At 42.7% G+C, this 120,508-nt stretch overlaps 5 protein-coding genes and 1 long non-coding RNA gene across 11 annotated transcripts; 4 read left to right on the top strand and 2 right to left on the bottom strand.

Annotated features, from left to right (window-relative positions):
- Positions 1 to 8,320: 8,320 nt before the first annotated feature.
- Positions 8,321 to 27,106, top strand: vmp1 (vacuole membrane protein 1). Of its 2 annotated transcripts, none has more exons than XM_035792265.2 (12): positions 8,321 to 8,463; positions 9,082 to 9,186; positions 10,089 to 10,221; positions 10,347 to 10,437; positions 10,806 to 10,916; positions 18,512 to 18,676; positions 19,057 to 19,188; positions 21,349 to 21,429; positions 21,625 to 21,741; positions 22,305 to 22,366; positions 26,069 to 26,171; positions 26,312 to 27,106. In XM_035792265.2, the coding sequence occupies exons 2-12, from the start codon at positions 9,111 to 9,113 to the stop codon at positions 26,462 to 26,464; spliced, it is 1,224 nt and encodes a 407-aa protein (XP_035648158.1). In that variant the 5' UTR covers positions 8,321 to 8,463; positions 9,082 to 9,110; the 3' UTR covers positions 26,465 to 27,106. The 2 variants fall into 2 exon arrangements, with proteins under 2 accessions (XP_035648158.1, XP_035648159.1); XM_035792266.2 differs by having other exon boundaries at positions 8,342 to 8,463; positions 9,037 to 9,186.
- tubd1 (tubulin, delta 1) lies at positions 26,212 to 32,720 on the bottom strand. 2 transcript variants are annotated; one of them, XM_035792263.2, is made up of 9 exons: positions 32,333 to 32,720; positions 32,089 to 32,236; positions 30,384 to 30,600; positions 29,372 to 29,603; positions 29,073 to 29,237; positions 28,663 to 28,803; positions 28,385 to 28,568; positions 28,065 to 28,243; positions 26,212 to 26,444 (listed from the first exon to the last, which is right to left on the bottom strand). In XM_035792263.2, exons 1-8 carry the CDS (start codon positions 32,481 to 32,483, stop codon positions 28,141 to 28,143), a joined length of 1,341 nt encoding a protein of 446 aa, XP_035648156.1. In that variant the 5' UTR covers positions 32,484 to 32,720; the 3' UTR covers positions 26,212 to 26,444; positions 28,065 to 28,140. The 2 variants fall into 2 exon arrangements, with proteins under 2 accessions (XP_035648156.1, XP_035648157.1); XM_035792264.2 differs by having other exon boundaries at positions 29,372 to 29,552.
- Positions 31,545 to 43,025, top strand: LOC118397484 (ribosomal protein S6 kinase beta-1-like). 3 transcript variants are annotated; one of them, XM_052467685.1, is made up of 15 exons: positions 31,545 to 31,799; positions 33,902 to 33,945; positions 34,075 to 34,195; positions 34,326 to 34,394; positions 34,943 to 35,090; positions 37,257 to 37,314; positions 37,538 to 37,638; positions 38,788 to 38,878; positions 39,018 to 39,108; positions 39,228 to 39,335; positions 39,412 to 39,474; positions 39,727 to 39,804; positions 39,901 to 40,008; positions 41,922 to 42,034; positions 42,140 to 43,025. In XM_052467685.1, the coding sequence occupies exons 1-15, from the start codon at positions 31,560 to 31,562 to the stop codon at positions 42,393 to 42,395; spliced, it is 1,689 nt and encodes a 562-aa protein (XP_052323645.1). In that variant the 5' UTR covers positions 31,545 to 31,559; the 3' UTR covers positions 42,396 to 43,025. The 3 variants fall into 3 exon arrangements, with proteins under 3 accessions (XP_052323645.1, XP_035648154.1, XP_035648155.1); XM_035792261.2 differs by lacking the exon at positions 31,545 to 31,799 and adding an exon at positions 32,708 to 32,857; XM_035792262.2 differs by lacking the exons at positions 31,545 to 31,799; positions 33,902 to 33,945 and adding an exon at positions 32,708 to 32,857.
- Positions 43,026 to 47,894: 4,869 nt separating this feature from the next.
- On the top strand, positions 47,895 to 78,389 carry LOC118397483 (mediator of RNA polymerase II transcription subunit 13-like). The gene is made up of 30 exons (XM_035792259.2): positions 47,895 to 48,584; positions 49,868 to 50,102; positions 50,956 to 51,124; positions 55,776 to 55,921; positions 56,156 to 56,353; positions 56,497 to 56,682; positions 59,115 to 59,274; positions 59,379 to 59,489; positions 60,562 to 61,242; positions 61,429 to 61,645; positions 61,995 to 62,025; positions 62,149 to 62,270; positions 63,952 to 64,039; positions 64,153 to 64,361; positions 65,155 to 65,354; positions 65,451 to 66,343; positions 66,503 to 66,670; positions 67,168 to 67,391; positions 67,479 to 67,674; positions 67,848 to 68,226; positions 68,467 to 68,683; positions 68,831 to 69,022; positions 69,290 to 69,513; positions 69,598 to 69,740; positions 74,495 to 74,653; positions 74,780 to 74,965; positions 75,167 to 75,312; positions 75,423 to 75,587; positions 77,171 to 77,271; positions 77,406 to 78,389. The coding sequence occupies exons 1-30, from the start codon at positions 48,519 to 48,521 to the stop codon at positions 77,536 to 77,538; spliced, it is 6,345 nt and encodes a 2,114-aa protein (XP_035648152.1). The 5' UTR covers positions 47,895 to 48,518; the 3' UTR covers positions 77,539 to 78,389.
- A 10,712-nt stretch (positions 78,390 to 89,101) lies between these two features.
- On the top strand, positions 89,102 to 90,079 carry LOC118396977 (uncharacterized). The gene is made up of 3 exons (XR_004828307.1): positions 89,102 to 89,313; positions 89,600 to 89,644; positions 89,881 to 90,079. It is a non-coding gene; the product is annotated as an uncharacterized LOC118396977 (long non-coding RNA).
- A 6,199-nt stretch (positions 90,080 to 96,278) lies between these two features.
- On the bottom strand, positions 96,279 to 103,969 carry zgc:112083 (uncharacterized protein LOC550461 homolog). 2 transcript variants are annotated; one of them, XM_035792257.2, is made up of 10 exons: positions 103,810 to 103,969; positions 103,137 to 103,322; positions 101,545 to 101,771; positions 101,305 to 101,416; positions 101,020 to 101,172; positions 100,828 to 100,902; positions 100,490 to 100,610; positions 100,244 to 100,382; positions 99,955 to 100,079; positions 96,279 to 99,855 (listed from the first exon to the last, which is right to left on the bottom strand). In XM_035792257.2, exons 2-10 carry the CDS (start codon positions 103,285 to 103,287, stop codon positions 99,438 to 99,440), a joined length of 1,521 nt encoding a protein of 506 aa, XP_035648150.1. In that variant the 5' UTR covers positions 103,288 to 103,322; positions 103,810 to 103,969; the 3' UTR covers positions 96,279 to 99,437. The 2 variants fall into 2 exon arrangements, with proteins under 2 accessions (XP_035648150.1, XP_035648151.1); XM_035792258.2 differs by having other exon boundaries at positions 103,806 to 103,931.
- Positions 103,970 to 120,508: the final 16,539 nt, after the last annotated feature.

Here is a 120,508-nt window from a genome sequence, read left to right as displayed (position 1 = left end):
AGAGTGTTCAGAGTCACCGCCTGGATAAAAACATTCATAGCCAATGCTCGCACAACCATAAAGATGCAAGGTGAACTGACTGCTGACAAACTGTTCGATGCAGAAAAGTACTGGATGTAGGTAACACAACAACAGAGTTTCGGACAGGAGATCAAACTACTGAAGGCAGGAAAAAGCCTAAACAATGACTGTAAAATCAGAAAACTGAAATCTTTCCTGGACGAACACGAACTACTCAGTGTAGGAGGAAGACTGCAGCAGTCCAACTTCACATTCAGAGAGCAGCACCCATGGGTTCTGCCCAATAAGTCCAGATACTCAGAAATGCTGATACAGTACCACCATGAGAAGGTGATGCATTCTGGAGCAAGTGACACTCAGCACCCAACGTTACACAAGCGGGAAATGACACTCAGATGGAAGTACAGGCAGAGACTTGTGACCAGTTTCTGGAACAGTTGCGGACAAGGTGGTAGGCATTCCGGAGGTCAAGTTGTAGCGCCATGAAGGGGGGGAAAAGCAGCACTGATGAGTGGCTAGGGATACTTGTTCCTGATAGTGATAATATTCAACCCATGGAAGTCTATGCATGGCCTCAGTGACCCATCCTTCTTCTTGACAAAGAAAAACCCAGCTCCCACCGGAGAGGAAGGCCTAATATGTCCGACAGCCAGGGAGTCCTGGATGTATTCTTCCATGGCCTCTTGCTCAGGCGAGAGGTTATACAACCTGCTACTAGGGAGAGGAGCTCCAGGATTAAACTCAATAGCACAGTCGAATGGCCGATGAGGCGGCAGAGATGGGGTGTGGTGCTTACTGAATACATCAGCTAGACCGTGATATTCTGGAGGAACAGAAGACTAGTCTGGGGGTTCTGGAATGGACTGGGGTGCAGACAGGGCAGGAGGAAGGGCAGAATGTAAACAATTGGAATGACAAAATGTACTCCAAGTAGTTACCCTTCCGGTGGACCAGTCAATCTGTGGATTGTGTAGCTTTAACCATGGATGATCCAGAAGTGAGTGAGAACATTCGATTATGTGGAAACTGATCTTTTCCTGGGGATTTCCAGAGAGACAGTCAGTAAGAGGAACAGTTCTCTCCAAAACACAGAAGAGTAGCTTTCCATTGAGAGTGTTGGCATCCAGAGGTGACGCGAGTGAAACAGTGTCCAGACCCAACTGATTAACGACCCCTCGGTCCAGAAAGCGCTCGCTGGCGCCTGAATTGATGAGCAGGCAGAGGAAAAGCCTGGCTCTGCCAAACAAGGTTGGCCTCAAGCAGGGGTCTGGGAGATGATGGGCAGATGATTTGGCTCAGTATATCCCCACTACTGCTGAGCCCCCTCTTTTGCTGGACACAGGGGACAAGTGGAGACCAGGTGACCAACCTGGCCACAATATAGACTGCTCCTATTACTGATACACCGGTGTCTCTCCTCTGGAGATAGATGGGTATGGCCGAGCTGCATGGGTTCAGGATTAGAGCATGCCTGGAAATGTGATGCAGTCGGAGAAGGAGAGCAATCACGGAAACGGTTGTCAATGCGGATAGTGAGATACGATACGATCACAGAAACGGTTGTCAATGCGGATAGTGAGAGAAATTAGTTACCGTAATTAGTTGCCGTAGGAGAAGCAAATAGCTGACTGTCTCTCCCAATACCACAGTGGCCCAGGAAAGTGCTACTCCACGAAGGCAGCCAATCAAAAATAAATCTTGGCTCGTTCACTAGCATAGGAGTAGTGCTGTTGCTCAAATACTAGTGAACATTGCACAAGAAAGGCTCTGCAAGTGCCAAGATTACCATCATAGCGCTCAGGAGTCAGAACAAAAGGCTCCCGGGGAGGAGAAGAAGGACTCGAGACTGGTTGTGAACTCCGGGCGGAGGTTCGGTCCTGCAGGTCAGACTCCTTGAAAACTCCTTCATGTTTTCTTGCAGGGCTTTCAGGGCTTTGTCATGTTGCTCAAGAAGGGTGCCTTGACCAACAAGAGTTTGGTGAAGAGTAGTGGAGTCTGCTGGGTTAATCTCTTGGCCAGATCGTACTGTTAGGCAGAGTGACACAGGGGAACCCAAGAGCAGACTCAGATGAGGAAACAGGGATGAATTAACCAAAATATTTAGTGTTACACAGGGAGATATGGAGTGCAGATCCGTGGAAGCTTGTATGTGTTGCAGAAAAAACAGATGTGTCAGGCAGGGAAACAGGCACAGCTGAGTAACACAAACTTGAATAATCATAAATGGCTAGAATCATGAACTGACTGAGCAGAGATTACAATCTGGCAGAGTGGAAGTGGCAGGACTGAGTTTTTGTAGAGGTCTTGATTACGGGACGAGTTGCAGCTGGTAAGGATCTGCTCTGACTCCAGCAAACCTGTCTCCAACCACACAATCACACAGAGAGGGAGAGAGTGTACAGGGGGGACTAAGTGCAGGTCAAGAAGACACCGGATGAACACCAGAGGGCGTAGCAGGAGCAGATGTGACAGTTCATTCTAAATGTTCCATTGCCATATTGGCTGGAAACGTTCTTGGAAAGACAGTACTGTGCAGTATCAAAGAGCCCTCGCCGTTGCTCGATCATCCTATTTTTCCAACTTAATTGAGGAGAATAAGAACAATCCTACACTTATTTTTGATACTGTTGCAAAGCTAACTAAAAAGCAGCATTCCCCAAGAGAGGATGGCTTTCACTTCAGCAGTGATAAATTCATGAACCTCTTTGACAAGAAGATCATGATCATTAGAAAGGAAATTACGGACTCCTCTTTAAATCTGTGTATTTCTCCAAAGCTTAGTTGTCCTGAGTCTGCACAACCCTGCCAGGATCAAGGGATCAAGGGAGACAAGTTTTTTAATACTATATCTCTTGACACATTGATGAAAATAATCATGGCTTCTAAAGCTTCAAGCTTCATACTGGACCCTATTCCAACTAACCTACTGAAAGAGCTGCTTCCTGTGCTTGGCCCTCCTATGTTCAACATAATAAATGCTCTCTATCCACCGGATGTGTACCAAACTCACTAAAAGTGGCAGTAATAAAGCCTCTCTTGAAAAAGTCAAACCTTGACCCAGAAAATATAAAACACTATTGGCCTATGTCGAATCTCCCATTCCTCACAAACATTTTTGAAAAAGCTGTGCAGCAACTCACTGCCTTCATGAAGACAAACAATGTATACGAAATGCTTCAGTCTGGTTTTAGACCCCATCATTGCACTGAGACTGCACTCGTGGACGTGGTAAATTACCTTTTAATGGCGTCAGACCAAGGCTCTGCATCTGTCCTCGTGCTCCTCGACCTTAGTGCTGCTTTTGATACCGTCAGACCAAGGCTCTGCATCTGTCCTCGTGCTCCTCGACCTTAGTGCTGCTTTTGATACCGTCAGACCAAGGCTCTGCATCTGTCCTCGTGCTCCTCGACCTTAGTGCTGCTTTTGATACCGTCAGACCAAGGCTCTGCATCTGTCCTCGTGCTCCTCGACCTTAGTGCTGCTTTTGATACCGTCAGACCAAGGCTCTGCATCTGTCCTCGTGCTCCTCGACCTTAGTGCTGCTTTTGATACCATCGATCACCACATTCTTTTGGAGAGATTGGAAACTCAAATTGTTCAACACGGACAAGTTCTGGCCTGGTTTAGATCTTATCTGACTGAAAGACATCAGTTTGTCTCTGTCCATGGCCTCCCACCCCTCTTTCTATTCTGGTTAGTGCCAGTTTGCACTGTTCTGTGAAGGGAGTAGTACACAGCGTTGTATGAGATCTTCAGTTTCTTGGCAATTTCTCACATGGAATAGTCTTCATTTCTCAGAACAAGAAAAGACTGACGAGTTTCAGAAGAAAGGTCTTTGTTTCTGGCCATTTTGAGCCTGTAATCGAACCCACAAATGCTGATGCTCCAGATACTCAACTAGTCTAAAGAAGGCCAACTGTATTGCTTCTTTATTTAGCACAACAGTTTTCAGCTGTGATAACATAATTGCAAAAGGGTTTTCTAATGATCAATTCGCCTTTTAAAATGATAAACTTGGATTAGCTAACACGACGTGCCATTGGAACACAGGAGTGATGATTGCTGATAATGGGCCTCTGTACACCCATGTAGATGTTTCCTAAAAATTCTGCCATTTCCAGCTACAATAGTCATTTACAACATTAACAATGTCTACACTGTATTTCTGATCAATTTGATGTTATTTTAATTTTGAACAAACTTTTTAATGGTAGTGTAAATTTTAATTAAAGCTTCTAAAATGGTCATTAATCTCGTTGTTTCTAATTACAGTGTTTGTGTCTTTACCTTTGAAAATTATAACTGGTTTATCGTGCATTCGTTTTGTAAGAGCTGCGAGATACTGTAATTACCAGGTTTATTTGTCATTAAGTAGTATGCTTTATTTGAGATTAACTTGTAGTTGTTGGCTTTCTTCAAAAGTAAAAGATCATATTCCTGCTTACGTTCTGAAATTGTATTTTCTTCTTTACCCCGTAAAGATTTTTTATGGTCTTTTTCTGAGATAGTGATTCCTTATTCTTTCGTTTTAATTTCTAAATCAGATTTAACTTTAGCAGAGTATAACAATTAGTAAATGAAGAGTAAATTATCATCTCCTAATGTTTGCCTTATAGGCATCCCAAATTATATTGGGGGTCGGCTTTTCTCTGTCCTCTGTGTCTACATTTGTAATTGTAAAGGTTTAAAACATTTTTTAAAAGTATTTAATGCATTTAGGGCCCAGAAGATGCACCCTGTTCATTCTCCAAATTCTGTCGCCAATTGTATTTTCTATTGGTGTAGAAAACATGATACCGGAGAATGATCCGATATCACTATATCATGAATGTTTTTATCCACTAAATTGTTGAGTGCATTTTTAAAAATAAAAATGAATAGTATTTTGTAGTTAATACTCATCTCTAGGTGTCCTGTAAATCATCTGTAGAGATGAAAATGTTCAGCCTCTTTGGAAGCTCCCTAAATTAGCCCTTTTTATTATTACGTTTATCAGTCTTATCGAATGTATAATTTATGTCACCTGCTAAAATAATACTTCCTATCTGTATTTGATCTAATATAGCTTGAATTCTATCTAAAAACATCACATTTGCCTCTGGTGGGGTATACATTAAAATCAATATATATTTTCTTACCATGTAAGGCACAATTCAACATTAGAAAACGGCCTTCTTTGTTCATGTGCTGGGATAGAAGATAAAATGTTGTATTCTTATTTATCTCCAACCCAGCTCCTCTTTAAATGTTACATTTCTCTTTTTTTAATGTAACTCCTGCAAGATAATCACATCAACTGACAATTCCTTAAAGTGTTCAAACCATATGCTTATTTTTTCAATCATGGAGCCCATGCACATTCCATGTGTGTCACGTTCTGACCTTTATTTCCTTTGTTTTGTATTCAGTATTTAGTATGGTCAGGGCGTGAGTTGGGGTGGGCAGTCTATGTTTGATTTTCTATGATTTGGGGATTTCTATGTTTCGGCCTAGTATGGTTCTCAATCAGAGGCAGGTGTCATTAGTTGTCTCTGATTGAGAATCATACTTAGGTAGCCTGGGTTGCACTGTTTGTTTGTGGGTGATTGTCTATGTTGATTGCTTGTTTCAGCGCAGTTAGCGTCACGGTTGTTATTTCGTTTATTGTTTTTGTATAGGGTTTCAGTGTTTTCTTTATTAAAATTAATTATGAACACATGCCGCATTTTGGTCCTCCGATCCATCTCGCCTCTCCTCTTCAGATAAAGAGGACGACAGTGACAATGTGATAAGTTGGATTTTGTTGGTCTTTACTTGTATAGAATCAAAGTTAATCTTACTTGTTCTATTTATCATTGAAGAACCAGGTAAAACATTTTAGCAGACAGAACATATGAAGGAGATGGGCATTCCATTAAATGGGAGGATCATAGTATAAATACAGAGTTATTGTATACATTACATATATAGAGCTTGTCGGCATGTTGTACACAAGTTGAAAACGCAAATTCAACAATGAGTGGTTTGGAAGGAATCAGTGGCTAACTGCAAGCATTGCAATGCAATTACTAGCCTGCTTTTCAGTGGAGTGGGTGTGTGGTCCAAGTCTGGGTTTTAGGGTATCTTTTTGCTGATAGCCAGGTATTGCATTGGGACTGCTGTTGGGACTCTGCTGTTGGGACAGCTTTATGTAGGCCCTAACAGTTTGTGGTCACAGTTTGTCACCGTCATAGTGCAATTAATGTATTGTTTAGTGTTGTGTTGATTTCTGGCATGCATAAGGTTATGCATGCCAGAAAGATTTACATGCTAAAATCGTCACTGGGATACTTGTATGAATGATAATGAATCGCTACTTGTTGGGATGTGTTTAAAAATATATATATTGTTTTAAATCTTTTACCCCCCCCCCCAAATTGGTAGTTAGTCTTGTCCCATCGCTGCAACTCCCATACAAACTCGGGAGAGGCAAAGGTTGAGAGCCAGACATCTGCCAAGCCGCACTGCTTCTTGACACACTGCTCGATTAACTGCTTGATTAACCCGGAAGCCAGCCGTACCAATGTGTAGGCGGGAACATCATACAACTGGTGACCGAAGTCAGGGTGCATGCTCCTGGCCACCACAAGGCGTCAATAGTGCGATGGGACAAGGACATCCCGGCCGGCCAGACCCTCCCTAACCCGGACAACGCTGGACCAATTGTGCTCCGCCTCATGGGTCTCCTGGTCACGGCTGGCTGCAACACAGCCCGGGATCGAACCCGGGTCTGTAGTGACGCCTCTAGCACTGCCTTAGACCACTGTGCCACTCGGGAGGGCCCGGGATGCATTTGTTGAGTAAGGATGCATATGTGGGAAACCTGTTTTGAGGTGTCAGAAATGGTGATGTACGCACTGGGAAAAGTGGAGTCTGTCAGAGTGACCACGAATGGTCTTATTTTGCTCAATTGTATTTCTGAAGAACAGAGGAAGATTGCAGTGAGCCTCAAAAGAATCTGAACAACAGAAGTTTTGTGTTTTGAACTTCGGAGTAGAGCACCCGTCAAAGGAGTCATCTCGGGGTTGACGATGGATGTTCAGGTTGAATACCTGGAGAAAAGTCCTGGTTCGGTTGGGTAGGTTACTTTCTAAATGTAATCCGCCACAATTACTAGTTACCTGTCTAAAATTGTAATCGGTAACTAAACTTTTGGATTACCCAAACTCAGTAATGTAATCGGATTACATTCAGTTACTTTTAGATTACTTTTCACTTAAGAGGCATTCGAAGATGACAATGTATGTTACCAACTGAATGATATCTATTGCAGGATAAATCAATGTTAAAGTTTACATAGCTGGCCATACTGTATATGGATGTTACATTTTAATTTATGGATTGGTTATGTAGGTTTTTTTCTAACCCATCACTTTCTACAACATAATTATACAATTAAATAATATCTTTACATTACACAAGTCTATCAGAATTCCAGTCATTCCAATACATATTATACCCCTTGATCTTCAAGAATAGGACTTGGAAATATGGAAGTATAGATTAGCCAAATTGTTTTACCTGAGCATAAACCCAAAACAAAGGACTTATTAGCCAGCCCTACTGTGTTGTTTATGATGTTGTTGTCATGGAGGACTGATTGGGCTCATTGATTCGAGTTGAAAAATAAATGCTGCGCCATGGAATGGCATGCTTTCAGCCCTAATGAAAAGTGCTATGTACATGTGAAAATTGAATGCCATTTGCTATAGACCTATAGTATTTGTAATCTGATTACAATATTTTTGCTGGTAACTGATTACAATTACAGTTTTTGTCTCGATTTTTTTGTAGTCCCCAACACTGGTGGTTGGTGCTGAGCATCTGACCCACTCGATGAATGGAGAAAAAGAAGAAAGTCTGGTCTTGTTGTTTTAGGAGTTCCTGGAGTGCCCTGTAAGGGTGAAGGAGACAGGTGGCAAAAGTTTGAGCGGTCAATCTAATGCCTTATGTGGATGCGATTTAAAATAATTGAAAAAACAAGTGAAGATACTGTATGGTAGTGAATGCACCACAGCCTGCAGTAAATGTTTGCTGCCAGTCAAAAGATGTATTTTGTGGCGTTCATTGCCACGTCTATAAACTACAGCACAAGTCTAAAAAAACTGGACATTATTATTATGGCTGCGGCAGAAAAGGTTTTGCGACTTAAGAATTTTACATCTGAAGACTTGCAAGGAGCACTGGCGCCGGAAGACCCACCCTTCCAGGTTCCCCTAGGAATAAGATCTGTTATTTTTTTAATGAAAAGTTGTTTGAATTGGTTTAGTTTATTTTTTTGGTAGTTCGGTAGTTTTTGGGGGGTTTTGTTACATTTTTGGGAATCCTGTTTCCACCCCGCACAGTAGGTGGCGGGATGCACATGAAGTGCGATCGCCAATATACCATAGAAGAAGAACATTCCTCCAGGAAGAAGACTCGGAGGTATGACAGCTCATTTAATTCAATTTATGTGACTAACACATTTATATTTGTCTAGAATATGTATCATTTTCGAATGTGAACAGAGTTGTGGCATTAGTCAACACAACTGAAGTAACTAGATCCTAACATGTTTCCATGGTTGTTGTAGCCTATACTACTTCCATAGTGTCGTTAGCTAGCCACTTAGCTAGACAGGGCTATCTGGCCAACTAGCGACGTCAATATGCAATGGGTTACTGGAGTTAATAATCCGTTATTCATAGTTATAAACATTGAACAATTAATTGTAGCTAACTATGTTTTTATTAACTCACTCTAGCCAGCTTGCTAAGGGAGTGATATTACACACTTTAACGTTACTTGCTAGCTAGTTCTTGAAAACCCATGGTGGTTTATACAGCCGGTCAATGTATTCCAATGGAGTTTGAGTCGTGAATAAGGGTTACTTGTTATCAGCTGTTTGTTAGCTTGCCAACCGGCATACAAGTTAACTTTAGCGTGTGGCAACATCTTCCACTAGCTGTCATTTAGTGACACGCAATAACTAGCTAATGTGCTTCCTACCGTTGACAGAGGCCAAAACCCCCCAAAAAACATATTTGGTGGTCTTGTCTTCAGGTTGTCTGGTCGATTCAACAGTGAATGAGATGGCAAAGAATGGGGCAAGCTGTGAACAACTACAGAAGCGAGGAACCAATGACAAACAGAATGGACATTTTGCAGGTTGGTTTTGAAACTTCTCCAAGTGAACCAGCATTAGGCAGTATGTTTATGGAGAAAACGAGAAACAGTGTTACCTAGGAGGGAGAATGGTGTGTGTTGCTATTGGTAAGCAGCAACTGCAAAAAAATATTATCTTGGCAGTTCTTCTTGCAACATTCCAGTATTGCCAGAATGGTCCCAAGCTGTTGGATACTAACTTATTCCATAGTTAATTAACTACTAAATGATTAAAAGGTCTAGACTATAGAACACCACCAATTGCTAGTTTTATGTTCCTACTTAGGCCTAGACACTCACATGACTTTGTCAGTCACTATAGTCTTATGCCAAATTTAATTGTATTTGTCACATTCGCCGAATACCATAGGTGTAGACCTTACAGTGAAATGATTACTTACAAGCCCTTAACCAACAACGCAGTTAAGAAAATACAACAAAAAAGTAACAAATAAAAGTAACAAATAATTAAAGAGCAGCAGTAAATAACAATAGCGATGCTATATACAGGGGGTACGGGTACCCCCTGTACATACTACAAATGAGGTAGTATGTACATGTAGGTAATTTAAAGTGACTATGCATAGATAATAACAGAGTAGCAGCAGTGTAAAGGGGGGCAATGCAAATAGTCTGGGTAGCCATTTGATTAGATTTTAAGGAGTATTATGGCTTGGGTGTAAAAGCTGTTTTAGAAGCGTCTTAGACTTGGCACTCCGGTACTGCTTGCCATGCGGTAGCAGAGAGAACAGTCTTTGACTAAGGTGACTGGATTCTTTGACAATTTTTAGGGCTTTCCTGTCACTGCCTGGTGTCCAGCAAAATAATTGGATATTGCAGTAGCTTTTTTTTAAACTATCCCACTTTATGTTAGTCTGACCTCGAGTGTGCTCCGGTATCTACAGACTCTGCGGTGAGTGAGAGGAGGCAGAAAGATCGGGAGGAGCGTCTCGCTCTGGTGCTGTGGAGGAGGCCTATCGTCACACTAAACTACTTCCTCTTGGAAACCTTCATCACACTAAAGGAATGGACATTAAAGTAAACCACCACTACTTAACAGTAAAACTAGAAATCAACTGTTCAATTGAAAGCTTTTTTTCAGTTTGCCAGTCTAGTCATTAAATAGTTGTACCTAATAAACTGTTTACTTCTCCCCTCTATAGGTTATGGCAAAGAAGGGGTACAGTGTTCTTGATCCTGGTATTGTGTTCACTCTTCTCCCTTGCCTACTCCACTGAGGGAGCACACCAGAAGGTAAGGAAGGAGAGAAACAGAAACCTCTATCACCTCTGTAATTGATTTATTTGAGATGTTTAATGGTTAAAGATAAGTAACTGTTCATTCAGATACACAGCATTTCTAGAGGAAAGGTCATCTGAGGAGACTCTTTTTTTTGGCTTGAGGCTCAGGCCAATACATTGGATGTAACGTAGTTTATATGTTATTATGGTGTACAATTTTCACAATTCCTCTTTTTCCACCACTATCCTTAGCATAACATAGGTCACCAATGTTCTATCCAAAGGATAAATGTATTTTGCAGTATGTTATGGCTATCTATGTCCATGCAAAAGCATAACTCTCTACTTCTCTTTCCCCCTCCTGTCTGTTCTCCTTTGCAGTATGTGCAGTACCTGGAGAAGAGGTTCCTGTGGTGTGCCTACTGGGTAGGTTTGGGCATCCTGTCCTCAGTAGGCCTTGGGACTGGCCTACATACCTTCCTACTATACCTGGTAAGATAACCACCCTTCCCTTGCCTGTCAGCTGTGCCAACAAAAACATAAGCCAACTTACCACACTCAGACAGTGGAAAGGCCTGCTGTATCTCTGTAGTAATTACTTATCTGAGAATGCTGGCACAGTATGTTTTTGTGAGGCTGTTGGCTCTGCTTGTTGTTCCATAACTGGCACAATAGATACAAATATATAGTTACGGTGAATTAGTTGACAGGCTTGTCCTTGTCCTCTTTGAGCAAGAGGGACATTTTGTGCACAGGGTATTTTCATCTGAGTGATTAACGCTGACCACTACCAGAAATGTAATTCATATCCACAGTTTGTCCAGTGGGTGGCCTCATTTCCTATCTCATTATTTGTGTGTTCAGATCTGCCTTTCACCTCTGGGCACAGTTTTTCAAAAGTTATCTATCTGGACTAAGTCCAAATAGATAACTTTTGAAAAACTGGGCCCTGATTAGGGCTGTGACCGTATTACCGCTACACCTGCGTTCAAATTCCATGTGACAGTTGAGTCACGGTAACTAGGCTTCTCCAAAACTGCGCTCTGATGCCACCGATGGTCATTAGTAGCCTACCAAACTTGCTAACGGCCGGTTGCTAATGACCTGGTACTCAGCAATCTGTTCCTATAATCACTCCCGCATCTATGCAAATGCAATCGAAAATCTAATCAAACACTGAAAGAGCCCTGACATTGAGTTTGAGCAGAATAGGATCACCTGTTGCGCAGCGAGAGCCAGCTCCTCATAGCTGGTTGATGCATAGAATGAAATAAGTGTTCCTATAAGCCCATGATGTGCAACATTTCTATAGGCTATGCAAAAAATAATGTTGATGGCCTCTATTGAAGAGGATCCTATCAGCTTTCTATAGGCTAGCCTACTATATTTATTTCTCAACTTTCCTAATATTAAGCACATTGCTTATTTTACAACCAGAGTAGATTATCTGGCATGAGAATTAACCACGGGAAAAGTGTCCTCCATTCACTATGACATCTTCCCCCCCCCGTTCCTACAGGTGCTTGATAATGGCCCATTCTAAATCAAAACTGATTTCAAACACATTTGGCATATGTAAAGACAAAATTAAATTGAGAATAGTGTGAAATAATAATCACTTGTGAATGATAGACTGCACACGCTGGCCAAGGGAAGACAGTTTTTGCGACTTTTTCAAATCATAGTCGCATTCATCATGTATCCTAGCCGATATGTTTTGACAAGGTTCGTATCACAACTAAAGTGGAAAATAACTCTAAGCATAGCCTATAGGCCTAGGATCCCTGGAACAGAGTTGGCAAGTTTAACTACAGAGTCTAGTGACACTGTTATAAACACAGTCATTGCACAATCATGTATGTAGAGTTTTGACTGACCACTATTTTAAGAGGATCCAAGCTTTCTTGTGCTGCTATTTATTGCTCAATTCTTATTGCTAATTCAAATTGTGAATGAGAGACTGAGGGAAGAGCTTCCTACATTTGCTATTCGAGCGCAGGCTATATATATATATATATTTTTTTTTTTAAGGAGACAGGTTAATTGAAGAAGGATTTTTAAGCCTCGAGACAATTGAGACATGGATTGTGTATGTGGTCCATTGAGGGTGAATGGGTAAGACAAAATATTTAAGTGCCTTTGAATGAGATATGGCAGTAGGTGCTAGGCGGGCTGGTTTGTATGAAGAACTGCAACGCTGCTGGGTTTTTCCACAAATGGTCCAGCAACTTGACACAACTGTGGGAAGCATTGGAGTCAACATGAGCCAGCATCCCTGTGGAACGCTTTCAACACCTTGTAGAGTCTACACCCTGACAAATTGAGGCTGTTTTATACACTTGTGTTAAAATTAGTAGGCTACATTTAAAGACTATATTTAAATTCTAATCAAATCAAACTTTTTGTCACATGCGCCGAATATAACAAGTATAGACCTTACCGTGAAATGCTTACAAGCCCCTAACCAACAGTGCAGTTCAAGAAGAGTTCAAATATTTACCAAATAAACTAAAGATAAAAAGTAACACCATAAAATAACAATAACGATGCTATATACAGGGGGTACCAGTACCTAGTCAATGTGCGGGGGTACAGGTTAGTTGAGGTAATTTGTAGGTAGGGGTGAAGTGACTGCATGAGGGGGGTGTCAATGTAAATAGCCATTTGATTAGTTGTTCAGCAGTCTTATGGCTTGGGGGTAGATGCTGTTAAGGAGCATTTTGGTCCTCGACTTGGCGCTCCGGTATCGCTTGCCATGTGGTAGCAGAGATCAGTCTATAGCTTGGGTGATTGGAGTCTGACAATTATGGGCTTTCCTCTGACACCACCTGTTATATAGGTCCTGGATGGCAGGAAGCTTGGCGCCAGTGATGTACTGGGCCGTACGCACTACCCCCTGTCGCGCCTTACGTACAGATGCCGAGCAGTTGCCATACCAGGCGGTGATGCAACCGGCCAGGATGCTCTCGATGGTGCAGCTGTGTCTTTTTGAGGATCTGGGGACCCATGCAAAATCTTTTCATTCTCCTGAGGGGGAAAAGGTTTTGTCGTGCCCTCTTCACGACTGTCTTAGTGTGTTTGGACCATGAGAGTTCATTGGTGATGTGGGCACCAAGGTACTTGAAACTCTCGATCCGCTCCAATACAGCCCCTTCGATGTCACTGGAGGCCTGTTTGCCCTCCTTTTCCTGTAGTCCACAATCAGCTCCTTTTGTCTTGCTCACATTGAGGGAGAGGTTGTCGTCCTGGCACCACACTGCCAGTCCTCTGACCTTCTCCCTATAGGCTGTCTCATCGTTGTCAGGGATCAGGCCTACCACTGTTGTCGTCAGCAAACTTAATGGTGTTGGAGTTATGTGTGATCAAGCAGTCGTGGGTGAACAAGGAGTACAGGAGGGGAGTAAGTACACACCCCCGAGGGGCCCAGTGTTGAGGATTGGTTTGGCAGATGTGTTGTTGCCTACCCTTACCACCTGGGGGAGACATGTCTGGAAGGCCAGGATCAAGTTGCAGAGGGAGGTGTTTAGTCCCAGGGTCCTTAGCTTATAATGTGCTTTGTGGGCACTATGGTGTTGAATGCTGAGCTGGAGTCAATGAACAGCATTCACACATAGGTGTTCATTTTGTCCAGGTGAGAAAGGGCAGTGTGGATTGAGATTGCGTCATTCGTTGGGCTGGTATGCAAATTGGAGTGGGTCTAGGGTGTCCGGGAGGACGCTGTTGATGTGAACCATGACCAGCTTTTCAATGCACTTCATGGCTACCGACGTGAGTGCTATAGGGCGGTAATCATTTAGGCAGGTTACCTATGCTTCCTTGGGCACAGGGACTATTGGTGATCTGCTTAACATGTAGGGATTAGACTCAAACAGGGAGAGGTTGAAAATGTCTGAAAACACTTGCCAGTTGGTCCGCGCATGCTTTGAGTACACGTCTTGGTAATCCGTCTGGCCCTGCGGCTTTGTGAATGACCTGTTTAAAGGTCTTGCTCACATCGGCTACCGATTGCGTTATCCAGAACAGCTGGTGCTCTCGTGCATGCTTCAGTATTGCTTGCCTTGAAGCAAGCATAAAAATATTTTAGCTCGTCTGGTAGGCTTGTGTCACTGGGCAGCTTGTGTCTGGGTTTCCCTTTAGTCCGTAATAATACTTTTCAAGCCCTGCCACAAACGAGAGTCAGAGCTGGTGTAGTAGTATTAAGAATTAGAGGTTGACCGATTATGATTTTTCAACGCCGATACTGATTATTGGAGTACCCAAAAAAATATTCTGATTTAAAAAAAAGAAATAATAATAATAAATAAAAAATGTAAAAGTGACAATTACAACAATACTGAATGAACACTTATTTTAACTTAATATAATACATAAATAAAATGAAACTTGTTCAATTTGGTTTAAATAATGCAAAAACAAAGTCTTGGAGAAAGTAAAAGTGCAATATGTGCCATGTAAAAAAGCTAACGTTTAAGTTCCTTGCTCAGAACATATGAAAGCTGGTGGTTCCTTTTTAACAGGAGTCTTCAATATTCCCAGGTAAGAAGTTTTAGGTTGTAGTTATTATAGGACAATTTCTCTATACGATTTGTATTTAATATACCTTTGACTGTTGGATGTTCTTATAGGCACTTTAGTATTGCCAGTGTAACAGTGTAGCTTCCGTCCCTCTCCTTGCCCCTACCTGGGCTCGAACCAGGAACACATCGACAACTGCCACCCTCGAAGCAGCGTTGCCCATCGCTCCACAAAAGCCGCAGCCCTTGCAGAGCAAGGGTAACAACCACTCCATGTCTCAGAGCGAGTGATGTTTGAAACTCTAGCGCGCACCCCGCTAACAAGCTAGCCATTTCACATCGGTTACACCAGTCTAATCTCGGGAGTTGATGGGCTTGAAGTCATAAACAGCTCACAGCGACGAGCTGCTGGCAAAACGCAGGAAAGTGCTGTTTGAATGAATACTTACGAGCCTGCTGGTGCCTACCATTGCTCAGTCAGACTGCTCTATCAAATCATAGACTTAATTATAACATAATAACACAGAAATACGAGCCTTAGGTCATTAATATGGTTGAATCCGGAAACTAGCATCTCAAAAAACAAGACGTTTAATCTTTCAGTGAAATACGGAACCATTCTGCATTTTATCTAACGGGTGGCATCCATAAATCTAAATATTCCTGTTACATTGCACAACCTTCAATGTTATGTCATAACATTGGCCATTTGATTATACACTGACACTGCGTGCAATTACCGCAAGAGAAGTGACACACTTTCACCTGGTTAATATTGCCTGCTAACCTGGATTTCTTTTAGCTAAATATGCAGGTTTAAAAATATAAACTTCTGTGTATTGATTTTAAGAAAGGCATTTATGGTTAGGTACAGTCGTGTAACGATTGCTTTTCTGGCAAATGCGCCTTTGTTAAATCATCCCCCGTTTGGCGAAGTTGTCAGTCTTTGTTCGGAAGAAATAGTCTTCAGAGTTCGCAACGAGCCAGGTTAGCAGGCAATATTAACTAAATATGCAGGTTTAAAAATATGTACTTGTGTATTGATTTTAAGCAGGGCATTGATGTTTATGGTTAGGTATACATTGGAGCAAGACAGTCCTTTATTGCGAATATGCACCGCATCGATTATATGCAACGCAGAACACGCTAGATAACTACACATGGTTGATATTACTAGTTTAACTAGTGATTATGATAGTTTTTTTTTTAGTTCCTGATGAGTGATCATAGTGTGACTGTGGTTGAGTCATGCTCCTTCCTCACTGTGTGGTATGTTTGTGACATCCAACTTGGCTGTGGTGAAATGAATCTGTGACGAAGACGAGGAAGTGATTCTGCCGAGGTCCCCATTTTCTTCAGTGAGGTGGCCATTGTTCACTAGATCTTATGATGTAGATACCCTTGAGTCAACAGCTCCATATTTACAAATGGGAAATTGCACGGTTTCTACTAAACTTTTGAAATAACTGCTTTGGAAATACAATTTACTATGATAGTCCTTCCAATTCTATGCCTAACGACCAATTTTCTTCACTAAATACTACCTAAACCCACTAGTAGAGACAGGCCTGAAAACGACAGCCTCTGGTAGTGTTGGTGGTGTTGACCTCATGACGTGTCATCTCCCCTAGATGTGTGTATTACCTTATTCCCTTTCCCACATCTCCCCACTCAGTGTGAGGGTGGTTATTTCCATCAGCTTTCAGTCATCTTTTCCAAAATGAGAAACTAGCTCTTGAATGCAACTTACAAACACTCAAATGATTCAATATGAATTCATAAAGACAGTGTCAGTATCATTGGTGTAGTGGTAGGCCCTATTTTGTCTAATGCAACTTATAAACACTTAAATGATGCTATATTCATTCAAAGATGCAATGTCATGATTTCTATAGCGGTTGGCCTACTTTGTATTGTACAAATGTTCATTTGGCTATTACCAGTATGTTTGCTTTATATTTCAATCAAGGCATCACTAAAATATCAACCACTTGTGTAAATATGTGCTTATATGAGTGCTTGCTTAACTGTTTTTTTTGTACTCTCCACTTAAACAATATATCCTCCTATCTGGAGAATTGTGAGGTTGTGCTCCCTGATAAAATAGTTAGGCTATGTGCACACTTTACCATACTGAGGTGAGGTCAACATGTTGGAAAGTCCCAAGTTGAATGGTGCCAGAAACATCTGCCCTCTAAAGAGCTGCTATGGATTTACCTTGCCCCATAGTAAGGAGCAGAGACCATGCTCTCATTCAGCTGGGGGTTACAAGCATAATTGTATTATTCATGAGTCTGGTAATGCTGGATTCAGATGGAAATGTAGGGACTGTTCTTCTTATTTTGTTTAACATTCAATGCAATGGCCACAGTGCATTTCATTTGCTGTGTTTTGTGGATTATTTCTTTCCAAATAATAAATGTTTTGTTATCATTGACTCATCATGGCGAAACAAGAATGGATTTGTAATGGAAGGAATGGAAAGGCAGGGATTGAGACCTTGTGAACCCGTATTGTGAAAAGACTCTCCAGCATGTCAGCTCGCTTTCTCTAGGAGAGCTATAGGGATCAGTACTGACTTGTCTTCTGTCTATCTCCTGTCACTTTGGTATCTCAATAGGATATGGCATACTAGGCTTCCTGTGTTGTGTTTTCAGGTTCCCTGACTGCCCTTGTTACTGAAGCCAGGTGGCTAAAGCTGGGCGACATGGACAAAAATCCATATTGCAATAAATTGACCCATTTTTGTTTAACCAATAACAATAAATCAGCAATAAATAACACTTTTTTTGGTGGGTAAGTGCTATGTACAAAAAGTCATATTGCTATTAAATGTAACTATTTTGCTCGATTACAACCAATTGTTGTTTTTTTGACAGTTACTTTACATTAGCGATACGGCTCAAAACGTATTTTTCCAGTGCCAAGTAAGACAACTGAGGTGGTAGCCTATGATTTCATCTAACATATCCAGCAAATGCATGATTGATATTTTGATGTACAACCTGTCAAAATAGGATCTGAAATTATCAGATTTATTTTTGCCTCTGTAGAGAATCTTTGTAGATGCTATTATTCACCAGCTGAGGAAGTGGGAAGTCAAAACTCTAAATATGATATTGTAGCTAGATTCATCGATTTAGTCTACATGACTATCAGTAAATGTAGTCTAATGTCCTACAACACTTTCCAGCGCTAGGCCTATGCTACTTGATGTAGGCAAATGGCGCACTGGGCTCTGCGGGCGCATCAAAACCATACTAACTAAAGCCTACACCGGTTGTAAAGTGGCGTTATGAACTCAATATTAGGTGAGAAACTCATTGGCATACTCACAGAAAGCTGGGACTCTTTTGTAACTAGAACAACAGTTGCTTTGAAAACTGTCTTTGTCCCGCAATAGCATTTTGAGCAACGGTCATGTGCTCCTCAGATTGCATTGTTGTGTAGCAAAATTAAGCTAAATGCTTCGGTAAGAAGGTGGTGTCGGTAATTTTCTATCATCCCAGCTCTAGTGTGTGTCAACTGTACATGTTCAGTTGAATTAAAGAATATCCATCCTCTGGCTCTCAGGGTCCACACATAGCATCAGTCACCCTGGCTGCGTACGAGTGTGGTTCCACAGACTTCCCCGAGCCCCCCTACCCAGACCAGATCATCTGTCCAGAGGGAGGAGTGGAGGGCAGCATCTCACTCTGGTCCATTGTCTCAAAGGTCCGCCTGGAAGCCTGTATGTGGGTGAGTAAACATGCCTTTCTTCAATGGCAAAAATAAGTATAATTAACCTAAAGTCTAGGCTCAACGTTCTAGTGAACTCTATTGGGTGGTTTCCCGGACACAGATTAAGCCTAGTCCTGGACAAAAAAAAGCCAGCTCAATGGGGAATGTCCATTTTTAAAACGTTTTTATTTTTTGGTCCAGGATTTAATCTGTGCCTGGGGAAACCGCTCCTTTTGGTTTAGAACAATCGGGGCATCTTGAGGTCTCAACAATGGTAGTCTTCAGTTGACCTCACATAACCTCACCTAAGAGATTCTCTAGTAGTGAGACCATAGAGCTATGCTTGACTCTGGTATGAACCAGTGCTAAACTAAACCAGTGTGTGACTGTCTCTCCAGGGTGCAGGTACAGCTATTGGGGAGTTGCCCCCCTACTTCATGGCCCGAGCAGCCAGGCTATCTGGAGCAGACCCAGACGACGAAGACTATGAGGAGTTTGAGGAGATGCTGGAGCAGGCACAGACTGCTCAGGTGAGTGGGGACTCTGTCCTCCCCTCTCACAGTGTAGTAGCCTGCCTCTTGAATGCCCCATTCCACCCAAGTCTCTGTAGTCTTATAGACTCTCATTCAGTATTTTAATTGGGGATGGAACTCTACCTAACTGTCCATCACTATTTACTGACTTCTCTATCTGGCCTGTGATTAGTCTCCAGTTATCACATGACTTTCTGAAAGCCCCTCCCACCATTTCCAGTAACAGTTGCTAGTGGAATGAGTCACGGTGAAACAAGCTCCCCTTTAATCATCCCTAAGGTCTTTCTTTCATGATCCTTTCAATTGAAGGACAGGCAATGTGAACAGGCTACTGACATGACAACCAGTGCCTAACCCTTAGATTGCTAACTAAGCAAAGAGCTCAGATTAAGAATCAGATTTTCCTCCAGTCTAGTCTCACTTAATGGAATCTGAAATAAAGAAGTAAAATCTTATGTCTTTACTAGTAAATGTGTGTACCACTGCATACTCATTTATTATTAAGATATTGTGACCTTGGGACTATACGGTTCTATCAGCGCAAAGCATAGTTTTGAGATATTGAGCATCAACATTTTTACATCCAACATCTCAGAACTGTTTGGAAGTGAATTCTTCTTTCATAACCCATTTAAGGTCCTCGCCTTAAAGGTACCTAAAATTACAGAGTATCCAAACCCAATCCAACATTTGTAAAAAGTTAAAAATAAAAAGTGGGGTGCAAACACAGGTCGAACCTTAAGTTTCTGAAATGTCAAGATAAGTTCAGCCATAAGGTTCTATCAATGTTACAATTATTTCAATAGGTAGACATTTTAATGATTAAATAAAGAGAATACCCTTTATAATCACATCAGCAAATATATTAATCTTCATTACACGGTCGTTAGTTCACTAAAATGACAAATACACTATCCTATGCACAACTAGCAACATTGCTAAAGCTTAGCTCTGGATGAGTAAACTGATATATTTTTCTGGTCTCTGACACCCAAACTCAATAAACTACTTGCTAGTTATCAATAAAATGTGGTATGTTTGTAGTTTTTAGTGAAATACTCCTTCCATTAAGGGGTGGCAGGTCGTCTAGTGGTTAGAGCGTTGAGCCAGTAACCGAAAGGTTGCTGGATTGAATCCCTGAGCTGACAAGCTAAAAATGTAATTCTGCCCCTGAACAAGGCAGTTAACCCACTGTTCCTAGGCCATCATTGTAAATAAGTTCTTAACTGACTTACCTAGTTCAGATAAAGGGTAATTATTATTTTATTTTTAATTGAAGGTTTTCATATTGATATCGAACAAGACAAACGCAATGCCTCTCAAATGGTTCTTAAACATGCCTTAAGGTACATGCATTTATGTTTGCCATGAAGGGCTTAAGTGATGGGCATTATTCTGAAAAAGTGGTGAAAAAAAGTACTTGCAAAAGAGGACCATAACCTGTGATATGAACAAAGGACTTGGTACTGAAAGGTTCTATCTGCAAATTGTATGGTTTTGAGATTAGTATTTTTCAAGTCCCAGACTGTTGTGATGTCGTCTTTCATGATTCAATAAGTACATCGATATAAATTCTTTATTATTGACAACCCAGCTCTGTGATTGGATTGCAGATATAACCTTTTATAGCACCAAGTTCAAAGGTGTTTGCACAGGTTCAGATCTTTTCATTGTAAATTGACTTTTTCACATCTGACATGTCACATGTGAAGGACTTCCTAAAGAACAACTCTATATGAATAACTCCTTCTTGACAAATCTCAGGTGGAACCTTGTAAGTCCTAAGGTCTCGATATACAGATTCATGTCAGATGCTTTTGACCTGACGGTTACAACGGAATAGTTTTAGGGCAAAGGTTAACACATTATCACTGAAGACGTCATTGATTTTGATGTAGTGTATATCAATCAGATCATAAGAGTTCAACAGTTCTTTGCCAACAACTCTTGGCTTAGAGATCAAAGGAAAAGATAATAGCCCATCTGATAGCGTTTGTTATACTACCGTACATTCATTCTTTATCAAGTAACACCCTTTTCAGAATTACATTGTTTTTCAGTTTGGTTATATCATGATATTGATATTATTGAAGAAATGGTTAATGTGTTAAGCATAAATGTCATATTTGATAATAAACTGTTGAATTATGTTTCCAGGATTTTGTCACAAGAGCAAAACTGGGCGTTCAGAACATGGTGCAGAAAGTGGGATTCTTTGGGATTCTAGCCTGCGCCTCGGTAAGTCCAAGCCTACATTTGATGACTTGACGTGCACTCTTATCTTATACTTTTTTTTAAGTTGAGGCCTTTATTATTAAAGCGCATCACTGAATGTTGATGTTGGTTTCAATGAAGTTATGGCAATTAAGGTAGAACTCAAATGCACTCTTCTATTACAGGATATATTTTTATATGTTATGACCTGTCTTTCAGATACCTAATCCTCTGTTTGACCTGGCTGGTATAACATGTGGCCACTTCCTGGTACCATTTTGGACCTTCTTTGGAGCGACGCTTATTGGGAAAGCCATCGTCAAGATGCACATACAAGTAAATATTGTAGTTGTACTAACCAATTAGACATTCATACAATGTCAGAATGTTCAGTTGGCTGTAATTCCATGGTGTCTGTGTGTTGAAGTACTTCTAGTGCTGCTGTAGAAGACCATTCCAGATGAAAGGAGTATGGGGAGCACTTTAATGAGAGCCATTGCTTTTTGTAAACCAGAACTCTTAATTCTAGGCTTTATTGTTAAGTCTGCCATAGTGACTAATCTACTCTCAGACGGTGAGAGACTGACTGTCTCTCTGTGAGTCGTGGTGAGAGCTGAGCCGTCTAACCAGACCAATTAATCTCCGTGGTAGCAGCCAGTGATCTCACCAGTTCTGACAAAACCCTCCAGGGTTGAGGAGGACCAGGGTCCGGGGGAGGCTTTGTGCTTCTCCCTCAGACCTCATGGGTCTTTTACTGTCCAGATTTGGCTGGGATGGCATGTGTCACTGTGTTCATAGGATATGTCCCTCAACTCGGTGCAGATGGCGACTCAGGGTCTCACTGTCTCTGACCGAGACTGATCACTAATCACCCAGTTGATTCATTTGTCTTCCCACAGAAACTGTTTGTTATTATAACGTTCAGCAAGCACATAGTGGAACAGATGGTGTCTCTGATCGGGTGAGTATGTGTCTGTTAATGTGTGCGTATAGATGAAGAGAGGGGTGCTTTTACTGGGGGGCAGGGGCTCAACATAGATGCTTGTCCTCTTAAGTAAAAAATAAAAATGTGTTTAAATGAATTGTTTAACTGTTTTTCAAAGTAGCCTAACCAAAATAAGACCATGGGAATTATTTGATAAACTCTTTGGTCTAATAGCCTATGCCATTGAAACCAGCATTTTTCTCATGTTTTATGTAGTGAGCAGTGTTTCCCACTAATTGCATTGTGGAACATTTGCGCACAGCCTACAGCCATGTGCACATTGACATTATAATAGGAAGAAATAAAACTACTGTATCAACATTCTAAGCAAAACTGTCTGATCTGTTATATCAGCATCATTGCTTTTTAACATTTTGTGCAGTGGTTGTATGAATCTTCCCAGAACTGTCCAAGAGTCTGTTCTGTACCGTAGACAAAGTATTTGTCGATGGGACACCCTTAATTTCGAGTCCTGGGGGGAATTATTTTATAAAGACAAAGTATTTTGTATGCTACCAGGGTGGTCAACCATCCTCCAAGAGCCTTAAAGGGGCAGTGTTGTATTGTGAGAGGCTTGAATATGTAGAGTGTAGCCTACATCTGTCTGTTTCTATGGTGAAAAAGATAGTAATGCATTTTGTAAAGTGGTCCCTTGCTTCATACAATGATGTAAAAAATGCTCTTACAGACTTGAGCTTTTGGACAAGAGAAAAAAAAAGTTAATGTCAAGCCCTGGGGGGGTGTCATCATTCTGATCAAATACCGTCATAAAAGCTTAAAATCAAAGTCAGATGTGTGTGTTTACCTTTAAGGGTACTTCCCTTACACGCAAACCAATCCCCCACATAGGACCCCACATGGCTGGCTGACCACCTATCAGATGGAATCTGTTCTGACTCACAGCAGTTCAGCTTTGACTGAACCAGAATCTCCCTGACAGCAGCAGGGGAATAATAACTACAGGATATACAGTGCCTTGCAAAAGTATTTGTCCCACTTGGTGTTTTTCCTTTTGCTACATTACTATTTAAATGAATTTTGTGTAATGGACATACACAAAATAGTCCAAATTGATGAAGTGAAAGGGAAAAAATAGTTTGTATTCGAAACAATTCTTAAATAAAAAATGTAATAGTGCGTGCATATGTTTTCACCCCCTTTGCTATGAAGCCCCTAAATTAGATCTGGTGCATCCAATTACCTTCAAATTACATAATTAGTTAGATTGCACACAGGGGAACTTTATTTAAGTGTGACATGATCTCAGTGTGTGTATATATATATATATATATATATATATATCTCTGTTCTGGAAGCCCCAGCATCTGCAATACCACTAAGCAAGGGGAACCACCAAGCAAGACCAAGGAGCTCTCCAAACAGGTCAGGGACAAAGTTGTGGAGAAGTACAGATCAGGGTTGGGTTATAAAAAAACATCTGAAACTTTGAACATCCCACGGAGCACCACTTTAAATCATTATTAAAAAATGGAAAGAATATAGCACCACATCAAACCTGCCAAGAGAAGGCCGCCCACAAACTCACAGACCAGGCAAGGAGGGCATTAATCAGAGGCAACAAAGCGAACCTGAAGGAGATGCAAAGCTCCACAGCGGAGATTGGAGTGTCTGTCCATAGGACCACTAAGCCGTACACTCCAGAGCTGGGCTTTACGGAAGAATGGTCAGAAAAAAGCCATTGCTTAAAGAAAACATTAAGCATACATGTTTGGTGTTCACCAAAAGGCATGTGGGAGACTCCCCAAACATATGGAATGTACTCTGGTCAGATTAGACACAAATGTAGCTTTTAGGCCATCAAGGTAAATGCTATGTCTGGTGCAAACCCAACACCTAATCACCCTGAGAACACCATCCCCACAGTGAAGCATGATGGTAGCAGCATCATGCTGTGGAGATGTTTTTCATCTGCAGGGACTGGGAAACTGGTCAGAATTGAAGGAATGATGGACAGCGCTAAATACAGGGTAATTCTTGAGGGAAACCTGTTTCAGTCCAAAGATTTGAGAATGGGATGGAGGTTCAACTTCCAACAGGACAATGACCCTAAGCATACTGCTAAAGCAACACTTGAGTGGTTTAAGGGGAAACATTTAAACGTCTTGGAATGGCCTAGTCAAAGCCCAGACCTCAATCCAATTAAGAATCTGCGGTATGACTTAAAGATTGCGGTACACCAGTGGAACCCATCCAACTTGAAGGAGCTGGAGCAGTTTTGCCTTGAAGAATGGGAATAAAAATCCCAGTGGCTAGATGTGCCAAGCTTATAGAGATATAGCCCAAGATACTTGCAGCTGCAATTGCTGCAAAGGGTGATTCTACAAAGTATTGATTTTGGGGGGGCGAATAGTTATGCACGCTCAAGTTCAGTTTTTGTCTTTGTTTCACAAAACATTTAACATCTTCAAAGTGGTAGGCATGTTGTGTAAATTAAATAATACAGACCCACAAAGACATTTTAATTCCAGGTTGTAGGGCAACAAAAAGGGAAAAATTCCAAGGGGGGTACATTTTTTTCGCAAGCCACTGTATGAAAGAAATAAATCCTCACTTCCATTTAACGCATCCAACATAATCAGCTAAAATCTTCAGCTCTTCCTTGACTCTTCTCATCCAATTTTTATTATCATGAACAAATAAAATACAAATCTTACAACTAATGATCAGTTTATAGTGGCATCTTATTCAGTTAAAATGAGTCGCGTGAGAAGGAACAATTGCTTGCTACCATTGCAATTGTTTGACTGGTCTGACTCTCTTATGTGTTACACTGGTGCTTGAACGCTGAATCGGAACTGTTGGTGATTGCAGCAGTTTGTGTGGCTGAGTGAGTCACTCAAAGTTAGTCTGGGAATGGGCATGACATATCCCTTTGTTTAAGATCAGCAATTACAATTATCCAATGTCTAGTCAAGCTTTAGATGAAGTTTATATTAACACCTGCATTTTAAAAAAAACACAAAACAAACCATGTCTAAAATGTTTGTATTTTATTTAATGATTGTTGTGATGCATTGATTTAAATTATACCAATTATTTTGGTATAGTACTGTCAACTACGAATTATTATGGTGTTACTCCGGTACATCAAGTTGTGGTGTCTGAGGGTTCTCTTCCAATCAATTTGTCTGCATTCCCTGTAACTATAATGTAAAGAGCCCTGATAAACTGAGGGGCCCACAGAGTGATGTAATCCTTTGCTCTCCCTCCCATATGGACAATCATATTGATGAACACGCCTAGTTTGATCTGTTTCCACCCATAAGGCTGTGATGACAGCATATTGAGTCACTTCCTGGTTATTGGGCTCAGACTGGTTGCTTATAGGGATCTCAGGAATAAATAAGAGATGAGGACTGCCTCACTTCACTCTGCTGTGTGCTCTCAGCCACTACACTGGCAGTGGGAACTCCCAGCTAGACTTGATGCCTAACTAGAAACAGAAATTGGAACTCTTGACATCATGAGCAATAGACTGCTCTCTTGTCCTATGGACCAAGGGTTCCCCCGACAAAGCCTCATTATTTTACCATGTGAAGGGATACTGCTGATATGGTAAGTACTCTGGGATATAATGTTGTCTGTCTTTCCCTCCCTTTTTCCCCCTGCCTCGCCTCTCCCTTGCCTGTGGATGTCCTTTCCCTGCCACTGTGTCAGGTCTCTGCCGAGGGTAGGTCCCTCCATACAGAAGCCTTTCAGTGAGTACCTGGAGGCCCAGAGGAGTAAACTCCACCACCACACTGGCGCTGGCACCCCGGCGGTAAGAGCACTTACCATCATCCATCCTTCCAAAGTCGAGACAAAGCATGTGATTTTATTGATTGCCAAGATAATACAAATTGTAATGCATTCGTGTTAGTCAACAGTAATATTCCTCTGTATGCATGTCTCTCTGTGCAGACTGAGAACTGGCTGTCATGGGTCTTTGAGAAGGTGGTTCTGGTCATGGTCTGTTACTTTATCTTCTCCATCATCAACTCTATGGCTCAGAGCTACGCCAAGCGACGACAACAGAGTCGGCAGCAGAGGTACACTGAGGAGAAAACCAAGTGATAAGAGACTCACCAACTGACTGCTGAGAGTCCCTTGGCTCTGTCTCAAACTAACCTTGCCCTTTTCCATTCTTGAGGCTGAACTGGCACTATTCGGTGTGTGCTTACGGCTGTATACTGTTTGTTTGTCCTTAAGGTTTTGTAGTTTCCCCTCATCTGTGTTTAGTGTGTGATAGGATATTATGAGCAGAAACTGGAGGTCAACTGTTTTGCTGGCAGCTATACCAGCTGCAATGCCTTATGCAAGGTGGAGGGTCCTACTTCCATTGAACACAGTTCTTAAATCACTAGACTTGATTTGTACCAAACTTCACTGTATGGATGGACTCAGACATTGTGTATGCTGATATGATGCTAAGGATGTTTTCAGGGTTACATTTTCTTGTGTTTTGTCCTGTTGATCAGAAATAGACCATCTGTCATTTGTTTCTTGGAAATAGCAATATCAAGTCGGATCAATGTGTTATTGGTTTGCACATCCTGGAAATATTTTTGGGACGGTATGTATTTTGAATGATCTAGACAAACTAACTTGGACAAACGGAACAAAGGATTTGTAACTTAACATTACACTCAGCGTCATTTTTATTCTGTACATTTAGATGGTCTTTGAGCAGAATATATATAAAAATGCCTAAATCATTCTTGTTTCCATGTCTGAGTTTCTCTTACTATTTAAACAATTGCTTCCATTCTTGTAAGCTTGCCCCATGTTATTGTATATAGTGCTTAGGCACTCAGACCACCAAGATTGAAAATGCTTGAACCGCTTTTAAAGAATTAACATCAAAAGGTAAGTGCCAAGATTCTCAAAGCATATGGATCGCTATTTTGTAAATTGGAGAATAATGTATTTAAATATGGAATTGATATGTTGTGATTTTGAAACTAGATATATGAGCGAGTTGTATATCATCACTGCTTATTGTTTCAGATAATGCAATGCTTATTGTCCTGTCGGAAAATACGTTTTTCTGAAGCTGGTTTGTATAGACCTGGTCCTGGTTGTTGCAGGTATTTTACTCCCTCTCCCATCCTGTCAGATAGCTTATCAGACTGGTGTTGACTGTTTGAATCACATGGCAACAACAGCCTGTAAGCTGTCTGAAGTTCTGGGTATTAACCATCTGAAGAGTGCTGTCTTGACTATGGTACAACCTTTAAAGCATGTGCTAATTTCAGTACCTTTTATGGCTAATGATTCAAATCAAACTTGCTTCCCAACAAAGACAATGATGTAAGGCATCATGGCTGTTTTGTGTGCATTTAGTGGTCTTTTCTGAAAAATCTTCAATAAAAGCCTTGTTCATATAAAACGTGTTACTTGTATTTATACCCCTCAATGTACTTGAATAATGGAATTTTATTTGTATAAATTCATTTTACAAGTAATGTAATTCTTTCAACATTAATGCTCTTTGACTCCTTTGGTACAAGAACAGTAAGTGTGTAATGTTCAATCTCCTGTCCAATAACATGCCAATATAGCATAAGCTCCCTGCAAGTTTTTATTGGCTTAGGCCGGAATACAATTGATTGCGCAATGTTCAGAGACCACATTCACGCTAAACACTGCATATGTTAGCTCAATCAGAAATTACCTTGAAAGTGCATTGGAGTGAATCCTGGTTTGTCATATCCAAACAGTATCGTACTGGTCCAAAGCAGGCCGTAGCATCAAAGTTGACTGTAGCTAGAGATGACCTGTTCAAGAGACGTGAAGCTATCCAAGAAATCCTCCTCTGAGATCCCGAACTTAGTGTATTGATGAATGTAGGCCCTATGGAAGCAAAGACACCACATCAATATGTGGAAACCCAATAACCTGGGAATGAGGTAGTTTAAATCATTAGTCTACCATTGGAAAACTTCAAAATAAGTGAACATGCATGCCATTTTTACATGATGTGTCTAACTGTACCTGGAGGCAAACATGTTCCAGGCTTTCCCCACCATGTTGTCCAGAGGCCTCAACAGAGTCTGACTGTTGCTGACCAGTATAGCAGACTTCTCATACTTGTTAAACGGGACTGGGGTTTTCCACATGCTGAAAGCCTCATCTGCTGGAAGCCAGGGGGTATATAGACTCGGATGGTGAAATCCACCTATAGATTTAACATTCAAAAGTTGTTTTGGATTCTAGAATGAATCAAATACTATGACCCATAGTAGTTAGACACCTATGTACTGGTCTCTTACTTATCTCTGCATTGTTCACATCCTTCCCCCGCAGTATGAGCAGGTTGGCCAGGGAGGTGTTGAAGCCTGGTCGTCTGTGACTCCCGGTCCTCTCTATCCCTTCAGACTGGAGAGAGGGGGCTCGCACCTGCCAGTCGATGCCTGATAAATAACAGTCCTCAGAGCATTAACACCTAGACATGAAAAACAGTAAACACATGGAGAAGCTAGCTTATACAAACTAGCATGGCTACACAACAAAAAAACAATACAATTCATGACTAAACAGCATCAATATAAATAGACCCATGTTGAGTTGCATGGGGACATAGATTGATTTGGAATTTCAGTTAGCCAATACAGACTCCTAGTGTTCAAGACTAGTACAGCACTCATTTCTGACCAATGCACTATGAGAACACAACACGTGCCTTCCTCCATTTTGGAGTTGGCAATGAGCATCTGACGTAGATGTTTGAGCAGGCCCGGCCAGGTGAACATGCTGTAAGCCATAGAGGAGCTGGACACCTGGGGAATGTTGCACACGCTGAGAAGCTTGTACTCTGGGTGACACACCAGGCTGCTCATCAGTTCACCTGGAAACACAGTGTGTGATATGCAACTTCAATACTTTCTGACACACTGGTTTATTTCATCCACCTACTACACTTGAAGGGGGCATATGTTTATGTGTGTTGTTACAGTAGTGTTGATGCTGCTCAGTACTCACCTATGGGGTTTCTATTGTAGATACCATGGGAGTCACCAGTGAGTGCAGGCTGCAGAACACTCCCTAGCTGGTGGGCGATGACTTTGTTGACGTCCCTGAATGATATGTGTTTGATATTCATGAGCTGAGCACAGATCTTGTGAACCGTGTCATTTTCATGAACCAGGATGGCATCTGAGAGCTGGTAGAGGTGTGACAGTGTGAGCACAGAGTTGTAGTTCTGGACTATCACCTTCAAAAGGAAAGCACAATCCAGCAATTAGTGAAAACTAGTCATCCAAAGAGTACTGATGATGTTGTTTCTACCTTCAAAAATTATATTATTGTAACGGTGTAATTTTTTTGTGGTTTTGTGGAAATGTGGTTGTCTCACCTTGCTATTTTAAGATAATTGTAAGTCTCTCTGGGCAAGAGCGTCTTTTAAATGACAAATGTAAATGTAAAAAGTAAATGCTTTGCAATATTACTTTCTTATTCCATAGGAAATATGTCTATTTTAAAACATAAATGTTAGGCCTTTACAGTGCATTCGGACCCCTGGACTTTTCCCACATTTTATTACATTACAGTCTTATTCTAAAATCGATTAAATTGTTTTTTTGTCCACATCAATCTACACATAATACCCCATAATGACAAAGCAAAAATAGGTTTAGAAATGTTTGCTAATTTAAAAATAAAATAAAATAAAAAACAGAAATTAGTATTCAAACCATTTACTCAGTACTTTGTTGAAGCACCTTCGGCAGCGATTACAACAGAGTCTTCTTGGGTATGGCGCTACAAGCTTGTATTTGGGGAGTTTCTCCCTTCTGTTTTTGCTTTGTCATTATGGTGTATTGTGTATAGATTGCTGAGGAAAATTATTTATTTTAGCCATTTTAGAATAAGGCAGTAATGTAACAAAATGTGGGAAAAAGTCAAGGGGTCTAAATACTTTCTGAAGGCACTGTATATACACATTTGTTGACAGTTCTGTGATGTTTTGCAGGTGCTGAAGCAAGCTTCTTACCTCTCCAGTGCCATAGGGCCATGTCAGGTGGTTGAGGATGAAGGAGTTTGGGTAGGCGTCCCGAAGACACCGAGTAACGTATGTGCCCACCCCTGACCCTGTGCCCCCTGCCACACTCATCATGGCCACGATTCCTGCCAGACAGTCACAGTGCTCCACCTCCCTCCTCACAATGTCCATCACTACCTCCTCATGACGTGGTCCATGGACACAGTATCTACAAGCAAAGAAAAGAAAACACAGTGTTGTCATATTATAGTGCTATGGACACTGCTGTCAGGTGCGGGCATATAGATTTTCCTAACTACAGTGCATTCGGAAAGTACTCAGACCCCTTGACTTTTTCCACATTTTGTTACATTACAGCCTAATTCTAAAATTGATTAAATTGTTTTTCCCCCCTCATCAAACTACACAAAATAATGACAAAGCAAAAACAGGTTTTTAGAAATTTTTGCAAATGTATTAAGAATAAAAAAACTGAAATATCACATTTACATAAGTATTCAGACCTTTCACTTAGTACTTTGTTGAAGCACATTTGGCAGCGATTACAGCCTCAAGTCTTCTTGGGTATGACGCTAGAAGCTTGGCACACCTGTATTTGGAGAGTTTCTCCCACTCTTCTCGGCAGATCCTCTCAAGCTCTTTCAGGATGGATGGGGAGCGTCGCTGCACGGCTGTTTTCAGGTCTCTCCAAAGATGTTTGATCGGGTTCAAGTCCGGGCTCTAGCTGGGCCACTCAATGACATGCAGAGACTTGTCCTGAAGCCACTCCTGCATTGTCTTGGCTGTGTGCTTAGGGCCATTGTCCCGTTGGAAGGTGAAGCTTCGACCCAGTCTGAGGTCCTGAGCGCTCTGGAGCAGGTTTTCGTCAAGGATCTCTCTATACCTTGCTCCGTTCATCTTTCCCTTGATCCTGACTAATCTCCCAGTCCCTGAAAAACATCCTCACAGCATGATGTTGCCACCACCATGCTTCACCGTACAGATGGTGTCAGGTTTCCTCCTGACAGGTCACTTGGCATTCAGGCCAAACAATGTTGTTTCTCATGGTCTGAGTCCTTTAGGTGCTTTTTGGCAAATTCCAAGCGGGCTGTCATGTGCCTTTTACTGAGGAGTGGCTTCTGTCTGGCCACTCTACCATAAAAGCCTGATTGGTGGAGTGCTGCAGAGATGGTTGTCCTTCTGGAAGGTTCTCCCATCTCCACAGAGGAACTCCGGAGCTCTGTCAGAGTGTACATCGGGTTCTTGGACACCTCCCTGACTAACGCCCTTCTCCCCCGATTGCTCAGTTTGGCCGGGCGGCCAGCTCCAGGAAGAGTCTTGGTGGATCCAACATTCTTCCATTTAAGAATGATGGCGGCCACAATTTCGAGTCTCATTACAAAGGGTCTGAATACTTATGTAAATAAGGTATTTCTGTTTGTTATTTCTAATAACCTGTTTTCACTTTGTCATTATGGGACATTGTGTAGTTCGATTAGGAAAAATGTTTACTTTATCAATTTTAGAATAAGGCTGTAACGTAACGTTTCCAAAAATGTGGAAAAAGTCAAAGGGTGTGAATACATTCTGAATGCACTGTACATGATGTCACCTGACCAGTTTTTCATGTCATGTGGTCATGAACAATTCAGAGCCATTATAATTGCAAGGTGGCCAGCCCCTCCAAACAAATTCTGCACATTGAAAACATCCTTACCCATTTGCCCAGTTGTTTCCAGAACCCTGTTTCTGACTGAAGTGTGAACGGTCCCCATATCTCCACTTCCCAGATTTGGCAGTCTTTGCAATACTCTGTGAGATGACTTTGGGTTCCATGTCAATCAGCACTGACCTTGCCACGAGTTCTGTGCAGACAACATTAAAGGTTAAATACACATCTGTTAAGTTTAAATGTTAGAAGAGGTGCACCAGCTTATTATCATTAGGAATAGCTAACTTACCTCTATTTGCAGTCTCATTGAAGAAACGCTCACTGCTGCATTCACTGTAAACCTTTCTTTGCGTATCATTTGCATCATTGCTGATCACCTCGAACAACTCTTGGCCTACCTGGTTGCCACATTGTCCAAGTTGCACTGTCACGATGGACATTATTATTCCTGCTTGAAAAAGCTGTTGTTTTCAAGTATGTTCGCCTAAATGTTCAATGAATATGTATGGAAAATAAATTTGCTAGCTATGTTTCCTCCAACTATCAATGACAGTTTTATGTTTGTATTCCAGTCTGGTTTGAAGCTCGCCGTGTTTCCTGCAACAAATCGATCATGTCCGCGCTTCACTTGGTTGGTTGCGTGGTGCGCATGCTCAGTGTAGTAGCCGGTTATGGCCGCGGCGATGTGTGTTTGTCCATGAGGCGGGGAGCGCGAGCTATTTTCACGGACTGAACGAGAGCAGCGATGGCGGGTATATTCGATATCGATTTGGATCAGCCGGAGGAAAATGTCTCCGATGATGAGCTCGAGGAGGTAATTTTCTCGATTTTGTCGCGTGTGGTTGCACGAGTATTCGATGTAACTTCTAATAGCCATGTTAGCTAGCTTACTAGGTATAGATAGGCCTGTCGTCTTGGTTTGTTACCAATGCATTAGGCCCAATTTTTGACAATGCTACCAGCTAACATTAGCTAGCCGCATAGATCAACCAGCTAAATTAACACTCATGAGCTGTCACTTGTTCTCAGCTTTCGCGAGATAGTTGTTATACATTGCATTACGACATTTGCATACGTAACGCGTTATACTAATATTGAATATACTATTTTTAAACTTGCTAGACGGTCTGTGTGCAGCAAAAGCAAGCGTGCTTTGGTTTCTGGCGTGCAACAGTTTATTTTGGCACTTCTGCAGTTTGGAACAATATGGACTGGAGGTGAGGTCCTTATGTGGACACAGGCAGATCCCAATTTGGACAAGCTTTTAATCATGGTTATAGTGGACATCCACAGTTCTGATAGACCTATCTATGAACAATTTGCGACAACTAGCTAGTGAATTGGTTGTATAGGGCCATGTTTAATTGGTATGAAATAACTATTCATGCACTGACAGTTAGCTACCAAGAATGACAACTTTAGCGTAAACATTTCGTATGTAATCGCATCTCATGTTCAGTGCCCTTTGTCAAGGATTTTGGGCAACACTAAATATCACGTCACATGTTTATTTGGGTGTAAAATATTTACCTCCATAAAGACTTCTTAACATTTATAACATAATAAACGTAAATTAGGGGTCAATTCCAAGGCTGTCAAGAAAAGCAGTCAACAGCTCAATATCCGCTATCCAGGATTCTGAATGAATGATGGTATGCTCTCAAATCTTGGCTTGTGCTGATTTAATGTTTTAACTAATATTGTATTGATTTCAGTTGTCCTTGCGTCTAAGATTGAACACTTTTAAAATATAATCAACATTCCTGTTGAAGCTAATGAGATGCTTCTGCGGTTCTATGGCTCTGCAGTGATTTCAGTTATAAAGCAGATTTATTTTTTAATTCACATTTTCTGTCAGACTCAGATCAACGATTTCATGGACCAGTGCAGCGGCTTTGAATTGTAAGTGTTAACACTTAGCATTATGAAGGACTGGTCGATTAAATCATTATGTTGAGTAGTTAGTAATTGTACCGTGCTACAGTCAGGGTATTGAAAGTGAGCATATAATTGCATGACTTCTTTCCTCAGCAATCTGGACGACTGTGAGAAAATTGAGATATCTGAGGACAACGTCAATCAAGGAACAGAGAACATCAGGCCGGAGTGTTTTGAACTGCTGCGAGTGCTGGGAAAGGGAGGTTATGGAAAGGTATCCTCCTCTTATTCAAATGTCTTTTCATAAGATTACTTTTATGACATTTTTTAATTCCAAGTCACACTTGTCATTATTTGGCCTGGCCCATTGTGTTGAACTGGTTATTGCCTTTTTCTTTTTGTAGGTTTTTCAAGTTCGAAAAGTTGCTGGAGCAGCATCGGGGAAGATATTTGCAATGAAGGTTTTAAAGAAGGTACCTAAAAACAACATTTAAACACATTTATTTACATTTAGTACATCATTGGCAGCATGCATAGCCCTTAAGTGTCTCTCAATTTTGTCTCAAACTTAGTAAACATGACAAACATTGTTGTATGTTGCTTCTGTGTACAAATATTTCCTTGAAGCCTGTTGGTGGGTAAGGTCTTGTTGGTAGTTAGCCATCTTCGCTGCTGCAGACTTGGCTGTTAAGAAGCTGTCTCAGTCCATTAGATTTTGCACAATAAATTGTGTTTTTGCTTGATCAGTGAAAGTGAAATGGCCTTTAATGACATATGCAGACACTTACCACTTCATCAAGATTTGTTCAACAAGCTATGCTTAAAAAATGCACTGAAAAGACAATTGCTTAATTTCAAACAGAACTATTCTAAGCAACACTGAGTTCAGTGTTAGCACATTCTTGACAGTGGCTGCTTGTCGTGAACTGATAATGAAATGTATTTTATCATGTGGCTTTTGAAATGGCAGACTAGCGGTAATAACGTGACTAATGGTCATGAATGTTTTGGGGCCTCGCAGGCTATGATTGTCCGCAATGCAAAGGACACTGCGCACACCAAGGCGGAGAGGAACATCCTGGAGGAAGTGAAGCATCCTTTCATCGTGGATCTAATCTACGCCTTCCAGACTGGGGGAAAGCTGTACCTCATCCTGGAGTACCTCAGCGGTCAGTAAATCAGGGGTCACAAAGGCAGTTACACCAAATGACCTATTCACCAGAAGATAAACAACCATCCATTCTTTCCACACTCTTCCTGTTGCCCAAGAGTTGCTGGGGAGCCAGACTGAATCTCCTTCCATATTAGAAGTCCCAGTCATGCAGATGGTTTCTTTTCTTAGACCAAAGGATAGTTTCACCAAAATCATGATTCAAATCATCTGAATTGGTTGTCACACACAGGATGTTGGCCTTTGCATACTTTACATCAACACTTAATGGGCCTCTGCTCATTACATCTAACCATAATCAAATCAAAGTTTATTTGTCACGTTTGCCGAATACAACAGGTGTAGACCTTACAGTGAAATGCTTACTTAACCAATGGTGCGGGAAAAAAAGGTGTGTGTGTGTAGGTAAGTAAAGAAATAAAACAACAGTAAAAAGACATTTGAAAAAAGAGTAGCAAGGCTATATACAGACACCGGTTAGTCAGGCTTATTGAGGTAGTATGTACATGTAGGTATTGTTAAAGTGACTATGCATATATGATGAACAGAGAGTAGCAGAAGTGTAAAAAGTGGGGGTGGTGGGACACAATGCAGATAGCCCGGTTAGCCAATGTGCGTGAGCACTGGTTGGTCGGGCCAATTTCGGTAGTATGTACATGAATGTATAGTTAAAGTGACTATGCATATAAGATAAACAGAGAGTAGCAGCAGCGTAAAAGAGGGGTTGGGGGGCACAGTGCAACATTTTTGGGTAACCATTCGGTTACCTGTTCAGAAGTCTTAATGGCTTGGGGGTAAAAACTGTTGAGAAGCCTTTTTGTCCTAGACTTGGCACTCCGGTACCGCTTGCCATGCGGTAGTAGAGAGAACAGTCTTTGGCTGGGGTCTTCGACAATTTTTTCCTTTGACCGCCTGGTGTAGAGGTCCTGGATGGCAGGCAGCTTTGCCCCAGTGATGTCCTGGGCCATACGCACTACCCTCTGAAGTGCCTTGTGGTCAGAGGTCGAGCAATTGCCGTACCAGGCAGTGATGCAACCGGTCAGGATGCTCTTGATGTTGCAGCTGTTGAACCTTTTGAGGATCTCAGGACCCATGCCAAATCTTTTTAGTTTCCTGAGGGGGAATAGGCTTTGTCGTGCCCTCTTCACGGCTGTCTTGGTGTGTTTGGACCAATCTCGTTTGTTGTTGATGTGGACACCAAGGAATTTGAAGCTCTCAACCTGCTCCACTATAGCCCTGTTGGTGAGAATGGGGTTGTGCTCTGTGCTTCTTTTCCTGTAGTCCACAATCATCTCCTTAGTCTTGGTTACGTTGAGGGATAGGTTGTTGTTCTGGCACCACCCGGCCAGGTCTCTGACCTCCTCCCTATAGACTGTCTCATCGTTGTCAGTGATCAGACCTTCCACTGTTGTGTCGTCAGCAAACTTAATGATGGTGTTAGTCGTACCTGGCCATGCAGTCGTGGATGAACAGGGAGTACAGGAGGGGACTGAGCACGCACCCCTGGGGAGCTCCAGTGTTGAGGATCAGCGTGGCAGATGTGTTGCTACCTACCCTCCCCACCTGGGGGCGGCCTGTCAGGAAGTCCAGGATCCAGTTTCAGGGGGAGGTGTTTAGTCCCAGGATCCTTAGCTTGGTGATTAGCTTTGAGGGTACTGTGGTGTTGAATGCTGAGCTGTAGTCAATGAACAGCATTCTCACATAGGTGTTCCTTTTTTCCAGGTGGGAAAGGAGATTGCATCATCAATAGAGATTGCATCATCTGTGGATCTGTTTGGGCGGTATGCAAATTGGAGCGGGTCTAGAGTTTCAGGGATAATGGTGTTGATGTGAGCCATTACCAGCCTTTCAAAGCACTTCATGGCTACAGACGTGAGCGCTACGGGTCTGTAGTCATTTAGGCAGGTTGTCTTTGTGTTCTTGGGCACAGGGATGTATGTAATAGTGTCTATATCCTGTCTACCATCCCTTCCTGTCTGTGCACATTTAGAGTTACAGAAAAATTCACACTATGGTATGTGAAATTCAGTCAATGTCAGGATTCAAAATGTAAATGGGTTAATTTGGTGTCGTCCCCCCAATTATTTTGTGCATTTGTACATCACTACAATTGCGTAGATTTTTTTATGTCTGTTTCAGTTTGAATTAATTTTGTTATTTTCAGGTGGAGAGCTGTTTATGCAACTGGAAAGAGAGGGGATATTTATGGAAGACACAGCCTGGTGAGTAGAGATGACGAAAGGCAATATTGTCATACCAGTGGCAGTTTTCTTACATCCACTGCACTAAGACACTTCTTTGGAATATCCTCCACCAGTATGTTAGTTGGTGAAAGGGAAAATGCAATTGACAAAAGCAGTAAACTGAAGATTGGGGAACCAGGTGTTGGCTGTGCCTGGCACAGAAAATAATACAATGTAAATGTGGTCTCTTTCTTATCTGCAGTTTTTACCTGGCAGAAATCTCCATGGCTCTGGGCCATCTGCACCAGAAAGGTATCATCTATAGAGACCTGAAGCCTGAAAACATCATGCTTAACAACCAAGGTAATGCTGGAGCTGGGCAAGGATGTCAGAACAAACGTCCTGAGTTGCAATCATGTTCACTGCAAGTCGGACCATATTTGATGCTACATTGGCTGTAAATACGTCCATATTTGTGCTTGTATATGCACTTCATGTTAGACATTAGGGCTGGGAATTGCCAGGGACCTCATGAGATGCGCTTAGGTGCTGATTCGATATGATTCGATACTGCGATTTTATTGCAGTTTGATATTCCAAAAATATTGCTCACTATAACACGGAACCCAAACGGCTTTGCGCGTGCGCCATTGTGCATAAATGTATCTTGTCCCCCTACACCAAACATGATCACGACACGCAAGTTAAAATATCAAAACAAACTCTGAACCAATGACATTAATTTGGGGACGGGTCGTAAAGCATTAAATATGTATGGCTTTGTAGCTTGCACTTGCTAGCTAATTTATCCTGTTTAGCTAGCTTGCTGTTACTAGCTAATTTGTCCTGGGATATAAACATTGAGTTGTTATTTTACCTGAACTGCACAAGGTCCTCCACTCTGACAAATTAATCCACACATAAAACGACGAACTTATATGGTGATCGCATCTAAACTACCGGCAAAACAGTTAGTCTTTCAATCACCCACGTGGGTATAACCAATGAGGAGATGGCACGTGGGTACCTGCATCTATAAACCAATGAGGAGATGGGAGAGGCAGGACTTTCAGCGTGATCTGCGTCAGAAATAGGAATGAGTTCTATTTTAGCCCATGGCAACGCAGACGCTCGTTGGCGCACGCACGCAAGCAGTGTGGGTGCATGGATTTCTACATTTATTTTTGCGACGCTCGCACAGGCGACGTGTCCGGTCTGGTCAGCATGTGAGTCTGCTGCTGAGAGACGAGACCATGTGAAAACAAGTTTTTATCGGTCATGGAAATAAGTGGTGAAAACATTAAGAAGATGGGGAACAAGATATAGGATGACAAACACCAGAGTTTTGGCTAACAGCTGACTAGCGCTAGCTAATGCTACCTACAGTTTTGAGGTATATAACTTGATTTCCTCCCCATCAATATATTCTGCAGGAAATGTAATGTACTAAATGTTCTGCATATCCACCTCAAAGTGAAATTGGCTGACTTGTTTCTGTGTTGTGTTTTCCAGGCCATGTGAAATTGACTGACTTTGGGCTGTGTAAAGAGTCCATCCACGGTGGCACAGTCACCCATACTTTCTGTGGCACCATAGAGTACATGTAAGTCACACTTTGTAAAATACACACCACCTGTTCTTCATGTAAATCTGTTGAAAGCTGTGCAATTTTTATATATTGACTGCATCAGTCTACCATGAAAATATGTATTTTTTTTTTTTTTAAATGGATGTTGTATCAGGGCCCCAGAGATCCTGATGAGAAGTGGACATAACAGAGCAGTGGACTGGTGGAGTCTTGGAGCGCTTATGTACGATATGCTGACTGGAGCGGTGAGTACAAAACTTCTCTCATAGCCTCCTGCTTATAATGATGTGGTAATACAACAACTTCTATTACAATCAAGTGGTGTTGACCCAATGTTATTATTTTGTTCTTTCTTCAAATGTAGCCACCCTTCACTGGTGAAAACAGGAAGAAGACCATTGACAAAATCTTAAAATGCAAGCTGAACCTCCCACCCTACCTCACACAAGAAGCCAGAGATCTCCTGAAAAGGGTGACTATTTGTTTAAACATTTTACATTTTTATTTTTGTAATCACTTATGTATTTATACTAGTTCTTGTTTTTCAGCTGCTGAAGAGAAATGCCTCGTCAAGACTTGGAGCAGGGGCCGGAGATGCTATAGAGGTGCAGGTGAGAACGAATGGAAAAGTGTTGGATGGAGTGACTTGATGCTGTCAAGAATAAACTGTAACGTCATCCTTGAGGGCAGGAGAGTTTGAGATTTTACCCCATTCTGGCAAGCACCACTTTCTGTCTCAAGCCTTTGATCATAAAACAACAGAAGATGACCCTAAATAGAAGTGTTCAAAAGTGAGAGGGGAAAGGGAAGTATTGAAATTTAAAAGCTATCGTTATATTTCTTTTCTGATGATCTTTCCTTAGGCTCATCCCTTCTTCCGACACATTAACTGGGAAGAGCTCCTGGCCAGGAAAGTGGAGCCTCCATTCAAGCCTTTCCTGGTAAGCAACAGAAGAGCTTCCATTTTGTTTTAGACAACCTTTCAAGCTCTCACAGGCGTTAGACTCTGTAACACACCTGATCTCTTGTATCCATAGCAATCCGCTGAAGATGTGAGCCAGTTTGACTCTAAGTTCACCAGCCAGACACCAGTAGACAGCCCAGATGACTCCACGCTGAGTGAAAGCGCTAACCAAGCCTTTCTGGTAAGACGGCTACATATCTTGTTAGGGATTACATTATTTTATTATTATTTGTTTTTTTGGCCTGTCCACCACCCCTTTGTATTTACAGCTTCTTCTTTCTTTGTTACATGCACATTCTAAAGACATTTTATACTGAACAAAAATATAACACAACAATTTCAACAATTATACTGAGTTACAATTCATATAAGGAAATTAGTAAATTGAAATGAATTTATTAGGCCCTAATCTACAGATTTCACATGACTGGGCAGGGGTGCAGCCATGGGTGTGCCTGGGAAGGCATAGGCTAGCCTACTTGGGAAACAGGCCCACCCACTGGGGAGCCCGGCCCAGCCAATCGGAATGAGTTTTCCACCACAAAAGGGCTTTATTACAGACTGAAATACTTCATCAGCTGTCTGGGTGGCTGGTCTCAAACGATCCCGCATGTCGAGGTCCTGGGCTGGTGTGGTTACACGTGGTCTGCGGTTGTGAGGCCGGTTGGACGTGCTGCCAAATTCTCTAACCAACTTGGGGCGGCTTATAGTAGAGAAATTAACATTTAATTATCTGGCAACAGCTCTGGTGGACAATCGCATGCTCCCTCAAAACTTGAGACATCTGTAGCATTGTCTGTGTGACAACTGCACATTTCAGTGGCCTTTTATTGTCCCCCGCACTAGGTGCACCTGAGTATTGATCATGCTGTTTAATCAGCTTCTTGATATGCCACACCTGTCAGGTGGATGGATTATCTTGGCAAAGGAGAAATGCTCACTAACAGGGATGTAAACACATTTGTGCACAGACTGATAAAAATAAGCTTTTTGTGTGTATGGAACATTTCTGGTATCTTTTATTTTGGCTACATATTGTTTTTATTTTTGTTCAGTATACATAGTGGCAAGAAATAGTATGTGAACCCTTTGGAATTACCTGGATTTCTGCATAAATTGGTTATAACATGTTATCTGATCTTCATCTAAGTCACAACAATAGACAAACCCAGTGTGCTTAAACTAATAACACACAAACAATTATACGTTTATATGTCTTTACTGAACACATTGTGAACCCTTGGATTTAATAACTGGCTGACCCTCCTTTGGCAGCAATAACCTCAACCAAACGTTTTCTGTAGTTGCGGATCCGATCTGCTCAGAATTTTGACCATTCCTCTTTACAAAACTGTTTCAATTGAGCAATATTCTTGGGATGTCTGGTGTGAACTGCTCTCTTGAGGTCATGCTACAGTATCTCCATCGGGTTGAGGTCAGGCCTCTGACTGGGCCACTCCAGAAGGCATATGTCCTTCTGTTAAAGCCATTCTGCTGTTCATTTACTTCTGTGTTTTGGGTTGTTGACCTGTTGCATACACAACTGAGCTTCAATTGGCAGACAGATAGCCTTACATTCTCCTGCAAAATGTATTGATCAACAGAAAAATGAATTCAAGTTTATGACTCGTCAACAGGCGCTTAACAAAATATTCATACAAATATGATAATATAATAATAATAATATATGCCATTTAGCTGACGCTTTTATCCAAAGCGACTTACAGTCATGTGTGCATACATTCTACGTATGGGTGGTCCCGGGAATCGAACCCACTACCCTGGCGTTACAAGCGCCACGCTCTACCAACTGAGCCACAGAAGGACCATGATTAGGCCTCTCATAGACTAGTAGGCCTTGAAATAGAAAGAGGGTCAATCAAGTTAGGTCTGCCAAATTAATGTAGCATAGGAAAAAATATAAATCCAGCCATAGGCTATACTCTATCATTTAAAAAGTTTTTTTACATGCACAATCTATATAGAACAAGGTTGACTAAATTCGAGCTTAGTAACTTTGCTCACCTTAATTTCTCCTTAATACATTTGTAGGCAGTACTGGTGACCATAACCCCTCTGTCATTGCTTCTGCAGGGCTTTACGTATGTTGCTCCATCAGTACTTGAAAACGTCAAGGAAAAATTCTCATTTGAGCCAAAAATCCGCTCACCCCGGCGGTTTTTGGGGAGCCCAAGAACACCAGTCAGGTACTCCATTGTTTCAGCCTCTACGGCTGTTCCTACATAGCTTGTGCAGTAACATTGAATATGCCACATCATCACAGTCATAGTATGTCCCCTATTCATTTTCAGCCCTTTCAAGTTCTCTGCTGGTGACATGTGGCCCCGGGGCCCCTTGATGCCCGGCGGATCCTCTCTATGTCTCCAGTCGCCCCAGGAGCAGGTCATGGAGGTGTCCGCCTCAGAACAGATGGAAGTGCAGGCCAGCTCTGAGGCCTCTGCGCCCCTTCCCATCCGTCAGCCTTCGGGAGCCAACCTGTCCCAGTTCAAACAACAGGCCTACCCTGTCATGGCCAAGCGGCCCGAGCATCTACGCATTAACCTATGACCAGCAGCTCATCTTAGAGGATTTTATTTTTTCTTTGTTGATATTTCTTCTCTTATTTTTTATTTTTTAAATATAAAGACACTAGAGACTATGAAACATTACATTTCAGTTCTACACACCATCACTACCTGAAGTCTCCCTCAGGCTTTCACCTCCAGTGTGCTGCAGCTGAGCTCGGTGGACTGGGCCACTCCCTCAGGTCCCCTTGACCTCTTCACCCTGACCCCTAGCAGGACTGGACCAGCGGGCCGGGGCATCGCTTTGAATCTTTAACTTGTTTTTATTACTCCATCCTACCACAAAAAAAGGAATGAGAACATGTATAAAATGTGCAGTATATAAAATACCATGCAAAGTGCTTCTTGTTTGATGATTGAATGCTTATGATGAATTAATTGCTTCCACTGAACACTTGGGAGATTTGACAGTATTTCTTGAAGATTGCTTCCTGGTTCGGAATGAAATCATGAATTATTGTTAATTGAAAATATGATTGGGAGAGTTATCAATAAGCTGAGGTTCAGAACATAGCTTTGTCTTAATACAAAATAAATGCATCTACTGTGCTATATCAATGATGGATCAATTCATGAGGGCCTCAATAAAAACAAATGTTTACTTTTTACATTCTTTCACTTTTAGTGTCAATTACTTACTGAATGGGGACATTTGGTTATATTTGTTGTGCTGATAGAGAAGAGAATGTTGCGTCATGTAAAAGCTAAATGAGTACATGCATATCTTCTATAATGATAAACATGAATAATAACTCAAGTGTATTTTTAATTGTTGGAAAGGTACCATTGCTTAGTTGGACCAGAATTGCTGTGACAGACCCGGGACTATGACTAGACTTTAAAACATGTTGAATATCCTGGTTCATATCCTGGTTCGTATCCTGCCTAAGTTAATTTCTGCTACCTAGCAAACCTTGGTATAAAGTAAATATATTCAAGTCAGTAACTCAGCTTTCCAGCCTGTCGTACGAGCTCGCCTTGAATAATATTTGCCAGCATCAACAACCTCATGTATAAATTATTTTCACGTCCTCTTCGCTGTGGAAAAATCTCTGCTTCTGTCCTATAAACCAGCAAACTGAGAGCCAGACTGGGTGGCTGCTGCCAACTTCGGTGAAAATACATTTCTCATACTGGGGCTGCTGCCATGTGGTGGTAAGTGGTACTGCATGTCTAGATGCACTTTTTTGGATTTTGCCTCCCAAAAATTAACTAGGCAAGTCAGATAAAAAGAAATTATTTTTTGCAGAACGACAGATTTTTACCTTGTTAGCTCGGGGATTAGATCTAGCAAACTTAAGGTTACTGGCCCAATGCTCTAACCACTAGCCTACCTGCCGCCCCTAAAAACAATGATACTAATAGAGTTTAGACTCATAATGAACCATATATTTGGATTGCTGTCATACCTTGTCCATAGACTGCTTACAGGGTAAGGAAACAAATGTGATTTTGTAATTTGGGTGTATCCCTTTAAATATGAGGTGTAACTGTGTGGTGTGGAACTGTTTGGTCAAAATGCACTGCGTGCAAGACTGGTCTTCGCACCAATGTTCATGTTTATATACAGTACCAGTCAAATATTTTGTACACACCAACTCATTCAAGGGTTTTTCTTTATTTTTACTATTTTCTATATTGTAGAATAATAGTGAAGAGAACACATACAGTTGAAGTCGTAAGTTTACATACACCTTAGACAAAAACATTTAAACTCAGTTTTTCACAATTCCTGACATTTAGTCCTCATAAAAATTCCCTGTCTTAGGTCAGTTAGGATCCCCACTTTATTTTAAGAATGTGAAATGTCAGAATAATAGTAGAGAGAATTATTTATTTCAGCTTTTATTTATTTCATCACATTCCCAGTGGGACAGAAGTTTACAAACACTCAATTAGTGTTTGGTAGCATTGCCTTTAAATTGTTAAACTTGGGTCAAACGTTTCGGGTAGCCTTCCACAAGCTTCCCACAATAAGTTGGGTGAATTTTGGCCCATTCCTCCTGACAGAGCTGGTGTAACTGAGTCAGGTTCATAGGCCTCCTTGCTCGCACATGCTTTTTCAGTTCTGCCCACAAATGTTCTATAGGGTTGAGGTCAGGGTTTTGTGATGGCCACTCCAATACCTTGACTTTGTTGTCCTTAAGACATTTTGCCACAACTTTGTAAATATGCTTGTGGTCATTGTCCATTTGGAAGACCCATTTGTGACCAAGCTTTACCTTCCTGACTGATGTCTTGAGATGTTGCTTCAATATATCCACAGAATTGTCCTCCTCATGACGCCATCTGTTTTGTGAAGTGCACCAGTCCCTCCTGCAGCAAAGCACCCCCACAACATGATGCTGCCACCCCCGTGCTTTACGTTTGGGATGGTGTTCTTCGGCTCCACAAGCATCTCCCTTTTTCCTCCAAACATAACGATGGGCATTATGGCCAAACAGTTCTATTTTTATTTCATCAGACCAGAGAAAATTTCTCCAAAAAGTATAATCTTTGTCCCCATGTGCAGTTGCAAACCATAGTCTGTTTTTTTTTACGGTGGTTTTGGAGCAGTGGCTTCTTCCTTGCTGAGCGGCCTTTCAGGTTATGTCGATATAGGGCTCTATTTTCTGTGGATATAGATACTTTGTACCTATTTCCTCCAGCATCTTCACAAGGCCCTTTGCTGTTGTTCTGGGATTGATTTGCATTTTTCTCACCAAAGAACGCGTCTCCTTCCTGAGCGGTATGACATCTGCGTGGTCCCATGGTGTTTATACTCGCTTACTACTGTTTGTACAGATGAATGTGGTACTGTCAGGTATTTGAAAATTGCTCCCAATGATGAACCAGACTTGTGAAAGTCTACATTTTTTTCTGAGGTCTTGGCAGATTTTCATTTATTTTCCCATGATGTCAAGCAAAGAGGCACTGAGTTTCAAGGTAGGCCTTGAAATACATCCACAGGTACACCTCCAATTGACTCAAATCATGTCAATTAGCCTATCTGAAGCTTCTAAAGCCATGACATAATTTTCTGGAATTTTCCAAGCTGTTTAAAGGCACAGTCAACTTAGTGCATGTAAACTTCTGACCCACTGGAATTGGGATACAGTGAAATAATCTGTCTGTAAACAATTGTTGGAAAAATTACTTGTGTCATGCACAAAGTAGATGTCCTAACCGTCTTGCCAAAACTATAGTTCGTTAACAAGAAATTTGTGGAGTGGTTGAAAAATGAGTTTTAAAGACTCCAACCTAAGTGTATTTAAACTTCTGACTTCAACTGTATATATATATATATATATATATATATAAAAAGTGGGGCAAAAAAAGTATTTAGTCAGCCACCAATTGAGCAAGTTCTCCCACTTAAAAAGATGAGAGAGGCCTGTAATTTTCATCATAGGTACACTTCAACTATGACAGACAAAATGAGAAGAAAAAAAATCCAGAAAATCACATTGTAGGATTTTTTATTAAAATATTTGACAAATCATGGTGGAAAATAAGTATTTGGTCATATATTTTAAAAAGTATAGGTCAAATAGCCCTTGCAAAGCTTGGAGGTGAGTTTTGTATCATCGTCCTGTTGAAAAACAAATGATAGTCCCACTAAGTGCAAACCAGATGGTTTTGCTGCAGAATGTTGTGGTAGCCATGCTGGTTAAGTGTGCCTTGAATTCTAAATACATTACTGTCAGTGTCACCAGCAATGCACCATCACACCTCCTCCATGCTTCAGGGTGGGAACCACACATGCGAAGATCATCCGTTCACCTACTCTGCGTCTCACAAAGACACGGTGGTTGGATCCAAAAATCTCCCATTTGGACTCATCAAACCAAAGGACAGATTTCCACCATTCTAATGTCCATTGCTCATGTTTCTTGTCCCAAGCAAGTCTCTTCTTATTATTGGTGTCCTTTAGTAGTGGTTTCTTTGCAGAAATTTGACCATGAAGGTCTGATTCATGCAGTCTCCTTTGAACAGTTGATGTTGAGATGTGTCTGTTACTTGAACTCTGTGAAGCATTTATTTGGGCTGCAATTTCTGAGGCTGGTAATTCTAATGAACGTATGCTCTGCAGCAGAGGTAACTCTGGGTCTTCCTTTCCTGTGGCGTTCCCCATAAGAGCCAGTTTCATCATAGCACTTGATGGACCTTGCGACTACATTTGAAGAAACTTTCAAAGTTATTGAAATGTTCCGTATTGCCTGACCTTCATGTCTTAAAGTAATGATGGACTGTCGTTTCATTTTTCCTATTTGAGCTGTTCTTGCTATATGGACTTGGTATTTTACCAAATAGGGCACCCCTACCTTGTCACAACACAATTGATTGTCTCAAACCCATTATGAAGGAAAGGAATTCAACAGGTTTTAACAAGTCACACCTGTTAATTGAAATGCATTCCAGGTGACTACCTCATGAAGCTGGTTGAGAGAATACCAAGAGTGTGCAAAGCTGTCATCAAGGTGAAGGACGGCTACTAGAATCTCAAATATAAGATATATTTTGATTTGTTTAACACTTTTTTGGTGACTACATGATTCCATGTGTTATTTCATAGTTTTGATGTTTTCACTATTATTCTACAATGTAGAAAATAGTTTAAAAAATAAAGAAAAACCATTGAATGACTAGGTGTGTCCAAACTTTTGACTGGTACTGTACATTGGATGCAAGAGTTTCACTCGTGACAAACATAAAATAATCAACAAGTGTGCTTTCTGTCACTCTACACCTGAAATTGTATGGGGAGTATTTCAGAAATGTATTCTGATAGCTGTAACAGAAATCGCCAAAATAATGTGAATTGATAAATCTATTTGTAGACTAGAGTGCCCTGGAAATTAAACATTATACCCTCATGTCATCAGCTGGAGTTGAAAGTATGCCACACTTCTGTCAGAGCTCCCCCAAACAGCTGTGTATGTTTGAGATATGATTCCCCCTCCTTTACCTCTATTTACCCTTTTCTCTAATAAAGAACAGGGGAAAACTTGCAAAAATGCAAACATTTAGTAAAACTGTCCTATTGTGCCCTGTTTTGTTGACATAATGTGCAGTAGTTCTGTCTTTTTATTTAACTAGGCAAGTCCGTTCAGAACAGATTCTTATTTACAATGACAGCCTAGGAACAGTGGGTTAATTTAACTGCCTTGTTTAGGGGCAGAACGACAGATTTGTACCTTGTCAGCTCAGGAATTCGATCAAGCAACCTTTCGGTTACTGGCCCATCGCTCTAACCACTTGGCTCCCTGAGGAGGATTACCTGTGATTGACTGACTGGGACCAGGATGAGAGGATGAGAGGTTCCGTTTTTTTTACTATTTCCATTAGATTATGGCTGGCTGGAGCCTGAAAGCATAATGATCATTATAGGATGAGTTGGCTTGATACAAAGATGTCATTGGTTTGATCAGTAAACTCAGTTACGAGCTATCAGTTATAGTGTGACCCCATTGCCACAAATTGGCCAATGGGAGTTGGGAGGCAGAGTTGTCCTCTTGGCCGCCATTAAAGAATTCAATCCTTGAATTCAAATGGCAACCTGCAGGACCCGAGAATCAGTAAACGCAAATGCTTACCCTTACTGGACATTTACATCATGATGTCAGTATTTTAGTGAAAGTTTTGATAGTTTTATCGGATTCCGGCGACTATGGGGAATATAAGGGTGGTGTTAGCTAACTGTTTTATTTAGTCTGACTTGGCTATGTTAGCTAGATAGCTTAACTCGGGTTTCTTTGCTCTGAACTTGTTTTAGATTACATCACTTCATGGTGAGGCTGTGGTATGGTTCGTGTAGATATTGTAGTTAACGTATTATGAAGTAAAGTAAGAAAACGGACTCTTTAAGTGGGGGTTGATGAATTTGTTAGCGTAGAAAGCTAACTAGCTAGTTGTGCTAGCTGGCTATTAAGACAGCGAGACTGTTTAGCAAGCAAGAAGCTAGCATAGTGGCTAGGCATCAACCGGTTGTATAAATAACTAGCAAGTTAGCATCTTAGTTTTCTGGGTTAGTTGACTAAATACTCAATATCCAGATCAAATAACTTGGCTGAATATTGCTCTTCTCGGTAACTGAGACAATGGATTGTTCAACCACGCTGTGAGGATGAGTTCATGTTTTGTACCAAACGGGGCCAGTTTAGAGGACTGCCACTCCAACCTATTTTGCCTGGTGAGTGATTAAACTATGTTGGCATGCTAACGTTAGCTAGCTCAAACTGAGGCCATAAAGCCATTTTGGCTAGGCAGACAGCAAGCTAAACCGCTTGACTGCAGCTGACTGGAGGCGTCAAGGCCTGTTCTAGATTACTGTCTAATGCAATTTTGCAAGTGACTTAACTGTAGTTAGCTAACATTAATACTTTGTTGATACGATGTTAGTTTATAGCAATTGAAGTACACCAGATTTAACTACAAACATTATTACTTAGCTAGCAATCATTTCGCTAGCTAGCTAATGTTGGCTAACTGGCATGCAATGTTCAGGTTATTTTGTGAGGTTGTCTGTCATTGTGAGATGTTAATGATTATTCTTTACCTCATTACCATTAGCTATATATTTGATTTCAATTTCTTCTTTCCAACTATTTCTTAGCAACTAGTCATAGTGTACATTAACGTTTGTTTACAACTTGATGTTTGGTTAGTTAGTTATGGCTAACTTTTTAGGCCAACAATATGAGTCAGCCTATGACTAAGTCTACAGTATTGTTTTCTTCAGTGAGCATTCCTATCACCAGTGCTGTCAACTACAACTCATGAAGCTAGTGAGTTGCACACTTCCTCATTGTAGTGTTATGTGGTACTCTCTTATGGATAGAACTTTCAACAGGGTACTAAGACAATTGTACCTTATATCAACTATAGGCCAATAGTTTTAGTGATCCTGAAACTGTATATTTTATTAAAACTAGGATATAAGAAATGTCTTGTCATATTTTGAATTGATTCTATATTCTTGTTCTAGAAAATGTTGCATAGCATTCGAAGCTATTCTATATTGAATATTCTAGGTAATAACCATTGGCACTAAATACTTAGATAGAAATGGGTTTCACACCCTTTGAACCCTAAAGACTAATGATTTGGAAGGTTAGGTTGCACACAAAGGAACAACGGCATCCTTTACATTTTGTATTTGGAGGTACTTCACACTGGTTAGATAAAGCAGCTGTTAAAGTTGTTCCAGGAGTTAGGCTACTACTGCACTGCTTTACATTCAGCCGGCTTGCCCCTTGTCTCTGGGCCAATCCCAAATGGACCCTACGTACTTTCGGAGATCTGCAAGGAATATGGTGAAACTTCCATTGAGCCTATCAGAGGGCAAGGTAGAGCGATTACCATATTAGTTGCACCTGTGAAATCCTCTCAGATCTCTACAAGTGCATAGGTTCTAGTGTCCATTTGGGATTGAACCTCTGTCTCAGCTCTCTCTTTTCTCACCCCATCCCCCAGGCTGACCTGACTGGGATAAAATGGCGACGTTTTGTGTGGCAGGGGCCCACCTCCTCGCCCATCCTCTTTCCCGTGACAGAGGAAGACCCCATCCTGTGCAGCTTCAGCCGGTGCCTGGCGGCCGATGTGCTAAGCGTGTGGCGGAGGCACCACACCCCGGGCCGCCGTGAGCTCTGGCTCTTCTGGTGGGGGGACGACCCCAGCTTCGCCGAACTCATCCACCACGATCTGTCAAGTAAGGGCAAGCCTCTGCTACGGGAAGGTTATGTTTGTGGCTCACATGGCATTGGAGTTAGGATAAACTCTTGACTTTTGGAGAGAGGCTGCCAGAGTCGTGCAAGGCACTGCTCAGATGAGTTGTCCAGTAGTCTACAGCCTGATGCACTTCAATGACTACCTGCATCTTTCACTACCAAAAGATGCAAGTAGTTTACATGTCGGGCCTACAGTTTTACGGTCCAGTTGTTGTTGTTGGGGGGTGGGGTTTGCACACCATGATACTAGTCAGCTGAAAGCCTAAATCATAATATCTCCCATCTGCTTTTTCATTGGAGTCGCAGCTCCTGTTACAGTAGTTAGCTGCCTACAGGATGAAGGTAATTGGCTGCCTGGTGGCTAGATCTTATAGTCCTTGCCACTGATAAAACAAAGTGAACATTTTTGTTTAGTATCTATCCTACACTAGTCAGGTGAACTTACCTTTTGTATCCCCACCACCTGTCAAACTGTTGCAACAGTTCATTGTGAAAGCTTAAAGGGAATCTCCACTCAAATTATCTTTTGGATATAATGCATCATGATTGTGTGGGTGGTGACACTTTGCTTCTTGAATGTCCATGAAAGCTACACAGTTTGACTGCTGTTTTTTAGTGGATTTTTCCTTTAACATGTTATTTCCATAGCTGCATAATGTGTTGAGTTTCATCGTAAACATTGGCAGATAGTCAAAAATTCCTATTCAATCTTGTTTGAACCCATAACAAATGGCAACACCACCAATCCTTTAGTTCTTGTTTACATTTTAAAGTTGTGATGTTGATAGAGCATTCAGCAGCTATTTGACTGTCTTTGCTCTCTCCCTGGCTCAGGTGAAGAGGAAGGCGAGTGGGAGAGCGGGTTGTCCTACGAGTGCCGCACACTCCTGTTCAAAGCTGTACACAACCTGCTGGAGCGTTGCCTCATGAACCGCAGCTTTGTCCGTATTGGCAAGTGGTTTGTCAAGCCCTATGAGAAGGATGAGAAGCCCATCAGTAAGAGGTAAGAGTCCCCATATTAACCCTCTTCTCTAACCAGTGTATTGATATCTTCATCAGCTTCGTCAGCCATTTCTGACATGCTGAACACACCACTCGTGTTACAAAATAAATGTACACGTTATTCGACTATTTCATCCAAACTGCTCGCGTCATTGGGTGTCTCCATAGCCAGGCTCTAAAATATAACTTTGTTCTATTTTGACGCGCTGCAAGCCCCGCCTCTCCATTCTCCTCGTTTTTTTGGATCATATACCCATGTGGGTGATTGAAAGATGAAATGCGGTCCACAGTCCAGTTGGTGGTGGTAATGCACCTTATATGGCAGTTGGCAACCAAAGGAGGAGCGATAACTAGAAACTAACTAGGTTTAACCTTTTATCTGTGGAATAATTTTCGGAGTAGAGGACCTTGTGCGTTTCATGTCAAATAACCCAATGTTTATATCCCAGGACAAATTGGCTAGCAACACCAAGCTAGCCAGCTAAATTGCAATGAATGTTTCATGTGTTTCGACCTGTCCCCAAATGGGTATAGTTGGTTCAGGGTTCGTTTTGATATTTCAACCTGCGTGTCCTGATCGCATCTGGTGTGGATGGACAAAATCAACATTTGTTCGATGGCGGACCCACGCGCATGCCTGATCTTGTCAGCATGTGAATGTGATAGTTTTCCTTTTACTTGATGTTCGGGCATGTGCTTTTTAACACACAGGCCATAGAAATGTACACACTTTGTCAGTGACTCCCTATCTGATGCTTTTGTCTCTTATGATTTATTCTTGAAATAAACCCTGAGGTTCGTTGGATTGATGGATTCATTGAAATCCCCCTAGGACACTTGGCTCTTCAAAGGCAGCATATGTTTAGTAGCCATTCACACTTCAGTATCCTTTTCTGTTAATAGATCTGCTGGATTACTTCTTGGATGTCTGGACAGTTTCCTGTTGTCCGTATTTTAGTGGGGGCAGGTGAATGTATGCATGTTCACGCGAGTCAGCCCTGCACAGATTCTGATCTATAAATTACCTCAGATTCCAGACAACTACTACACTGCCATTAGATCATTTGGGAACATTAGGGAATATATGTGGTGCCTTTTCTCAGGCTGAACAAGCAGCAGATAATTATTTTCTGCTGCTGTGAGTAGACATGCATACTGTAGTCATTTTTGCCCTGTTATGCGTCAGCATGCTTTAGTTTTCCTGGTGACTTGGCTGACCAAACGAGTGTGCTCGCATAAGCCTTTAAAAGACCTTAGCTTGAAAAACAAGAAAAAAGCACCAATAGTAGTGTTTGTAAATTTGAGAAGCCGTAGCAAGTATACACTTCCTCAAAATAGTCAGATTTATTTGAATAAATCTGTCATTCATTCTGAGGTTTTTGCAGAGAAGATCTTAGTTGAGCAATTTTACATCTAAGATGTTTGGTGCAGTATTTCTCAATGAAAAAAATGTGCGGGAAAACAAACGTACTTAATTGAACAATCCCTACTGTTGACCAAACCTAGATGAAGGGGCATAGACATTGGCTTGCGTCCTACATTTTTTTTGCCTTAACAGCTTATGTAGTCATAGTATATGCAAGAACTCTTCGGCTGGGAAGCATGCAGGTGCCTTTAAGTGGAATGACATCACAGTTTTGGCTTCCCCCTGCACTCAAATGGGGCCTGGGGGAATCCTGGAGAGCCCTAATGGGCTAATTTAAGCCCTGCCTGTTTTGCCTGCCCTGCTAATTCAAGCAGTGCATGATCACTGGGGTGTTAAGCTGTCATGGTGTGTTTACGGGTGTAAAGTGTGTGACAATTGGCCACAATGTTCAGGATGAAGACCTCTACAAGTGGGTGTTGAAGAAGAGCAGTGCCTCCTTGGACTTGGTGAAAATGAGTTGGTGTGTGAGTGAGATTCAGCGGTCTCACTGTCACCTGTACTGTCTGGTCTTTGGACTAATGCAGAGTCTGCATTGTTGTTTTACACGAACCTTGTCAACGGGAACTATTTTGGTGTGTTTAGCCCGCTTGGCTGGGCAGCACTAGTGAGGAAATAAAGCCTTGTTTCAACATTTCAATTTTATAATAGTCTGTTATTTTTTTAACTAGGTGATCACATTTTGGTCTATAGGTGTCTTGGAGGATCACTTTTAATTGAAACTAAAATAACCTGTCTGTTGTCCATGCTGGTTGAAGGCCAGGCCTCAATGACCATTTTCCTCACAGTAAGCAGCCATTGTGACCTGGAAGTAGGTTTTTATGGCATATAAGACAGTATGTGAGTAGAGCACGCTCTTTTCACCAGCTCAGGGCATGCCCGCCCCAGCATGCATTTGTCGTCTACTTGTGTGCTGCTATATCCCCTTGCTTTAGCTACTGTCTTGGAGTTAGCTAAATATGTTCATAAAGAAACCAATAAAGCACACAAGTGCTAAATCAGGGTGACTTACAAAGATGAGTACCAAGGGAGGGAGTGTGGTGCTTGTAGTGTCCACAACTAAATAATCATTGTGGAATCTGAAGACGCATATCCCAAAAGCAAGATACTTATTCTGTGCACATGCTAAAAGAAAGGAATGTGGTGGGTCGGTAACTGAGTCAAGTATTTATAAACTAAAAATCGGATCTCTTAAAAGTTTCCTTCATTTCCGTTGTATTATTTATAGAATAGGCCGTAATTGATTTTGGCCAAATAGGCCTGGCATATTCCCCCATTCAAGGAGCTTTCTGTTTTGATTGCGTTATGTTGCCTAAAAACCTTTTTGGGCCTACCATTTTTTTTTTTTTACTCTGCATCTCTGCACAGCCCAAGTCCGTACGAGAGTTACAGCGATGGGACAAGACTGTAAATACCAATTGGACATCATGAAAAAGGGGTTGTGTAATTTGTTTTTAATTCTAAGTAAGTCACAGCTTATAATTTATAAACTAATGATTTAATATAACAAAATGTTTAGATGCCAAGGGTTTATTTCCCTACCAGCTTATTGTGTTTCAATCGCAATGCTTCACAATGTATTTCTTTGTAGGCTATAGCCTTGGAATAATGTACCCTACCAACATATTTTATTTAAATTCCTTCTTCCTGCTGCTGACAAGTTTAGTGTTTATATGCTGTTTAATATGGCATGTCGCCTATTTGAGATTGTTTGCTGCTCATATTTACTGTCATGTCTATTCAAGTACTTTTCATTCAAATCCATATGGTTTGGTTTCAATACTTAAAAACCAATCGATAGGTCCAGGTAGTCACACAAATAGATGGGTGTTGGTTAAATTGTGATTTTAAAGAACAGAGAGCATTTGGGGAAGCAGTTTTCTTTTCTTGTGGGCACGTCTTCGTGGAGCGCCCTCATCGGGATTTCCAGCTGCTTTCTCTCTGGTGAAGACATGGGCCTGTCGCTCTAGGAACAGACCAATAGCCTGGCATCAGTTGTATTTCTGGGATGTTGAGACTATTATCCTTCCAGCAAAGTACTGGAGCTGCTATCTATGTAACACAGACTGTAAAAGTTTTGATTGTCAAGATTAGTTTGACATTGATAACCCTGTCTTGTGCCTTCTCGTGCCAACATTCCCACCTTTTGATTCAACCTAATAGAAAATCAAAGTTTCTGTTACGATTTAACTGGAAAACAGGGATTTTTCGGCCATTGTAATCCTTGGGCGGGCCGCCAAAGCGTCCAAACGGTGTAATTTAAAAAAAAAAATTCACTTTTGGGATGGACAAATGCTTTCAGTGTGAACTTAAAACCACATATTAAGTATGTCGAAAAGATAGACCTACTTTTTCTGTAATAATGTATTTGTTAGTTTTCAATCACCAACATAAAATCTAGACAGGGAGAATTGAAAATCCCCAAAATAATTAATTTAGCAGTTTTGATTTTGTTTGAGCATTAGCCATGGCAAAATGCATACAATGGCAGGAAATTAACTTTAAAACTATAACATTCTCTACTCCATGGCAGAATATGTAGAAATTATATATTTTTGTAGCAAATTTCATGATCTCTACTCCATGGTGAAAATTGCAGGAGATTGGCTTAAAATGCCTACACAGCCAAGATGGTGGTGTAGAGATTCGGCAGTGCCGCACCCATTGCCACGCCAAACCCACCACCTACGCTCCTTTTTGATCCAGAAGAAAACCCTGGATGTCGTTTGTTTTTTAAAATCTGTACATTTACTGTTGTTAACTGTTCAGTGCACGTATAACATGAGTGAGCCTGAGGCAGAAAGATGGCACCGATTGTAATAAACCAGTGTATCCTGACTTGCTCCGTTTGTCAAGAAATCATGCAAGAAGATCTTTACTCTGCATACAGCAGCAAATCTTTGTTTGCCTTTCAGTTTCATTTCCAGCCCAAACCCTGCTTACAGCCTCATATGACTGTAGATTGTTTTGGTATAGTTTTTTTCTTTCATGTCTGAAGTATCCTGTCAGGTCAAGGACAACATACCTCCCTGTTCAAACCTTTTAATTGTTTTCTTTTGCATTTAGGAAACCTGTAACAGTGAATCCAAATGAGAATAAGTCATTTTGTTTTCTGTATCTGATAAGACATTGAATCTTATGTTTCACTCGGATTGCTTCTCTAAGGAATGTCTTACCAATATTTCCAGGTGAATCTGAGACTGACCGTGTTTTTCCATCCCTTCTGCAGTGAACACCTGTCGTGTGCGTTCACCTTCTTCCTGCACGGGGACAGTAATGTGTGCACGAGCGTAGAGATTGCCCAGCACCAGTCTGTCCAGCGACTGAGTGAAGAGCACCTGAGCTTGGCACAGCAGAATGCCAGCCCCCTGCAAGGTGGGTCTAACCAGCCATGGCCTATTGAGACAACAGTTAAACTACCTGTCATTGGTTAGATACTGTGATTTCCATAGATTTTAATTATATTTTTTTGTCAAAGGCAATGCCGCTGCAGTAGTATTTATAATTCAAGCATAGTCTTGCCTGCTGTCATAAATGAATTCTCTCTAGTCACGACTCTATTCTGACCTGTGCTGACCTCACACTTCATATCCCCTCTCTCCTTTCCAGTCATCTTGAGTCCATATGGTCTGAACGGGACGGTCACAGGCCAGTCCTTCAAGATGTCTGACCACCCCACCCAGAAACTCATTGAGGAGTGGAGGCAGTTCTATCCCATCAGCCCCAGCGCCAAGGACCGCCCCGAGGACAAGATGGAGGACGCAGACTGGGAGGACGACTCACTAGCAGCCGTGGAGGTCCTTGTTGGTAAGATGGAGGATGTTGCTACAGTTGCGTGTTGTCCAGTGTGTGGATGTGTTATTTTCATGGTTAGTATGTAGTATTGCAATTGTGTGTGTTTTCTGAATGAGGCTGTCACTGACAAAATGTGTTGTGCTGATCTGTTCCAGCTGGAGTGAGGATGGTGTACCCTGCCTGTCTAGTACTGGTTCCCCAGTCAGACCTCCCTGCCCTAGCCGCCCAGGGCTCAGCCAACCCCTCAGCCATCTTGTGTGAGGGCCAGGGGACCCACAAAGATCATGCCATGTCCTCTGTCACCCTTACTCCTCCCACATCACCAGAGGAAGCCCAAACGGGTATCCTTACCATTTACTAATTAGTCTATTAGGACCAAAAACACTGCAGGTGTAATAGGATATGAGTAGCTGTCTGGCTTCAGTGTCCATCTTTTGAATTATTAAATATTGATGCGTTCAGGTTCAATTATTTTATAAAAACCCTTTTTACAAATTGCTTATACAGATACCTAAAACCCCAAAGAGCAAGCAATGCTGAAGCACAGTGGCTAGAAAAAACTCCCTAGATAGGTACATGTACATGAAACTCATAACTGATTATTTTGGTAAGTAGTATTAGTAAATCCTTCTGAGTATTATTAATGTATACAACGGGTGGGTCTAATCCTGGATGCTGATTGGATAAATGCCGCCTTCCAGGCGATGTCTATTCCACAAATTACCACTGGCTAAATCTGACGTTGTAATACCTATTTACTCTGTTTCATCTGACTGCTCAATCCACTGTCTCATCAGCCCAGCCAGGCAATTTATGTAATAGATCTACACTAAAAGATTTGTATTAAGGAGATTTGTATTAACCTTGCCGGTCTCTGACATTCGATTTCCAGCTGTCCCATAGTAATGAACGTGTCTGATGTCAGGACGAGCCAGTCGATTATCATGAATCAGCATAAAAAACTCAGCAAAAAAAAGAAACCTCCCTTTTTCAGGACCCTGTCTTTCAAAAATTATTGGATTTTTACAAATTAACTTCACATTATTGGATTTTTACAAATTAACTTCACATATCTTCATTGTAAAGGGTTTAAACACGGTTTCCCATGCTTGTTCAATGAACTATAAACAATTAATGAACATGCACCTGTGGAATGGTCATTAAGACACTAACAGCTTACAGACAGACGGTAGGCAATTAAGGTCTTGTAGGCCTAACCAGTAAGGCAGTTCCTCACCAAACATCACCGGCAACAATGTCGCCTATGGGCACTAACCCACCGTCGCTGGACCAGACAGGACTGGCAAAAAGTGCTCTTCACTGATGAGTTGCGGTTTTGTCTCACCGGGGAGATGGTCGGATTCGCGTTTATTGTCGAAGGAATGAGCGTTACACCAAGGCCTGTACTCTGGAGCGGAATCGATTTGGAGGTGGAGGGTCTGTCATGGTCTTGGGCGGTGTGTCACATCATCGGACTGAGCTTGTTGTCATTGCAGGCAATCTCAACGCTGTGCGTTACAGGGAAGACCTCCTCCTCCATCATGTGGTACCCTTCCTGCAGGCTCATCCTGACATGACCCTCCAGCATGGCAATACCACCAGCCATACTGCTCGTTCTCTGTGATTTCCTGCAAGACAGGAATGTCAGTGTTCTTCCATGGCCAGTGAAGAGCCCGGATCTCAATCCTATTGAGCATGTCTGGGACCTGTTGGATCGGAGGGTGAGGGCTAGGTTCATTCCCCCCCAGAAATGTCCGGGAACTTGCAGGTGCCTTGGTGGAAGAGTGAGGGTAACATGTCACAGCAGGAACTGGCAAATCTGGTGCGGTCCATGAGGAGGAGATGCACTGCAGTACTTAGTATCTGGTGTGGCCACCAGCTGCATTGACTTTTGCTTTTTATTTTGACCCCCACCCCTTTGTTCAGGGACAGATTCTATTTATGTTCGTAATGTCTGTGGTACTTGTTCAATTTGTCTCAGTTGTTGAATCTTGTGTTCATACAAGTATTTACACATGTTAAGTTTGCTGAAAATTAATGCAGTTGATTGTGAGAGGACGTTTCTTTTTTTACTGGGGTTACATAAATGTCAATAGAAAATCACAAAATGCTGCTAGTTTGCTGTCATTTCAGCTTCAGTTTGAAGTTATTGTTTTAGCTGTGCAGTTAGCAATCTATTCTGAACAGTGGCCTGGCGAGAGAGCAAATGTTATATGCCAGGTGAAATTGTGCATCATTAGCGCTTTCATTGTTATGGATGTATCCCAAATTATTTTACTAGAAAAACAGCTTAAACAATATTCAGCTACTTTGCTGCTGTTCTGGCTGTGCTGTTTGACGTGACTGTTAGCCAAAGTTGGCTGGCTAGCAAGCAAGGCATAAGAACGTTACCAGCCATTGTGGCAATGGAACTTTTAGAACAAACGACTGGGTCGATCCTTAGATTTAAAACAAAAATACTTTAACGACTGGTTCTAACCTAACCGATAGAACAAACAACCAGCCTGCATAGGTAGCAGCCCTAGATTTGTGTCAGGACTATGTCTTGTGGAAGGATGAAATAGTATGAATAAATTGATCAGAATAACTTTTTTTTAAATGAAAATATGTCAATCATTTTGAGTTTGTTGGTAACCAGTCTTATAAAAGTGATAATGCCCTCGAAGCCAGTGTTTTGTCTCTGGGCTAACACCTCTGCCAGTACTGTATATCCTCCAAACACTGGCTTCTTGGGCATTATCACTTAAGTGTTTCTCTATCTTTTCTGCTATAGATCATCAGGCAGCTCAGAGGTGGTTAAAGCTGTGCTTGACAGTGGATGGTTTCAGCTCCAACAGCAGTGGTATCCATGACAGCAAGATCCCCCGTAGGCTGGCTGCCCAGGTGGTGGAGAGCGTGTGGCAGGAGTGCACTACCAACCGGGCCCAGAGCAAGTATGTACACGACCTGTCACCTCACCCTACTGATTCATATCATACTACTGGTCTATTGAAGGAGAGGCTGTCTGCTGAGCTCTGTTTGTCTGGTTCTTTGTCAGGAGGAAGTTTGCTACATTGACCAATGGCACCTGTGAGGAGGAGGAGGGGGACAAAACGGGAGTATGGGATTTTGTGGAGTCATCGCATAGGGCACACTGCAACTGTTCAAGGTACTGTGGATCACGTTTTATAAAACGGTGGGGGTTTTAGGACAGGGGTGTCAAACTCAATCACCGCACGGGCCATATTGAAAAAACACAATGAATTTACAGTCCAGACATGGCCTATGTTTGTTTTTAGAATAAAACGTGAATAGAACTGCGACCCAAACTGACCATATTTATTAAAAAAAATATGCCCCTTTATGATGTCCACTTATACATTTACGTGGGATGCTGAATATAGCATTTTAACTTAAATAATATTTGTCCGGCCTATGCTTGCAGATGTGCATTGGGTAACATGCTGCGGCCAAAATAAATAATATTTTAAGCTTTTTGTTGCAGGTTTTTTTTGTTTTAAGTTTTATAAACCGAAGCCAGAATTAAACATTTTAGTAGCTTAGGAGGACTGCCTGTGCCTTTTCCCTCTGCTGGTCTGTAAATGGGACAGCACATCAAGCAGTAATTTCATAAAGTCGATGACTCAACCTTTAACTCATACTCACTTGTGTGCTTTAGTATTAATTTATACTCGTGTGAATCCTTTATCTAATAACTTTTTGACATCAAAGATGGCATTGTCTGTAGGCTACAGCAATGGAACTGAAACCTGGCATCAACATTTAGCCTACAACTTAAACTTTTGGTCTGGTAGATTTGGTCAGTACCATTAAGGAAAACAGCTTGGCTGCTGCAAATGAGGTGTTACAGCGCACGAGCTGGCTCCTGGTTGGGTGGGTGTATGTGTGGGTCTGGGAGGAGTGGGGTGTGTGTGGCAATGCACTGTCTTTGGAGCTCATCAAGTTGGCAGTGCTTGCTAGGACTTGTAGTGCAGAGCGTCGTGGGCGGTATGGAAGCAGGCCAAAATGAATTGACAACCCAAATCATTGTGCAAACCAGATAGAAATGTATCATGGGCCAGATCTGGCCCGCGGGCCTTGCTTGACATGTGTTTTAGGCTGATGTGAATTGTTCTCTGTAACTCACCAGAGTACTTTAGGGGGTCTGATTTTTATCACAAACATCTTGGAAATGAACATTCAGTAAATTGCTGTTCTAATATTTTGACTCTTCACCCCAGGCATAAAAACCAGAAGCAACGATTAGGCAGCACCTCAGGAAACCCCCCATCAGTGGGCAAGCCCCCACAGCCGCCACCCAAACACAAGCTGGGCGAGAAGTTGGAGAAGGGGGAGAAGCAGCAGAAGAGGCCCCAGACACCCTTTCACCACCGCAGCTATGTGTTTGAGGAGCAGGCCATGGAGCCCCGGAGGCTGTGTATTAGAACCCAGGATGAGGGACCCTACCCGAGCCTGCACCACATAGACACAGCCCCTTCCAAAGCCCCCATGTTGCACACCCACGGGACCCCCCAAGACCTGGCTGGCTCCCCTCAGCCCCCACCTCTCAGCCCCCACCCCTGCGAGCACGGGGAGGAAGACCCTGGGGCCATGAAGAGCTCCTCCACGCCCATCCACCAACACTTCTATCCCCCCTCCTCTGAGCCCTGCCTGCTACCTCAGAAGACCTTGTCTGATCTGCCCCTGCCTTTCCCCCATACCTACCCTGAATCCCTGGAACCCACTGCCTACGTGGGCTCAGCCATCAACCCCAACGAAGACTCTGCCCACAACCCCTGGAAGTACTTCAACCTGCCACGGAAGAAGGCCTCAGACTTCTTGACACCACTGCTGCCTGTGGACAAACTACAGGATGTCTCTGGGGGAGGAGGAGGGCCAGAGAACATTGTCTCTGTCACAGAGTGAGTACACTACCCCCTCCTCTCTTTCAAGATGTAATGATAAACCTTACTACAAGCACCAAGGTGATGAGTGCCTATGATATATATTTGGTTTCTCCCTCTCTGTACATCCACTTTGAGCATTATATATGCAGTTTCCCCTGCTTTCACATGATTACTGAACATCTACGTAACATTGTCTCCCAGGTTGATGTCTGGCTCTGGCAGGCCTCTGAAGGTGTCTGACGACCTGGTGAGAACCTACACCCAGAGGAGGAACAGCCACCTGGCGGCTGCCATGGCTGACGAGGACCATGAGGAGGAGCCAGACCCCTACGCCTTCGTGGAGGGAGACGAGGAGTTCACCTTCACTGACAAGAAGGACAAACCAGGATCGGAGAGAGAAATCAGCAAGAGACACAAGGTGAGTTTCAAACATGAGTTTCTAAGAATTAATTCCATAGTTATCCCTACACCCTTTCCCTAATCCTACCTAATGTGGTTGGATTTGTTAGTTCAGTTGACATGTGTATGTCACTTTTGCTTATGGGATGATGTAGCACTGTGGTTCCCAACATTTTTTGCTTACTGTACCACCAAATGAATTTTGCTCTGCCTGGAGTACCCCTGAATTACCAATGTACATTTTACCAGTAAGCTTCTGGTCTTCTCAAGTACCCACTGTGGATAGACCAAGTAACCCCTGGTTGGGAGCCAGTGATGTAGCAGATGCCAAGAGAATAACGTATTTCTTTACGCTGGTGTTTGTTTAGGGTGACGATGGCAGTGGGACTTCAGCAGATGGTGAGCATTTCCTCCTTTATTGTTGAAAACTTTTTTTAAATCACTCCTATAAAACTACGAGTGGAATTTCAATAAAATGGTCATCCAGAGTGGTTACTGATGGCACTTCCTTTGTGTGTGCAGATGGTCAGGGTGCGGCCGGTGGGAAGCCTATACCCTCCACCAGCCTCATCCATGAGACAGACCTGGCTGTGTCCATCAATGATCTGGACAACCTCTTCAACTCAGACGAAGACGAGCTTGCGGTCAGTAGAGTATACAGTGCCTCTAGAAAGTATTCATACCCTTTGACATAATACACTTTGTTGCGTTACAGACTGAATTCAAAATTGATTAAATAAAAATTCTCACCCATCTACACACGCTACCCCATACTGATGAAGTGGAAACATGTTTTTATAGATTTTTGCAAATTTCTTGAAAATGAAATAGTCCTTTGCTGTGACAGTCCAAATTGTGCTCAGGTGTATCAACTTTCCTTTGATCGTCCTTGAGATGTTACTACAACTTGGAGTCCAGCTGTGGCCCATTAAATTGTTTTAGGAAGAAACAGACCTGTCTACATAAGGTCCCACAGTTGACCTTACATGTAAGAACAGAAACTATAACATGGAGTCCAAGGAACTGTCTTTAGATCTGAGAGAATTGTGATGGAGCATATCTGGGAAGGTTATAAAACCATATCCAGTGTTGAAAGTTTCCAAGAGCACAGTGGTCTCCATCATTGGGAAATTTTAAAAAATATGTCCAGACTCTGCCTAGAGCTGGCCGTCTGACCAAACTGGGCAAGAAGGACCTAGGCAAGGGAGGTGACCAAGAGCCAAATGACCACTCTGACAGCTACAGAGTTCATTGGCTGAGATGGGAGAACCTGCCAGAAGGACAGCAGTCTACAGTATTTCACCAATTTGGGCTAGACTGAAGCCACTCCTGAGAAAAAGGCACAAGACGGCACACCTGGAGTTTGCAAAAATGCACATGAAAGACTCTGAGGATAAGGCAAAAATATTGTGGTGTGATGAGACAAAAAATGTAACTCTTTGGCCTGAATGCCTAGTGCTATGTCTGGAGAAAATCAGGCACAGCTCATCACCCGTCTAACACCACCACTACTGTAAAGTATGGCGGTGGCAGCATCATGCTATGGGGAGGGTTTTCAGCGGCAGGGACTAGGAGACTGGTAAGGATAGGGGAACAATGAATGGAGCAAAATACAGGCAAATCCTTGATTAAAAACCTGCTTTAGAGTGAAAACAACCTTAGACGGGGCGAAGGTTTACATTGCAACAGGACAATGTCCCAAAGCATACAGCCAAAGCAATGCTGGAATGGCTTCAGAACAAGAATGTGAAAGTCCTTTAGTGACCCAGCCAAAGCCCAAATCTGTTGTGGAAAGATTACTGTTCACTGCTGCTCTTCATCTAACTTAACAGAGCTTGAGTAAATCTGGAATGGGAGAAAATCCCCAAATCCAGATGTGCAAAATTGATAGATGTACCCAGGGCAACTCAACGCTGGAATCACTGCCAAAGGTGCTTCTACGAAGTGCTGACTTGTGGGTGTATATACTAATGTAAATTAGATATTTCTGCAATTCATTATTAATACATTTGTTAACATTTCTCAAAATATTTGTTCACTTTGTCATGGGGTATTGTGTGTAGATGGGTGGGCAAAAAACTATTTTATTCATTTTGAATTCAGGCATCGACAACATTTTGAGTAAGTTAAGAGGTATGAATACTTTCTGAAGGCACTGTAGTTCTCATCTACATGGGGGGCAACATTGTTTGGATTACATATCCTTTTGTCCATTTCCATATCTTAAGTTGATACTTTGCTAACTACTTTGCTAACAGAACATTGTGTAAAGTCTTAGAAAAGCTCTCTGTTCAAAGCCTTTTTAAAATGATCTGTCCCCAACAGCCTGGATCCAGGAGAGCAGGTGTACATGGAGACAAGTTTGGCAGTAAGGAACACAAAACATCAAATCTGGACCCTCTGTCCTGCATAAGTATGTTCACTTTCTCCAATTCCTTCCCTAAAGTTTCTCTTTAGGTCATCACTGTATCCTACATTAATTTACCAAACAATAGGGTGATTCCTCTGTACACCTTCCTTCCCCAGGCTCTGCTGACCTGCACAAGATGTTCCCCACCCCCCCCTCTCTGGAACAGCACATCATGGGCTACTCCCCCATGAACACTGGGGGGAAGGACTATGGTGGCCTGGAGGGTGGGTTGGGCCTCACTCTGCTGGATGGGAACCAGTTTAGCAGCCACTACAAGATGGAGGTGGAGGAAGGCTTTTGCAGCCCCAAGCCTTCTGAGATCAAGGTATCTTAAAGGCACAATGCAGCTGTTTTTATCTTGATTGAAAATAATTTCTGGGTAATAATTAAGAACTTACTCTTATTGTTTTCTATGAAAATGGTCAAAAATAACAAATGGCGTCTTAGCAAATTGCCAGAGCAATTTCTCAAGCAAGAATTTTGCTAGGACTTTAGGGGTGGTTGGAGTGTGGGGCCTAATGAGGGATATGTAACCTGAAAAAGAGCCGTTATTGGCAGAGAGGTTTGAAACTCTTTGTTATTGGTCTAGTGACTTATACCGCCTGGTGACGTCCCCAAGCAATGCCAAAACTCCATCCCACCAAAATGGACAGAAATTTCATGTGGTCTTTTCTAACAGCTCTTACACTAAAAGGGCATTATAATTTTCAGAATATTATTCCAACCTCATGGTGTGGAAATATTCCTAAAACATAGGAAAATAAATGTTTAAATTGTAATGGGCCTTTAACTTCAGTCTAGTGTGGAGGGTCTTGATTTGACATGAACCTTTTAGTCATTTAGCAGTTGCTCTTATCCAGAATGACTTTTAGTTAGTGCATTCATCTAAGGATAGCTCTGTGAGACAACCACATGTCATAGTAAGTACAGCGTATCAGCAAAGTGCTCGTAGTGTAATTTTTTTTTTTTTTTTTTTTTTTGGGGGTGGAATAACACTGACGTATTATTAACATACTCTGTCTTGTCATGCTGTTGTCAGCTTCAATACTTTCTCTAAGCTTAGACTTGCTGAAGTATTATAGTGGCTTATTTTCCTTCTCCCCCTCATCTACCTCCAGGACTTCTCGTTTGTTTACAAGTCGGAGGCATGCAAGGCATTCACGGGCTGCTCCATGTTTGCTCCGCTGAAGATGCTACCCAGTCAGTGTATGATGCCCATCAAGCTGCCAGAGGACTGTGTTTACACACCCAGCTGGACCATGGGCAAACTGGAGCTCATACCCCCAGTGCCATCCATGGGCCTCCTCACCAAAGACGGGTAACCAATCAGACTGGTCCCCTTGAATTATACAAGTCATGTACCCACTTGTGTGTCAGGAGTTTTAATGTTTGTGCTGTTGTCTCCCTATTTCAGTAACATCCCCAGTGTTGAGCCAGACTACCAGAGCTACACACCTCAGACCCACACGCCCTTCATGTCCAACAGTGCCCCACCCAGCAACAGCGGCACGGGCATCCTGCCTTCCCCAGCCACACCCCGCTTCTCCGCCCCCACCCCACGCACTCCCCGTACCCCACGCACCCCAAGAGGGCCAGCCAGTGTCCAGGGATCGCTCAAATATGACAACTCTGACCTCTACTCACCCGCCTCCACCCCTTCCACCTGCCGACCTCTCAGCTCAGTGGAGCCAGCCACCGTGCCCTCCATCCCTGAGGCCCATAGCCTCTACGTCACCCTCATCCTCTCCGAGTCCGTCATGAACCTTTTCAAGGACTGTAACTTTGACAGCTGCTGCGTGTGCGTGTGCAACATGAACATCCGTGGTGCAGATGTGGGCGTGTATCTTAACGACAATGGCGAGGCCCAGTACCCCTGTACCTGCGGTTTCAGCGCCGTGGTCAACCGCCGCTACGGTAGCTCGGCTGGGCTCTTCCTGGAGGACGAGCTGGACCTGGTGGGGCGCGACTCAGACGCTGGCCGGGACTCAGAGAGGCGTTTCCAGGAGCTGCACGCTGCCTCCCTTCACAGGACTGGCAACCCCAAAGAGAGGCCCCCAGACGAGCTCATCCTGCTGCTGCAGGACCAGTGTACCAACCCATTCTCCCCCATGGCTGGGGTGGAGTACCCCAGGGCTCTGTCCTCAGGCCCCTCTCGCTTTTCTCTACGGGTGGAGGAGAGGGACTGCTATAACGACTGCTACATGGCTCTGGAGCATGGCCGGCAGTTCATGGACAACATGTCAGGAGGCAAGGTGGATGAGGCACTGGTTAAGAGTACGTGTCTACACAACTGGCCTAAACGCAAAGGTGAGTCCACTCCACTCATTGACAATGCACAAACTTGTTTCCCCTCCTGCTCTCTTCCTCCTTTTCCTTTCTTCCTACTCTTATGTGAAGCACAGTCTTCTTGGTTGGATGTGTGTTTGTATGATGTTGATCCCTCCCACCCACTGTCTCCCCCTCCAGCTGCAGAAGTGAGCAGGCTGTTCTCTCAGGACGTGCTGCGGGTGTTGCTCTCCCTCCAGCCTGTACTCCAGGATGCCATCCAGAAGAAAAGGAGCATACGGTCCTGGGGAGTTCAGGGACCTCTCACCTGGCAGCAGTTTCACAAGATGGCCGGCAGGGGATCCTACGGTAAACACAAGGATGATGATGATAATTTAAAGATTAATGCATTCAGGGCTTTTTCTGTATCAAAAAGGGGCTTAGGTGGTGGCCTTTCGGCGCAGTTGAATTGAAGATAATTCTTTCAATTCTATAAATGTCTGCATGGAGCTGAGAATCTTTTTCCCTTTTAAATCGAATTTCCTGCAATTACATGCATTTTGCCATGGTTAATGCTGTGTTATTTTGCTCCAACATAATGACAAAATCCATACTACAAAATGCATTGTTTTCTAAATGTAATTCACCCTGATTGTCTGGCTTTTATTTTTTTAGTTCTCAAATATTATATTATAAAAAATAGATATAGGTCCATTGTCTTTTCTAAGTACTTTATATCTTGTTTACGTTTACACAAAGCATTTTTTTTTCAGTTACTGGCCCAATGCTCTTGTCTGCTAGGCTACCTGCCGCCCTTAACTAAACTTTGCAATGAGTCTCACTGTGCCTCCTCTCTGAACCATTAGGCACTGATGAGTCTCCAGAGCCCCTCCCCATCCCTACCTTCCTGGTGGGGTATGAGTATGACTTTGTGGTGCTGTCGCCCTTCGGCTTGCCTTACTGGGAGAAGCTGTTGCTGGACCCCTTCGGCTCCCACAGGGACGTTGGATATGTAGTCGTCTGTCCTGAGAACGAGGCTCTGCTCCGCGGGGCTAAGAGCTTCTTTAAGGACCTTACGGCCGTGTACGAGGTAAGCAGATAGACACCCCCCCATAGTCTAATAAAATATAAATGTTTAAGAAAATTGGTACGTTTACCCATGATTTTCTCTTTGCAGGCCTGTCGACTGGGTCAGCACAGACCAATCTGTGAGACTCATGCAGATGGCATATTGCGGGTTGGTACGGCAGAAGGCAGGAACCTGGCAGAGCAGCCCCTCAGTGATTGGTTCCTCAAAATGGCCAGCAGCAACGGGAACAGCGAGGCCTTCAGCAAACTCAAACTCTACGCCCAAGTGTGCCGGCATGACCTAGGTAAGTCGTTCATTAGATTGCCATCTTCTATTTCAGGAGATTGTACTGAATAAGAGCTGGGATCTCTTGTGTTTATAATTTTTGATTTGGCTTCTACAAAGGCATGTTGGGTGTCTCTTAATATCTGACAATATCTGTCTTCTTTTTCTCAACTTTTTTGTTACTCTCCTCAGCTCCATACCTGGCTGGGCAGTCTCTGGACAGCTCTTTGTTGAACCAGCGCAGCCCCACTGTGGCCTCTCCCCAGTACTCCTCCTCCCAGTCCCCCTGCTCCACCACCACCCCCTCCTCAGGCCCCCAGAGCTCCACCAGCAGCAGCACTGCCCAGCCTACCAACAGCACCCCACCCTCCTCCACCATAGGCCCCCAGGCAGTGGGAGGGATAGGGGGGGTAGGAATGCCCTCAGCCAAGCCCAGCTCCTACACACCATACGGGACATCAGGCCTGCAGGGCAGCGTCGCCCAGAACGGGCCCCAGTCGGGTGCTCAGACCACAGGAGAGACTGGCCCCACTGCCAACCAGCCCCAGGCCACCACTGAGCCCGTGGAGACGTATGTACCTTCACCATCTGACGTCCTCTGGTTTAGTCAAACTGATTTTCTGTAGCACCACTTGTATCCCTGAGTTTGTAATTTACACGCACTTGGAATAGTTACGACCTTACCCAATCTCTCCCATTTTTATCCACGGCTTGTCTGGAAGAGAACGTTTGGATTGCTAAATATATTTAATCTAATACATAAAGCTAGTTGATTATTGGTTGTTTGACCCGAGTGCTTCTCTCTCTATAGCACGTTGGAGAGAGATAAGGTTGGTGTCCCTACAGACGGAGAGTCCCATGCAGTGACGTTCCCCCCGGCCATTGTGGTCTACATCGTGGACCCCTTCAGCTACGAGGACGGGGAGAGGGACACCCACTCCAGTGTGTGGACACTGGGTCTGCTGCGCTGCTATGTGGAGATGCTCCAGTTCCTGCCGCCTCACATCAGAAACTCTGTGTCTGTGCAGGTAATGGAGGACTTGACACATGTAGCCAGACTGCAGACCATTCATATTTATGTTTAGCACATTGGCTCTTTTGACAACAGTTCTCAAACACCTGTGGGGTTGGTGTGGTTAAAACATTGGTTTCTAACTATGTGTTGTGTTGGTCAGATCATTCCCTGCCAGTACTTGTTGCAGCCAGTGCGCATTGAGGAGCGCCATCTCTATGGTCAGCACCTCAAGTCCCTGGCCTTTTCGGTGTTCACCCAGTGCAGACGGCCCCTCCCCAGGAACACCAACATCAAGGCTCTGACGGGCTTCGGCCCTGGCCTGGCCATCGACATGGCACTGAGGAGCTCCGAGGTAAACAACACATAGGAAACGGCACTAAAACCTCACAAATACTATTAATGGATTGATTTAGATTGGTTATAAGTTCTAGAAATTTGTCACAATGTGAATGGTTTGTTTAATATAACATCCTGGTCTTTGGCAACTCCTTGCATATACCTTGATGATCCAAGAGACCACTGCTCTGTTGAATAAATCACAATAGCTTACTAAATGCAGCTTGTTAAGTGACACACAAGGAACCATTGGTCTGACCCTTTGACTTTCACACCTATGCAGAGGCCGGAGTGTCTGCGTTTGTACACACCACCGTTCATCCTGGCGCCCATCAAGGACAAGCAGACAGAGCTGGGGGAGACGTTCGGAGAGGCCTCTCAGAAGTACAATGTGCTGTTTGTGGGCTACTGCCTGTCGCATGACCAGCGTTGGCTCCTGGCCTCCTGTACTGACCAATCAGGAGAGCTGCTGGAGACATGCATCATCAGCATTGACGTGCCAAACAGGTCAGTGACACACATGTATATTGGTAGACACTCAAATTCAATTTAGAATCTGTCTCTTTTGTGACTTTTGTGTCCTCTGTAAAGGGCTCGGAGGAAAAAGGGTTCAGCCAGACGGCTGGGCCTGCAGAAGCTGTGGGAGTGGTGTCTAGGCTTGGTACAGGTGACATCACTTCCCTGGAGGGTGGTGATTGGCCGCCTGGGCAGGATTGGCCACGGAGAGTTACGAGGTATGCCGCACAGAGATGTATGTATGCCACACAGAGAGGTGTGTGTGTGTGTTATATATATATATATCACACACACACCCCCCAGTTGAAGTTGACACACTTAGGTTGGAGTCATTAAAACTAGTTTTTATACCACTCCACAAATTTCTTGTTAATAAACTATAGTTTTGGCAAGTCGGTTAGGACATCTACTTTGTGCATGACACAAGTAATTTTTCAACAATTCAACAGAATCACAATTACAGTGGGTCAGAAGTTTACATACGCTAAGTTGACTGTGCCTTTGATAAATGCTTGGAAAATTCCAGAAAATGATGTCATGGCTTTAGAAGCTTCTGATAATTAACATAATTTGAGTCACTTGGAGGTGTAGCTGTGGATGTATTTCAAGGCCTACCTTCAAACTCAGTGCCTTTTTGCTTGACATCATGGGGAAATCTAAAGAAATCAGCCAAGACTTCAGGAAAAAAAAATGTAGACCTCCACAAATCTGGTTCATCCTTGGGAGCAATTACCAAATTCCTGAAGGTAGCACGTTCATCTGTACAAACAATAGTACGCAAATATAAATACCATGGGACCACGCAGCCGTCATACCACTCAGGAAAGAGACTCGTTCTGTCTTCCTGAGATGAACGTACTTTGGTATGAAAAGTGCAAATTAATCCCAGAACAACAGCAAGAGACCTTGTAAAGATGCTGGAGGAAACAGATGCAAAGGTATCTATATCCACAGTAAAATGAGTCCTATATCAACAACCTGAAAGGCCGCTCAGCAAGGAAGAAGCCACTGCTCCAAAACCGCCATTAAAAAGCGAGACTACAGTTTGCAACTGCACATGGGGACTAAAATTGTACCTTTTGGAGAAATGTCCTCTGGTCTGATGAAATAAAAATATACCTGTTTGGCCATAATGACCATCGTTATGTTTGGAGGAAAAGGGGGAGGCTTGCAAGCCGAATAACACTATCCCAACCGTGAAGCACGGGTGTGGCAGCATTATGTTGTGGGGTGCTTTGATGTAGGAGGGACCTGTGCACTTCACAAAATAGATGGCACCAATGAGGAAAATTATGTGGATATATTGAAGCTTGGTCGCAAATGGGTCTTCCAAATGGATAATGACCCCAAGCATGCTTCCAAAGTTGTGGCAAAATGGCTTAAGGGCAACAAAGTCCGGGTATTGGAGTGGCCATCACAAAACCCTGACTTCACTCCCATAGAAAATTTGTGGGCAGAACTGAAAAAGCGTATGCAAGCAAGGAGGCCTACAAACCTGACTCAGTAACACCAGCTCTGTCGGGTGAATGTTGGCCCATTCCTCCTAACTTATTGTGGGAAGCTTGTGCACGGCTACCCAAAATGTTTAACCCAAGTTAAACAATTTAAAGGCAATGCTACCAAACACTAATTGAGTGTATGTAAACTTCTGACCCACTGGGGATGTGATGAAACAAAAGCTGAAATAAATAATTCCTTCTACTATTATTCTGACATTTCACATTCTTAAAATAAAGTGGTGACCCTAACTGACCTAAGACAGGGAATTTTTTACTAGGATTAATTGTCAGGAATTGTGAAACTGAGTTTAAATGTATTTGGCTATGGTGTATGTAAACTTCTGACTTCAAATGTGTGTGTATACATACACACACAGTACCAGCCAAAAGTTTGAACACACTTACTCAATTAAGGGTTTTTCTTTATTACTATTTTCTACATTGTAGAATAATAAGGAAGACATCAAAACTATTAAATAAAACCTATGGAGTCATTTAGTAACCAAAAAAGTGGTATGCAAATCAACATTTATTTTACATTCTTCAAAGTAGCTACCCTTTGCCTTGACAGCTTTGTACACTCTTGGCATTCTCTCAACCTGCTTCATGAGGAAGGCCTTTCCAACAGTCTTGAAGGAGTTCCCACATATGCTGAGCACTTATTGGCTGCTTTTCCTTCACTCTGCGGTCAGACTCATCCCAAACCATCTCAATTGGGTTGAGGTCAGGTGATTGTGGAGGCCAGGTAATCTGATTCAGCACTTCATCACTCTCCTTCTTGGTCAAATAGTCCTTACACAGCCTGGAGGTGTGTTTTGGGTCATTGTCCTATTGGTAAAACAAATGATAGTCCCACTAAGTGCAAACCAGATGGGATGGCGTATCGCTGCAGAATGCTGTTGTAGCCATGCTGGTTAAGTGCCTTTAATTCTAAATAAATCACCTACACTGTCACCAGAAAAGCACCCCCACACCACCACCTCCATGCTTCACGGTGGGAACCACACATGCAGGGATCATCCGTTCACCACCTCTGAGTCTCAAAGACACAGCGGTTGAACCAACCATCAAATTTGGACTCATCAGACCAAAGGACAGATTTCCACTTGTCTAATTTCCATTCCTCGTGTTTCTTGGCCCAAGCAAGTCTCTTGTTATTGGTGGCATTTAGTACTGGTTTCTTTGCAGTGATTTGAACAGTTGATGTTTGTTACTTGAACTCTGAAGCATTTATTTGGGCTGCAATTTCTGAGGTTGGTAACTAATGAACGTATCCTTTTTTTTACCTTTATTTAACGAGGCAAGTCAGTTAAGAACAAATTCTTATTTTCAATGCCTAGGAACAGTGGGTTTAACTGCCTGTTCAGGGGCAGAAAAAGCAGAGGTAACTCTGGGTCTTCCTTTCCTATGGCGGTCCTCATGAGTACCACTTTCTTCATAGTGCTTGATGGTTTTTGCAACTGCACTTGAAGAAACGTCAAGTTCTTGATATTTTCCAGATTACTTTAAGACATGGTCAGTCAATGATGGACTTGTTTAGCTGATTTGAGCTGTTCTTGCCATTTTTAATATGGACTTGGTCTTTTACCATATAGCCCCATCTTCTGTATACCACCCCTACCTTGTCACAACGTAACCGATTGGCTCAAACGCATTAAGGAAATAAATTCCACAAATTTACAAGGCACACCTGTTAATTGAAATGCATTACAGGTGACTACCTCATGAAGCTGGTTAGGAGAATGCCAAGAGTGTGCAAAGCTGTCATGAAGGGTGGCTATTTGAAGAATCTCAAATATAAAATATATTTTGATTTAACACTTTGTTGCTGACTACATAATTCCATATGTGTTAATAGTTTTGTCTTCACTTCTGCAATGTAGAAAATAATAAAACATAAAGAAAAACCCTTGAATGAGTAGGTGTGTCCAAACGTTTGACTGTGTGTGAACACACACACACGGACACCCCTTCAAATTAGTGGATTCTGCTATTTCAGCCACATCTGTTGCTGACAGGTGTATAAAACCGAGCACAGAGCCATGCAATCTCCATTGTCAAATGTATGCCCTGCTAGAGCTGACCCGGTGTGTGGAAAGTGCAAGGGCCACGCAAACTCACAGAACGGGACCGCCGAGCGCTGAAGTGTGTAGCGCGTTAAAAATCCTCTGGTGCATCACTCACTACCAAGTTCCAAACTGTGCCTGGATGCAACGTTAACACAAGAACCAATCGTCGGGATCTTCATAAAATGGGTTTCCGTGGCTGAGCAGCCGCACACAAGCCTAAGATCACCATGCAATGCCAAGTGTTGGCTAGAGCAGTGTAAAGCTCACCTCCATTGGACTCTGGAGCAGTGTGAACATGTTCTCTGGAGTATGGAATCATGCTTCACCATCTGGCAGTCCGGAGAACAAATTTGGTTTTGGCGGATGCCAGGAGAAGTGTACTTGCCCCAATGCAAACTGCCAACTGTAAAGTTTGGTGGAGGAGGAATAATGGTGTGGGGCTGTTTTTCATGGTTCGGGCTAGTTCCCTTAGTTCCAGTGAGGGAGAATCTTAACACTACAGCATACAATGACATTCTAGATAATTCTGTGCTTCCACTTTGAGGCAACATTTTGGCGAAGACCCTTTAATGGATCAGAATGACATTGTCCCTATGCACAAAGCGAGGTCCATACAGAAATGGTTTGTTGATTTGGTGTGGAAGAACTTGACTGGCAAAGGCGGGACAACTCCGTCTAAACAACGTTGGGGATGAATTGGAACGCTGACTGCGAGCCAGGCCTAATTGCCGAACATCCGTGCCTGACCTCACTAATGCTCTTGTGGCTAAATGGAAGTAATGGCTGCAATGTTCCAATATCTAGTGGAAAGCCTTCCCAGAAGAGTGTAGGCTGTTATATTAGCAAAGGGGGGGCCCCAACATCATATTAATGCTCATGATTTTGGAATGAGATGTTTGAGCAGGTGTCCACATACTTTTGTTCATGTAGTGCATTTATTTTATTTAAACTTTATTTAACCAGGTAGGCTAGTTGAGAACAAGTTCTCATTTACGACTGCGACCTGGCCAAGATAAAGCATAGCAGTGTGAACAGACAACACAGAGTTACACATGGAGTAAACAAACAAGTCAATAACACAGTTGGAAAAAGTCTATATACATTGTGTGCAAAAGGCATGAGGGGGGTAGGGAATAAATAGGCCATAGGAGCGAATGATACAATTTAGCAGATTAACACTGGAGTGATGGATGATCATATTCAAGTAGAGATACTGGTGTGAAAAAGAGCAATAAAGTAAATAAATAAATAACCGTATGGAGATGAGGTAGGTAAATTGGGTGGGCTATTTACAGATGGACTATGTACAGCTGCAGCGATCGTTGAGCTGCAGTAAGTGATACAGTGAGTTGTACATGATTTGATGTGCCCTGATGACATCCTCTTTGTCTCCCTCTGTTCCAGACTGGAGTATTTTGCTGAGCAGGAGGAACCTGCAGTCTCTCAGCAAGCGCCTCAAGGAGACCTGCAGGATGTGTGGCATCTCTGCCGCAGACACTCCCAGCATCCTCAGCGCCTGCCTGGTTGCCATGGAGCCCCAAGGCTCCTTTGTCATCATGCCAGGTAAAAATGAACAGAAGTTGAACCTTGAGCAATGGCCTTGCTTCCCCTGTTTGTGAGTCCACTGAATTTCCTGAAATGTTTTGGTGATGTCTGTATCATGTAAACCCTTCTCTCTGCTGTGTGTAGACTCTGTGTCGACAGGCTCAGTGTTCGGCCGCAGCACCACTCTGAACATGCAGACGTCCCAGCTGAGCACTCCTCAAGACACGTCCTGCACCCACATCCTGGTGTTCCCCACCTCGGCAATGGTGCAGGTCAACAACGCCACCACCGAACAGAACTTAGACATCGCCTTCAACCCCATCAACCCTGGTCAGTCACACACACACACACACACACACACACACACACACACACACACACACACACACATTGTAAATGTTGATGCCTTTCTAGGTTCTGGCTGTAGTCTGGCTCCACACGGCGATGTTACTGAAACGGAGACAGAGCAGCTCTCTGTCTGAGCTAATGGGACATAGTCTTGAATGACCCTTTGTTTATCCCTCTTCATAGATGGTTCAGATGGGATGGGCATCTTTGACCTGTTTGATAATGATATGGTGGACCCTGATCTCATCAACATCCTGCCCAACTCCCCCACCACCTCCCCCGTTCACTCCCCCGGTGGACACTATCACCAGGGGGGAGACGGCAGCAAGGTAAGCCTCTCTGCCGCTCCAACACTTCCAGCAGGAGGATGCTTACCTGACTGCTGGTAAATGAAGGTTGAATAAGTATTGGTGTCAACCTATGTCCCGGTGTGTTCCAGGGCCAGAGCACAGATCGTATGGAGTCCCACGAGGAGGCCCTGAACATCTTGCAGCAGCCTATGGCCCTGGGCTACTTAATCTCCACAGCCAAGGCTGGCCCCCTGCCTGACTGGTTCTGGTCCGCCTGCCCCCAGGCACAGAACCAGTGCCCACTGTTCCTCAAGGTACCTACAGTACCAGTCAAATGTTTGAACACACCAACTCATTCCAGGGTTTTCCTTAAATTTTTTCAAACTATTTTCTACATTGTAGAAGATATCAACTATTAAATAACACAAATCTCAATATATTTGAGATTCTTCAAAGTTGCCACCCTTTGCCTTGATGACTGCTTTGCACACTCTTGGCATTCTCTCAACCACCTTCACCTGGAATGCTTTTCCAACAGTCTTGAAGGAGTTCCCACATACTGAGCACTTGTTGGCTGCTTTTCCTTCACTCTATGGTCCAACTCCTCCCAAACCATCTCAATTTGGTTGAGGTTTAGGTGATTGTGGAGGCCAGGTCATCAGATGTAGCAGTCCATCACTCTCCTTGGTCAAATAGCCCTTACACAGCCTGGAGGTGTGTTGGGTCATTGTCCTGTTGAAAAACAAATGATAGTCCTACTAAGCTCAAACCAGGTGGGATGTTGTATCACTACAGAATGCTGTTGTAGCCATGCTGGTTAAGTGTGCCTTGAATTCTAAATGAATCACCAACAGTGTCACCAGCAAAGCGTCATCACACCACCTCCATGCTTCACGGTGGGAACTACATATGCGGGGATCATCCGTTCACCTACTCTGCCCAAGCAATTCTCCTTCTTATTGGTGGCTTTTAGTATTGGTTTCTTTGCAGTGATTTGACCATGAAGGCCTGATTCACACAGTCTCCTCTGAACAGTTGATGTCTGTTACTTGAACTCTGAAGCATTTGAGCTGCTTTTTGACATGCAGTTGACGCTAATGAAATTATCCTCTACAGCAGAGGTAACTGGGTCTTCTTCCTGTGGCGGTCCTCATGAGAGCCAGTTTCATCATAGCGCTTGATGTTTTTTGCGACTGCACTTGAAGAAACTTTCAAAGTGTTTATTTTCATGACCTTCATGTCTTAATGTAATGATGGACTGTTTTTGTTTCTCTTTGCTTATTTGAGCTGTTCTTGCCATAATATGGACTTGGCCCTATTTGGTAAAAGATCATCTTCTGTATAGCACCCCTACAACACAACTGATTGTCTCAAACACATTAAGATGGAATGAAATTCCACAAATTAGGTTAACATGGCACACCCGTTAATTGAAATGCATTCCAGGTGACTACCTCATGAAGCTAGTTGAGGGAATGCCAAGAGTGTGCAAACCTTTCAAGGCAAAGGTGGCTACTTTGTAAAACAATATAGTTTATATTTGAGATTCTGCATTACTGCATTATTCCATGTGTTATTTCATAGTTTTGATGTCTTCACTAATATTCTACAATGTAGAAAATAGGAAAAATAAAGAAGTCCTTGAATGAGTAGATATGTCCTTACTTTTGACTGGTACTGTACCTACCTACTGCTCCTCTGACAGTTAACCGAACACTCACTCTGCTCTCAAAGGCGTTTGTTCTTCTCTGGTCATAAAACTCAGCAGCACTTTAATGCTTAACTTAAATGCGTACTTGATCAGGAGTCCTGTCATTTGAAGGTTTCCCTTTTCTAATCTAACTGGTGTGACGTTTGTGTTAATCTAGCTGACCTCTTGTCTGTCGTCACTCCCCAGGCCTCCCTGCACCTGCATGTGTCCTCGGTCCAATCAGATGAGCTTCTCCACAGCAAACACTCCCACCCTCTGGACTCCAACCACACCTCAGATGTGCTCAGGTACACTGCTCAATATGGAATGAAAGCCATGGGAAATACACTGATTTGATAGGCAGAGTATAGGGTTATTAGGAAAGAGGGGAATTGAATGTATAGTTAGTTATACATAGTTATGTGTTCTCTGCCCCTGACAGGTTTGTGCTGGAACAGTACAATGCCCTCTCCTGGCTGACGTGTGACCCTGCCACTCAAGACCGGCGATCCTGTCTCCCTGTTCACTTTGTGGTGCTCAATCAGATGTACAACTTTATCATGAACATGCTCTGAGCGAGGATATCAAGTGGAATCTATGGAGCTCATGAAACTAATGGGAGGGTGTTTCCTGGAGTGGATGGACCCTCAACACTTCAGGGTGGGGGCTTGGCCATAAGGAATCTCCCCCAGCCAGCGTCTCCATGGCAGCACTGGAGGTGTCCTATCAATCAAATGCCAAGTGTCCATTTTATCATTTTGGATAAGGGACTTTTCATAAAGGAGAATAAGTTGTCTTTTTAATTATCTTCTGATAAAATGTTAGCTTAATGAAATGCCTGCATATATATTATTTATTGTAAGTTTAAATTTGTCATTTTTATTTCTTTTATATATAAAAAAAAATCTGATGGTGTGTATTGCCATCTCACTTTAAAAGGAATTGGTTTAAAATGTAATCACATTTTTTTTTTTGAATTACAAAACTGTAAACTGCATTTGCTGTAGGCTGCTTTTAGAGTAATTTTTTAAAATGGTATTTACATTTTAATTCCCCTGATGTACAGATAGGTAGGTTGGGCATTTATATCCCTTCCTTTTGAGTGGACAGGACTTACAGCTCAGCTACAGTGGCAGAGTCTGTTGCACAGTAATTCAATGCATTCAGTTAAATGGGATGTGAGGTACAGATTGTCAGATTATATATGTATATGTATGTATATATGTATGTATATATGTATGTATATGTATGTATATATATGTATATGTATATATGTATATGTATGTATGTATTTTATATGGCGGATTTAGAGAATTGTTTTTGTGTGTGTGTGTATATATGTATGTATGTGTGTGTGTGTGTGTGTGTGTACATATACATGTGTGCCGCAGCTTCTGTTTTAGGAATAAAGTGCGTCTACCTATCATTTTTCTTGGTCTCTGTTATGAAAACATTGTTTGCAGTGTTGGGAAATGGAGCGCTTTCTACCTGTACATAATTCTAACCCTTGCTTTTAAATATATCATAGTTAATGCAAATGTTACCTCTTTCCTTGTTAGCCACTCCCTCACTGCTGGTTGAGTGTTGCATTGGCACTTTAATGAGCTATTTTAGGGGTTGACTGGGCCATGGGTGGGTTTCAGATGGATCCTTAATGGACCACAGGTTTAGGGTTACCCTCATTTAGCCCCTACCCCAACTAAAGGGATTTGGCAGGTCAGTAAAAGTGGAATTGCCTAACTAAGAACATCTCATCCCAAAGCCTCATCCAATCACTGCCTTATTTTCAGTCTAATGGGATCCCATTGGAAGGGTAGCTAAACTCAGGGGGAAAAAGGACCGTCCCTTTTTCAAGACCCTGTCTTTCGAAGATAATTCGGAAAAATCCAAATAACTCCTTAACTCCATTGTAAAGGGTTTAAACACTTTCCCATGCTTGTTCAATAAACCATAAACAATTAATGAACGGTTAAGACACTAACAGCTTACAGACTGTAGGCAGTAAAGGTCACGGTTATGAACTTAGGACACTAGAGGCTCTTCCACTGACTCTGGAAAAACAAAAGCAAGATGCCCAGGGTCCCTGCTCATCCGTGTTGAACGTGCCTTAGGCATGCTGCAAGGAGGCAGGGCAATAATTTGCAATGTCTACTGTGAGACGCCTAAGACAGCGCTATAGGACGGACAGCTGATTGTCCTCTGTGGCAGACCACATGTAACGACACCTGCATAGGATCGGTACATCTGAACATCACACCTGCAGGACAGGTACAGGATGGCAACAACTGCCCTAGTTACACCAGGAATGCACAGTTCCTCCAAATCAAATGTATTTATATAGCCCTTCTTACATCAGCTGATATCTCAAAGTGCTGTACAGAAACCCAGCCTAAAACCCCAAACAGCAAGCAATGCAGGTGAAGAAGCATCGTGGCTAGGAAAAACTCCCTAGAAAGGCCAGAACCTAGGAAGAAACCTAGAGGAACCATGCTATGAGGGGTGGCTTGTCCTCTTCTGGCTGTGCCGGGTAGAGATAACAGAACATGGCCAAGATGTTCAAATGTTCATAAATGACCAACATGGTCAAATAATAATCATAGTAGTTGTCGAGGGTGCAGCAAGTCAGCACCTCAGGAGTAAATGTCAGTTGGCTTTTCATAGCCGATCATTGAGAGTATCTCTACCGCTCCTGCTGTCTCTAGAGAGTTGAAAACAGCAGGTCTGGGACAGTTGAAACTGGAGCAGCAGCACGGCCAGGTGGACTGGGGACAGCAAGGAGTCATCAGGCCAGATAGTCCTAGGGCTCAGGTCCTCAGAGAGAGAGAAAGGAAGAGAGAGTTAGAGAAAGCATACTTAAATTCACACATGACACCCGGACAAGACAGGAGAAATACTCCAGATATAACAGACTGACCCTAGTCCCCCGACACAAACTGCTGCAGCATAAATACTGGAGGCTGAGACAGGATGGGTCAGGAGACACTGTGGCCCCATCCGATGATACCCCCAGACAGGGCCAAACAGGCAGGATATAACCCCACCCACTTTGCCAAAGCACAGTCCCCACACCACTAGAGGGATATCTTCAACCACCAACTTACCATCCTGAGACAAGGCCGAGTATAGCTCACAAAGATCTCCGCCACAGGACAACCCAAGGGGGGACGCCAACCAAGACAGGAAGACCACGCCAGTGTCTCAACCCACTCAAGTGACACACCCCTCCTAGGGACAGCATGAAGGAGCACCAGTAAGCCAGTGACTTACAATACAGTACCACTGACACGGCCCGCTACCAAAACCTGGGGACTCTCCTTCACTGCAGCCGACGTGAGTAAAACATTTAAACGTGTTAACCATCGCAAGGCTGCAGGCCCAGACGGCATCCCAAGCCGCGTCCTCAGAGCATGCGCAGACCAGCTGGCTGGTGTGTTTACGGACAAATTCAATCAATCCGTATCCCAGTCTGCTGTTCCCACATGCTTCAAGAGGGCCACCATTGTTCCTGTTCCCAAGAAAGCTAAGGAAACTGAGCTAAACGAGGTAACTGAGCACTATCTTCCGTCATCATGAAGTGCTTTGAGAGACTAGTCAAGTACCATATCACCTCCACCCTACCTGGCACCCTAGACCCACTCCAATTTGCTTACCGCCCCAATAGGTCCACAGACGACGCAATCGCAACCACACTGCATACTGCTCTAACCCATCTGGACAAGAGGAATACCTATGTGAGAATGCTGTTCATCGACTACAGCTCAGCATTTAACACCATAGTACCCTCCAAACTCATCATCAAGCTCGAGACCCTGGGTCTCGACCCCGCCACTGTGCAACTGGGTACTGGACTTCCTGACGGGCCACCCCCAGGTGGTGAGGGTAGGTAACTACATCTCCATCCCGCTGATCCTCAACACTGGGGCCCCACAAAGGTGCGTTCTGAGCCCTCTCCTGTACTCCCTGTTCACGACTGCGTGACCATGCATGCCTCCAGCTCAATCATCAAGTTTGCGGACGACACTACAGTGGTAGGCTTGATTACCAACAACGACGAGACGGCCTACAGAGAAGAGGTGAGGGCCCTCGGAGTGTGGTGTCTGCAAAGTAACCTCACACTCAACGTCAACAAAACAAAGGAGATGATTGTGGACTTCAGGAAACAGCAGAGGGAGCACCCCCCCTATCCACATCGATGGGACAGTAGAGGAGAGGGTAGTAAGTTTTAAGTTCCTCGGCGTACACATCACGGACAAACTGAATTGGTCCACCCACACAGACAGCGTTGTGAAGAAGGCGCAGCAGCGCCTCAGGAGGCTGAAGAAATTTGGCTCATCACCAAAAGCACTCACAAACTTTTACAGATGCACAATCAAGAGCATCCTGTCGGGCTGTATCACCGCCTGGTACGGCAACTGCTCCACCCACAACCGTAAGGCTCTCCAGAGGGTAGTGAGGTCTGCACAACGTATCACTGGGGGCAAACTACCTGCCCTCCAGGACACCTACACCACTCGATGTCACAGGAGGACATAAAGATCATCAAGGACAACAACCACCCGAGCCACTGCCTGTTCACCCCACTATCATCCAGAAGGCGAGGTCAGTACAGGCGCATCAAAGCAGGGACCGAGAGACTGAAAAACAGCTTCTATCTCAAGGCCATCAGACTGTTAAACAGCCACCACTAACATTGAGTGGCTGCTGCCAACATACTGACTCAACTCCAGCTCACTTTAATAATGGAAATTGATGTAAAAAATGTATCACTAGCCACTATAAACAATGCCACTTAATATAATGTTTACATACCCTACATTACTCATCTCATATGTATATGTATATACTGTACTCTATCATCTACTGCATCTTGCCATCTTTATGTAATACATGTATCACTAGCCACTTTAAACTATTCCACTTTTATGTTTTCATACCCTACATTACTCATCTCATATGTATATACTGTACTCGATACCATCTACTGCATCGTGCCTATGCCGTTCTGTTTTTCCCAATACACTTGTGTGTGTGTATAAGGTAGTAGTTGTGGAATTGTTAGGTTAGATTACTCGTTGGTTATTTCTGCATTGTCAGAACTATAAGCACAAGCATTTCGCTACACTCGCATTAACATCTGCTAACCATGTGTATGTGACAAATAAAATTTGATTTGATTTGGTCCAGACAGGACTGGCAAAAAGTGTTCTTCACTGACGAGTTGCGGTTTTGTCTCACCAGGGGTGATGGTCGGATTCGCGTTTATCGTCGAAGGAATGAGTGTTACACCAAGGCCTGTACTCTGGAGCGGGATCGATTTGGAGGTGGAGGGTCCAGGGCGATGTGTCACAGCATCATCGGACTGAGCTTGTTGTCATTGCAGGCAATCTCAACACTGTGCGTTACAGGGAAGACGTCGTCCTCCGTCATGTGGTACCCTTCCTGCAGGCTCATCCTGACATGACCCTCCAGCAGGACAATGCCACCAGCCATACTGCTTGTTCTGTGTGTGATTTCCTACAAGACAGGAATGTCAGTGTTCTGCCATGGCCAGCAAAGAGCCCGGATCTCAATCGCATTGAGCACGTCTGGGACCTGTTGGATCGGAGGGTGAGGGCAAGGGCCATTCCCCCAGAAATGTCCGGGAACTTGCAGGTGCCTTGGTGGAAGAGTGGGGAAACATCTCACAGCGGGAACTGGCAAATCATGAGGAGGAGATGCACTGCAGTACTTAGTATCTGGTGTGGCCACCAGCTGCATTGACTGTTACTTTTGATTTTAACCCTTCTTTGTTCAGGGACACATTTTTCAATTTCTGTTAGTCACATGTCTGTGGAACTTGTTCAGTTTATGTCTCAGTTGTTGAATCTTATGTTCATACAAATATTTACACGTTAAGTTTACTGAAAATAAACACAGTTGACAGTGAGAGGACGTTACTTTTTTTGCTGAGTTGCCTTATTAGTTAGTGGGCATTATGGACAGTGTGTCAGAGCTGTGTAATTGAGGGCATTTTTTGTGCAACAATACTATTCTAGTCATGCTGAAATCATCTGGGGACCAAACAGTGTACAGTAAGGACAAATTAACGTGTGTATTTATTGGCATGTGGTTCTAGTATGGGTTCACACGAGGCTGAGGGGATGTGAGATCAGAGGGCAGATGTGTGAGCTGGTTCTCTAGGAATCTCACTTAACATAATTCTGCTTTCATAACATCTAGCAATTCATTTATTACATTTCTATAGTGCTTTTCATCAAATCTCAAAGCGCTTCAAGAGCAAAAAAAAGCAAGCAATATATCATGACAGTTCAATCAATAGAGGCCAAATCTTTGAAAGCTGCATCCTCTGAAGAGTGGGGTGGTCAGTTCATGGCTTGAGTAGAGAGAGCTGGTCAAAGGATGGTAGTTGATGGAGTCTGCTGCTGATCCTGTAGAGGGAAAGTGTGGGAACAAGCCTGACTTATAGCCACTGGACTTCTCTTCCACTGTGTAGCACCGACTTGGGTGATGCCTCAGCTGCTCTGGGCGCCAGAAAGCTCACCACACGAAGTTCAGAATAGTAGCCAGTCGTCCTCACTACGAGCCCTCTGCCTCAGCAGTGCAGTATTCCTCTATCTCCCATTCCTCTCATGCTTCCGGAGACTCCTCAAATTATGCTCTTACACTGGGAAAAATCCCCTTGAATGCCCCTCCAACTGGTAATTTCCAGTGGGAAACTCATCTACCATTTCTGAGCTCTGACTTCTCCCATGCAAATGCAACAAAACATAAAAAGCAATCAATTAACATGTTTTTTAACACTAATTTGTGTACATGCATGATAGCTTTGCTTTCAGTTTACGGTTAACGCAGCTGGTTTGCCATCAGCCAATCAGCGTTCTCAACGATTTCAAAGCATGTGAATGTACACAACTCATTGCTCCCAGTTACTAGGTGGACACCTGCTCGTCTAACATCTCATTCTAAAATTAATTGGCATTAATATGGAGTTGGTCCCGCATTTGCTGCTATAACAGCCTCCACTCTTCTGGCCTCCACTAGATTTTGTAACATTGCTGCAGGGACTTGCTTCCATTCAGCCAAGAGCATTAGTGCGGTAGGGCACTGATATAGGGCTCAGTCAACGTTCCAATTCATCCCAAAGGTGTTCGATGGGTGTTAAGGTCAGGGCTCTGTGCAGGCCAGTTAAGTTCTTCCACACCCATCTCATCAAACCATTTCTGAAACAGGAATGGTCCTTCCCCAAACTGTTGCCACAAAGTTGGAAGCACAGAATCATCTAGAATGTCTTTGCATGCTGTACTGTTAAGATATCCCTTCACTGGAACTAAGGGGCCTAGCCCGAACCATTATTCCTCCCCCACCAAACTTTACAGTTGGCACTCGGCATCAGGGCAGGTAGCGTTCTCCTGGCATCTGCCAAATCCAGATTTGTCCTCCGGACTGCCTGATGGTGAAGCATGATTCCTTACTCCAGAGAACGTGTTTCCACTGATCCAGAGTCCCATGGCGGCAAACTTTACACTGCTCTAGCCGACGCTTGGCATTGCGCATGGTGATCTTAGGCTTGTGTGTGGCTGCTCGGCCATGGAAACCCATTTTATGAAGCTCCTGATGAAAAGTTATTGTGCTGATGTTGCTTCCAGAGGCAGTTTGGAACTCGGTAGTGAGGGTTTTTACACATTTCAGCACTCGGTGGTTCTGTGAGATTGTGTTGCCTACCACTTTGCGGCTTAGCCGCTGTTGCTCCTAGACATTTCCACTTCACAAGGACAATGCTTACAGATGACCGGGGCAGCTCTTGCAGGGCAGAAATTTGATGAACTGACTAGTTGGAAAGGTGGGATCTGTTGATGGTGCCACATTGAAAGTCACTGAGCTCTTCAGTAAGGCCATTCTATTGCCAATGTTTGTCTACTCATTTGAAGGGGTGTCCACATACTTTTTTATATTGTGTACATAATGTAAAAGTGCAACTGAGTTTGCAGTCCCTAGCTTTGAGGACCTGATGTGTATGGTTGTGTTTTATAAATTACCTGAGCTACTTGAAATGGTTCAATAAAGGTTAAATAAATAAATAAAATAACAATAGAAAAACAAGTCTCTCTTTTCCTTCTTATTTCTGCTCCATCACAGCGAACTGATTTCAATGGTGGTTTATCCCTCTGCCTCATTGAATCATGTCAGTCTTTATAACATAGCTCAATGAGAGACTCTGGCAACACTACCTATAATTCCACCTGTTGTTCACACTCCTGTTGCTCGTTGTGCACTAAATCAAATCAGGAATTTAGGAGCCTTAATGAGATTACCATTACAGTCACGAGTGATAATTGATGGTATTTTCCTCTGTTGGTAAGTAACATGGATGACTAGAGCCAGAGGACATGGACTCGAGGACAGTAAGGTCTGAAGACAGTGCATCTTTGTTTTCTGGATTTCTACTCTTAATTGTATAATGTGCTATAATAGGTAGACAAAGATATACAAATATGCTCGACAAAATTATAAACACAACATACAAGAATTTCAAAGATTTTACTGAGTTACAGTTCATATAAGGAAATCAGTCAATTGAAATAAAGAAATTAGGCCGTAATCTATGGATTTCACAAGACTGGACAAGGGCGCAGCAATGGGTGGGCCTATGGTGGCATTAATCAAATCAAATCAAAGTTTATTTGTCACGTGCGCCAAATACAACAGGTGTAGATGTGGACCCTCTGCACACATCAACAACAGTCACCCACGAAGCATTGTTACCCATCGCTCCACAAAAGCCGCGGCCCTTGCAGAACAAGGGGGAGCACTACTTCAAGGTCTCAGACCAAGTGACCTCACCGATTGAAACACTATTTAGCGCGCAAGCGTTTCACATCCGTTACATAGACTTTACAGTGAAATGCTTACTTATAGGCTCTAACCAATAGTGCAAAAAAGGAGTTAGGTGAACAATAGGTAAGTAAAGAAATAATACAACAGTAAAAAGACAGACTATATACAGTAGCAAGGCTATAAAAGTAGCGAGGCTACATAGACACAGGTTAGTCAGGCTGATTGAGGCAGTATGTACATGTAGATATGGTTAAAGTGACTATGCATATATGATGAACAGAGAGTTACAGTAGCTAAAAGAGGGGTTGACGGGTGTTGGGTGGCAGGACACAATACAGATATCCCGGTTAGCCAATGTGCGGGAGCACTGGTTGGTCGGCCCAGTTGAGGTAGTATGTACATGAATGTATAGTTAAAGTGACTATGCATATATGATAAACAGAGAGTAGCAGCAGTGTAAAAAGAGGGGTTGGGGGGTGGCACACAATGCAAATAGTCCGGGTAGCCATTTGATTATCTGTTCAGGAGTCTTTTGGCTTGGGGATAAAAACTGTTGAGAAGCCTTTTTGTCCTAGTCTTGGCACTCCGGTACCGCTTGCCATGCGGTAGTATAGAGAACAGTCTATGACTGGGGTGGCTGGGGTCTTTGACAATTTTTAGGGCCTTCCTCTGACACCGCTTGGTGTAGTGGGCCTGGATGGCAGGCAGCTTAGCCCAGTGATGTACTGGGCCATACGCACTACCCTCTGTAGTGCCTTGCGGTCAGAGGCCGAGCAATTGCCGTACCAGGCAGTGATGCTCTCGATGTTGCAGCTGTAGAACCTTTTGAGGATTTCAGGACCCACGCCAAATCTTTTTAGTTTCCTGAGGGGGAATAGGCTTTGTTGTGCCCTCTTCACGACTGTCTTGATGTGTTTGGACCATTCTAGTTTGTTGTTGGTGTGGACACCAAGGAAGCTCTCAACCTGCTCCACTACAGCCCTGTCGATGAGAATGGGGGCATGCTCGGTCCTCCTTTTTCTGTAATCCACAATCATCTCAGTCTTGGTTACGTTGAGGAGCCTGGGGAGCCAGGCCCAGCCAATCAGAATGAGTTTTTCCCCACAAAAGGGTTTTATTACGGACAGAAATACTCCTCAGCACTCCCTCAGACAATCCCACAGGTGAAGAAGCGGGATTTGGAGGTCCTGGGCTGGCGTGGTTACACATGGTCTGTGGTTGTGAGGCTAGTTGGACGTACTGCCAAATTCTCTAAAGTGATGTTGGAGGCGGCTTCTGATACAGACATTAACATTACATTCATTTGCAACAGCTCTTGTGGTCATTCCTGCAGTCAGCATGCCATTTGCACGCTCCCTCAACTTGAGACATCTGTGGTATTATGTTTGACAAAACTGCACATTTTAGAGTGGCCTTTTGTCCCCAGCACAAGGTGCACCTGTGTAATGATCATGCTGTTTAGTCAGCTTCTTCATATGCCACACCTGTCAGGTGGATGGATTATCTTTGCAAATGAGTAATGCTCACTAACAGGAATATAAACAAATTTTATGCACAAAATTTGAGAAAAATGTGCTTTTTGTGCATATGGAGCATTTCTGGGATCTTTCATTTCAGTCCATGAAAAATGGGACCAACACTTTACATGTTGTGTTTATATTTTTGTTCAGTATAAATCTCCCATTTGTCATTCAGTAGAGAAGCAGCTGTCCATTAGGTTGGTCAGCCTAATAAAAACAGCTGTAAACACATAGAAAGGTGACTGTTCAGATCAATGAAATGAGGGGTTCAGTCCATTCATGTAACTTCTGTACTGTATATGCTCAGAATCTAATGCTTGTATACAATGCCAAGAAGAACTGCTACAGCTGGTTTAATTCAATTGAGATAAAGGTTACTCACTTAAGTAGTGGAAGATTAGACAGCCCTCCATGAATTCTCTGTATTTTAAATTCCAAATGGAAAGTTAAACTTGGCCATTTAATTTACCTGTATGGAGGTCGTGGTATATTGTCACGCCTGTCTGAAGGACTGGACCAAGGTAAGCATACATTTTCTCTTTATTAAAAATGATGCCGACAAAACAAAGAACAAAACCGTGAAGCTTTGGGCTGTGCCCTGAACAAAGTCAACTTCCTACAAAACAGGTGGGGGAAAAGGGTACCTAAGAATGGTTCTCAATCAGAGACAACGATAGACAGCTGCCTCTGATTGAGAACCACATCCGGCCAAACACAGAAATAGAAAATCATAGAACATAGACTGCCCACCCAAATCACACCCTGACCAAACCAAAAAAGAGACATCCAGGAGGCCTCTTCCTTGGCCGAGGCACCGGATACACTGGGCCGTGGAGGCACACTGGTAGTCTCGAGTGCATAGCTGGCCCCACCCGTTCTGGCTGGTTGAAAAATATTTTTGGGGCTGCCTCTCGGGCTTCCTTGCCAGCCGTGTTCCCACATACCGCTGGTTCCTTCTGCGGCTGCCTCTGCTCTCTTAACTGCCTCCACCTGCTCCAATGGAAGGCGATCCCTTCCCGCCAGGATCTCCTCCCATGTGTAGACTCCCTTGCCGTCCAGAACATCCTCCCATGTCCAGGAGTCCACATTACCATGCCGCTTGGTCCCTTGGTGTTGGGACGTTATGTCACGGCTGGCTGAAGGTCTGGACGAGGTGCAGCATGGTAAGCGTACATTTTCTCTTTATTAAAAATGACGCAGACAAAACAAAGAACAAAACGTGTCGCTATGTGTCCTGAACAAAATCAAAGTTAACTTCCCACAAAACAGGTGGGGGAAAAGGGTACCTAAGTATGGTTCTCAATCAGAGACAACGATAGACAGCTGCCTCTGATTGAGAACCACACCCGGCCAAACACATAGAAATAGAAAATCATAGAACATAGACTGCATAGACATAGGGCTTGACATATATCCAATGTGGTATGAAAAGTTTTAACCCCCCTATAGCCAGTATTCATACGTAGTAGTCATAATGTTTATTATGTAAGTGTGTCTTAAGTTGGGCATTCCTAGGGCAGCTCGGGCCTCTGGTCTAACGCAGAGTAGTTATGGTTATTTGGGTTGTAAAGGGGGTTAAATGTTCTGTTCCAGATCCCCCTTTAGAGAATCGACATCCCCATGTATCCCCATTACCACCTCTTGGGCTGTCTGAGTGACTGAGTGTGAATGATAGAGAGATGAGAGAGAAAGAGAGAGAAAGAGAGAGGGTGGATGAGGAGGAGAGAGAGTGCTAGAAAGCGAGCGAGGGAGGGTGAGTAAGACAAAGCGAGGTAGAGGAAATATTTGCTGAGTGTTACCTGACACTACAGACCCTACAGACAGACACAGAGGATTGTCTCAGAGCCAAATTAGTCTCATGCTGGAGAGGCTGGATTTTGAATCACTTCCGAAGTCCGATAAGGGTTTATTCATTGGAGTAAGCCACTTGCCTGCCTTTTTGGATTGCTGCTAAGGTTGGCTGACAAATTGGACATGCATTGGCACAATTGATAGGTTAGTATATGTGTGTTTATGTCTGCCTGTTTCAAAGGCATGATCGTTGAAGGTCTGAAAACGTAAAATGTTTGTCCGGATTTAGTAATTGGTAATGATTTGTAACATAGGTACGAATAAACATAGTTTTTCCATGATCTGGTGTCCATAATATGGTATGGGCTACTGCACATTGTATTCATTATTAGCTGATTTTATCGGTTGTTGTGTCTTTGAGACTATTTTGAATGGAGAAGATGTTTGGAGAGACTCTGTTTCACTCGGTTTCACTCTGTTTCTCTCAAAGAGCTGAGAACCATTTTGGAATCTGTCAGCAAGTACAGACAACTGTGTGAGTGTGTTTTAATTATCAGCTCAACCTCTTTACTATGACACACACACAGAGAGGGCTGCAAACTGGTTAATGGACTGTTTCCTGCCAATTGAGATGACTGAAATACTTACAGTAGCTTACATTGTAAATTAAGGGTGTAACTTAATTTCATTTTTGGATTATGTGTGGGTGTTCTGCATTCTTGGCCGTTTTCACATACATGTCCTTCGTTGGTGTCTCTTTTTTGTGTGCAGGCAAGGACGCAATTTAGAGAACAGGAGTGGTTAACCTCCAGCTAATCTTGTCTTTATGAGAATGGAGGGATCAAGCCATTGGATCTCTCAGGCCCAGAGGGGTTAGAGAGGTCAGGGCAGCCATGGCACTGTGATGACTGACACAAACAGCCAGGAAGTAAAGGAAGGGAGGACATACCTATCCCACTGGCTGACAGCTCCAAACACAGGTTTAACCCAATGCTTTATGTATACACTCAATGACAGATAGGGGGCACTGTGTTGAAGCCACCGTGCCTCCAACTTGGCACTCCCCCACCGTTGTAAAAAATATTTTAGAAGCTATAGAAATGCATTTAATAATGTCTACATTATTAGAGGGCTAATGTTCTCTCTCTGTATTGCCTCAGGCCTAATGCTGGCCCCACCCCATCGTATTGCATCAACTCTGCCCCATACAAACCCCATCTCTCACCAAGGGATTTACTCCATGCAGAGAGAGGGATCAGTTGTTCCATCCATAGAGAGGGGCTTGAAAGGGGGGCATCACCCTAAAGAGATCCCAACAATCCATTATGAGACTCCCAAAGCCCCTTTCACTATAGAAACACCATGCATGGCGAACAAGCATAATCCAAGGCGGATTTGTTGATTTGTTTTCTGTTCACAGGAGGTTTTCAGCAAAGTGAGTTAACTGCAGGTTATATGCGTTGGTGATTCTCTATGAACTTTTGTCTCAATGTGGACAGTAATCTGGCACACTGGCACAAATCAATTAAATGGATTTGTAAAGCCAAAGTCCTCAATTGGATTATTCTAATAATGCAACCCATAACTGGAATATTTTTTAATATATTTTTTTTAGACTGTGTGGTCTTTGAAACTAGAGTGTCCTGTCCTGTGAAACACACCGAAGGCCTAGATTCAATCAGATCAAAAGTTAACTGGAGATAGCCGACACCTGCATAGCTAATGTTTCGGCTGTGTCAGCAGGTGTAACTGTGTTGGAGCTGCTCTTGATCATCGTTGTAAAGCCACAACCGCCACTCGCGTTAGAAGTTCAGAACGAGAAAGTGTTGGCTATATAGAAATAATTACGCTCAAATGGAAAAATCATTCAACGAAATAATGAGGATTTCTTTCAGCCTAGGTATAATGCCAGGAGCTGCTGTTGTATTTGACAGCATGTAGTTCCACCTCCGACACCGCCAAAAAACCCGCTATAGATGTTGGTTAAAGCAGATCTGTTTGAATAGAGACCCTTGTTTTCAAGCTGTTATCAAGTTCCCTTATGTTTTTCAAAAGAACCTGTTACCTGTGATAACATCTGCAAATTTGTGTATGCGACCAATACACTTTGATTTATTACTATGGAGCTACAGTATATATCAAATCAAAGTTTAATGGTCACGTACACAGATTTGCAGGTACAGTGAAATGGTTATGTTTCTGCACTGGTACTAGAAACATAAGCACGTCACTGCACCTGCGATAACATCCGCAAATCTGTGTATGTGACCAGTAAACTTTGATTTGATATATAGCTCCATAGTAAAACTTGCCTTAGCTCGTGTCAGTATCAGACCAGTTGGCCATATAGCTGATGAGATTTTCTAAATGACTAGGGATTTTCCTAGAATGAGGGAATGTCATTGTCTGACATCACTTGGCAGATATGATCAATTATGACCAAAATTACATTATTTGTCTACACTCTTAGAAAAGAAAAAGCTCTCTAAAACTTAGGGTCTGAAGAATGGTCCCATCCCATGGGGACAGCCCAAAGAAACCTTTTGGAATCCTTTTTTCTTCTTTTTTTTTACCCCTAATTGGTAGTTACAGTCTTGTCCCATCACTCCAACTCCCATACGGACTCGGGAGAGGCGAATGTCGAGAGCCATGCGTCACACTGCTTCTTTGACACACAGTGAAGAGGCGACTCCGGGATGCTGGCCTTCTACGCAGAGTTGCAAAGAACACAGATACAGGACAGAGGAACTCTGCCTAGGAGGCCAGCCTCTTCACTGTTGACATTGAGATTGATGTTTTGCGGATACTATTTAATGAAGCTGCCAGTTGAGTGAAGACAACGTGCCATTGGACAGAGGAGTGATGGTTGCTGATATTGGGCCTCTGTAGCCCTACGTAGATATTCTATTTTAAAAATTACATGTAAAAAAAGCCATTTCCAGCTACAATAGTAATTTACAACATTAACAATGTCTACACTGTATTTCTGGTCAATTTAATGTTATTTTAATAGACCATTACAAATTATTTATATTTCAATAACAAGGATATTTATAAGTGACCCCAAACTTTTGAATGATAGTGTACATGTCAGTACATATACACATCAAGTAGGTCACAAGGGGAGAGGCGCAGTGCCGTGAGGTGTTGCTTTCTTTGTTTTTTAAACCAGGTTTTCTGTTAACTTGTGCTATATAAGATGGAAGGGAGTTCCACACACTTACAGAAGTAAGTTCATCTCTAGGAGACAGAACACATCTCCATCCTGAGTGGTATGACGGCTGCGTGGTCCCATGGTGTTTATACTTGCGTACTATTGTTTGTACAGATGAACGTGGTACCTTCAGGAGTTTGGAAATGGCTCCCAAGGATGAATCAGACTTGTGGAGGTCAAAAAAATGTTCTGTGGTCTTGGCTGATTTCTTTAGATTTTTCCATGATGTCAAGCAAAGAGGCACTGAGTTTGAAGTTAGGCCTTGAAATACATCCACAGGTACACCTCCAATTGACTCAAATAATGTCAATTAGCTTCTAAAGCCATGACATAATTTTCTGGAATATTCCAAGCTGTTTAAAAGCACAGTCAACTTAGTGTATGTAAACGTCTGACCCACTGGAATTGTGATACAGTGAATTATAAATTAAATAATCTGTCTGTAAACAATTGTTGGAAAAATGAATTGTCATGCACAAAGTAGATGTCCTATCTGACTTGCCAAAACTATCCTTTGTTAACAAGAAATTTGTGGAGTGGTTGAAAAACAAGTTTTAATGACTCCAACCTAAGTGTATGTAAACGTCCGACTTCAACTGTAAGTACTCAGAACCTTTACTCAGTACTTTGTTGAAGCACACTTGGCAGCGATTACAGTCTTCTTGCATATGACGCTACAAATTTGGCACACCTGTATTTGGGGAGTTTCTCCCAGTCTTCTCTGCAGATCCTCTCAAGCCAAGTCAGGTTGGATGGGGAGAATCGCTGCACAGCCATTTCAGGTCTCTCCAGAGATCTTTGAATGGGTTCAAGTCCGGGCTTTGCCCCAGTCTGAGGTTCTGAGCGCTCTGGAGCAGGTTTTCATCGAAGGATCCCACTGTGCTTTGCTCCATTAATCTTTCCCCCATCCTGACTAGTCTCCCAGTACCTGCTGCTGAAAAACAACCCCACAGCATGATGCTGCCACCACCATTCTTCACTGAAGGGATAGTGCCAGGATTCCTCCAGATGTGACGCTTGGCATTCAGGCCAAAGAGTTCAATCTTGGTTTCATCAGACCAGAGAATCTTGTTTCTCATGGTCTGAGAGTCCTTTAGGTGCCCTTTGGCAAACTCCAAGCGGGCTGTCATGTGCCTTTTACTGAGGAGTAGCATCCATCTGGCCACTCTACCATAAAGGCCTGATTGGTGGAGCGCTGCAGAGATGGTTGTCCATCTGAAAGGTTCTTCAGAGGAACTCTGGAGCTCTGTCAGAGTGACCATGGCCCATCTCCCGCGATTGCTCAGCTTGGCAGCGAGATCTAGGAAGAGTCTTGGTGGTTCCAAACTTCTTCCATTTAAGAACGATGGAGGCCACTGTGTTCTTGGGGACCTTCAATGTTGCATTAATGTTTTGGTACCCTTCCCCAGATCTGTGCCTTGACACAATCCTGTCTTTGAGCTCTATGACAATTCCTTCAACCTCATGGCTTGGTTATTGCTCGAACATACACTGTCAACTGTGGGCCCTTATATAGACAAGTGCCTTTCCAAATCATGTCCAATCAATTGAATTTACCACAGGTGGACTCCAAGTTGTAGAAACATCTCAAGGATGATCAATGGAAACAGGGTGCATCTGAGCTCAATTTTAAGTCTCATAGAAAAGGGTCTGAATACTTATCTAAATAAGGTATTTCCTTTTTTTATTTTTAAGTCATTTGATAAAATTTCTAAAAACCTGTTTTCGATTTGTCATTATGGGTTATTGTGTGTAGATTGATGAGGAAAAACATTAATTTAATTCATTTTAGAATAAGGCTGTAATGTAACAAAATGTGGAAAAGGGGTCTGAATACTTTACGAATGCAATGTATAGATGTTATCTGATGTAAGTTATTGATTTCATGAACCTTATTTCTAAGGCTACATCTGTACAGTCATGGCCAAAAGTTTTGATAATGACACAAATACACATTTTCACTAAGTCTGCTGCCTCAGTTTGTATGATGGTAATTTGCATATACTCCAGAATGTTATGAAGAGTGATCAGGTGAATTGCAATTAACTGCAAAGTCCCTCTTTGCCATGCAAATGAACTGAATCCCCCAAAAACCTTTCCACTGCATTTTAGCCCTGCCACAAAAGGACCAGTTGACATCATGTCAGTGATTCTCTCATTAAACACAGGTGTGAGTGTTGATGAGGACAAGGCTGGAGATCACTGTCATGCTGATTGAGTTCGAATAGCTATAAAAGGAGGGTGGTGCTTGGAATCACTGTTCTTCCTCTGTCAACCATGGTTACCTGCAAGGAAACACGTACCGTCATCATTGCTTTGCACAAAAAGGGCTTCACAGGCAAGGATAATGCTGCCAGTAAGATTGCACCTAAATCAACCATTTATCGGATCGTCAAGAACTTCAAGGAGAGTGGTTCAATTGTTGTGAAGAAGGCTTCATGGTGCCAAAGAAAGTCCAGCAAGCGGCAGGACCGTCTCCTAAAGTTGATTCAGCTGCGGGATCGGGGCACCACCAGTACAGAGCTTGCTCAGGAATGGCAGCAGGCAGGTGTGTGCATCTGCACGCACAGTGAGGCAAAGACTTTTGGAGGATGGCCTGGTGTCAAGAAGGGCAGCAAAGATCCACTTCTCTCCAGGAAAATCATCAGGGACAGACTGATATTCTGCAAAAAGGTACAGGAATTGGACTGCTGAGGACTGGGGTTAAGTAATTTTCTCTGATGAATCCCCTTTCTCGATTGTTGGGGCATCCGGAAAAAAGCTTGTCCAGAGAAGACAAGGTGAGCGCTACCATCAGTCCTGTGTCATGCCAACAGTAAAGCATCCGGAGACCATTCATGTGCGGAGTTGCTTCTCAGCCAAGGGAGTGGGCTCACTCACAATTTTGCCTAAGAACACAGCCATGAATAAAGAATGGTACCAACACATCCTCCGAGAGCAACTTCTCCCAACCATCCAGGAACAGTTTTGTGACGATCAATGCCTTTTTCAGCATGGATGGAGCACCTTGCCACAAGGCAAAAGTGATAACTAAGTGGCTCGGGGAACAAAACATCGATATTTTGGGTCCATGGCCAGGAAACTCCCCAGACCTTAATCCCATTGAGAATTTTTGGTCAATCCTCAAGAGGCGGGTGGACAAACAAAAACCCACAAATTCTGACAAACTCCAAGCATTGATTATGCAAGAATGGGCTGCCATCAGTCAGGATGTGGCCCAGAAGTTAATTGACAGCATGCCAGGGCAGATTGCAGAGGTCTTGAAAAAGAAGGGTCAACACTGCAAATATTGACTCTTTGCATCAACTTCATGTAATTGTCAATAAAAGCCTTTGACACTTGTAAATTCTTGTAATTATACTTCAGTATTCCATTGTAACATCTGACAAAAATATCTAGACACTGAAGCAGCAAACTTTGTGGAAATGTATGTGTCATTCTCAAAACTTTTGGCCACGGCTGAAAATGGGCTATTTTCAGCTCTTTCCTGGGTAGCTTATCAGAGTGGAAAAGAACAAACAAAACAAGAGAAATATACATTCGGCAGTCCATTAATCAGTTGGTGTGTGTAAGTGTCCCCCCCCCCTCAACTGTCTTATCTCCTCCTACCCCACTGCTCCCAGTGAGTGCCTCGCCTTCTACTGCCCAGCAACCAGCAGGTAGTTCCTACTCAGGTACATCTTCATCTGCTTAGCTGCCATTCTCCCTATATAGCCTTTTGGAGTGGTCCTGTTTACAGATATGTTAGTATCTTCAGACACAATATAGCAGAAATTATTACAGTTACATGGAATGTGTTTGTCATGTCTGCTATGCTCGCCCTCTTCAGAGCCCAGTGTGCTGCAACAGATGGGTTCACGCTTCCTGGCCTTCCAGGTTTCTGGCCGGACCACCCTCTACCTGTCCACTGAGGTCCACAAACACCAACATCAGCACACATAAATGTACAGAGAAGTTAAATTAAAGCTGCTCTTTAATTGTTTGTTATTCTTCTTACTTTAAGGTATTTTCTTAACTGCATTGTTGGTTAAGGGCTTGTAAGTAGGCATTTCACTAAGGTCTACTACACCTGTTGTGTTCGGCGCATGTGACAAATAACATTTGATTTGAAGTTCTACAGTTTTATATCAATTATGTTGATGAAACCTGTACAAATCTAATGAATGTTCTTTTTTTATTTTGTCAAATTCTCAACTAATGTGGATCCCTTCTACAGACACAATGTAAGTCTCTCTCATACACTGCTTTTCTTTACTCTACAGCAGACCCATCCACATGTGATGCCAGGGTTGGCCCCCATGGCACCCAGGACCCTTCAGCTCCCTGCAGGGGGCCTTCCACCCTCCCAAGGTACCAGTGGAAAAGAGAGTAATGGGAAGTAAGGAAGTTGGGGCAGAGGCAAAATATATAGTATTTAGGTATCATCAAGTTATGGTGTCATGAGTTAGTAGTGTGTGATCAGAAGTCTACATTTCCTTGTCTTTGTCAGACATCAAATGTTCTAGACATGGCACCAGGACCTAGGATTGGGTCACACAAGCACCTACTTGTGTGAGAAGAATCCCAAGAGTACCCTTTAGATCATTTTAATTTCATCATTTCAATCATAAGAGTATCGCCAAAATGTTCTCATTTGAAAAGCGTTTTGTGTTCTGTTTCGACCAACTGAACTGGATATTCTCTCAGAGACCAGGAAGATGGCATACAATGCATGTCCGCATTGCATAGCAGATCCACCACCATAAACTGCGGGTGAAGGTATGAAAATGTGTTGAACATCCACTAAAATGTGTATAAAATCCCAAAATTATCATTTGTATCTAAGCCACACATAACTGGCACTATATCTGTCTGTCCTTCCATTTCTCAGCAGAAAATGCAAGTGACCTCACAAGCAATCCACTTCGGTATCAAGCCGGAGTTTCTGACTCAGCCTGCTGGTCCTGACCTGATTCAAGCCATCCACCATCAGCGGGACCGTATTCAGTCCTCCACCCCATTCTCTAACCAAGGTGAGGACAGAGACCAAAGACTTAACCTCCTTAAAAAGATGACTTATCTCACTAGAGTACTGTAATCTAACACAGACAGAAATTACTCAACATAGCATTTTCCCATTGTTCTCCTGCTCCAGAGTCACAGTACACATCCTTCATTTGGAGTTTTGGGGACAATGAGTGCCACAGCATTTGGTGGAATGGCAATCCTAGCATTAAGTGAGTAGTACCTTCAGTCTCCCTTCAGCATTGGTTCAGTATTGTGACAATATAATCATAAAGGAGGGAATTGCCTTTTGAAACTAACATTTCTTTGACTTGCTTATTCTTCCTCCTCTTAAAAACAGACTATCCCATGATCTATCACAAAGACAATCTAAATGCACCAAATGGAGAAGTAGGAGTAACTCCTGAGTGATGGAGCAGGCAGCAGAAGACACCCCTGTCCTCTGAATGATAACCTGAACGACCAGGAAGATTCAAGCAGGAAACCTCAGGACAGGGAATGGGGAAAGCAGCTGCACCTACCCAGAGAGAAGATGGAGGAGAAACAGTACTTAGTGGAGAAACATCAAGGCCACAATGTTGCAGGGACTCTTGACATTTCACCGGGCTAAAGAGAAGTCTGTTCCTCAGACAATGACCTTGAAACCTGATCAGCGGTCCAATGGCAGCCGTAGCTGGGAGTCAGGAAGAGAGGGCTTGAGTGTGAAAACTACATAAAGGCCAAGAAGATGAAGCGGCAGAGAGAGGATGACCAGGATTTCAATGATGACCCTCAAACCCATCCTCCACGTGGTGTAGTGGGAGCCAGGCTGTTGAAGGCAGCAAACTGGTCATACAGAGACACACATCACGGCTTTCCGCACCCACCCCATCACTGGCCCTGAAGCAGCAGGAGAGGGCTTACCTCATGGAGATAGCGTCTGACTATGCTCAGAGAGGAATACTACCAGCACAGCCTCCATTCCGTCACCATGGGAGGCCATGTCACCCATCCCAGCCTCCTGACCTCCACCTATTCCAAGTGACACATATTTCCATGGTGGGTCTCACAGAGCCCTCAGAGTAGCCTCCCCAACAGAACTCTTCCCCCTGGGTCCTTAAGCACACTGGTGCCTCTGGTCCCCTTCTCTCTCCCATTGTCTGGCGCGCCCCACAGGACTACCTCGTAATGACAGAAATCAGAGGACGCTATTCTGTGAGCTTGCTTGCCTTAGAACTGTAACTCTGTAAGGTCCTGCTTCAAGACAAATTCTGTGATTCTGATTATTACCTGTATGACACAGATATAGGACAAACTACTGTGTTGAAAAACGATTTACATCCTTTAAAACACCTGTAAATTGATGAACAATGATTTTGTTCAACATAAAAGTGCAAATTCGTTCATAAAATGTTAACTCATGAGTTAGTCTGGTTACTGTTCCTAAAATGGACATACAAAAATATAACTGACAAAACTTAAATCTAAAAAAACTTGGTCAAATCATAAGCTACAGCATTAATGAAATCAGATTATCCAGTGACCACAAAGGAAAACCTAAAAAAAAAAAAAAAAAAAAGTGACCTGAGACTTCTACACTAAAAACCTGAGGTGATTTCAAAACTGCTGTCAATGGGGTCACATTCTGATGCTGCCAACGCCCTCGCCGCATTAAAGATAATACTGTAAAACACTAACAAATAAAAACATTTGATCAGGGATAGTAAGCACTAACAGTCCTCACATTCTTGTCAACTTGTCACATCTCTTCCAGAGATACTAACATTTAGTGAACTTTAATAAACAGTCCATCCCAGGTTAAGCCCAGCCATCATACATGCAGCACAGCTGTAACAATGGAGTGATTCAGTAATGCTACATTAGTGGTCTCCAACACTGGTCCTGAGAAGATACTGGATCTGTATTTCTTCAACCAAGTGCACATTTCACAAAGGAATGACAGTGCGTTAGATATGAATGGCTGCATTCATCGAATGGAATATTCCTATTCATTGAGATACAATTCAAGTTGGTATCACTACTTTAGTCTACAGGATCAAGGTTGGAGACAACAATGTGGTAACGTCAATAGTTTACTTGGACCACTAGAATAAGGAGGGTCTGTGTGTGATCACACCACATCCATCCCCAGACCCCTGGCCACCTCAGTCAGGGCCCTCACAGCACCCGAGGGCCCGCAGGAGTCAGAGCCGTCCCGGGTTGCGTCGGGGTCATCCCCCATATCAGACACGTTACTCAGTACACAGTACACAGGTGAGTCACTGCTCCTGGGGCTGGGCTGGGCTGACATCTCCTCCCCTGCAGAGAGCTCTGAGGAAGAGGAGCAAGAGGAGGGGGAGGAGGAGCCAGGGGGAGAGCCATGACTCCTGGCTGCCCGGGTGGCAGCTCTCTTGGCTCGGCTGCTGGACCCGGGGCCCTTATGGGGCGTCCTCTTCTTAGCCATGTTCTTCATGATCTCCTGAGTCACCTCCACTGTCTCGTAACGCACCATGTTCAGCCTCAGGTAGCCATCTTCATCCTCCTTGTATCTGGAGCAAGCCAAATAATCAACAACCACCCCCTTATGGTAAAACTGACTAACTCATGTTAACTAATAACACAAGGGAAAGATCAAGTGCTGTTCATACCTGAAGCGGGAGTGTCCAGAGGGCCATTTCAGGTGGTGTTTCTTGCGCAGGTGGAGAGTGAGTGTGTAACACCAAGAGAAGGTTCTGTCACAGAGATGACACTTGTATTTTGAGACCATTCCACCCTACAGGGGAAAATTACACAAGTGTCAAATGGAGTACACTTGATCAAAATTCCACAAACCCAAAAACATATTTGAAATGGAAAAAGTCAATCTTTGACACTGATCTTGATTCTGTAGGTCTATTGAGCAGTGAGTGAGTGTTCCCTGCAGACAGTCTCAAGTACCTCGTGTACTCTCTTGTAGTGCTGGTTCATGGTGTGGGCCATGCGGGAGGAGTAGTCACAGCCCTCCACAGAGCAGTGGTAGGCCGCCCCCTCATTATGTGTCTCCATGTGCTTCCGCAGGTCGTGCTGGTTCTTAAAGCTGGAAAACATGCATCATAAACAAAAGTGCAAGCAAAATAATATGTGCACAATATGTTTACAGACCATAAGGGTCAGTAAGTTGTGATGACTCTGTGGAACAACAACCTGCTCTCACAGAAGTCACAGGGAAAGGGTCGCTCGTCACAGTGGCGGAACTTGATATGGATCTTCAGAGTGGCGAGAGAGGTGCAGGTCATGTCACATAGGGGACACTTGATATGGTTCACTGAGAGGCAGAGGATAGATCACTCATAAGGTTTATAGTGAAAGAAACTGGACACAGACAACAGCCATCATCAGCCAATCAAAATATCTTATTGACAAACCCTATTGATAGCACTACAACTAAAATAAATCGGACTAATAGATGTACATGTCCAAGCCAGACATGGAAAATGAGCTAAATAATACTGAACAAAAGTGGTGGAGAACAGCACACTCACCATGTTGTCGTACATGGTCTCTCAACAGTCTCTCATTGGCAAAGCCTTTGTCACAATGCTCACACACCAGGGACTCTGCAATAATCAGAGGGCATTCAATCAAATTAAAATGTACATGTCTAAGCCAATAACATATCTGCCTATAAGCTGTAAAACTGTGACTTCTGGCCAGGCAGAGCTGAGCCCATTCACCCTCTGGCTCGGCCTGTCTGTGGATGTGGTCGAAGAACTTGGTGTTGCTGGAGAACATGCAGCCGCAGGTGGGGCAGGCCACCAGACGCTCCTGAGTGTGGCTGCGCAGGTGCTCCCGCAGACGGTACTTGATCTTAAAGAATGCATCACAACCTGTGGAAACACATGAAGAGGATATCAGCTGAAGCAGGCCAACAAAACATCAGTATATTCAATGTAGCACTACAGCAGGAAAGGTTGTGCTGATACAGTATAATGTGATCCCTTTCTTGCCCCTAGCAGTACCTTTCCAGCTGCAGAAGATGGCCTGCTGCTGGTCTGGGAGAGGAGAGAGACCAGTGCAATGAGCGTGCATGTCCACATGCCGATAGAACCACTCCGGGTTGTTAAATGTACTCTGTAAGCAAAAAAACAACAAACATTAAGTACATCACATACACAGAATCACTAAGGGTGGCAGTGGATTATAAGGGAGATGTCAAACAGTGGGCTGCAGAATCACCATCCAGGGTATTATTAACTTACATCACAGTGCTCCCACTGGCACACAAGTCCCTCTGAGATCTCGGGGACCAGGTTGTTGCTGTGGAGGTCCTGGGTACAGCTGGGGAAGTTGGGGTGGGACTTGAGCATCTGCTCCCCAATGAACTTGAGTTTGCTGTGGAAGGTGTGGAAGTGAGCATGGATCTCCAGCTCCCTGGGGCTGCCCATAGCCAGGAACTCACAGCCCTCCCACAGACATGCATAGTCATCTAGAGGGGGCAACACAACACACGTTATCTGGCAAAAGGCAGTAGGTGTTAGTGATATTCTGGTCAGCATATAATCAACTATGTCTCAGTACTTTTCAAAGGCTTCCTGTTCTTGACTACTTTCCTTTGAAATCACTTTTTTATTTTTATCACCTTTATTTAACCAGGTAGGCCAGTTGAGAACAAGTTCTCATTTACACAAACAAACATACAGTCAATAACATAATAGAACATTTAAAAAAAAATCTATTTACAGTGTGTTTAAATGTAGAAGAGTAGGGAGGTAAGGCAATAAATAGGCCATAGAGGCAAAATAATTACAGTTTAGCATTGACACTGGAGTGATAGATGTGCAGACGATGATGTGCAAGTAGAGATACTGGGGTGCAAAAGAGCAAGAGGATAAATAACAATATGGGGATGAGGTGTGCTATTTACAGATTGGCTGTGTACAGATACAGTGATCGGTAAGCTGCTCTGACAGCTGATGCTTAGAGAGGGAGATACAAGACTCCAGCTTCAGTGATTTTTGCAATTTGTTCCAGTCATTGGCAGCAGAGAATTGTAAGGAAAGGTGGCCAAAGGAAGTGTTGGCTTTGGGGATAACCAGTGAAATATGCACGTGCACGTGCTACGGGTGGATGTTGCTATGGTGACCAGTGAGCTGAGATAAGGCAGGGCTTTACCTAGGACTTATAGATGACCTGGAGCCAGTGGGTTTGGCGACGAATATGTAACGAGGGCCAGCCAACGAGAGCATACAGGTTGCAGTGGTGGGTAGTATATGGGGCTTTGGTGACAAAACAGATGGCAGTGTGATAGACTACATCCAATTTGCTGAGTAGAGTGTTGGAGGCTATTTTGTAAATGACACCACCGAAGTCAAGGATCGGTAGTATAATAAGTTTTACAAGGGTATGGTTGGCAGCTTGAGTGGAGGAAGCTTTGTTGAGAAATAGGAATCCGATTCTAGATTTCATTTTGGATTGGAGATGCTTAATGTGAGTCTGGAAGGAGAGTTTACAGTCTAACCAGACACCTAGGTATTTGTAGTTGTCCACATTTTCTAAGTCAGAACCGTCCAGAGTAGTGATGCTAGTTGAGTGGGCGGGTGCGGGCAACAATCGGTTGAAGAGCATGCACTTAGTTTTACTAGCATTTAAAAGCAGTTGGAGGCCACAGGAGTGTTGTAAGGCATTGAAGCTCGTTTGGAGGTGTGTTATCACTGACAGACTGTAGGCGCCAGAAAGATTTCAAATTCTACATTTGCTTCCACCTGATGGAAAAGACTAGGGAAAAGAAGCTATTGGGACAATACTGAGACACTGATGTAGCCGTCACCTGCCAGTCCCCTCACAAACCCACCTAGTTCTTCCATAGCATCTCTGTCTCCTAGGTGATCCTTCAGGTGCAGTGACATGTGTTCACTGAGCTCCTCCATGCAGTGGCCTTTGAAGGTGCAGGACGCCCACTTACAAGACACCACCAGGTTGGACAGGCTCCTCCTTTTCGCCATGGTGATCTGGCTGCTGGACACAAGGTAGGTTGTCCCTAGAACCAAAAAAAACAGCAGGTGTTGTTAGAGCTAAATAGCCAAAACAGTCCTAACAGCAGGTTCGATTTAGTTAGCCAGTTCACAACACCATTATAAGCAAACTGGATTAATTCTGGCACAAGCTTCAATTGGTCACTATTTTTCCAATATGACTAACAATGCTATTTAGTTAGCCAGCTAGCTTCAAGTGGGACATATGCCAAATACGTATGTGCCTGTGCCAAATACCTAACATGACATTACAAAACTAGCTGGCAGGCAGTTTTAATAACGTTAGCTAGCTAGCTGGGATTTCCAACATTGGAAAGAGTCGTAAACCAAATATATTTATAACCAATCCCCACCCCCTGTCTGTGCGTAAACTTTAGTTAGTTACCAAATGCTAGCCCTTTATCTTTGTACAGATTCTGATACAATATACACGCTCCCTAAACATTACTATAATAACATTGTTAGCTAAATACCATATGTGAACTTACTTACAGACTATGTTGTCCTTTTCAACAGATGTCAGAATATTTTTCGTTCCCTCCAATGTTTTTATCCACTTCCGGTCACACTACAAACAGGAAGTTCCCACAGTAACTGCTTCTTCTTCTTGATCTTCGACGAGGTTTAACGGTGGTTGGCATCCAATGTTTCATTACCTCCACCTATTAGACTGGAGTAAACTCCCTTAAACTTTGCTTGAAAAAATACATAAACAAATACCCTACCATCTAACACTGCACCCACAAAAACATTCTAAAAATGAATAAAATAAAAATAGTACCACCCTACTCCCATATTTAAATCTACTCTCCAGAGGATGGTGCGGTTTGCACAACGCGTCACCGGGGGAAAACATGCTACCCACCATGACACCTACAGCACCCGATGTCACAGGAAGGCCAAAAAGATCATCAAGGACAACAACCACCTGAGCCACTGCCTGTTCACACCGCTATCATCCAGAAAGTGAGGTCAGTACAGGTGCATAAACGCTGGGACCGAGAGATTGAAAAACAGCTTATATCTCAAGGCCATCAGACTGCTAAAAAGCAATCACTAACTCAGAGAGACTGCTGCCTACATTGAGACCCAATTACTGGACACTTTAATAAATTGATCACTAGTCACTTTAAACAATGCCACTTTAAATAATGCCACTTTAATAATGTTTACATATCTTACATTACTTATATCACATGTACTGTATATACTGTATTTTATACCCTCTATTGCACCTTGCCTATGCTGCTCGGCCATCACTCATCTATATACTTATATGTACATATTCTCATTCGCCCCTTTAGATTTGTGTGTATTAGGTAGTTGTTGGGGAATTGTTAGATTACTTGTTAGATATTACCGCACTGTTGGAACAAGAAGCACAAGCATTTCACTACACTCGCATTAACATCTGCTAACCATGTGTATGTAACTGATTTGATTTACTTAGTCCTACCATGCCAACAATTTGAAAGGATGGGACATCACAACTTAACACACCCTGTAACACTTCTGATGTCAAGTCTTGCAGACCCAAATACCTCTCTGCATCTGCCACCACAACCTCAATTTTCTGTGACTTCCGTTCCATCCCTGGAGTACAGTTGATAACCATTGCTATAAATGCTAAAAATCCAATCTTACTAAAACATATATGACTTGTTGGCCTATACCTCTGTAGTGGTACAGATCTACTACTCTCACCACTCCCCTCAGGATCCCTCCCCTTGACCCATCTTCTTCTACTTTCTTCACTGCCTCAGCATATGACAACTTCTGCACTATTCTAACCCTGGAAACCTCAACCTGCCTCTCTCGCACAGGACATTTCTGATCCCCAGCCCCATGGGCACCCCTACAATTAACACATACCACTACTTTCCCCAATGCTACACATTCCTTTGTCTCATGCCATTCTGGACACTTCTCACACCTTGGAACTTTCGTTCTACACACTGCTACCACATGACCATAAGCTTGACACCTGTAACAACGTAATGCATTCGGCACTAAAGCTCATACAGGATAATTTATATATCCAAGCATCACTTTGTCGGGCAAAGACTCAACATCAAACTCAAAAGAACAGACAATGACTCTTCTGTTTCACCACTCTCGCCACCCTGTCTGCGTCGCACCAAACGATGGAAAAGGTGGGCCGGACAGGACCAAGTGTCCACATCACCAATGAACTATCATGGTCCAAACACACCAAGACAGTCGAGAAGAGGGCACGACAAGACATTTTCCCCCTCAGGAGACTGAAAAAATTTGGCATGGGTCCCCAGATCCTCAAAAAGTTCTACAGCTGCACCATTGAGAGCATCCTTACCGGTTGCATCACCGTCTGGTATGGCAACTGCTCAGAATCTGAAAGTAAGGTGCTAGGGTAGTGCGTACGGCCCAGTACATCACTGGGGCCAAGCTTCCTGCCATCCAGGACCTGTGAAGTGGGATGTGTCGGAGGAAAGCCCATGGAATTGTCGAAAACTCCATCACCCAAGTCATTGACTGTTTTCTCTGCTGCCGCACGGGCAAGCGGTACCGGAGCCGCCAGACTATCGCATTGCTATTTTCCTAACTCTTCTTGAATAATAGTTGAAGTGTACCTATGATGACAATTACAGGCCTCTCTCATCATTTTAAGTGGGTGAACTTGCACAATTGGTGGCTGACTAAATACTTTTTTTACCCCACTGTACATGTCAAGCAAAGAGGCACTGAGTTTGAAGTTAGGCCTTGAAATACATCCACAGTTATACCTCCAATTGAGTCAAATGATGTCAATTAGCTTAATAGAAGCTTCTAAAGCCATGACATCATTTTCTGGAATTTTCCAAGCTGTTTAAAGGCACAGTCAACTTACTGTATGTAAACTTCTGACCCACTGGAATTGTGATACATTGAATTATAAGTGAAACAATTGTTGGAAAAATTAGTTGTGTAATGCACAAAGTAAATGTTCTAATCGACTTACCAAAACTATAGTTTGTTAACAAGAAGTTTGTGGAGTGGTTGAAAAACGAGTTTTAATGACTCAAACCTAAGTGTATGTAAACTTCCGACTTCAACTGTACATCTTGTTCTTGCTTTCTCAAGAAATGCCATTTAACCAGCTGTCACAATCTCTGTACAATCAGCACGAACACCTTGGGATGTAGCGCTCAAAGGTACATCCCACTGTTGTGTCTTTACTTTCATTAACTGACAATTTTTTGTTTTTATCAAAGATTCTCTGTAATTAGCATTACGTGATTAACTAACCTCATATCTGAGGCTATTATATAAACAGCGTTATGATCATGTGGCCGTATTGACTCCCATGAGTTTCACAAAATTGTACCAAATGGACCAGTTCGTAGCTGTAGTCTTCACCGATCTTTTATACCTTCTCCAGAACATGAATGTTGTTCGAACCTCAAGGTCTGTGTGGTGGAAGAAATTCCTTTGTTCTCTTCTATGAAAACTCTACTCTCTCTCTCTATACTGTGGCCATGAGGAGATACTCTCTTCCAGCAATTTACGACTTCTCTCTGACCACAGCAGTCTGTGTGTAGGAGACAGGGAGATGGGATGGGGCTTGGTGTACCCAAAGAGGACAACGTCATGACATACACCCCCCCGCCCTGGTGGTTTGGATCTTGTTTGTCGTGCAAGTTACAAATCAACATAAAATCATGACCACATGATGTCTTGTTTGTAGATCATCGTTGCAGTCCCCTCTGGTGGAAGAACTTGGTAGGCTTCTCTGATAGCGGAGCAGTCCACCACAAGAATGAGCCGTTGATGTCCGGTTGGTGATCGCCGTTGCGGCCACCTCTAGTGATTTACCTTGGTAGGTTCCCTGGAAGCTGCAAAGTACCCCAGGAAGGGCCAGGGGATGTCCTGGTTGGTGATCGCCGTTGCGGTCCCCCTCTGGTGGTTTACCTTGGCAGGCTCTCTAACACTGGGGCATGCTGCCACATGTATGGGCCGTCGGTGTCCGGATTTGGGATCGCCGTTTCGGACTGGAAGATCTGGGCAGTAACTTAGGCAGATGTTAACAACGCACACACAAAAATATATATAATTGTATTAATTCCCCAATGAGCGGCGTTGTGGCACTAAGTGATGGTTGTATGGGGACGTTGTTTATGGCTCTATCACTTCCTAAGTGTCAAAGGAACTGAACCGAAAAGGAATGAAAGCATAAACAAAAGATATACAAAATATAGTTCTTACACAAAAATCATCTAATTGGACTGTATTCTATATACGTCCAATGCTCTGGCAAAATGACTATCATGGCATTGTCTCTAATGCCATATCTAGGGTTTTCCTACTTGGTGTGTTTCTTAGGCACTATCCTAAGTTGATAACTATATGATAGGTTTACAGCTGTAAGGCACTAGTTTTGGGCAATCTACAGGGATGACCTATGGACTTCTGGGAAGAAAACTGGTGAGTGCTGTAGAGTCAAAGCCTAGAAGTAAATGTTAAACTTTACTAAGGCTGGTATTTTGCTTGGACCCTTACATGATCCTAGCATAAATCCTAGTTGGATGTTCCGTTGTACATGTGCGTTTATGCTTACACAAGCGCGCATGTCAAGGGAAGAAAACCAAGTATCCTGGCAGATTACAACTTGTTCAGAATGAGTCTGACGTAGTCAGGTAATTTTCAGGTCAATGCCGGGAGGTCAGTCAGAATTGGTGTCGAGGGAGTCTGTAGTAGTTTTTACTACAAGTCACTGTGTCTTCCACTATTGCAGTGGTGATAGCTATTTCATAGCTATGTTATCCACTGAGGAGCTAACCTCATGACGGAAGTACTCTTTAAGTATTGGACCAGTCATATGTGGTGTGATCATGGACTGACTGTTGCTAGTATTGGTACTGGTGCTCAAAGGGACCAGTTATCCTACCGATTTATTTTGAAATATTATACTACCGGGACACATCATTGGAGCATTTTACTAGTTGTATTGTAGTAGAACCTACACATGGCAAGGAATGATTATAGTTGCCATTTGTTTTGGAGGTGGACAAGTCCACTGGACTTCCTTTACAACCAGTGTGGTAGATCTCAGTACTATCTTAGATGTGTTCTAAGATAATCCCTGACTAGGGGCCTGTCTGCTCCTCACTGTTCTCATAGGGAAGTTTACAACTAGATTTGATTTATTCTCTGGCGGCCTCGTACCATGTTGTCCGTAGCCTCGACCTCCCCCACCGGCCTCGATGAGGCTCATTATGGGTCTGGGCTACTATTGCCCCCTTTGTGTCTCCGGACCCCCCCACCAGCGGTTGGTGTTGGTGTCTGAGGCGCAAACGGAAAGGTCGGACCCTATGTACTAGTTGTCAGCGGCCGCGTTGTAATGAGAATGGCTGTAACCTTTCAACCATATCTCCTGGTGTTGTGCTTCAAAACGCTCAGTGGCTGTCGAGGCATGTCAGGCACCACCGCGTCGGCGTGTGGCAACCTATTCAGTACCTGCGAACTGAGACGAGGATATTGGTCCATCAATGGGAGCAACTGATCCATCAATTCTGCTCCAAGTAGCAGGGGTACAGTTTCGAGGCTGGTAACATACACAGAGTGAACGAGTGATACGTCCTGGAAGTGTAGTTTCAGCATGACTCTCAATGTGAGAGGCGAGGTAGTCTGAGTGACCCCTCAAAGTTTAGTGTCGCATCGTTCCACTTTTAACCAACGTTTAGTTGGCTTCAAGCCCTTTTGAGGTCATCGAACAATGACTTTTTTTTCCTTTTTAAGAACACTTTTCCGATTTTGATTATGCTTAGCTTTAACGAAGCGTTTGACCTTTTTCATCGCAAACTTCGTATCAGAGTCTATAGACAAAGTCCGGGGGCTTGTTTCTTGATCAAGCGGGCCCTGGATAGAGTCTTGAATGAGAGCGGGAGAAATTTTAACTTTAACGTCCTTGCTATGGGTGTTAATTCCTGCGGACCTGGTGTCCGATAATTCCCCGTCTAGTCCTTGTGTTAATATTTTACCCTTTAACTCAAATTGTTCTCGCTTCAGTTCTTCCCATAGTGGAACTTCTGGAGAACATTGGTCTACGTTTTGATAATCCTTCAACCCCTTGTTACCCTTGTGCTCTGACACTTTTTGTGGGTTGGGTGCAGGAACATAGCGAACAGGTCGATTGTAGTGGTAGTCATGTTGATGGCGACGTACTTTACAGTTATTTCGACCGCGGAGGTTATTGGAATTATGGTTTCGTGAGAGAAACTGTTGTTGTGCGTCATCCCTCAACGCTCCAATACCTGATAATGCACCCTCTAACTGGAGTGAGTGCTCCTGGTCAAACTTCAAAACCAAGTGGTCAGGGCTCTTAGCGTTGTGAACTTTTGATGCCTCAAAAGCTGTGCTTGCAAGCTCTCTGAGTTGTAAGATAGGCAAGCCACCGTGGGCGGCAGGGCCCAAGTAGGTGATGAAGGTGGGATACATGTTCGACAGGAACATTTGTTTAAAAGGTAACAGGTCTTCCATGCCTGTTTCGGTGTGTAGGCCAATCGTGTTTGCGAGTCGCAGAACCACTGAATTCTAATTTCAAAGCTGTGGCAAGTTTAGAGTAGTCATTTAGCACATGTAACTGTTGTAGACTAATTAACCTTGTCACGTGTCTATTTGACATTTGCTTCAATAGGTAAACCCTGTCAGAACCCGTAGCGTTCGGGTTGCCATCCAACACGTCCTCTATGTCAGCTAGGAACGTCTCAGTATCGTTTGGCTGACCTGGAACGGGGTCAAAGGCGGGGAAATTCTTGATGAGTTTGTCAAGGTATTCCATGCCAAGCGGGCGGAGAGGGTTGGCTTCAAATGGTGGAGAGATTGGGGCCGAAAGGCCAAGAGGAGAAGCCAAGCCTTGTTGTTGTTGGCCAAGAGGAGCAATATTACTCAGTGCCGAATGGCCAAGAGGAGAAGACTGAGGGACACATGAGGGAGGCAAGGTCTGAAACCTATCGTCTTTACTCCTGTGAGTACAGGGCTCCGGTTGCTTGGATTGGTAGTCACGTTCTGGACTTCCTCCACCTAAGGGTGGTATTCTGCTGCATTGCAGAGTCCACTTGAGCACTTAGAGTACTGATTTTGGACACGTGAGTGTCACACTTGCTCCTTTTGGTCTCAAACTTATCTGTCATGGTTTGCAGATAGAGGTCTTGAGTACGGAGCGAGAGATTCAGTGATGAGATTTCCTTGGCTTGCTTAGAAATCAATATTTCCATCTTCATTACCTGAGTTCTCTCATCATTCATTTGGTCAGCGACTTCAATGAGTTCTGCTGATTTGTCATCCAACTTTGTCATTGTGTTCATTAACTGATCATCTTTGGTCTGCAGCGTTTTGAGGAGAACTGTGTTACTTTGAGTAACATTCAACAAAACAGCATGCATGTTATCAAGTTGAGCGCTCCTGTTTGTAGATAACTCTTCAGATTTATCTAGTTTGGTGTGGACATCATCATATTTTGTTTTGGCTAAATCGAGTTGTTCCTGTAGCATATGATTTTGTTGCTGTAGAAGACGATTTTGTTGAAGAGCTTGTGCTTGTTCATCGTCATACGTTTTTGCAATTACATTTAATTGTTCAGTTTTCAAGCGCAGTTCCATAGCTAGCAGAATTTTTCCCATTTCTGCATTTGTCATTGGTTTCCAGGTTCTCTCCACCTGTCCCTTTATGTCTACCATTACCTGCTTCAGCTGTGCACTGCGGTATTGGACAGATGCCAATCTCGGATGGTAAGACATCAGGGCTAGACTGGAGAGAACCTTTACGAGGCCTGCGCCCGATGGTTGATTTTGGAAAGCGTTGTTGTCTGCTGTTTTTCCGCTAATGGCATAATTAGGGTTGGTATCACTGCTGAGGTCAGAGATCAATCCATTTACGGGTGGAGGTTCACTAATTAGCGGGCGAGTGGGGACTACCCCTCTGATAGCTTGCACATTATTAGAACATTTGAAAGGAAAATTGTTTTTCCTAATTTTCCAAAGTTTGGTTTTGGAATATATTGGGAGCTGCAAAGACGACTTTAATCTATTTATAGACGTTAATGAACCATCAGTAGTGGACAGTTCTGTGGAAGTTGGACGTGAATGAATTTGCAAAAGCAAATCAATGATAATGATTAATCATACCTGGATAGGCTATCTGGGAATTAAACTTTAAATTAACCTAGGAAGTTGGTTCATCTAAGTTACTATTGCAAAGTTTAAGGTGTCTCATTTAATTGGAAGAACCTAGAAAGTTATGTTCGACAATTTAGATAAATAAATTGAATGAGACAATGATACCCAAGCAATTGAGATTGCTGGGTTATCATAAAAGTAATGTTAGGTACATTCACCACTATGGTACACTTTCCCCTCAGGCCACAGCCATATGGGATTCCTGCTGGAGGTGGAACTGATTGATTGTGCTTTGCAAAAGCAGATTTTACTGATTGATGAAATGTAATGAATAATCAAACCTGTATAGGCTATCTGGGAATTAAACGTTAAATTATCCTGAGAGATCTGCTTCATCTAAATGAATATTGCAAAGTTTAAGGTGTCTCATTTAATTGAAAGAACCTAGAAAGGTATGTTCGACGATTTAAATAAATAAATTGAATGAGGCGATGATACCCAAGCAATTGAGATTGCTGGATTATTTTAACGTGATCCACGTTTGGATTTCCCCTACTTCTTTTAAGAGATGTAACGCTGAAATCAAACGGAAGTACAAAGGGCGGGACTTCCGTTGCGCAAGGAGGAGGAATTTAAACGAAACACAGAAAGCGAAAAGTTTTCCCCCTTTTGTTAGCTTAGCATCTCGTGCAAGCTAACCCTACTTTGTTCAGAAATCTCACTTCCCAGCACAAAATAGGGTCCATTTCACGCTGGAAAGGGTGGGTTTACTAGTGAAGTCTCACATTTACCCATTTGGCATAGCGTTATGTTGGCCGAAGCGACACGGCACATAAATACAGATATGCCTGTGGTCTGCCCACTCTTGCTTAGTGCGATAGGCGGACAGAATACTTCGGCTCGGTCACCGAACAGATATCTTCTAATATCTAACCTTACTGGCTATATGCCCTCGCTCTAGAAGGTCATATTGACCTACATAAGTAGTACCGTTTGGCCTAACGGGCTAAATCTGGAATGTTTCACTCATTGCTCTGACGCTAACGACACACGACCGGAGGCGCTCTGTAGCCTCTTAAAATGGAACCCTGACCTGTCCGGTGATTTGCTGTGTGGAACAAAACAATAAATTCCCTATGGCAACATCCTTGTAACCAGATGATGTGTCACACTACATGTTTTATGAACGTGGTTACCATTGTGTTCCACCCTCGGGCCTGCCATAACATATCAAAGGCCTCTCTGTGAATTCAACACTTCCCTGATCCATTCTACAGGTTACGCCTGTCCACTACCCATAATTAAATGGTGAAGGAATGAGAATGCTACTAAGACAACAAGCTTTCTGACAACAATAAGTGTTGAGAAAATAATGTCTCATTCAGTCATACAACTGATTATTATTATTAGTATTATGGGTCTGAGAGAAAATGTTGCAGTTTTAAAGCTAATTTCCTATAATGAAACAAACAATGGCTTATCACGTGTTCCTATGCTATCTGGGGGGCCCGACCTCCAGGAGGACACCAACCTAAAGCCCGTGGGCACCCCCACCTTGCAGGGGCTGCGTGGGTGTGTGCTAATGCCAGTGATTACCAGTATATGAAAATATGTCTATTGAGAGCCCTTTTGCTGACTATATCCAACTAGAACAATGATTTAGCCTCTTGGTATTTAATTTAAATGACCTGATAATTATCCCATTGTGACTATTTTGACATTTTGCTGTCAGTATAATTATCACTTTTCACACTCTCCTGTAGTAACACAGGGCTGTCGTTTTCAGCAGCCTTTTTAAACTGTGATCTGTTAAACGATTTGCTGTGTGGAAAAAAACAATAACTTCACTATGCCAGGAATGAGATGATATAACTAAATATTATCATAATGAGTATGATTTCTCCATCAACTTCCTTGTTTGATTGGTAATGAGTAACATACATAGTTTGAAGCTGGAATAGCTATTCATAAAGTGTAAGAAACATTTGAACATTGAAATTGATACATTACACTATATACCAGTTTTACAGTATATGTATTTATGGTTTACAAATTGTAAAGCTGAGGTTGAGGTTTTGTGTAAGTAGTCTATTTTAAAATTATATTGCCAACATGCTGGTTACCAGGTGCTGCGTCACACAAAGTTTCTTATGAGTGACCAACTGTGGTCTAAGAACCATGGTGTATACCCTCAGACCTGCCATAACATATTTGTGAATTCAACACTTCCCTGATCCATCCTACAGGTTATGCATGTCCCTTACCCATCATTATATGGTGAAAGAATGAGAATCCTACTAAGACAACAAGCTTTCTGACAACAATAAGTGTTGAGAAAATGTCTCATTCAGTCATACAACTTCAATTTATGAATTTTAAAAAAATCAATATTTTTTTAAGGTGCTGATTTGCAACACTTCAAATGAAATCATGTATTTGATCCACTGACATTGTTGATGACTTTACTACAGAGGAGGTGCTGACTCAATCTGAGAGCAAAATGGGTAGTCCCAAACAAACCTGCCACACACACCTCGCCTCTCATCTGTGAACAAGGAAATCGTCTCTGCCTCACATCACATAGCTGGGCTGGGTTCAAATGAGATTTGCATAGGAAAGAAAAAAGTGAAAATGCAAGAAAGAACATTCTCTTGGCTTAACAAGGTTGCCTTTATTTTATGTAAGTACCACTGGTTTAATTATGTTGTATAGTAGCTTGAATCAAAACATATTCAGCCAGTGCACTTAAGATGCTGGACACTGTTAATCACAGGGCAATTAGATTTATAACTAATGCAAGACCACTCACCCATCACTGTGATCTATACAACATGGTGAAGTGGCCCTTCCTTCCTTATGAGAAGGATGAAGCATTGGTACATCTTTCTGTACAACACAGTGCTTGGACCATTGTCTACATATCTGTGCTCCTCACTTACAAGCTCTTCGCAAACGTATAGTCTCCGTTCTCAGCTACTACTATCTTTCAAGGTTCGTAAGGCCAGAACATAAATGGGATTAATATGATTTTCCTATCATGCTCCTTGGTCTTGGAACAAGCTGCAAAATACTTTAAAACTGGAGGAGAGGGTATTGCTGGTTGAGTTTAACCTCTAAAGTTTAAACCGTTGGGGGGAGGAGGTGTACTAAGCCAACATATGGAATTGTTTTAAGATGGTCATATCATGGATCATTTAGATATTTGATTTAGAATTTTAATACCCCTTTAGCTATCTCCAAAAAATACTTTAAAATGATTTAATAAAATATTGAATTTGGCCTTTATTACTAAGTCCATAGAAACGCATTGAATAACACATTCATACGTCGCAAAATAGACAGTATTTTAAAAAGAATGAGGAATAAGGTTTTGAAATGTGTGTCCTATATCTAGGAGATATAAGAAAGATCAGGAAATATATACATTGTATGTACAGTACCAGTCATAATTGTGGACACAACTACTCATTCAAGGGCTTTTCTTTATTTTTAATATTTTCTACATTGTAAAAATACAATGTAAATATAAAAAATAAAGAAAAGCCCTTGAATGAGCTGTGTCCACACTTTTGACTGGTACTGTACAGTATATATAAATATATATATATATATATATATATATATATATACACACACACATATATGTATACATATATATATACACACACACATATATACACATATATATATATATATATATACATGTACATATATATATATATATATACGTGTGTATACATATATAAATATATAATATATATATGTATATATATATATATGTATTCGTATATATATATATGTATGCGTATATATATATGCATATTATACATATATATGTATATATAATATATGTATATATATACACACATATATATATAAATATATAATATATATATATACACGTATAAATATATAATATATATAATATATACGTATATATATATATTATATACATTTATAATATATATAATATACAGTGCCTTGCGAAAGTATTTGGCCCCCTTGAACTTTGCGACCTTTTGCCACATTTCAGGCTTCAAACATAAAGATATAAAACTGTATTTTTGAGTCTTGAGTCTTCAGATGACTTCACTATATATTTTACCTCTTGCGGATGTAATTCGAAAACATAATGTTAACTTTCACTGCTATGCGGATGACACACAGCTGTACATTTCAATTAAACATGGTGAAGCCCCAAAATTGCCCTTGCTAGAAGCATGTGTTTCAGACATAAGGAAGTGGATGGCTGCAAACTTTCTACTTTTAAATTCGGACAAAACAGAGATGCTTGTTCTAGGTCCCAAGAAACAAAGAGATCTTCTGTTGAATCTGACAATTAATCTTAATGGTTGTACAGTCGTCTCAAATAAAACTGTGAAGGACCTCGGCGTTACTCTGGACTCTGATCTCTCTTTTGAAGAACATATCAAGACCATTTCAAGGACAGCTTTTTTCCATCAACGTAACATTGCAAAAATCAGAAGCTTTCTGTCCAAAAATGATGCAGAAAAATTCATCCATGCTTTTGTCACTTCTAATATAATAATAATATATGCCATTTAGCAGACGCTTTTATCCAAAGCGACTTACAGTCATGTGTGCATACATTCTACGTATGGGTGGTCCCGGGGATTGAACCCACTACCCTGGTGTTACAAGCACCATGCTCTACCAACTGAGCTACAGCTAGGTTAGACTACTGCAATGCTCTACTTTCCGGCTATCCGGGTAAAGCACTAAATAAACTTCAGTTAGTGCTAAATACGGCTGCTAGAATCCTGACTAGAACCAAAGAATTTGATCATATTACTCCAGTGCTAGCCTCCCTACACTGGCTTCCTGTCAAAGCAAGAGCTGATTTCAAGGTTTTACTGCTAACCAACAAAGCATTACATGGGCTTGCTCCTACCTATCTCTCTGATTTGGTCCTGCCGTACATACCTACACGTACGCTACGGTCACAAGACGCAGGCCTCCTAATTGTCCCTAGAATTTCTAAGCAAACAGCTGGAGGCAGGGCTTTCTCCTATAGAGCTCCATTTTCATGGAACGGTCTGCCTACCCATGTCAGAGACACAAACTCGGTCTCAACCTTTAAGTATTTACTTAAAGGTATGTCTCTATCAGTTTTGCACATCGAGAGACTGACATTTTTTCCCATTCCTCCTTGGAAAACAGCTCGAGCTCAGTGAGGTTGGATGGAGAACATTTGTGAACAGCAGTTTTCAGTTCTTTCCACAGATTCTCGATTGGATTCAGGTCTGGACTTTGACTTGGCCATTCTAACACCTGGATATGTTTATTTTTGAACCATTCCATTGTAGATTTTGCGCTATGTTTTGGATCATTGTCTTGTTGGAAGACAAATCTCTGTCCCAGTCTCAGGTCTTTTGCAGACTCCATCAGGTTTTCTTCCAGAATGGTCCTGTATTTGGCTCCAACCATCTTCCCTGTCCCTGCTCAAGAAAAGCAGGCCCAAACCATGATGCTGCCACCACCATGTTTGACAGTGGGGATGGTGTGTTCAGGGTGATGGGCTGTGTTGCTTTTACACCAAACATAATGTTTTGCATTGTTGCCAAAAAGTTCAATTTTGGTTTCATCTGACCAGAGCACCTTCTTCCACATGTTTGGTGTGTCTCCCAGGTGGCTTGTGGCAAACTTTAAACAACACTTTTTATGGATATCTTTAAGAAATGGCTTACTTCTTGCCACTCTTCCATAAAGGCCAGATTTGTGCAATATACGACTGATTGTTGTCCTATGGATAGAGTCTCCCACCTCAGTTTTTGATTTGTTAAAAAAGTTTGAAATATCCAATAAATGTCGTTCCACTTCATGATTGTGTCCCACTTGTTGTTGATTCTTCACAAAAAAATACAGTTTTATATCTTTAAGTTTGAAGCCTGAAATGGTGCAAAAGGTCGCAAAGTTCAAGGGGGCCGAATACTTTCGCAAGGCACTGTATGTATATTGTATAATATATGCATATATACATGTGTATATATATATACATATATACATATTGTTCTTTGGAGGGGCTAGTTACTCCCTAGTACTCTACCACCTGGTTTCCAGTCAATTTTCAAATGTTTCATGTGGCTGACATGTAGTAATGTTAAATAATGTTTTTTTTGGGCTCATTGTATTAATTGTGATAGGCTCACATTTTACCGATATGGAGTACCGCCACTATTTATTTTACTGGAATGTCGTACCAGACTGTACCCCCTTACTTTCACACCTGATTGTATTGTGCTCTTTGTATGTACAGTGCATTCGGAAACTATTCAGACCCCTTGACTTTTGTCACATTTTGTTACATTACAGCCTTCTAAAATGGATTAAATAGAACATTTTCCTCATCAATCTACAAACAATACCCCATAATGACAAAGCGAAACAGGTTATTAGAAATTTTAGCAAATGTATTAAAGATAAAAAACACATACCTTATTTACATAAGTATTCACACCCTTTGCTATGAGACTTTTTGGGTGCAATTCAAAACAAGAAAACAGGGGAAGGGTGCCCTCCAGCGGTAACCTAAGGAAACAACAATCAAATAACACAGAAACTGTGACATATACATGATGTTGTCACATCAAATCAATTATTATTTTTTTCTTCTGATTCACAGTTTTCACAAACATAACATCCATATCAGTGTTTAATGCACAAGTAAATGCATCAACATCACATAATTCAACATCTACCTCAGTGATGGATGAAATTACCAAGTATGTTTCAAAAATCCCAAGTGAAACATCACTGCCTGTAACCAGTCAGATGTCAATGGGTACCGCTGTTTCATCAACTCCAACAGCAAATACCAATCAATCCATAGAAAGTATAGCTTCCACTACATCAAACGTTTATTCAAGTGATGTCACCACAACTACATCAACATCAGCAACCACTACAAGCAATGCCACCACAACTTCCACCTCAACAGTCACAAGTGATGTCAATTCTCCCTCAACTACATCAAGAGTAACTTCAACTGTGACCACCATTCCCTCTACACCAACAGTCACAAGTGATACCCCCAGTCCCTCAACAGTCACTCAAAGGAAGGCCTACACTCCCTCTACTATGTCTACAGACTCTTCAAATGATGCCACCACTCCATCAACAGTCACTTCAAGTGATGCCACCATTCCCTCAACTACATCGACAGTCACAAGTGATTCCATCACTTGCTCTACTACATCAACATTGGCAGTCCCTTCAAGTGATGCCACCACTCCCTCAACAGTCACTTTTCCCTCCACTACATCAGCAGTAACATCAACTGTGGCCAACATTCCTTCTACTACTTCGAAAGTCACCTCAAGTGATGCCACCAATCCCTCAACTATGTCTACAGTCACTTCAAGGGATCCCGCAACTCCCACTAATTCATTGACAGTCACAAGTGATGTTACAACTCCCTCAACTACAGCAATTGTCACTTCAAGTGATCCCAAAACTCTGACTTCTACATTGACAGTCAAAAGTGATGCCACCACTCGGTCTACTATGTCTACAGTCATTTCAAGTGATCCCACAACTTCCACTACTACATTGACAGTCACTAGTGATGCCATCATTCGCTCTGCTACATCGACATTGACAGTCCCTTTAATAAGTGATGCCACCTCTCCCTCTACCATGTATACAGTTACTTTAAGTGGCAACACATCAACACCTACTTCAAGTAATGCCACCACTCCCTCACCCAAATCAACAGTGTCTTCAAGTGATTCCACCAATCCCTCAACTACGTCAACAGTTACAAGTGATGCCATCACTCATTCTACTAAATCGACATTGACAGGCCTTTCAAGTGATGCCATCACTCCCTCAACAGTCACTTCAAGTAATGCCACCACTACGACATTAACAGTCACTTCAAGTGATAGTACATCAACACCCACTTCAATTGATGCCACCACTCCCTCAACAACATCCCCAGTCATTCAAAGTGATACCATTACTCCTGCAACTACATCGACATTCACTTCAAGTCATACCACCACCACCACTACATCTACAGTAACATCAACTGTGGCCACCATTCCCTCAAATACATCGACAGTCAGTTCAAGCGATGCCACCACTCCCTCAACTACATCAACAGTCACTTCAAGCGATGCCACCTCTCCTTCAACATTCACTTCAAGTGATGCCACCACTGCTACACCAACAGTAGCTTCAACTGCAGCCCCCATTCCCTCAACTACATCGACAGTCACTTCAGATGATACTACATCAACACCCACTTCAAGTGATGCCACAACTACTACACTGACATTAACAGTCATTTCAAGCGATTCCACCACTCCCTCATCTACATTAATAGTCACTTCTCGTGATGCCACAGCTACTACATCAACATCAGCATTCACTTCAAGTGATGCCACCTCTCGCTCGACATCAATGTTCACTTCAAGTGATGTCAACTCTCACTCAACTACATTGACAGTCACTTCAGATGATACCACATCAACACCCACTTCAAGTAATGCCACCACTCCCTCAAGTACATTGACAGTCAGTTCCAGTTTTACCACCACTCTGTCAACAGTCACTTCAGGTGATGCCACCACTACTACACCGACAGTAACATTAACTGTGGACAGAATTCCCTCAACCATGTCGACAGTCAGGTCAACTGATGCCACCACTGCATCAACAGTCACTTCAAGTCATGAGACCACTGTTACATCAACATCAGCAGTAACTTCAAGCGATGCCACCTCTCCTTCAAAAATTGCTTTAAGTAATGCTACCTCTACTAAATCAACATCAGCAGTCATTTCAAGTGATTACACTGTTCCTTCAACACCCACTTCAAGTGATGCCACCACTCCCTCAAGAACATCGACAGTCACTTCAAGTGATACCACCACTCCCTCAAGAACATCGACAGTCACTTCAAGTGATACCACCACTCCCTCAAGAACATCGACAGTCACTTCAAGTGATACCACCACTCCCTCAAGAACATCGACAGTCACTTCAAGTGATACCACCACTCCCTCAAGAACATCGACAGTCACTTCAAGTGATGC

This window comes from Oncorhynchus keta, chromosome 18, assembly GCF_023373465.1.
Source record: "Oncorhynchus keta strain PuntledgeMale-10-30-2019 chromosome 18, Oket_V2, whole genome shotgun sequence".
Taxonomy (NCBI): domain Eukaryota; kingdom Metazoa; phylum Chordata; class Actinopteri; order Salmoniformes; family Salmonidae; genus Oncorhynchus; species Oncorhynchus keta.
This window is presented reverse-complemented; position numbering and strand designations above follow the sequence as displayed.

Coding starts and splice junctions, on each gene's coding strand:
- zgc:112083 (XM_035792257.2), bottom strand. CDS start 103,287: ATGGCGAAAAGGAGGAGCCTGTCCAACCTGGTGGTGTCTTGTAAGTGG. Junction 101,417..101,544: donor GCCAGTGGGAGCACTGTGAT/GTAAGTTAATAA, acceptor TTTTGCTTACAG/AGTACATTTAACAACCCGGA. Junction 100,383..100,489: donor TGTGACTTCTGTGAGAGCAG/GTTGTTGTTCCA, acceptor CATGTTTTCCAG/CTTTAAGAACCAGCACGACC.
- LOC118397484 (XM_052467685.1), top strand. CDS start 31,560: ATGGTTGTCCTTCTGGAAGGTTCTCCCATCTCCACAGAGGAACTCCGG. Junction 31,800..33,901: donor TGAATACTTATGTAAATAAG/GTATTTCTGTTT, acceptor ATTTTCTGTCAG/ACTCAGATCAACGATTTCAT. Junction 39,805..39,900: donor CTCCATTCAAGCCTTTCCTG/GTAAGCAACAGA, acceptor TTGTATCCATAG/CAATCCGCTGAAGATGTGAG.
- vmp1 (XM_035792265.2), top strand. CDS start 9,111: ATGGCAAAGAATGGGGCAAGCTGTGAACAACTACAGAAGCGAGGAACC. Junction 18,677..19,056: donor GCCTGGAAGCCTGTATGTGG/GTGAGTAAACAT, acceptor CTGTCTCTCCAG/GGTGCAGGTACAGCTATTGG. Junction 19,189..21,348: donor AGCAGGCACAGACTGCTCAG/GTGAGTGGGGAC, acceptor TTATGTTTCCAG/GATTTTGTCACAAGAGCAAA.
- tubd1 (XM_035792263.2), bottom strand. CDS start 32,483: ATGTCCATCGTGACAGTGCAACTTGGACAATGTGGCAACCAGGTAGGC. Junction 32,237..32,332: donor CAATGAGACTGCAAATAGAG/GTAAGTTAGCTA, acceptor TTGTCTGCACAG/AACTCGTGGCAAGGTCAGTG. Junction 28,244..28,384: donor TGGAACATGTTTGCCTCCAG/GTACAGTTAGAC, acceptor TTGCTTCCATAG/GGCCTACATTCATCAATACA.
- LOC118397483 (XM_035792259.2), top strand. CDS start 48,519: ATGAGTTCATGTTTTGTACCAAACGGGGCCAGTTTAGAGGACTGCCAC. Junction 50,103..50,955: donor CATCCACCACGATCTGTCAA/GTAAGGGCAAGC, acceptor TCCCTGGCTCAG/GTGAAGAGGAAGGCGAGTGG. Junction 51,125..55,775: donor GAGAAGCCCATCAGTAAGAG/GTAAGAGTCCCC, acceptor TCCCTTCTGCAG/TGAACACCTGTCGTGTGCGT.